At 43.8% G+C, this 121,896-nt stretch overlaps 1 protein-coding gene across 5 annotated transcripts; it reads left to right on the forward strand.

The window, feature by feature from the left end:
- Positions 1 to 22,156: 22,156 nt before the first annotated feature.
- RNF14 (ring finger protein 14) lies at positions 22,157 to 121,267 on the forward strand. Of its 5 annotated transcripts, none has more exons than XM_044280840.1 (10): positions 22,158 to 22,222; positions 37,676 to 37,765; positions 38,982 to 39,142; positions 45,701 to 45,852; positions 48,067 to 48,552; positions 65,277 to 65,505; positions 70,277 to 70,449; positions 82,744 to 82,874; positions 115,243 to 115,312; positions 120,971 to 121,267. In XM_044280840.1, exons 3-10 carry the CDS (start codon positions 38,989 to 38,991, stop codon positions 121,010 to 121,012), a joined length of 1,437 nt encoding a protein of 478 aa, XP_044136775.1. In that variant the 5' UTR covers positions 22,158 to 22,222; positions 37,676 to 37,765; positions 38,982 to 38,988; the 3' UTR covers positions 121,013 to 121,267. The 5 variants fall into 5 exon arrangements, with proteins under 5 accessions (XP_044136779.1, XP_044136775.1, XP_044136778.1 ...); XM_044280842.1 differs by lacking the exon at positions 22,158 to 22,222 and adding an exon at positions 23,838 to 24,190 and having other exon boundaries at positions 37,676 to 37,775; XM_044280841.1 differs by lacking the exon at positions 22,158 to 22,222 and adding an exon at positions 23,841 to 24,190.
- The last annotated feature ends 629 nt before the right edge of the window (positions 121,268 to 121,896 follow it).

Raw genomic sequence — 121,896 nt, forward strand, 5'->3', positions numbered from 1 at the left:
CACGGAGGTCCTCAGCAGCGCGGGAAACTTTACTCCAGGCGGCCGGTGGCCATCTTGATCACGATTCCCTGACAGCAAGCAGGGTGTTGCAAAGTCCAATAAATCACAGTCCACAAATACGATTTTCCCTCTGGGGGTAGCGCAACACAGTACAGCGCCTCTGATTCCTCCTAGGCACAATTTTAATCCACCGGCTTGGAAATAAAGGGTTACAGTCTTTGCCATACGGTGGTGAAATAGTTAAAGCACACAGTTCACACTTCTCTGCACTGTAGAAGTATGCGGATCCTGTTCGTGACGCCAAAAAGAGCGATGCAGTGTCCCAGGGGGTCAGTAGTGTATGCTGGGCTTTGTAGTGCAGATTGACCACTAACCTGGGATCCACTGTCGTCTTCAATTGGGGCAAATACTGGAACAGGCAGGTATTTAACAGTTCGTGACGCCAGTGTCAATTAAACGGTGACACGCCGTGTATGGTATTGTAAAAGAATGAAGCAAGCATAGGATAGCCAACAAAAACTGGAACTTTTACTGAATATCAGTGAATACAGCTGGTTCTTGGGAGTACAGTATGGCCGGTCTTAGCAAGGCATTATCCAGAGTGTTGATTACAGGGGATGCAGTACAGGCGGCTTTTCACACTATTCCTGACTGGTCCTGCTACATGTCACTTTCTCTCCAAGGTCTAAGGCCCTTTATCTGGCGTACCCTTGAAGCTGTCCTTATCTAGTACCTCCTCTGTTATCTTGAGTACCTCTTGCTTTATCTGATCGGCCTCTGTGGTATTCTGTGTCTTCAGGCTGTTTAGCTATGCCCTTCTGTCTTCTATGCATATGGACTCAGGAGGAAACCCTCCCTGCACTGAGTCTGGAAACTTCTACACTTCCTGAACTAGGCCCTAGCCTATTTATACTGAACTGGGGGCTCCCTCTGCTGGCTGTGATAAGGATTGCCAGTAACCGGCCTGACTGGCTTAAAGGGAACTACACATTCAAATCTAGCAGTGTCGGGTAGCCTACCCGTATGCTGCAGTTATCACAAGAAAACACTACACAAGCAGGAATAATTTGCGAATCTTAGGGGTTTCAGAATCCATCAAACCCACACAATTGCAGTCTTTATGTGAGGAAGAGATCCTAAAAGCTCTAGGCCTGACAGGCCATAAAAGGGTGGAAAGAGCCCACCGCGTGGGACCTCTTAGACCTGTAACATCAAACCAGGCAAATGTGTCACAGTCATATGTAAATAAGTCCAGATAGGTAATTGTCAAGTTTCTATATTATAACCATAAAGTAGAAATCTTGAGAGCATTTCGTACCAGGAAACCCCCCCTGGAGATGCATGGAGAAAAACTGCTGATATTCGCAGACTACTCTGCGGAGGTGGCCAAGAGGAGGAGGGAATACAGTATGGTATGCTCCACGTTGTATGCTAAAATGATAAAATTTCAGCTACAATATCCTGCGACCTTGAGAATCCAATTAGCAGGTTAAGCCCCCATGTCTTCAGAACACCAGGTGAAGTGGGGAAGTTTGCAGAAGCCCAGGGATGGATGATAGGGAAGGAGTTAGATAAGACGAACAAACAGGCAAGAAGCACTCGCCAAATCAGCGTCAGGAAGGAGATGCAGACAGTTCTCAATATGCCACCCAGACACCTATCCCATCGGCGCATAAATGGGCAGAATGGAGGAGGATACCTGGGAAGGAACAACAAATCTTAGAAGCCCGTTCTCCCCCAAAACACCAGAGAACCCAGAGATTGAATCGATACGCAACACTAGCAGTGGACTGATAAGTATAGGGGGCTTAATACAGGAATTACAGTATGGAAAGAGAACCTACTTAATATGTTAACATGCTTTACTTTTATGTCCTCCTATCACTTACCTATTGATTATCACTGGTCAGCTGCTATCTGATTAATAATTATTGGTTTGCTTAAAATTTGTCTGAGCACACAAGCAGGGTGATTAGTCTAGAGAGTCTGCTTGGGATAGGGTGAGGGACATGCTTGAGTGGGGTGGGGGGAGGCGGGAGAGGGTGAGTGGGGAGAAATTAGTGTCCTAATTCCAGAAAAAAAGTGAAGTCCAGAGATAGCTAAAAGTCGGGAAATAGGAGAGAAAGAGAAGGGCACTGAATACAACAGGAGAACCTTCTCATCATAGAGATGTTCATGTTCATGTTTCAGTTTTTACATTTATTGATTGTTAGTAAGCATAATCACTTATTTCTATGCCTTATGGATCTGTTAGCCAACCTAAAAACGTATAGAATTAATGACAGGTTTTATCTCAGGGATATCAACGGAGAATACTATATCATATATGCAGGCTATCCACTTATCAATATCAATGTCATCACAATCTATAATGCGTATAGTCACTTGGAATGTTAAGGGGCTCCGTTCCCCAGAGAAGAAAATTTTTGGTTCTCCGACACCTAAAAAGATTGAAAGTAGACATTGCAGTGCTGCAAGAGACACATCTGGTTGAGGGGGAATGGAACACAATGCACAAACTCTGGGTGGGTTCAGTTCATGGTTCATCAGCCAATGGTAGATCTGGTGGGGTAATCACTCTAATTCACAAATCTTTGCCATACAAGGTACTTTCTTTAGCGCCAGATGAGGATGGTCGTTTACTGCAAATAACTATCGATACACCATGTGGCCTATTAGAAGTGTTTAATGTCTATGGCCCAAATGATGACAATAGAGATTTCTTTATGAAAATAAAAACTCGAATGGCAACTCAAACAACAGGAATACAGATGGTAGTAGGAGATTTCACTCCAGAACTCTGTAGTAGATCAGGACATTGATAGAAGCTGGGATCTAATGTCACAAAAACAACCACGAAAATCAAGTCAGGATAATACTCTTGGTACATTTATAGAATCCACAAGATTAGTAGACTCATGAAGATATATACATCCAGAGGGGAGGGGGTATTCTTTCTTTTCTAATTCCCACTCCTCATGGTCCAGGATAGACTACATGTTTGTACAACACCCTTTATTGTCCAGGGTCATATCATCAGAGATGAAGGATATTGTCATATTTGACCATGCTCCTTTAGTAATGACAATGGTGGAAATCCAAAGGAAGGGCAGTGATATTTCATGGAGGTTCCCAGCCCATTTAGCCAGGAACGAGGACTTTGCCTCACTCTTGAGAGGATGGTGGAGAGAGTATGATATTAATAACATTGGGCACAGAGAGAACACAAACTTGTTTTGGGACACTGCAAAAGCTGTCTTAAGGGGGGAGGATTATTTCATATGTTTCAGGGAAGAAAAAGGTAATGTGGAACAAATACATGCAGACTAGCCAAACACTAGGAAAGGCCTATGCTGATTACGTGAGGTCCCCCTCATCTGTCCACCTTCAAGCTTGGAAAGAAGCTCAGCAGGCTTTTAATAGATGGGTGGTGGAGAAGGAGAATTTTTATAGACAAGAATGGGCGGCCACTCTATATAAATATGGTAAAAAATCCGGGAGGTTACTAGCAGGCCTTCTCAAGGATAGACCCCCAGCCACTCATATTGGTGCTCTGGCTAATGAAAATGGTAATATAACAGCAGACCCTCAGTCCAGAAATAGGATCCTAGGTGACTTTTATAAAAACCTATATGCTGATACAACTGACCCCAAACCACAAAACACAATATTAGATCAAATCACTCTCCCTAAGGTATCAAATAAACAGTTAGCCTTTTTGAATGCCCAAGTGATGGAAAAAGAAGTTCTGGAAATCATCAGATCCTTAAAAACATACAAAGCACCAGGCCAAGACGGGCTAACAGGGGAATTTTATAAAATTGTAAAGGACCAAATAGGGAATACTTTGACTGCAGTATTTAACTCTGCAATGGGGGAAGGAGGCCTTCCAAAGTCCTCTTCCTTGGCATATATAAAACTATTGCTAAAACCTGGTGTAACGCTCCAACGGGTGTGGACCCACATTAGTACAAAGTATGAGGCATAACATACGAAGCACCGAATTCACAGTAACCTAGGCAGTAATAACATTCAGTAATATTCCACAACAGAAAGAGGAATGTCAATCATTAATATGACAATAAAGTGCACAGAAGGAAAATAAACTGCGTCTGTCTTAGTCCATTATAGGACCACCGAATAACAACAAGACAAGACGAACAACAAGAACAAAGACACATAAGGGAGGAGGGGGGGGGGGAGAGATACACTAATCTCAGCAGCTCTCTAAGGATGTCTCGTAGCCCAGTAAACGTCCCAGGGTTCCCATATGGCATTGAAGGGAGCAATTTTGTCCTGAAATATAGCTGTGGAGTATTCCAGGGTTCGGACTAAGAGTTTTCTTTATTTTCATGACTATGAAAATTGTAGATTCACTGTAATGCAAGGCACCAACAAACAGACCAGTGATGAAAGCAAAAAGGTGTTTATTCACCAGAAACATAAACGTCCAGGACACTTGCTGGTAACAAGGAATAATAACAAAAAACCAGGCAAGGAGATTCCAGGAATAGTCCCAACCAGTGCTGAATGATGCTGTGCACTTGGCAGTCGAGTCACTCCAGATCTTGGGTCCGCTGTAAGGACAAAGTTCCTGGCAGTCTTCAGTCACTAGGAGTTGTGACCTATACCTGGTTGAGGGAAAATAACAGTGGGCACTGATCACCCTGAGAGACCTCCTTTTAAATGCCTGCTGACCAATCCCAGGGTGCCAAGTGTCCACTACCATAGGTGAACAAATTGCCCTGCACCTGAGTACAAGGCCTAAGGCAATCACAAGTTGATTAACCCATGGCTGGCTCCCTAATCCACTTTGCTCTTGTGAGTCAGTATAATATGTGCCACTGGTCGACGAAGTGCATAAGAAGCGCGTACTCGCGACCGTGTATCCCTTTGCGAACCTGCCCTCGTGCGTACGCACGGACGCATGATTGACTCAGCGCGAGTATGCGAGCGCGTGGACCCAGGTGCGGAAACGGAAGTCGCAGGAGACACCGGAGACAACCCTGGCCGCGGCGTCTTGTCACTCGCCTGGCCACTCTGTCCCCGGGACTCCGACGGTCCTCCCCTCCGATGTCCACGCGAACGCATCTCTGCACTGGCTCGCAAAGGGGTCAGCGCTGGTGCATCAGAGACACGCATAACCTGTCCCGCAACTCCACGAGGACCCCTCTTGGTTCCCCTGGAGTGCAAAGCAGGTGAGGATCTTACATTCACACTGAAGGCATCAAAACTATGAATTAACACATGTAGAATTATATACATAACAAAAAAGTGTGAAACAACTGAAAATATGTCATATTCTAGGTTCTTTAAAGTAGCAACCTTTTGCTTTGATTACTGCTTTGCACTCTCTTGGGATTCTCTTGATGATCTTCAAGAGGTAGTCACCTGAAATGGTTTTCACTTCACAGGTGTGCCCTGTCAGGTTTAATTAGTGGAATTTCTTGCCTTATAAATGGGGTTGGGACCATCAGTTGCGTTGTGGAGAAGTCAGGTGGATACACAGCTGATAGTCCTACTGAATAGACTGTTAGAATTTGTATTATGGCAAGAAAAAAGCAGCTAAGTAAAGAAAAACGAGTGGCCATCATTACTTTAACAAATGAAGGTCAGTCAGTCTGAAAAATTGGGAAAACTTTGAAAGTGTCCCCAAGTGCAATCACAAAAACCATCAAGCGCTACAAAGAAACTGGCTCACATGCGGACTGCCCCAGGAAAGGAAGACCAAGAGTCACCTCTGCTGCAGAGGATAAGTTCATCTGAGTCACCAGCCTCAGAAATCGCAGGTTAACAGCAGCTCAGATTAGAGACCAGGTCAATGCCACACAGAGTTCTAGCAGCAAACACATCTCTAGAACAACTGTTAAGAGGAGATTGTGTGAATCAGGTCTTCATGGTAGAATATCTGCTAGGAATCCACGGCTAAGGACAGGCAACAAGCAGAAGAGACTTGTTTGGGCTAAAGAACACAAGGAATGGACATTAGACCAGTGGAAATCTGTGCTTTGGTCTGATGAGTCCAAATTTGAGATCTTTGGTTCCAACCACCGTGTCTTTGTGCGACGCAGAAAAGGTGAATGGATGGACTCTACATGCCTGGTTCCCACCGTGAAACATGGAGGAGGAGGTGTGATGGTGTGGGGGTGCTTTGCTGGTGACACTGTTGGGGATTTATTCAAAATTGAAGGCATACTGAACCAGCATGGCTACCACAGCATCTTGCAGCAGCATGCTATTCCATCCGGTTTGCGTTTAGTTGGACCATCATTTATTTTTCAACAGGACAATGACCCCAAACACACCTCCAGGCTGTGTAAGGGCTATTTGACCATGAAGGAGATTGATGGGGTGCTGCGCCAGATTATCTGGCCTCCACAGTCACTGGACCTGAACCCAATCGAGATGGTTTGGGGTGAGCTGGACCGCAGAGTGAAGGCAAAAGGGCCAACAGGTGCTAAGCATCTCTGGGAACTCCTTCAAGACTGTTGGAAGACCATTTCAGGTGACTACCTCTTGAAGCTCATCAAGAGAATGCCAAGAGTGTGCAAAGCAGTAATCAAAGCAAAAGGTGGCTACTTTGAAGAACCTAGAATATGACATATTTTCAGTTGTTTCACACTTTTTTGTTATGTATATAATTCCACGTGTGTTAATTCATAGTTTTGATGCCTTCAGTGTGAATCTACAATTTTCATAGTCATGAAAATAAAGAAAACTCTTTGAATGAGAAGGTGTGTCCAAACTTTTGGTCTGTACTGTATATATAGGCAACCCCAAGCGAGGGTTCATACCGGTGGTTATCTATCAACACCCTTTGTATTAAAAAAGGGTACCAGACAGGGCTGCCCCCTGTCACCCTTGCTATTTAACATAGCTATTGATTATTTATCTCGATATCGCCAAACATCTGGAATTTTTAAGGGCATTAAGGTAGGAAATCAGGAAGTTAGGTTAGCATTACTTGCAGATTATATATTTTTATATTTTTATTTTTTATATAATTCTTTATTATTTTCCTTTAACAGGACATACAATACATTCAGAGTGTACATCTCTAAACACACAAAAAACAAAGTAAGGCACTGCAAGTGCCACAGACAATTCAATCACAAACATAGGGCAATATGCTGTCACTAGTACAGAGCAGTCAAAATTTGCAATCAATATACAATAGCATACACAATCAATCCTTTTACATAGAATCAAGAAGAACTGGCCAATCTGAACAGCGGACGACCAAGTGTCCCTTTTAATTGACTCATCAGGTACCATTCCGTGAGTGTGAACGGCTTCATGATTAGCTGTATCTCTGCGTTCGACATACAATGCTCAATAAACGGTTTCCATTTCTGAAACAACCCTTTAGCCTGTCGTTCCTTCGCCGCAAGAGAATTTAACCTTTCTATATGAAAAACATTTTTTTGTTGCTCTATTATGACCTGTAACCCTGGAGTATCATCTTGAAGCCATTTTTGCAGGAGACTACGCTTCACTATCATGCATATAGTATGGAACAAGCGGGGTAACCCACCCTGTCCTACCTCCCCCTCCTCATAGTGGAATAAATACAATTTAGCGGACAATGGAAACTCCCTTCCCCAGATCCCCCGAACCAAATTCCCCACTTCCTCTCATAACCTTTTACTCTTTGGACAGGTCCAGATCCCATGGAATAAATCGGAGAACCCTATTCCACACTTCGGGCAATTTGTAATCCTGTCTGGTTTAGCTGGATGAGGGGGAATATTAAAACCATAGATAGCTCTATACATAAGCCGAACCTGAGTGTCCCTCCAGGACTCATTAACTATATGTCTCCTAACTACTTCCCACCCTTTCACTATCTTTGGCTCAATGCCGCCATCATCCAGTTGCTCCGCCCATTTATCAAAACATTTATTCCTATCCCTAGTCCCATCTTCTTTCCTCATATCAGCGTAGATCGTAGAAATCGAGACCCTCCCACCTCCAAAGTCTAAGATCTTATCCAGGATATCTCTACGTATCTCCTTTTGCACCAGCACAAGCTGGTTCACCACCGCCTCCTTCACTTGAGACCACTGAATAGTTTGAAATGACGACAAGGAGAACTTTGCAATCAATTCTTCTCCAGTCAGCCACCTAGGCTCCGAATCATGTAATAAATGTTTCACACACAAAATCCCTTTCCGCCTCCATTCCTCAAACAACTTGTTCCTAATACCCTGTGGGAATTCAGGATTGTTCCACAGTGGAAGATGCTTGGAGATCCTGTACGACAACCAGTACTTTTTCCTAAGAATCCTCCATGCAGGTATTGTGTCCTTAAACAATAAAGACTGTTTAATCCATACAGGAATCACCTGCAACCTCGAATGCAGCAATGCCACCAGAGACCAGGGAGCACAGAATTCCTTTTCCAACAGTAAAGCTGAATAAAAACTAGATCCATTGATCCAGTCACAAACATGCCTTGCCATGCACGCCAAATTGTAATTCCTAACGTCAGGAAATGCAATCCCACCCTGTTCGATTCCCTTCACCAGGGAACGCATTTGTATCCTAGGTCTCTTGCCATGCCACAGAAAGAGTTTGAACGCTTTGACAAGTTTGGAGACATCTTTATGTTTTAACAGAATGGGGATAGTCTGCATAGGGTAAAGTAATTTAGAGACTGACATCATCTTAATAAGATGATTACACCCCAGCAACGACAGCGGCAGATCATGCCATCTATGTAGTTCTTTAACTATTTTAGTTATTAACGGGTCATAATTAAGTCTATATATAGACTCGGGAGTGATCCCCACTTTAATCCCCAAGTAAGTTATGTAAGAACGGGCAATTGGTATACCCCCCAGGTCATTTCCCATCCCCCTCTGCCCCCTGCCCTTTAAAAATAGTATCTCACTCTTTGATTTATTTATCTTCAACCCAGAGAGGAGACCGAACTCCTCTAGTGCCTCCATAATCCTCCCAATATCCCTTTTAGGGTTAGATAAGAAAAGCAAAATATCATCGGCAAACAAAGCCGTACGTAGCTGCTCCTTACCCACCCCTAAACCCTCAAATAAATCTTCCGAGTCCAGCCATCTAGACAATGGCTCTATAGCCAAGTCAAACAAGAGAGGAGACAGGGGGCAACCCTGCCTAGTTCCTCTTTGTAACAAGAAAGAATCGGATATACACCCCCCTTTATCCATATATACTCACTACCCCCAGTATACACTTCCCTGATATCCATTAGGAGAGGAGAATGATCCGATATTACCATGTCCCCTATAACAATATCAGTCACTCTATGCACAATCGCTACTGACACAAACAATTAATCGATTCTGGACCAACTCTTGTGCACGTGTGAATAGTGAGTAAATTTCTGATCTTGAGGATTAGAGACCCTCCACATATCCCTGAGAGACAACGACTCTGCAAAGTCCCCCAGAGAATGATGACGATTAATATCACTAGCAGTCCTCCTATCCTCAAACTGATTCATTACGGCATTAAAGTCCCCCCCAACCACTTTTGCACCATGCGTGTCCTGCAACATTCTAGCACATAATGAATCAAAGAAGGCTTTCTGGCCCGTATTAGGCGCATAAATGTTGTAAAGGCTAAAATCCCCAAAAGGGCCGGAGATATGCAAATGTATCACCCTGCCTGCGTCATCCGCATTTTCAGAGTGAACAGTATGTGACAAGTGACGACCTATTAAGACTAGGACTCCTGCTTTTCTGTCCACAGCCGCAGAGCCATTTACCTCCCCCACCCACAACTTCTTCATCCTATGGAAGTCCGCCGTCGACAGGTGGGTCTCCTGCAACAAGGCAATATCCGCCTTCAATCTACGCAAGTGCCTCAGAACTTTCATGCGCTTATTGGGAGATTTCAACCCCTTTACGTTCCACGAGATTATTCTCATAAATGAAATAGTTACGTAAGAACCACCTGTCGACAGAGAACCCCTCCCCACCTCTCCATCGCGGTTTGAAAATTATCCGGTGAAGCACTGCCTCCCAGCCCGACAGCACTCCATGCATCATTATACATTGATTGCTCACATATTGCCCCAAAACAGAGAAAAATAAGCCACATAGGAACCATGGCTAAGTAATGCAAGTAAAACTTAACAAAGTACAACCACTTACAATAGAAACCACAATCGGTTTAAGAACTCCCTTTTTTCTAGCATTAGACGCTTACCACCACCGCCTATTAGCCGATAATATCCAGAGTCCCCAGACATAGTGAAAGTCCCTGTAAATATCCCTGTAACGACAGAAAGAGAAAAAAAAAACTCCCCCCCTCCCCAAAGCCATGGAGATACGTCCCAGTGTCCGAGACATAACCTGACGCTTGTATCACAGTCCTCCCGTCTTCCGTGCGAACTTTGCTCCCGAAGATCTTGAAAACTTATTCATCCTCCGTTGGAGAGACGAAGAGATATGATGCACCCGGTGCCATCCATTGCCTCCCGGCCGCATAGTAGTGTCTTGACGGTCCTCCACTGTATCGACAGTTTCCTGTCTACGATCCACTTGATTTTGCATAAACTCCTCCGCCACCATTGGATCCGTAAATTGTTTAGAGCCACCATCAGACAGCTGTATCCGCAAGGTAGCGGGGTAGGCTAACTGGAATCTGGTACCATTCTTATAAAGGCTAGTGCAAACAGACCAAAAAGCCCTCTGTTTCCGTGCCACTTCTGCAGAAAAATCAGCAAAAAGCAGGACTTTAGTCCCTTTCAGTATTAGAGGCTCCCGTCTTGCTCGGCAAGCCCGCAGAATGTCCTCCTTATCAGAGTAGTCCAAATACTTGCATATCACCTGTCTGGGCCTCTGGTCCACTTTATTGTTAGCAGACGACACTTGATCTCTCCAGGGTCCCACTCTGTGGGCCCTCTCCACCTTCCTTCTTCCGCCCTGGAGTCCCAAGGCCTGCAGTAATTTGATTTAAAAAACACGGCGAAGTTCTGCCGCCGGCACCAATTCAGGCACCCCGACCAAGCGCAGATTACTGCGTCTGGACCTATTTTCAAGGTCCTCAATGCGGTCGTTCAACTTCTCTGCCAGCTGATAAAAATCCTGCATCCTTTGTGCGGTATCTGTCGCCTCCTCCTCCCTGCAAGCCACCTGTTGTTCCACCTCGGACACCCTGTGATCCTGTAAGTCCACCTCCTCCTTTAGTTTATTAAGCGCAGCTTGCAGGGTAGTGGATAAAGAGGCTATGATATCGGGGGCTAATTGTTTCGCCACTTCAATGGCCATCTACCACCTTACCGGAGGTTTCAAAAAGATCTAGCTGCGTATTAACGATCTGAGCATCTTGTTCTTAAGGAGATGCAGACTTCGGCAAGGGGGGAGGAAACGGCGCCATCTTGGGACAGGTCCCGCGCTGTCAGTGCCGGCTGTCGCCTGGGGAATAGATTTCTGGCCACTTCTTAGCAGGTAACGCTCCATACACCCTCCAGGGCTCCACTTCACTAGCGGCGGCCCTCTGACGACTCACAAAGAAGCGATGTTGGCAGATATATTCGGCGGTGGAGCGAATCAGCAGTCTCCAGCGTCTTTACATGCTCGCGCCGGAACCGGAAGTCATTATTTTATTTTTTAGATAATCCAACTGCGTACATCCCTAAAATATTTTCTGCGTTGACAGACTTTGGTCTATATTCAGGGTACAAAGTGAATCTATCCAAATGTGAACTATTAGACCTGGGTGGCAACACAGCCAGAGGTACCTTACTGCCAAGGGCTCACGGTATAGCGCCCCCAGATGACCACATCAAATATTTGGAAATAAAGATAGGTCGCTCCCCTGCTTCTTTATACAACCTGAAATACAAACCTTTATTAGAAAATATATTTTCAGATTTGAAAAGGTGGGCCCAACTTCCGCTTAATTTTGTATCCCCTACAAACAATCCCAGTACTGATAAAGCATAAAGATATAACAGCACTAAATTCACACTTTATCTCCTTTATATGGTCAGGAAAGAGACCCAGGATAGCTGCTGACAAACTTATGAGACCCAAACTAGAGGGGGGAGTGAATTTCCCTAACGTCAGAAGATATAACCTAGCTTGTATATTACATCATATTTTAGACTGGAAAAGGAACACTAGCTATTACTCCAACCTACCATTAGAAAGGAATATGGGACACTCATGGGATCTGATGGCTTTGGTACACTCTTAAATTCCTGACCTTCCACCAGTGATAAAATGCTCTACCCTCCTTAGGGACACCCTTATTACATAGAAAATTACACGAAAGCTATTGAATCTTTTTTTTCAGTGCTCTAAGCATTTACCCCAGATTTTCAGGTAGGAGGGATGAGCCGCTTGTACAAAAGCTGGAAGGAGAAAGGAATAGACAGGGTAGGGAACTTGATCCACGATAAAGAGCCAAGGTGGTAAACATTAGAAGAGCTATGTAGCAAATTTGATCTCCAAAGTCCTCAACATTTTCCCTACCAGCAAATACTACATTATTGCAGGACAAAACTGACAGATATCTCCAGAGAGGCCCCTTCCAATGCCTTTGATACTCTCCTTACATCTAATAATAGACACTCCGTTTCGGATTTGTACTCCTTCCTAAGGGCCAAGCTGCTTCCAGGAACTATCCACTAAATTTATAACGGCTTAGCAAAATAATTAGGTGATAAAGAGGTGGGAAAAGAGATAATCGGTGGGTGGTCAGACTTTAGAAAACATATCATATCTGAAAACTGGAGGGAAACCCAGTAAAAAATTAGGCATAGGGCAATTTATGCCTTTAACCTACCACCTTCAGCCCTCATGCCAGACAGGCAAACAAATTGTCCAAAATTTTCTGAATAAAAAACAGACTTTTAGCAAACTGGTTACTTCCACAGCCAGGTATTATTGACTGTAAAAAAAAAAGCCTTATGGTTGGAACAAACAGTAGCCACAAAAGACAAAGGGCCAGATTTATCATTAGCTCAGGTCAGAATAATGGAGTGAAAAAGTCCCCAGAAAAGTCCCAAACGCTAAAACTGCGCTCAAATTTGCGACTTTTTTGTGCTCTGCACTATGCTCGCCAGTTTTCTGAAAGTGGGCGTGTTTTCTTATGTAAATTAATCTCTAGACAGATTTACTATTGGGACTATTTAAAAAGTCGCAAAAAAGTCACAATTTCACTCCAGAGGACCATGCTTATCTTGAGACTTTTTAATAGAACATTCGACTTTTTCATAAAAACATGCAACTTTTTCGTAAAGATGTGCGACTTTTGTAAAGCTGCTTACTGACGGATAAACTGCTACCGTCAAACCACATTTATTACAGTCTTAAAGGGCCGATCATAAATCTGACTTGGCTAAAACTGACTTTAGCCATATGTTAAAGTGGAGTGAGCTGTCAGAGTCATGATAAATCTGGCCCAAAGAGTCAGACAAAAAGGTTTTTTAAGAAATGGAAAGCCTTTATTATCAGATATTGTGATGACAAAGAGAAAGAACAATTGGTTGATCCCTTTAGATTTACCAAATGGTACCTATTGGAAGACCTCAAGGGAACCTTAGGGAAATAAAGAGAGGTAGCTCCTAGAACGTAGGTAAAAATGAATAGGATCTCCTGGAAAGGGAAACTGTCTAGTTACATAGCATTTTCCATATATTAAGGCAACAGAATGATAGGGAAATTGATGTTCTTATTTGAATTTATGTCGCTTCCTGCGAAGCTCGATTGTTATCTAACATATTTAATGATATGTATGTTACTATTGTTTGGATATGATAAACTTGTAAACTCCAATAAAATATCTTTGAAAAATATATATATTTTTGGGTTCTTGGTATGCAGCTGCTATACAAACCAAGCGTTGCAATATTGCTCACTCCATGAATATTGTCTGATCCAGGAATAATTGACTTTTGGCTGATTTGGGGGAATACTCCATTTAATTGACCACTATACTTTATAGTACAAGTCCTTGAAATGCAGCTTTTGTTGGTAAGATATGCATACCACAGATGTGCTTTGCATATTTAATGCTTGCAAAACTCAAAATTCATTGAATTTTCTATGCTGTGTTGTTTCCCTACTTTTGCTGTGAGAGGACAGGACAAGTGTAGTAAATTTAAGATTGCGGCATCCATATCTACAACGGATAATGAAAACAACGGTAACTAATTTTAAGCCGTTCATAATAGGAAATTTGCCAATCTCTTTTCTAATCATATGAAAAAACCAACAATCAAAGTTGTTGTTTTTTTCCTTCGTGTCAAGATTGTGATTTTTAGACCTTGTTCACACTTCAGTGTTTGGTCAGTGATTCCCTTCAGTGATTTGTGAGCTAAAACCAGGTGTTTGTCAAAACCACAGAACAGGTGCAGATCTTTCTCTTAGACCTCATGCACACAGCCATTGTTGGCCGGTGCCCGTATTGCAGCCCGCTAACAGTGGGTCTGCAATAGACGGGCACCAGCCGTTTGTGCACCGCATCACAGATGTGGATCCATTCACCTGAATGGATCCACAATCCGGAAGGTGCAGAGAGGAACGGAGGCACACAATCCCGAGGAAACACTAAGCAGTGCTTCTGTGGTTTTCTGTCAGTGCCTCCGCATCGCAAACGGCAGCCAGATGGTTGGTGTCTGCAGCACAAGCACAGGCCAACAATGGCTATGTGCATGAGGCCTTATACCTTATCTCTGAGTAGGCTTCACTTCTGGCTTTGGCTCGGAAATCACTGACCAAACACTGAAATGTGAACGAGGCTTTAGGCTATATGCACACATTACTGAAAATACAGTGTGAAAGGTCTAATCTGTTATTTTTTGTTTTTTTTTACATACCTGTGGCAGGCGCAGCACTATGAAGTGCCTTTTGCGCTGTGGCATTAGAAGAATTTTGATATCTCTGACTTTTAGTCTAACCAGGCTGTCTATTACTCTGTAATTCCTCTAGCGCAGTTCTATGGAAGCAGTAGGTTTAAAGAGCACACCAAATGCTTCAAATAACTTCTTTATCAACTTCAACTTTTCTTCATATATAAAACTGCCGCCTCCACAGTAGATAGTCCATGTACAAAACAGACATATTTCCATGTACAAAAATGGATATATTTCTCTCTTCAGTATCTGTACTCCCACTTTAAGTTATTTAAGCACTTTATGATCTCTCTGAGAGGTATATCTGAGGTCTAACGAATAGTTCACTTGCAGTATGCAGTTAGCAGTGACTATTTGCAGATTGGTTGAGTATGATCTGGTATGGTTGTATGCAATTTGGATTGCAATATGCAATCTGAATGCTTGCAATTTGTATTTGCAATTGTATGGTTGCAATTGAACTTATATTTGACAATTGTATGGTTGCAATTAAATTTGCTATTGGTTTTGTAGTTGGTGAAACTATTTTGGTCTCTTGTTCCGATAAAACTCAGCTCTCAGTGGAGTAAATGTCTCTTCAGCTCCTGTCTCTGGTGAATAATGATTCTAGCAGCAGGAGCTGGGGGAATTCCCAGACAGGCTGTGTGTGAGGCTGGCTGTGATTGGTGAAAACTCTTGCTGTGCGAGAAGCTGGCTGTGATTGGTCTATACTTCTGCCCAGCAACAACAGATTAACACTATGCGTTCTGTTGTTTCTGCTGTGTCACTGAGCATACCTTACATTACAAAACGAATCTTTAAGGCATATTATCCTTTTCTGCCTCTGTGAACACAAAATATAATAGGTATATGACATCCAAAACATGATGTCACAGTAAATAACTCTGCTTTTGTCTCTAACACATAAACATAGGAACTGTATGTCACGGCGGAGGGTGGGGGAAACCCCCCACTGTGCGGTGTCAAAGGGTAAAAAGGGGATCAGCCTGGCCAAAATGGGTAATAAGGGAGCAGGTCACCTCCTACAGCGTCCCTAATCCTCTCCCTGACTCCTCGTCGTATGAGCGGACCCCGATGGTAGGACGGGATGACTCATACTCTGGATTCCTAGAGAACCTAAGTCGCCCTGGTAATCCCTCACCACGGAGCAGGGAAGAGACGACCTGTTCATCCCACTCATGGAGGAACAGGAGTCTCTATCTGAGGCTAGACTGCAAGGATGGGGAAACACATACAGCATAAGTAGATGGCAGGTAAGCGAAACCAATAACACACTTACCTGCCACAGACACACTGACTGGAACCCGTGCACTAGTGCTGCTGTCTACACCAACATTAAAGGACACAGCACAAACCACAACCACACAGGAACTTAGGACATCCATAGCTGCAATAAACATAAGACAAGGGAATGTCTAGTAAAAATGCTGGACACCAAACACCACCAGACATGTAACACCAAACTAGACATACAAACACCTTGAATATAACCCACTCCATACAAATAGGGACAGGAAGGGAAGGAGACACCGGGATAATATTGATGACCACAAGGGTGGCCCTCACTGGACAGATGGACCACCCTGGACTGGAGCAGAGCTCCAGCACCAACAACAGCTGAAGTACAATCTCGATATGGGTCCCCCTCCTCTTATATGCGGCAATGGAACTACGCAAACCGCTGAGTGGTCTGTGTTACGCTGTTTCCCTAAGGCCCCTTTCACACGAGCGTGACGGATTAGGTCCGGATACGTTCAGGGTGTGTTTAGTGAAACTCGCACCATTTTGCAGGCAAGTTCAGTCAGTTTTGTCTGCAATTGCGTTCAGTTGTTCAGTTTTTTTCTACGAGAGTGCAATGTGTTTTGATGTGTTTTTCACGCGCGTGATAAAAAACTAAAGGTTTACAATGCAATGCGTTTTTCACTGAAGCCTCATTCACTTCTATGGGGCCAGGCTTCTACATCTGCACTCCTATTCCGCGGCCCTGTAAAAAAAACTGTAATAAAAAATAAAAAAAACACGTCCTATTCTTGTCTGCAGTCATGGACAAGAATAGGGATTTCTATCATAGTGCTGGCCATGTGCGTTCCGCAAAATGCAGAACACACATGACCAGTGTCCGTGTTATGCGGACTGCAAAACAGAAGGGTGCGTTCACACGTCCGCAACAGTTTTGCAGTCCGCTAAACATGGACACCGGCCATGTGCGTTCCACATTTTGCGGACCGCACATGGCCAGCGCTATGATAGAAATTCCTATTCAAGAATAGGAGATGCTCTATTTTATTTTTTTTGCGAGACCGTGAAACGGCATGTGCTGTCTGCATCTTTTGTGGCCCCATTGAAAATGAATGGGTCCACACGCATTCTGCAAAATTGCGGGCCTATTATGCAGACGTGTGAATGGACCCTTAGGCCTTGTGCACATGATTTCCATCTTGCAGTTTTCAAATAGCGCCATTGTTTTTGTGAACCCTTTGACTTCAATGAGTCTATGGTCCACATTTTGCAGTGGTATTTCTGTATCCTTATGTCTGTTCCGCAAAGATGTCCTATCCTTGGCCCCAAAATACGAACCACAGAGCCATTGAGGTCACTAGGGTAGACTTATCAAAACTGGTTTAAAGGAAAACTGGCTTGGTTGCCCATACCAACAAATCAGATTCCACATTTCATTTTCCAGAGCTCCATTCCTGGGAAACTGTTGCTGTGTGTGAATGGGCATTATGGTGCCGAACAATGGCAGTAGTAAGCCCTACCATTAGAGGCAACAAATGTCCTGCACATGTTGCTGAGCTGTTAGTGTCCCTGGTATCACTCCTAGAGGTGACCGACTGTCGTATGCAATGGCCAGGGCCGTCTTTACCAAGGGGCAAAAGGGGCAGCTGCCCTGGACCCAGTTGCTCCTGGGGGGCCCAAGGCAGCTGCCACTTGAGCCCTGCTAGCTACTGCCCCGGGTGTCAGGCTGTCGGCTACACGGGCATCATGATCGTACTGTGTTAATGATCTTAATTCTAGGACCTTAATGAGTTTTGCTCTAGGACCTTAATGACATCATTACCATGTGAACAGTAACCTAGCAATTACTGGTCACATGGCTATGAGGTCATCACAGGTCCTACTGAGTGTTGCAGAAGGTAACTGTGGAGCTTTTTTGTGTAAAGATTACATCAGAAAAAGGTGACAGGGGCTGTTATGTTAATATACTGTAAACTACTGTATAGTGGGGTGCTGTATGCTGTGTGGTGGGCTGTATATTGTGTGGTGGGCTATATATTGTGTAATGGGCTGTATATTGTGTGGTGGGCTGTATACTGGGGGGGGGGGGGGGTGGCCTGTATACTGTGTGGGGGCCTGTATACTGTGTGGTGGGCTGTATACTGTGGGGGGCCTGTATAGTGTGGGGGGGCCTGTATAGTGGGGGGGAGTGCTATACTGCTGTACTGTATAGTGTGGGGGGCTGTATACTGTGGGTGCGGTATAGTGTGGAGTGCTATACTGCTGTACTGTGTAGTGTGGGGGGCTGTATCGTGTATAGTTTGGGGTGCTGTATACAGTGAGGTGTTGTATACTGTGGGCTGCTATACTGCTCTACTATATACTGTGGGGTACTGTATAGTGTGGGGTGCTAAACTGCATACTGTGTGGTGCTGTATACTATAGGGTGCTATACTGCATACTGTGGGTTGCTGTATACTATAGGGTGCTATACTGCATACTGTGTGGTGCTGTATACTATAGGGTGCTATACTGCATACTGTGGGGTGCTGGGGTGCACTGTAACGCTAGGGTGAGCCGAGCCCTGGTCTCCTTCCTGCAGAGCGGTGCCCACTTCCAGCCCAGAACACTGATCCTGAGCCGCTGGAGTCTTCAGAACTGGAAGTATTTACAGTCATTCACTGGACTCTACCAGATGTGTGGATTTTTTGTGTGTGTGTTGTGGTGGAGGGCGTGATTGCCTGCTAAGGTGTGGGAAGGCGGGATCCAGGGGGCCCAAGTAAATTTTTGCCCAGGGTCCAATCAATATTAAAGACGGCCCTGGCAATGGCCCCTGACATCATCACACCAGAGATTGGGGCAGGCTGTCGCTCCACAGCAGAATTGAAACACTCACCATATGGCATTTGTACTCAAACTCAACTATCAATGGACCCTAAACAGAACCTGTCTTTCTCGCTAAAGATGATACTTTTCTAGTCCATAACAGTCCAGGTTTCTCATTTACGACACCTCTGCAAACAAAAGCGACTGTGGATGTCAGTTAACGGCAGGACACATAATGGGCGCCATAACAGCAAACTTCCTTCTGCTAAGCTTTGGAATGGTCCAGGTAGAGACAGGGATGTGCAAAGAACGTACGTCTGTATGGTGGACAACAAAACTGTGGGAGCTGCTAGTGCTTGTTGCCAGATAAAACGATCCTCTTTACTGGTGGTCTGTCTGTGCCTTCTGTAGCCTGTTCCTCATGTGTGTGTGCCCTCATGTAACTACTGCTCCCAACACCTTGTAATAGCTAGGTCCGAAAAAAAGGGACCATCAAGCTTCTATTAGTCCAATGATGTGCCTCTCTTACAGTCCATCAACTGTGCAAAATGACTTTGAGTGTTGTAAAGGCATATCTAGCTGTCAATGATCTCTCACCAAGAGGTACAATACCCAAAAGTAGCCTCTGAGAGCCTTTCTATAGGGCAGCAGGGGAAGCACTTTAACACCTTCTGGTGGCCAGTGTCTAATGAGACCACACATGTAATCACTTACATATCTGTCTGAGAAATGCATGCTGAGTTTTGCAGCTGTCTGACATTTGTGTGCAGTGGGGTAACAAGGGGGGGTCCACACCGGGTGCCGGCTCTCAGGGGGGTGCCAGAAGCAATGAGCGCTTCCATAAATACAGATGGTCCTGTCACTCACCGCTCAGCTCCCATCACTCCTCCCCTCCTTCAGGTCTGCAGCGCACAGAATGGTGAAGCAGGAAGACTTCTCCCCACTCCACCATTCAGCCTGCAGACACAGATTGCACTGCCAGCCTGTATGGGTGGAGCCTGCAGCCCGGAAATCTGCATAAGCTCCGCCCACACAGTGCTGCAGAGCGATCTGTGCCTGCAGGGAAGAGAGATATGTGAGCTTCAGAAACGGGACAAGGTGAGTAGGTACAAGGGGCGTAACTACCATAGCTACAGACCATGCGACTACTATGGGGCCCAGGGCAAGAGGGGGCCCATTCTTAGTTGGGATTATCTGCTCTTCTACTGGAGGTTAAAACTTGGTCAGGACTCTACCCTCTAAAGGGAAAACTTTAAGCAAATCAGGTAGTGGAAAAATGGCCCAAGGGTCATTGAAAAGGGTTCAGGTAGAAACCCCTCTGCCCTGTGTGGGGAGCCTGGTTTGATCCTTGCTATGGGGCCTTTACATCTCTATTTACGCCACTGGTAGGTACTGTTTTTTTTTTGTTTTTTTATACAGAGGGGGCACAGAGAACTTTATTACTATGGAGAGGGAACAGAGGGCATTACTACTATGAAAGGGGCACAGAGGGCATTACTACTATGGAGGGGGCACAGAGGGCATTACTAATGTGAAGAGGGCACAATGGGCATTTCTACTATGGAGGGGGCACAGAGTCAGAGGGCATTACTACAATGAAGGGGGCGCAGAGGGCATTTTTACTGTGAAGGGGCACAGTGGGCATTATTACTGTGAAGGGGGCACAATGGGGATTTCTACTATGGATGGGGCACAGAGGGCATTACTACTATTAAAGGGGCACAATAGGCATTATTACTGTAAAGGGGCACAATGGGCATTATTACTATGAAGGGGGCACAGTGGGGATTATTACTATGAAGGGGACACAATGGGGATTATTACTGTGAAGGGGCACAAAGAGGGCATTACAACTGTGAAAGGGGCACAGAGAAGGCATAACTACTGTGAGGGGGCACAATGTGGGCATAACTACTGTGAGGGGGCACAATGTGGGCATAGCTACTGTGAGAGGGCACAATGAGAGCATAACTACTGTGAGGGGGCACACATCTGTTACAAAACTACTGTGAAGGTTGTACAATGAGGGCAATACTACTGTAAGGGGGTATATATATTTTTTTCAGTATTGGGGGGGAGGGTGCCAGAGAAAGGACCCGCCCCGGGTGCCAAACACCCTAGGCACGCCACTGTTTGTGTGCGTTTTTTTTTTCCTTCAATAAGTGTATTTGGAGTACAAATACTGTAGGTTGAAGGTTTGTTTTATATAAATGGTGGGGCATGAGGCCAAAAATTTTCTATGGCAGGCAAATCACACAAGGTTATATGCACGTTTTTAGAAATCTCCCAGATGTTCTTCCCCAAAAGTTGCCAAGTATGAATTTTAACAGTGAAGAATAGAGTGAAATTCATATTCTTCCAGCAAAACACACCAGATTAAATGACATTAATATAACTATTTTGTAATGTATTTCAGTTTTGCCATGTGTTTTCCCTTTGTTGGAAGAAAACAAAACCAGCCTTAAGGCCTCATGCACACAAACTCATTTTTGTTCAGTATTTTTTTGCGGATTCGTACACTGACACATTGTTTCCTTTGGCTCCATGCACACGTCCACATGCACATGGAAGGTAGCCATATTTTGAAGCTCCGTGGATTATGGACCAAAATACGTTTGTGGTCACGTGCCGGAGGCCTCAATGGGGGTAATTTATTAAGGGACTTGTCCTTATTTAGTTGCACAGCTTTTTGGTGTTTGACATTTGGGCAGGACAGAGGCATAGCGTGGTGTGACGGGGGCTGTGGTGGCCATGGCAAATTTACACCTGGATCATTTATGCCTGAAAAGAAGTGTAGTGTTGGCGAACAACTGCTAGTTTTTACACCAGACGAACAACCAGCTGTAGATGTGCCCAATTTATGACGAAGTGCACGCCTCATCATAAATTAGTTGAATCTTATGGCAGCATGTGGGGAATTTAAGTCAGTCTTATAAAATGACACCCCCCCCCCCATGTGTTTTTTTTTCCTGTAAAAACCATAACCACATTAAAGGAACAAAATCACATGTATTATTTTTCTATGCAGGCGCTTCACCTACATCTAAATACACTTTTAAGGTATTGCAATTGCTACAGAATATGGCACAGCAATTAGTGCAGTGTATAGCACCACCTATTGTGTCAGTATGGCACCATTTGCACACTATGGCAATATTTTATTCATTACGGTATATGACTGACTGTATAGCTGTCTGTACGACATAGCTATATTTTTTATCACACAAGGCGTCGGGAGTCCTCCTGTACTGCAGGTGGCGCTGTGACTGTGAGGAGAATGTGTACTGTGGAAGTTCCTGTGAACTGCTGCACACCCTGTGAACTGGAGAGCCGGTGAGTGACACAAACCCACCTAGGTCAATGCATTCTAACGGGGTGTCTGTGTAGGGTGAGATTACATGGCGCCTGAGAGCTGTGGGAGACATGTAACGCCCGGAGGAGGGAAGGCAGAGCAGTGGAGCTATGTGAGCTACAGGCGCTTATACAATCTTCCCTGACGCTGTCATATCCGCCTGTGCGCTGGGTTCTAGGCTAGTACACACAGTAGTACATGGTAGAATGCTGTCATATCCGCCTATGTGCTGGGTTCTAGGCTGGTACACACAGTGGTACATGTAGAATACTGTCATATCCACCTGTGCACTGGGTTCTAGGCTAGTACACACAGTAGTACATGGTAGAATGCTGTCATATCCGCCTGTGTGCTGGTTTCTAGGCTAGTACACACAGTGGTACATGGTAGAATGCTGTCATATCCGCCTGTGCGCTGGGTTCTAGGCTGGTACACACAGTGGTACATGTAGAATGCTGTCATATCCGCCTGTGCACTAGGTTCTAGGCTAGTACACACAGTGGTACATGGTAGAATGCTGTCATATCTAACTGTGTGCTGGGTTCTAGGCTAGTACACACAGTGGTACATGGTAGAATGCTGTCATATCCGCCTGTGCGCTGGGTTCTAGGCTGGTACACACAGTAGTACATGGTAGAATGCTGTCATATCCGCCTATGTGCTGGTTTCTAGGCTGGTACACACAGTGGTACATGTAGAATGCTGTCATATCCGCCTGTGCACTGGGTTCTAGGCTAGTACACACAGTGGTACATGGTAGAATGCTGTCATATCTAACTGTGCTGGGTTCTAGGCTAGTACACACAGTAGTACATGGTAGAATGCTGTCATATCCGCCTGTGTGCTGGGTTCTAGGCTAATGCACACAGTGGTACATGGTAGAATGCTGTCATATCCGCCTGTGTGCTGGTTTCTAGGCTAGTACACACAGTGGTACATGGTAGAATGCCATCATATCTGCCTGCACTGGGTTCTAGGCTAGTACACACAGTGGTACATGGTAGAATGCTGTCATATCTGCCTGTGCACTGGGTTCTAGGCTAGTACACACAGTGGTACATGGTAGAATACTGTCATATACGCCTGTGTGCTGGGTTCTAGGCTAGTATACACAGTAGTACATGGTAGAATGCCTTCATATCCACCTGTGCGCTGGGTTCTAGGCTGGTACACACAGTGGTACATGGTAGAATGCTGTCCTATCCGCCTGTGTGCTGGGTTCTAGGCTAGTACACACAGTGGTACATGGTAGAATGCTGTCATATCCGCCTGTGCACTGGGTTCTAGGCTGGTACACACAGTGGTACATGGTAGAATGCTGTCATATCCGCCTGTGTGCTGGGTTCTAGGCTGGTACACACAGTGGTACATGGTAGAATGCTGTCATATCCGCTTGTGTGCTGGGTTCTAGGCTAGTACATACAGTGGTACATGGTAGAATGCTGTCATATCTAACTGTGCTGGGTTCTAGGCTGGTACACACAGTGGTACATGGTAGAATGCTGTCATATCCGCCTGTGTGCTGGGTTCTAGGCTGGTACACACAGTTTATACATTTTTTTAGGTTAGGTGCATGTCACAGTATGAGGAGACCCTTAAAGGGTCACCAGATACCTTGAAAAAAAATGCATCGAACATGGGAGATGTGCACTGAGCAGCTGAATCCAACTCTCTTTGTCGCATATTGATCTGAATCTAGAGATATAAGCGATTGTAGAATCTGCAAATTAGCCTCTTTGTGCAATGAGGGTGCTGCCGTTGCACCCGGAGCTCCATTCAGTTTCTGTGCCGGCTTCTCCCGCCCCCACTTTGAGTGACAGTGTAGAAGTAATCACGTCTGGTCTGAAATCTCATGTCACTGCTCTCGTCTTTTTGATGGACCCACGCGTTTTACAGTACTAAAGCTGGGGAAGATGGATGCATGCGCAGTACCGGTTCCATCAGGCTGGGTAAGTTTCAGCACTGTAAAGTAGGGCTGCAGCTAACGATTATTTGAATAATCGATTAGTTGTCGATAATTTAATCGATTAATCGGGAAAAAACACCAAAATAACAAAACAAAGAGGTTTATATGATTTTACTTGAAAAATTATGTTCAAAGACCATATTAAAACAAATTGTGGATGGCACTGTTATGGGGAGATCTGTGGGTGGCGCTGTTATGGAGAGGGGGAGCTGTGGGTGGCGCTGTTATGGAGAGGGGGAGCTGTGGGTGGCGCTGTTATGGGCATAACAGTGCACAGATCCCTTTCCCCATAACAGTGCACAGATCCCCCCTCCCCATAGCAGTGCCATACACAGGTCCCCCTCCCATAACAGCCCCGGCCCCGCTGCTCACAGCAGACTAATCCGGCAGTAACTTTTAGGCTGGGTTCACATGGGCGTGTCCGGATGCGTCCCGGTGTATTGCGCAAACCCGCACGATTAGGTACGCAATTGCAGTCAGTTTTGACTGCGATTGCGTTCCGATGCTCAGTTTTTATCACGCGGGTGCAATGTGTTTTGCACTTGCGTGATAAAAAACCGACTGTGGTACCCAGACCCGAACTTCTTCACAGAAGTTCAGGTTTGGGTTAGTTGTAGTGTAGATTGTATTATTTTCCCTTATAACATGGTTATAAGGGAAAATGGCATTCTGAATACAGAATGCTTAGTAGGTGATCATTTGAGGGTAAAAAAAAAATAAAAAAATTAACTCACCTTCTCCTCTTGATCGCGTAGTTCCCGGTCTCTTCTTTACTTCTTTAATGATGAACTACCGGCTAGGACCTGTGGTGACGTCAGATCACATGCTCCAACCACGTGATCTGTTTTGTGCTGGAGCATCTCCCTGCTCCGTTGGTTCTGGGTTTACCATGGTTAAGCAAACATAATCCCACCATCGATTGGCAAGCGAGACAGATTCTTGATTGGAGTGATTATTACATTGACAACTGCCTTAATACCTTCCTTTTTGTTTTAACTACTAAAACTGTACCCTCTTTTATATCTGATTTTTTCTGATGTATTTTCGGAGAGTGGATGTCCGGATTTACCTCTGCATCGGTAATATAATTGTCCCATCAAGCTTATTCCCGGAGCTAAGTTGCCCAAATCTAGGTTGTACAACCTTTCCAAACCCAAAAGAGCGGCCATGCGACAGTATATCACTGAGAGTTTGGCAAAGGGACATATTAGACCTTCCAAGTCCCCAGTGGCAGCAATTTTTTCTTTGTAAAAAAAAAAAAAAAAAAAAAGACGGAACCCTTAGGCCATGTCTGGACTTCCGTGAGCTCAATCGAAGTCCGTGATCCTTATCCCCTTCCTTTGATTCTGGATTTGTTCAACCAGATTGTTGATGCCAAGGTGTTCTCTAAATTGGACTTAAAGGGGTTCTCCTGCCCCTACTTGAAAATTGGTCATCTTCATTACCCTCCACAGCGCAGCCCTTCCTATTATTCTCTTCACAGTCATGTGACTGCTCCTAAAGCATTTTCAAGTCTTCCGGTCCAGCGCTGTCTTCTTCTTTTCCTCCTGCTGGCCTTCCTCTGTCATGTCGCTTGCAAACTACTGCACATGCGCTGGGACCACCGGCCGTCTTCTGAGCTTACAGGCTTCTATGTGAAGCCTGTACTAACTCATGTACAGCGCGATGTAAGCGTAATGGGACTGAAAAAAAAATGTAAGGCTGTATCAATACAAAATGGAATTAGATACACAGCTCAGCGGGTTGTATCATGCAAAATGGGATTAGATACACAGCTCAGCAGGCTGTATCATAGAAGATGGGATTAGATACACACTTCAGCAGGAAGTATTGCACACATACATGTTAGGATTAGATACAGATGTGTTTGGATGTGCTTGCTGATTCCAGCTGTTTATTACACTCTGGAGATGGTGAGGGAAGAGCCTGTCGATTGTCAGTGATGGGATTTAGGCTACTTTGACACTTGCGTTCGGTGCGGATCCGTCTGGTATATGCACAGACGGATCCGCACCTATAATGCAAACAATGGTATCCGTCCAGACGCTACTGCAGTCCTGGCTGCCATGGTTACTTAGCTTATACTTACCTGCGCTGTCTGTGGCCGGCCGGTGCTCCTCCTACTGGTAAGTGACAGGTCTGTGCAATGTGCCGGGGGGAGGGGGGGGGGGGAGCGCACTGGCCACCAATGCTTTGAAAACTGGGGAGGGAGGGTGTTTCTGGCCCCTGCTGCCTGGCAGCACCCGATCAGGGGGCTGAGATCCGCACAATTAACTCCTCAGGTGCGGCACCTGAGGGGTTAATTGTGCGGATCACAGCCCCCTGTAAGAGATCAGGTGGTGCCAGGCAGCAGGGGGCAGTTATGTACACAGTTCTTAGTATATTCTAACTTGAAGCATCCCCATCAATATGGGAACGCCTCTGTGTTAGAATATACTGTCGGATCTGAGTTTTCACGATCGAACTCAAATCCCTATGGTGAAGGGACACTTCAAGTTAAAATATACTTTCGGATTGGAGAAAAACTCTGATCCGATGGTATATTAATAGGGACTCCTGACTTTGCATTGAAAGTCAATGGGGGACGCCATATTGTGTCAACGTCAAGCGGATCCGTCCCCATTGACTTGCATTGTAAGTCAGGACGGATCCGTTTGGCTCCGCACGGCCAGGCGGACACAAAAACGCTGCAAGCAGCGTTTTGGTGTCCGCCTCCAGAGCGGAATGGAGGCAAAACGGAGCCAAACTGATGCATTCTGAATGGATCCGCATCCATTCAGAATGCATTGGGGATGTACGGACCTGTTCGGGGCCGCTTGTGAGCGCCTTCAAACGGATCTCACAAGCGGAACCCCAAATACAAGTGTGAAAGTAGCCTTAGACACTGGGTGAGAAGTAGATTCATGTCTGGGTGTAGAAAGATAGACACAGGAGTTATAGATGGAGTAGCTGCTGCAGGCAGAGCAGAGTGGGGGGCGTGTCCAGCCTGTGACTCATCTCTGTGCAGTGCAGCCAGGCTTGTGTATCAATAAAGTATTCAACAAAGCAAGAAGGGGAGAAAGTAAGGCTTCGTTCACATCACCGTTCAGCCTTTCCGTTCTCTTGCTCCGTTTAGGAGTAGGAGAACGGAATGGACGAAGAAAGCGCATATCTGAGCCAAACTGAGCGCTTAGGACCCCATAGACAATAATGGGGTCTGTTATGTTTCCGCTCAGAAGATGATTTTGAAGCGGAGCAAGAGAACGGAAAGGCTGAACGGTGATGTGAACGAAGCCTAAACAGATCTGCCAGGATAATGTGATGTCTTCCAGGGGGGAAGGAAAGCTTGGACATAAAATGTTAGGAGCAAATAGAAAGAATTTCACTTTTGGTACCGGACAACCTCTTTAAGGGGGGCATATAATCTGGTCAGGATCAAGGAGGGTGATGAGTGGAAGATGCATTTTCTTAATGACAGCTTTCATCATCTGGTGGGGAGGTTTGTGGTTGTGTATCTAGGTGACATATTAATTTATTCTCCAGACATGGAGACTCATTAGGATTACATAAGACAGGTGTTACAGATCCTAAGCGATAATAAATTGTACGCAAAGATGGAGAAGTGTGTATTTGCAGTTCAGGAAGTGCAATTCTTGGGCTACTTGCTCTCAGCTTCAGGACTTCGTATCGATCCTGCGAAGGTCCGTGCTGTATTGGACTGGGATCAACCCGAAAATCAGAAGGCGCTTATGTGGTTTTTGGAGTTTACCAACTACTACCGTAAATTCATTTTCAACTATTCTATTGTGGTCAAACCTTTAACTGACATGACTAGGAAAGGTTTGGATGTCTCAGTGAGGTCTGATTCTGCATTGCAAGCTTTTTCGGCAGTGAAAGTGTTTCGCTTCTGCTCCTACACTGAACAAAAATATTAACGCAATATTTACAGTTTCGCTCCCATTTTGCATGAGCTGAACTCAAAGATCTGAAATATTTTCTACATACACAAAAGACCCATTACTCTCAAATATTGTTCACAGATCTGTCTAAATCTGTGTTAGTGAGCACTTCTCCTTTGCCGAGATAATCCATCCCACCTCACAGGTGTGGCATACCAAGGTGCTGATTAGACAGCATGAATATTACACAAGTGTGCCTTAGCCTGCCCACAATAAAAGTCCACTCTAAAATTTGCTCAGTTTTGTCTTACTGGGGGGGGGTTTAAGAAAACCGGTCAGTATCTGGTGTGGCCACCATTTGCCTCGCGCAGTGCAACATATTTCTGTTGCATAGAGTTGATCAGGTTGTTGATTGTGGCCTGTGGAATGTTGGTCCACTCCTCTTCAATAGCTGTGCAAAGTTGCAGAATATTGGCAGGAACTGGAACACGCTGTTGTATACGCCGATCCAGAGCGTCTCAAAAATGCTCAATGGGTGACATGTCCGGTGAGTATGCTGGCCATGCAAGAACTGGGATGTTTTCAGCTTCCAGGAATTGTGTACAGATCCTTGCAATATGGGGCCGTGCATTATCATGCTGCAACATGAGGTGATGATCGTGGATCAATGGCACAACAATGGTCCTCAGGATCTCGTCACGGTATCTCTGTGCATTCAAAATGACATCAATAAAATGCACCTGTGTTCGTTGTCCATAACATACACCTGCTTATACCATAACCCCACCGCCACAATGGGCCACTCAATCCACAACGTTGACGTCAGATGAGCTTCCCTGAGACGGTTTCTGACAGTTTGTGCAGAAATTCTTTGGTTATGCAAACCGATTGTTGCTGCAGCTGTCCGGGTGGCTGGTCTCAGATGATCATGGAAGTGAACATGCTGGATGTGGAGGTCCTGGGCTGGTGTGGTTACACGTGGTCTGCGGTTGTGAGGCCGGTTGGATGTACTGCCAAATTCTCTGAAACGCCTTTGGAGACGGCTTATGGTAGAGAAATGAACATTCTTTGCACTGGCAACAGCTCTGGTAGACATGCCAGTTGCACGCTCCCTCAAAAGTTGTGACATCTGTGGCATTGTGCTGTGTAATCAAACTGCACATTTCAGAGTGGCCTTTTATTGTGGGCAGTCTAAGGCACACCTGTGCTATATTTATGCTGTCTAATCAGCACCTTGGTATGCCACATCTGTGAGGTGGGATGGATTATCTCGACAAAGGAGAAGTGCTCACTAACACCGATTTAGACAGATTTGTGAACAATATTTGAGAGTAATGGGTCTTTTGTATATGTAGAAAATGTTTCAGATCTTTGAGTTCAGCTCATGCAAAATGGGAGCAAAAAGTGTTGCGTTTATATTTTTGTTCAGTGTATATTGGTGCAACCAGATGTGTCACAACAGTTCATTGTGGAGGTTGACGCCTCCGAGGTAGGGGTAGGAGCAGTCCTGTCGCAGGGTCCGTCACCTAGTAAATGGCACCCATACGCTTTCTTCTCTAAGAAACTCTCTGCTGCAGAGAGAAATTATGACTTGGGTAAGAGAATTGCTGGCCATTAAGTTGGCCTTTGAGGAATGGCGTCATTGGTTGGAAGTGGCCATTCATCCTATTACGGTGTTTACTGATCACAAATATTTGGCTTACTTGGAGTCGGCTAAATGACTGAACCCGAGGCAGGCCAGATGGTCATTGTTCTTTACCGGATTCAATTTCATTGTCACATATCGTCCTGGGGTTAGGAACGTCAAGGCAGATGCTCTGTTGTGTAGTTTTCCAGGGGGAAGTGATTCTGAGGATCCAAGTCCGATATTGTCTGAAGGGGTGGTTATATCCGCCCTACACCCTAATCTTGAAGTAGAGGTGTTAGAGGCCCAGGGAGAGGCACCAGATTCCTGTCTCTTGGGGAAATTGTTTGTCCTATCGGAATTGCCTCACAAGGTGTTCGAGGAACATCACTGTACAGTGCTTAGGGGCCGTGGATTCTAGTGGCCGTGGTTGGGTAAGTGTGTTAGGGTTATGTAACAGGTACAAGAGAAAAAAATGTAGAGGGTTAATCACAAGACTTACTTGGAAAAAATCCAAGAAGTCTATATAATTATTCGCAGGGCGCCATAGGAGGAGGAAATAATAGGTGGGTAAAGAGGAAAGTCAAGGTGATCAATTGGCTGCCAGATGTGGTCAGTAGTTTGAACTAGTTCAATACATACATAGGATGAAGAAAAAAAGCGGAGAGGGACCACAATGAGAGGCGCCAGTCGAAAGAAACGAAGGTATTAATGCAGGTATCTGGAGGGTACATATAGTTGACCCCTAATGGATCAATAGTACTGACACTAGAGGTATCTAGTATTATGACCATTTATTAGTCACTGAATGGTGGAAAGTGAATTCAGGAGAGTGTAAACAGGAATAGACGATACCTGAGCATTCCGATCCTGAATAAATAGACTATAATATAGTCAAGTAGCAGTGAGATCCGCTCTAATGACCCCAAAATTTGGTCCCATTTAGAATCAATATAAATCAATAAAATCACTAGTTAAAGGGCTTCTGTCACTCCACTAAACTCATTTTTTTTTTTTGGTCTCCCTACAATCCTTATGCTGCGATTTCTTAATATATATAGCTATTACACTGTTTGGTTCAGTAGTTCTATCAAAAAACTGACTTTTATATTATGCAAATTACCTCTCTAGAAGCAGGTAGGGCGGCTACCTGCTGCTAGCAGCCGCATCCTCCATTCATAATGACGCCCCCTCCTCATGTTGATTGACAGGGCCAGCGGACGCGCTAGTCCTCTGACTGGCCCTGTCTGCGTTTTAAATCTCGCACCGGTCTTCAGTTGGCGCAGGCGCACTCAGAGGAGGACGCTCGCTCAGCCGCTCCATCCTCAGCGCGCCTGTGCCGATGACGTCACATGTACACCCGGCGCAGGCGCACTGAGGATGGAGCGGCCGAGCGAGCGTCCTCCTCTGAGTGCGCCTGCGCCAACTGAAGACCGGCGCGAGATTTAAAACGCAGCCAGGGCCAGTCAGAGGACTAGCGCGTCCGCTGGCCCTGTCAATCAACATGAGGAGGGGGCGTCATTATGAATGGAGGATGCGGCTGCTAGCAGCAGGTAGCCGCCCTACCTGCTGCTAGAGAGGTAATTTGCATAATATAAAAGTCAGTTTTTTGATAGAACTACTGAACCAAACAGTGTAATAGCTATATATATATTAAGAAATCGCAGCATAAGGATTGTAGGGAGACCAAAAAAAAAATATTAATTTAGTGGAGTGACAGAAGCCCTTTAATGGTAATCTTCACTCACTTCACTGGGAGGAAATTTTGAGGGACAAAACTCATGACACCCAACAAAAAGTCCTCCCAATCCTGGATCACTTCAAGAATCTTAGGATGAGGCAGCAATCCCAGAGTTGGTACTTCTTGCAAAATTCCTTTATTTCCTAACAGGAAAATAGAGCTAGACGCGTTTCGGGGCACAAAGTAAGTCCCCTTCATCAGGAGCAGAAGGTTATGTGTCAGCTTGTAGCACTTGTGCTAAGGTGACACATACTCGGCCTTCTGGATCTTTACTTCCTTTGCCCATCCTGTCCAGACCATGGACTCATTTATCCATATATTTTATCACTGAACTTCCTAGTTCCTCTGGAAAGATGGCGATTCTGGTAGTTGTCGATCACTTTAGCAAAATGGCGCAATTTATTGCCTTGCCAGGTTTAACTAATGCACTTGCACAAGTGTTTATCTATAACATTGTAAAGCTACATGTCATTTCCTCTGATGTGGTGTCTGATCGTGGGACTCAGTTTGTTTCCAAATTCTGGAAGGCTTTGTGTACTCGACTGGGGGTACAACTGTCCTTCTCTTCGGCTTTTCATCCTCAGTCGAACGGACAGACGGAATGCATGAATCAGAGTCTGCAGACATACTTGAGATGTTTTGTCTCAGTGGTCCTCATTATTTATTTTTTTCTTTAGTTGAGTTTGCCATAAATAACCGTAGACAGGAGTTCACTGATAAGTCAACGTTTTTTGATGCATATGGCTTTCACCCGTAGCTTGGCACATTTTCTAGTTCTGAGACTTCTGATATTCCTGAAGAGGAACGATTTTCGTCATCCATGTCATCTATATGGCGAAAAATTCAAAGTAACTTGAGGAATATGAGCAAGAAGTATAAACGTATGGCTGACAGGAGATGTATGAATGATATGAACCTAAGAGTGGGTGATTTTGTGTGGCTGTCCACAAGAAACATTAAGTTGAAAGTACCTTCTTGGAAATTGGGTCCAAAGTTTATTGGTCCATATAAAATCTTTGCCATTTTTAACCCTGTAGCCTTTCGTCTGGAACTTCCTCAGGCACTTAAGATTCATAATGTGTTTCATAAGTCTTTGTTGAAAAGATATGTCGAACCTGTTGAACCGTCTTCCTTGCCACCCGCTCCTGTCATGGTGGACGGTAATCTGGAATTTCAGATCGCCAAGATAATGGACTCTCGAGTCCTCCATAGTTCCCTTCAGTATTTGGTTCACTGGAAGGGTTATGGACCAGAGGAGAGGACATGGGTACCGACATCCGACGTGAATGCTAGTCCTCTGGTGAAAAGCTTTCACAGAGCTCATCCAGGTAAAGTCAGTCCTGGGTGTCCAGAGGCCACCTGTAGAAGGGGGATACTGTCACGTTCTCTCCTGTGACAGGTGTCAGAAGATCTAAGAGACTGGCTGCACGTGATGTGATCTGACAGCCTTTTTGTTTTCACTTGTTTCAGTGTTGTTGCTGGTAATGACCACACCTCTTGTCACAGGTGTAGCTTAGTGGTCATTACAACTCCTCTATTTAATTTTTTCACCTATCATGCTATGCGGTTAATAGTTCTGCTGAGTTCCTGCTCGTCCATTTACTTTTGGAATTAAGTGTATGTTTTCCCTATTTGTATATTGTTTTATTTCCCTGTCTTTTGTTACTAGGCCTGAGGGAGACTCCAGTTCATTCATCTGGGAAGGAACAGGTTGTCTCAAATTCCTGTCATTACTTTCTGGGCCCTACTTGTTGTGCTAGGGTTCTAGGTTCCTGTATATGAAAATTCCTACCTTCACGGTCTGTTCATATTGTTAGTAGTCAGGACTTGGATTAGGGTTACACTAGGAGGTGACCTGCTTTCTTCCCCTAGTTTCCAGGCCTAGTTCCTTTTCTCTTCCCTCTTGTTGTCGGTTGGTGTTCCCTCCCCTACTCCATCCATGACAATGGTATCGAATCGATACTAGTACAAAAGTATCGATTGGGTATCGATAATTCAATACCTGGTGCAACCCTAGTCTTGTGAGACTTCGCATAATAACTTCATAAATTTCTACTGTAAAAAAAAAATTCCCGAACTCTGGTTTGGTTCCAAGGTACCACTCTTAATGCCGAAAATACAGTTCTTTACAACCTGTCATTTACGCTCTATACTTAGGATAACAGGCTGGATTATCTTGCCGTACAACCAATGCTAAAGAGAACCTGTCATCTAAGGTCAGCATAGTGTCACTTCTGTACTGACATGCGGAACCCCGCAGCACCTGCCAGTAGAGTTGAGCAAAGCCCCCTTCCCTGCCCCTTTGCTGTGACTGACAGCGCTTATGCATGACAGTTCAGCTGGCTTTGCCGAACTGCCGGCTGTCAGTCACTGCGAAGGGACAGGGAAGGGGGCATGGTTACCGTGACTTGAAGCAAGGACGCCGCTGCTTCCGTGACTTCAAACCGTACTAGAGAAGCGCGCTGGCAGGAGATTAAAGATGGTTTTTACAGCTTTTGCTTCATCTGCCTTCAGGAAGAAAATGATCGTTACAAACATGCTGCTGGCTACTCTCAGGTACTGCTGCCAGCTTGGGATGTTTGTTGGAGGTGACAGGTTCTCTTTAAAAGGTTTCTGTCATGGGAAGCAACGTAATGTAGCTGACGTGATGTGCTAATGTCAGCAGTACATAACAGTGGGCTTTATAACTCCCTGCCTTCCACTGTTCTCTTAAAAAAAAGACTTTAAAAATATGCTAATGAGCCTCTAGGTGCTATTAGGGCATTGCTTCAGCACCTAGAGGCTCGTTCAACTCACCCTTTGGCACGCCCATGTACACTTGATTGACTTTCGAGTTCTCCTCATCATCCCGTAAATCCTGCGCCTCCTGTATTCGGCACATGCGCAGTGAGTGAAGGACGCGCTCCTGCTGCCGGGATACTAAACAGGCCGCGCAGGCACGGCATTTACGGGACGATGAGGAGAATTTGAAAGTCAATCAAGTGTTCATGGGCGTGCCAAAGGGTGAGTTGACCGAGCCTCTAGGTGCTGAAGCAATGCCCTAATAGCACCTAGAGGCTCATTAGCATATTTTAAACGTTTTTATTTTAAGAGAACAGCGGCAGGCACGGAGTTATAAAGCCCACTGTTAGGTACTGCTGACATTGGCACATCACTAATGTCAGTCAGCTACATAACATTATTTCACATGACAGAAACCCTTTCATTCCAAGTCGCTTCATTCAAAAATTCAAAATAATACCATATGGAGATTCGTCTCCGTACAGTATTAGACTGTATGGGCTCCGATGAGCCGAATTAAGTTATTAACGAAGTCACGCGTGACTTCATTCAATAACATTCGGTAATTGATTTTTAAAGTGTAAAATCACTTTAAAACTTAAAAGCGAACTCTGCTTTAGTTCTGAGGTACCAATTGGATCTCCATACAGTATTAATCCAAAGTTTTTAATGAAGTGACTTTGGATGTAACATCAGAAGATTGCTTTGCTCATCACTAATGATAATGAGAAGGTAGAGATTATGAGATCTGTGCACCGTATATATCAGTTTTGGGTCCTCATAGAGAACCAGTGTCACTCAAAATTATACGAGAAAATCTCTGGCCATCCAGATCATTTTTGATGCTTTTAATCCAAAGGTTATATACACTTAATATTCGTGCAATCAATTCATATTCAGAAATTTCACTTGAATATTAGGTCGTTCATAGTCCCAACGTTTCGGTCAAGGCGATCTTTTTCAAAGGATCCGTAGGAAAATATATTCGCTATGGATATATTATGGTACGGATATGTATGTAGAATAATGAGAGGTGTGTGTGTATTGGTTATAATGATAGGCGCTGAACAGGACTACAGACTGAATCGGGTCTACAAGTGTCATGATCCTAACTTCATCGGTATTGAGTTCTTCCAGTTCATATAGTAAGAGATCCCACAGCCCATACCGACCTCAACAGTGGATGATGCTGCCAGGAATTGACGTCACTACGTGAGGCTGCGTGCGCATACGCACTGTAGGATGTGAAGCCGTGATACCTGGAGATAAACATGCCGCAGGTCTCTATGACCGGCCTAATATTCAAGTGAAATTTTGGGATATTAATTGATTGTATGAATATGAATTAAGTGTATATAACCTTTTGGATTAAAAGCATCAAAATCATCTGGAGTGCCATAGATTTTCTCGTATAATAATGAGATGATTTCTGAAAAGTGATCCCTACAAAGCATGTTATTAGGCTGCATGATTTCAATGTCTGTGAGTACAGTAGAAACTGTCATTGGTTGTACTCTTCTGTCTCCATCAGCCCCATAGACTTTAAATGCAGTATGGCACATATGTGACCACTACTCCATCCAAATTCCACTCCACTGCAGTTGTGCAGCGAGTAGGAATGATGGACTCTATACCTTCTTTCTGGAAATGGGCCCCATCGATCAGTCATTCATCTTTAGGGAAATAATCCCTTTATTTTCAGTGGGGGCTTTTCTTGTGTGTGTCGTATAGTATATACAGACGTGGACAAAATTGTTGGTACCCTTTGGTCAATGAAAGAAAAAGTCACAATGGTCACAGAAATAACTTTAATCTGACAAAAGTAATAATAAATTAAAATTCTATAAATGTTAACCAATGAAAGTCAGACATTGTTTTTCAACCATGCTTCAACAGAATTATGTAAAAAAATAAACTCATGAAACAGGCATGGACAAAAATGATGGTACCCCTAGAAAACACAGAACATAATGTGACCAAAGGGACATGTTAATTCAAGGTGTGTCCACTAATTAGCATCACAGGTGTCTACAACCTTGTAATCAGCCATTGGGCCTATATATATGGCTCCAGGTAATCACTGTGTTGTTTGGTGATATGGTGTGTACCACACTCGACATGGACCAGAGGAAGCAAAGGAAAGAGCTGTCTCAAGAGATCAGAAAGAAAATTATAGACAAGCATGTTAAAGGTAAAGGCTATAAGACCATCTCCAAGCAACTAGATGTTCCTGTGAGTACAGTTGCACATATTATTCATAAGTTTAAGATCCATGGGACTGTAGCCAACCTCCCTGGACGTGGCCGCAGGAGGAAAATTGATGACAAATCTAAGAGACGGATAATCCGAATGGTAACAAAAGAGCCTAGAAAGACTTCTAAAGAGATTCAAGGTGAACTTCATGCTCAAGGAACATCAGTGTCAGATCGCACCATCCGTCGTTGTTTGAGCCAAAGTGGACTACATGGGAGACGACCAAGGAGGACACCATTGTTGAAAACGAATCATAAAAAAGCAAGACTGGAATATGCCAAACTACATGTTGACAAGCCACAAAGCTTCTGGGAGAATGTCCTGTGGACAGATGAGACAAAAATCGAAGTTTTTGCCAAGGCACATCAGCTGTATGTTCACAGACGAAAAAATGAAGCATATCAAGAAAAGAACACTGTCCCTACTGTGAAACATGGAGGAGGCTCTGTTATGTTCTGGGGCTGCTTTGCTGCGTCTGGCACAGGGTGTCTTGAATCTGTGCAGGGTACAATGAAATCTCAAGACTATCAAGGAATTCTAGAGAGAAATGTACTAGCCAGTGTCAGAAAGCTTGGTCTCAGTCGCAGGTCATGGGTCTTGCAACAGGACAATGACCCAAAACACACCGCTAAAAACACCCAAGAATGGCTAAGAGGAAAAAATTGGACTATTCTAAAGTGGCCTTCTATGAGCCCTGACCTCAATCCTATTGAGCATCTTTGGAAGGAGCTGAAACATGCAGTCTGGAAAAGGCACCCTTCAAACCGGACACAACTGGAGCAGTTTGCTCATGAGGAGTGGGCCAAAATACCTGCTGAGAGGTGCAGATGTCTCATTGACAGTTACAGGAAGCGTTTGATTGCAGTGATTGCCTCAAAAGGTTGCGCAACAAAATATTAAGTTAGGGGTACCATCATTTTTGTCCATGCCTGTTTCATGAGTTTATTTTTTTACATAATTCTGTTGAAGCATGGTTGAAAAACAATGTCTGACTTTCATTGGTTAACATTTATAGAATTTTAATTTATTATTACTTTTGTCAGATTAAAGTTATTTCTGTGACCATTGTGACTTTTTCTTTCATTGACCAAAGGGTACCAACAATTTTGTCCACGTCTGTAGATTATACACATTATACCTGTCTAAATCTGATATAAATAGTTAACAAATGCTCTTTCTATCTTTTACTAGTTCTATAATGGCGGTGTGTCTATGTGGTCTGGATCATCTATTGCTTTAGTTACCTCTGCTACCAGTCATACAACTCCATCCATTATCAAGGTAATCTATGGTAATGTATGGTTTCCTTCACATATCTGCTGTGATCCATTCCTATATTCAGCAAAGATACCCACAGTGACTTCAGATACTGCCTGTTACAAGTGCACCTTGTCTTCCTCAGTAGAGAACACCAACAAGTTGCAGCAGTTCCAGAAGTTGTTCATTTCTCAATTTTTGCCTTTGTTAGTTTTTATGTTAGAGATTTTCCTGGTGTGTGTGTGTGTGTGTGTGTGTATATGTATATGTGTGTATGTATATATGTATATATATATATTATACGTAACATTTCAGATTCGGCATTATACAGTGGTCACTTAAGTATTTAAGGGGTTCACCGTCTATAATGGTTACCTCGATCCCTTGCTGATTCGTGGAGCAGCATTTCCTGTGTGTTGAGAGGCATCAGGAATCAGGTCAACGAGGATCAGGCAAGCTTTAAAAAGGTTTGAAATAATAAAAGAACATTTATGTCCCTATTTTATCCCCAGCCGATTCCAATTTTGTTGCTTCGATCACCTGTATACCTAGGACACCGCTGCAGTCATTCACTAGCTTCAGAGGTATACAGTGAAAAGGAGACGTTCCAGCAGTAAATCCACACGATTGTTCGTCTTTATTGGTCTTCAAAATAAAATCACGTACAGCATGTATCTATACTCACCACCGTGGACTGTTAACATGTTTCAGACCTTACATGGTCCTTAATCATAATCACAGGTTATGATTAAGGACCTTGTAAGGTCCGAAACATGTTAACCATCCACGGTGGTGGGTATAGATACATGCTGTACGAGATTTTATTTTGAAGACCAATAAAGATGAACAATCGTGTGGATTTACCTGTCTGCGAGAACATTTCCTTTTCACTGCATCCATCAAGACTGGTCCGGTCGAGTTCCGTGCACCTTAGCTGGTATGGCGAGCTGGAAAATAAATTTCTCTACCCTCGGGGGTATACAGCACAAGATCTCTGAGGCCAGTGGTTGGCTGAAGAAGGTATTGGTACTGAGGGAGAAAGCAGTGTGGTACAGGTAGAAAGAGCAGCACCGTACATGTGGTGACCATGCTGATTGGCCAAATTGACGCTGCTTGGGTATTGTATGTTGAATATGGTTCCGAATTGCAGTGGTACACGAATGACCATTGTGTGCTGAAAATATTGTAACCTGAGAAACCACATTATTTTATCTAAATTACATATCTTTACTGTGACAAGATAACCAATGTCAACCGAAGACCAGGAAGCCCAGGAGGATGAACTGCTAGCCCTGGCTAGTATTTATTCAGAAGATGAATTTAAGAGGGCAGATGCTGCTGCAGGAGGGGAAATTCAAGTATGTTTGGATTTACCCTCACATTTTAAAATATCTGTAAAAGGTGAGTAAGACATTGATGTGAATGAAATGTATTTTTTCTGGTGTTATCAGCATATGCATATTGTTGTGGTAGGTGACATTCCATGTTCAAAACTGCACTAGATTGTGAAGTGTACAGGTGCATCTTTAAATTAAAATATCATCGAAAAATTTATTTATTTCAGTAATTCAATTCAAAAAGTGAATCGCCCCCAATTTCTTGAATGGCCTTTTCTTCACAATCCAAGGCTGCTGTTATTTATCTCTGTGGCTTGTGCACACTTTTTCCTTCCACTCAACTTAACATTAGTATGCTTGGATACAGCACTCTGTGAACTGCCAGAATCTTTAGCACTGGCCTTTTGTGGAGGGTGTCAGTGAATGTCTTCTGGACAACTGTCAAGTAAGCAGTCCTACTCATGATTCTGTGGCTACTGAACCAGACTGAGGGACCATTTAAAGGCTTAGGAAACCTTTGCAGATGTTTTGTGTTGATTGGCTGTTTACAGTGTGACTCCATGGGGACATTTACTAAGCATGTTGCACCAGAATTATGGCGTAAAATGTGCCAAAAAGAATGGTGTATTGATTTGCGCCAAATATATCAACAGTTTTCTCTATAAAAAAAATGCATCAAATCGGAAATAAGTTAGGCCCATTTCAGACGAGCGAGTTTCACGCTCTGGACTCGCCGCATGAGTATGCAACAGTTCCCATCCTGACCTCCCAGCACTGATGGGATTGCATTCCATTATATTGATTTTCTAACTGAAGGACCCGACTTCGCTCGGGTAGATTTCATTTAATGTTTGTTTGTGTCGTTAAAAGATATCAACAGTATTCACTATAACCGTGACAGTACCCCGCTGCCTTAACAGTGACCTCCATAGCAACCCACCCCTTAACACTGATTCCCCCCCCCCCCCTCAGTGCCCTGTCTCCATAGGACCATCACAGCAGCCTGCCCTTTTAACAGTGAGTTCCACAGCACCCCACCCCCTTGATAGTGACGTCCACTGAACAGCTTACTCTCAGACAACAGTACTGGGTTGTCTGAGTGTGCGCTGCAGGGAGAAAGTCACCCTCTCTCCCACCCCTGCAGCTGACAGAAGTTGATTTTTACCTTTATTTTTTCAATCTCTGTCGGCTGCGGAGTAGGAGGGAGCATGGCCTAACCAGATCAGTGGCGTGGCTTAGCGGGACCTGGGGGCGGGTGTTTTAACCACTTCAACCCCGCTAGCTGAAACCCCCTTCATGACCAGAGCACTTTTTACACTTCGGCACTACACTCCTTTCACCGTTTATCGCTCGGTCATGCAACTTACCACCCAAATGAATTTTACCTCCTTTTCTTCTCACTAATAGAGCTTTCATTTGGTGGTATTTTATTGCTGCTGACATTTTTACTTTTTTTGTTATTAATCAAAATTTAACGATTTTTTTGCAAAAAATGACATTTTTCACTTTCAGCTGTAAAATTTTGCAAAAAAACCGACATCCATATATACATTTTTTGCCAAATTTATTGTTCTAGATATCTTTGATAAAAAAAAAAATGTTTGGGCAAAAAAAAATAAAAAAATGGTTTGGGTAAAAGTTATAGCGTTTACACACTATGGTACAAAAATGTGAATTTCTGCTTTTTGAAGCAGCTCTGACTTTCTGAGCACCTGTCATGATTCCTGAGGTTCTACAATGCCCAGACAGTAGAAACCCCCCCCAAATGACCCCATTTCGGAAAGTAGACACCCTAAGGTATTCGCTGATGGGCATAGTGAGTTCATAGAACTTTTTATTTTTTGTCACAAGTTAGCGGAAAATGATGATTATTTTTATTTTTTATTTTTTTCTTACAAAGTCTCATATTCCACTAACTTGCGACAAAAAATAACAAATTCTAGGAACTCACCATGCCCCTCACAGAATACCTTGGGGTGTCTTCTTTCCAAAATGGGGTCACTTGTGGCGTAGTTATACTGCACTGGCAATTTAGGGGCCCAAATGTGTGAGAAGTACTTTGCAATCAAAATCTGTAAAAAATGACCGGTGAAATCCGAAAGGTGCACTTTGGAATGTGGGTCCCTTTGCCCACCTTGGCATTAAAAAAAGTGTCACACATCTGGTATCGCCGTACTCAGGAGAAGTTGGGGAATGTGTTTTGGGGTGTCATTTTACATATACCCATGCTGGGTGAGAGAAATATCTTGGCAAAAGACAACTTTTCCTATTTTTTTATACAAAGTTGGCATTTGACCAAGATATTTTTCTCACCCAGCATGGGGATATGTAAAATGACACCCCAAAACACATTCCCCAACTTCTCCTGAGTACGGCGATACCAGATGTGTCACACTTTTTTGCTGCCAAGGTGGGCAAAGGGGCACATATTCCAAAGTGCACCTTTCGGATTTCACCGGCCATTTTTTACACATTTTGATTGCAAAGTTCTTCTCACACATTTGGGCCCCTAAATTGCCAGGGCAGTATAACTACCCCACAAGTGACCCCATTTTGGAAATAAGACACCCCAAGGTATTCCGTGAGGGGCATGGCGAGTTCCTAGAATTTTTTATTTTTTGTCACAAGTTAGCGGAAAATGATGATTTTTTATTTTTTTATTTTTTTCCTTACAATGTCTCATATTCCACTAACTTGCGACAAAAAATAAAAAATTCTAGGAACTCGGCATGCCCCTCATGGAATACCTTGGGGTGTCTTCTTTCCAAAATGGGGTCACTTGTGGGGTAGTTATACTGCCCTGGCAATTTAGGGGCCCAAATGTGTGAGAAGAACTTTGCAATCAAAATGTGTAAAAAATGGCCTGCAAAATCCGAAAGGTGCACTTTGGAATATGTGCCCCTTTGCCCACCTTGGCAGCAAAAAAGTGTGACACATCTGGTATCGCCGTACTCGGGAGAAGTTGGGGAATGTGTTTTGGGGTGTCATTTTACATATACCCATGCTGGGTGAGAAAAATATCTTGGTCAAATGCCAACTTTGTATAAAAAAATGGGAAAAGTTGTCTTTTGCCAAGATATTTCTCAAATATAGACAAAACTATTGTACAGAGCCAATTGAATTAAATATACAGACACCTTCTTATACCAGTGTCTGGTTCTGCGGGACACTAAATACGGAGCCAACATCTGGTCATTGAAGTCCACCCCTCCCATGTGAAGGTTATAGTCGTGGACTGAGAGGGGCTTTTCAATGACACGGGTTGCTCGCTCAATTTGGATTGTCGTAAAGTTGTCAACAGCTTCTGCTGTTAACACACAAAATCCGGCTCTTACCTCACCGAGGCCAGGAACCTCGGTGACACGTATCTGCCATCCATTACAGTGTCTTGCACCTCAGCACACACCATATAATTTTCTACCCATTTTCTCCTGAATACAGTAACTCCCCATTTTTGGTCGTAAACTGCTGTTTGGGGATACGCCAGGGCTCAGAAGGGAATTCGCTGAAATGTGGACTTTGCTGAAATGGCCATAAGTTTTTTATTTTTTTGTTGACTTTGCTCTGTGAACACTTGTTCTTTGCTGGCCAATCTGTAGTTTTTATTGGGCACCCTTTGAGTACCATCTGGCTTTCTGATTGCTTTTTATCTCATTTTTTGGGAGGTGAGGTGGGCAAAAATTGAAATTCAGTTTTTTATTTTATTTTATGAAGTTCACCATGTTGTATATATGATAACGTTATTCTGCTGGTTGATACGCTTATGGCGATATCAAATGTCTATAGTTTTTTTTTTCCAATTTTTCTACTTTTGCTTGATAAAATCACTTTTTATAAAAAAAAATCTGTTATATTTTACATTGCCATATACTAACATCCATAACTTTTTTATTTTTCTGCCAATGTAAATGTCTTTAGGGCTTGATTTTTGCCAGACTGTACTTTTTATCAGTACCATTTTTGGATATATAAGATATTTTTTGATGACTTCATATAATTTTTTGGGGGGAGGCGAGGTGACAGCTGCTTTGGCATAGTTTTATTAATTTTTTACAACATTCACCTGATGGGGTAGATCATGTGATATTTTTAGGGCTCTTTCACACTTGCATTCTTGTCTTCCGGCATAGAGTTCCGTCGTCGGGGCTCTATGCCGGAAGAATCCTGATCAGGATTATCCTAATGCATTCTGAATGGAGTGAAATCCGTTCAGGATGCATAAGGATGTCTTCAGTTCTGGATCGGAACGTTTTTTGGCCGGAGAAAATACCGCAGCATGCTGCGCTTTTTGCTCCGGCCAAAAACGCCGAACACTTGCCGCAAGGCCGGATCCGGAATTAATGCCCATTGAAAGGCATTGATCCGGATCCGGCCTTAAGCTAAACGTTGTTTCGGCGCATTGCCGGATACGACGTTTAGCTTTTTCTCAATGGTTACCATGGCTGCCGGGACGCTAAAGTCCTGGCAGCCATGGTAAAGTGTAGTGGGGAGCGGGGGAGCAGCATACTTACCGTCCGTGCGGCTCCCGGGGCGCTCCAGAGTGACGTCAGGCCGCCCCAGGCGCATGGATGACGTGATCGCATGGCACGTCATCCATGCGCATGGGGCTCTCTGACGTCATTCTGGAGCGCCGCGGGAGCCGCACGGACTGTAAGTATACCGCTCCCCTGCTCCCCGCTCCTACTATGGCAACCAGGACTTTAATAGCGTCCTGGCTGCCATAGTAACACTGAAAGCATTTTGAAGACGGATCTGATTTTAATTTTTTACACTGTTCATCTGATGGGGTAGATCATTGATATTTTTTTAAAGAGCCGCTTGTTACGAACGCGGCAATACCATATATGTCTATTTTTTTTAAGAGCATTTTGGGGGAAAAAATATTTTTGTGTTGCCATTTTCTTAAAACTAAACTATAGATTTCTTTTTTGATGATGGTCTTGTGTAAGAGCTTATTTTGGGGGGGATAAGGTGATGTTTTCTTTGGTAACATTTTGGAGTACATACAACTTTTTGATTGCTTGATATAATTTTTTGGGGAGGTGAGGTGACTAAAAAATAGCCGTTTTGGCATAATGTTTTATTTTATTTTTTTTACAGCGTTCGCCTGCTGGGGTAGATCATGTGATGGTTTTTATCGAGCCGGTTGCAACAGGCATGGCGATACCAAATTTGTCAATTTTTTTTCTATGTTTTCTATTTTTAGAAAACCCTTTTTTTTTTTTTTTTTTTTTTACTTTTATTTTATATTTTGTGTCACCCATAAGGTCATACAGACATATTTCTCTTGTACCTGGGGCTGGCATGGAAGCCCCATTTATAGGGGGAATACATCCCCCAGAGAGGAAGTCCAGAAGTATACTATGCTGTAAAGCTTCACTGCAGGGCTGATCGAGGTCTCGGGAAGACCCGACAGCCCCTGCAGTCTCGTGGCCAGAACAGGAAGCGTCATATCCCTTCCTTAAGGCTGGGTTCAGACCTGAGCGTTTTACAGCGCGTTCCTACGCGCTGTAAAACGCACAACAGGCAAGAACCAATGATTCCCTATAGGAATGATTCTCACCTGGGCGTTTTACAGCGCGTACGATCGCGCTGTAAAACGCCCGACGCTCAAACAAGTGCTTGAGCTTTTTTTTGGGCGTTTGTCGCGCGTTCCCGCACATAGAAATTCGGGAACGCGCGACAATGTGTGAACGCCAGTCTCTGTATGCGCGATTGTAAACGCCCATACAATCGCGCATACAGAGCGCTCGTTTCAGAACGCTCAGGTCTGAACCCAGCGTCACTGAATACACAGTGCTCGTTTAGTGCTGTGTACACAGTGATCTAGAAGACAGGGACACAGGAACGGTGTCCCTGACAGGACGCCCCCCGTTTAGCATCTGCACAATTAGCGTGCAGCTACGATCTCTGAATGGACTTTCTAAAATGTCCATCAGGAGATAAATTCCCCCCCCCCCCCCCCCTTTCCTCCAGGGCGTCTATGGGTGGTTGGGACCTGGTTAAATGATTTGCCCACTTTTTCGGTGACTGACTGTGTTTCTGTCACTGCTCACGTCTTTATTAATATCCATCCATATTCTTTTTCCTGTGCAATTTTTGGGCTTGGTAGGTGCCCTTCTAAACAGTATTTTTGTAACTCTGGCCCCCATATATGACATCACAGAAAATGGCTGCATAGGCTCCCTGGCTGGCTGGCAGTGTGCTCTTCTGTCTTGTTTTCTACATGAAGTTTTCCTGTGTCTGCACAGTATAAACAGTTCCAGCCTTTATACAGCGACCCAATCTAAGCTCTGCATTAATCTCCCATGCAGCATGAGAGCCACGCTCCTGCTCTAATGGCCCGTACTGGCAGAAGCGCTAATCCAATGGAGTAAGAAATAAGTACCACACCTCTATTTTTTTTATTCTCATCTTAAAAAATTCCACCATGCTGGCATAGAAAGACAAAGGATATGAGTGTACAGTGTGAAGAAATTTAGTGCAACGTTATGTCATATATAATAGAACTGGGTTAGGACTTTGCCAGCTTTGTGCTGCTAAACGTGAAAACATAATGATGTGATAATATACTGTAAGATTAGAACCAAATTCTAATGCGCAAAGTTGTATTTTCCTCAAGGTAACAGTGCTGCGGACTCCATTACTGACCATTTTGAGAACACTGTGTGCTTTCTACCACCTATTGTGTTGAACTTTGAACTTCCTCCAAGTTATCCATCTACTGAACCCCCGAATTTCACATTAAGTTGCAAGTGGCTTTCACCAGCACAGGTTACTTTTCATCTATCATATTGATGGACAGGTTTCTGGAAATTTCATTTTCAGGAAAGTCAGATTACTATTGTTCTTTTAGGTGGGCTGATGCACAGGCAATTACTGGAAACAAACTGTTTGTTCCCATCATTCCCAATAATTGCTTGATCATGAAGCCAGGATGATAGCTACTTTGTTTGCAGCAATCATTTCCTCTCATTCCTCTTTACATGGGATAGTTTTAGGGAACGAGCGTTCATATAAACTCTTGTTGCCAGTAATTGCCCTGATCCTCAGCTCATGCAAAATGACCTTTACCTTGGGTGGTTTTCATTGGGTAAGACAAAGGAGGCTGAAATAGGGATCTGTATTAAAGGGAGTTTGTCAGCTGTTTGTACCATGCTAAACTGCTGCCAGCAGTAGGTAGGGGCTGGGGAGGGCAGTGCAAACATACCTTTTGTTGAGTTTTTCTTATCAGAGTACTTCACAGTGAAGCCCTGGGCTCTTTCTGGAGCAAAATCTGGCAGAATAAGGCCCCTTTCACACAGGCAAGTTTTCCGTGCGGGTGCAATGCGTGAGTTGAACGCATTGTACCCGCACTGAATCAGGACCTATTCATTTCTATGGGGCTGTTCACATGAGCAGTGATTTTCACGCATCACTTGTGAGTTGCGTGAAAATCGCAGCAAGCTCTATTTTGTGTGTTTTTCACACAACGCAGGCCCCATAAAAGTGAATGGGGCTGCATGAAAATCGCAAGTATCCACAAGCAAGTGCGGATGCGGTGCGATTTTCACACACGGTTGCTAGGAGACGATCGGGATGGGGACCCCATCTTTATTATTTTTCCTTATAACATGGTTATAAGGGAAAATAATACAATCTACACATGTGAAGAAGTTCAGGTTGGGTACCAAACATGCAAATTTTTCTCACGCGCGTGCAAAACGCTTTACAATGTTTTGCACTCGCGCAGAAAAATCCTGCAACGCATCGGCACCTTTTCCCACAACGCCCGTGTGAAAGGGGCCTAAGATTATGTCCATTTGTCACTGAAAATACAGCAGAAAAATCTGCTGCAGTTTTGCCATGGTTCCATGTCAGAAAACTGCATCCAGAACTGAGTGAAAAACCACATGAATTACAGTTTTTTTTTTTTTTTGCTGTGGAAATGGCTTTGGATTTCACACTCTCTGTTGCAAAGAGAGAAATCCATGGTGGAGTCCCCACAGTATAAATTTACACGCTGCATGGGGTTGCAGCAGTCATACAGATTATTGTTAAAATGGGTTTAGGTGCACATACTTGTGTTATTAAGGGTTTGTCTGAGCAAAACTAGTTTAGAGTTATGAATCCCTCTTTGTACGCAGCAATGTACATGACATCAGCAGAATTGCTGCTTGGACCAGTGGACAGGGTCATGTTATCAGAGTTTGGATCTTGCTATACATACATTGTAGGTAAATAATGTACAGTATATTAGAAAATGAAAGCTGTGTACAAAGTGGGGATTCATGACCCTAAATTAATTTTCCCATGACAATCCCTTTAAAGAATTTAACCTCCATATTTATATATAGGGGAACTACAGCTCTGTAATAAGAAATGTACACATTTTCACAGATTTGGTTATTTTTAGTTGACACTTTGTAGTACACATAGGAGTAAATATTTTCACTTGAGTCTTTTAAAGAAGCACTCTCACAATTTGTTTTATTCTATGACCTGTTAGAAAGTCACATGATATAAATTGTAGTGAAGGTCATTTTCTTACTCGTGACTATATTTGTTAGGTATTACCTCCCTTATGATCCTCAGTTGTGTCATGTGACCGGCAATCAGACTTTCCAAATAACACAGCATCTTATGTGTGGACTGCAATCCAGTTTCTCTGTGTATTCCTATGGGAGCCTCAATGTCAGTCTCATAGAAATGAATAAAGAAGTAACTAAATTCCTATTCTGTGTCAGTTAGAGATCAGAGTGCTGGTCACATGACACAGCTGAGGATGAGAAGGGAGGTTATAACTCACAAATACTGTCATTGGTAAGAAGATTACCTTTACTACAGTTTACATCTTGTACCTTTCTAATAGTTCAGAGAATAAAACATTTTGTGGGAGTGCTTCTTTATGTATATTCAATCCCTTGTATAGTTTATTTCTCATATGGTAGGTGTCCTATTTGACTGAGAGTCATAGCATTCTAACAGACTTATTTTTTATGATTTCAGCTGACTCTGTTATGCCAGCATTTAGATGACCTCTGGGAGGAGAACTGGGGATGTGTTGTCTTGTTTGCATGGATTCAGTTTCTGAAGGAGGAGACACTCGATTACTTGAATATAAAATCTCCATATGAGATTGATTTGTGTAGTGATGGTCTACAGAGTTGTATTCAATCTGAAAAGACCTGCGCTGATGGGGTCTTACTGGACAAGCGGGCAATACAAGATGTGCAGTCAGTGCCTGCCCTGGTGAAATATATCTTGGACTTCAATGAAGCTCAACAGAAGAAGGCTTTTGATAGCAAACCATACTTGTGCAATATATGTTTTATGGAGAAATTGGGCAGTGAGTGCACCCACTTTAAGGATTGCCAGCATGTGTACTGTAACAGTTGTCTCAAGGACTACTTTGAAATCCAGATTAAGGATGGACAAGTCCATGCACTAAACTGCCCTGAACCAAAGTGCACGTCTGTTGCAACACCTGCTCAGGTAAGCACAGTTTTTAGACAGTTATTTTTTTTTTTCTTTAATTCTTTGTTTATACAACCGACTCCTTTCATTGACCCTGTCCTCTATGTATGCCTACTAAAGTATAAGTGTAGTATTCCCTAATTGTTGCGTGCACATATCTCTGTGGACAGCCACAATATGCTAACATGCAGGAGTGCCCACTCCCATTTTGTTGGCAAAAAAGTAACGTTTTATCCCTGAAAAAAACATTTTGTATAAATAAAAGAAACTAAAAACATATTTTTTACTAAATATATTTTAAATACATATACTGTAAAATAACCCTCACATGTTGGTAACAATTTATACTGTGCATTGAAAGCTATCATTTCATTCTCCTCCCTGTTCTCCCTGGGTCGAGTTGCGCCAGTGCCGATCACCCGCACTGTTGCCTCCCCCACAGAAGACAAGGTGGACCAGGGCAGCCTCGCTCCCCTGCATCCCGCCGGCCAAGGGGTCACCCATCCAAGCCCCCCTTTTCCAGCATTCTGCCACTACGGTGCCAGTAGCTGAAGGGGTGACCCTGCTGGACCAGAGAAAGGGTGAAGATGGCGGTTGGACAGAAGATGAGGTGAGTACACAAGACTGGGTGAGTATTAATCCCTTCCCCCTCCCTCCCTTCCTCTTGGCATGGTTTTCCCCTGGGGTTTCTCTGGCATAGTTTTCTCCTGCCCTCAGCCTCAGGGTTAACTAGGGGGACACAGCAGGCACAAGCTGCCAGGGGCCATTATTATTAAGACCCCTATAACAGTCCCTCCCACTCCCCCCTAGGCCGGTAGACGGCTAATAGGTAATTCATGTGGTTAATATGGAGGTGGAATAGGGCGAGATGGCGCTGCGGGGTACAGTGTACCCATCAGCAGCGCTCCATCTGCGCAAACGCACGGCTCCCGCTACCGCTCCCCAGCTCCATGTCCCGACCCTGTCGCGAGCGGGCGCCGAGGCGCCGCTCCGACAGAGTTAATGCAGGTTAAACAATCGCGGACACCTCATGCGCCGCATACTTCATCCACCCTCCGGGTAGTTTTACCTCATGGGGGACTCCATCAATTAGCGGATGAATCCTGCTGATTCCCCCCCGTAGCACCGGCAGTGTCTGTTTCCCCCGGGGGCGCTCTAGGTGTTGGCGCTTCTTTCCCGGGCTGTCCGGCAGTGCTCCTGGTGGCCATGTATTAACTAGGCCCCGTTTTTTTTTTTTTTTTTTTCCTGAGCCACAACTGTTCGGGGGGGGGGGGGGGGGGAGGGGAATGGCGCGAAATTCTCCCGCCTAGCTGTTTCCCTCCCCCAGAGCCAGCTGTTCACCGCCCCAGCAGAGAACCTCTGGAATTCCCAATCCACCCTCCGGGGTCGTTTGGTTGATAATTCTCAACCTGCGAAATTCAGTGAAGGATCTCTGCAGGTTCCCAATCCAGCCTCCGGGGTCGTTTGGTTGATAATTCTCCACCAGCGTATTTAATAAGGGACCTCGGACATTCCCAGTCCACCCTCCTGGGTCGTTTGGTTGATAATTCCCCACCTGCGCAATTCCAGTGGGAGACATCTGGAACTTCCCAATCCACCCTCCCGGGTCGTTTGGTTGAATATTCTCCGCTGGTGCAATTTCATACAGGGGTCCCAATCCACCCTCCCGGGTCAGCAGGTCATCTTCTCGAATATCTCCACACACCCTCCGTTCCTCCCTGGGTCACACTCTGGCGCACCCTCTCTCACAGGAGCTGGTCACCCGAAGGAGGGGGGGTGGAGAATCACTGATTCAGACCCTGGCTTGAATCCGAATTGCGTCTACGGTGGCCAGCAGCACTTGTAGTAGGCATTACCCCCTTCTTAGGCGGAGTAATTGCACTACTTTGGGATACAGTACTGACCTTATACATTGTTCCCTGTCATAGGTGGACTATGTGAGGTAACACTGATTTCAGTGCCGGACGTATACATTCCGTCTTCTGTAGGTGGTGGAATTGCTTTGCCACTGGGTTCAGTAACTGCCGTATTTCATTAGCTCCTTCCACAAGTGGCGGGTTGACATTATCACTGGTTACAATGTGTGCTGTGTGCATTACCCCCTTAGTTAGGTGCTAGTTGCACTCTCACAGGGTACAGGACTTGACATATGCACTAGTTCTTGCCGTGGGCATTAACCCCCCCTTCTTAGGTGGGGTATTTTCCTTACCACTGGCTTCAGTACCCTGTACGCATTCCACGTTACATAGGTAGGGTAATTGCACCACTATTGGATACGGTCCAAATGCCGCGCTATCCTCCCATAGGCGGAGTGTTGCACATCACGGTGCTTCCTGCCTGCCTTACCCCCTTTCGCTAGTGATCCATTAGCGAGGGAATAACTGAATATCTTCAGATACGGCAATTCAACAGTCGGTACTCGTCGGTGCCCGGTACTCTTACTCTAGTGCTATATGAGGCCGCCAGTGGATATGGTGGCTATTCTCATTGTGTTCTTTGGTGCTGGTTTTTGGCCATGATTATAACTCATCTGTCTTCTCAGGCGGTTTACCAGCATCACTTATGTCCTAGAGACTCCCATCTCCATGGGTCGTCATTGTTCCAGTTGGTCATGATATTGTCCGCATCAGTAGTAGTGCGTACACCATTGCTTATATATGTTGTGTACGTTCCGGCAAGTCAAGTGCTCACTGACTGTATTTTCTATCCACCACTCCTCCTTCTCGCTCTACTTCCACTGGGGCATTATGGTACGTGGCTTCTACGTCTCAGGCCTCCCTCAGTTTTTTGCGCTGACGGGGCGAGCACTGGCTATTACTTTGGGAGCAGTATTGCATACCACTACATACTTAAGTTCTGTCTGTTCAGTTTTTTCGTCAGTTGATGGACTCTTCTGTATCTGAAATCCTTGGCTACTTCTGTATAGCGCCAGTCTCAGACGGGAAATGGGCTTGGACCTAGCCTATTCTTCCCCTGTGCCTTTCCTCCTCTGGGTTATGTTTTATAGACACCCCGCATGCCTTGGTAGTTCCTATGTTGCTACCTTCCTGCATCTGCACGGGGTATTCTTTTGGTGGCCTTCCATTCCAGGCACACTCCGGTTCCGACTGGTGGGCTGTGGCGCCCTCCACATCTCTCCTTCTATGGGGACTCCTTCCATTGGTCTGGGTGTACTAACGGTATCCACACGAAAGCTCCCCACCTTCTCTCCCAAGCAGGATTTCTGAAAACATACGACATGGATGCCCTGACGTCTCCTTGGCGGGGGTTCTCCCTTCTTACGTGTTTCTTCTCTCCTACCCAGGGTTCTGCGGAGGATTATATGGAGGATTATATTCTAGTCGCTCCTGATTGGCCCCGTACGCTGATCTCGTTCTCCTTCTGGAGATGTCCCTTGTCACTGCCACTTAGGGACGACCTTCTTTTAGGTTCCAGTCTTACATCGGCAGTTAGGGTCTTGGTTGACGGCGTGGCTTCCCTGGTGCCCATGGTAACCTTCCTTCAGGGAGTGGCACGTATGATTCCTCCGTACAGTCCTTTACCGCCTTGCGATCTGAATGTAGTTCTCTCAGCATTCCAGTCTTCTCCCTTTGAGCCCTTGGGGAGATATCTCTCCAGCTCCTGTCCTAGAAGGTATTTTTGTCTTGTGGCTCTCACATGCATCAGACGGGTGTTCGAGTTGGCGGCGCTCTCTTGCAGAGAACCCTTCCTGGGTCTTCACAAGGATAAGGCGTTTCTCCGGCCCATTCCCTTTTGGTCGCTGTCTTTCACATCAATGTAAAAATTGTCCTTCCTTCCCTGTCACTCTCCTTCACTCCTTAGAGCAGGGAGTTATGTCATTATTGGCAGCCTCCAGTCCCTTTCGGTGTACGGAAACCCTTTTTTGTCACCCGGAGGTTCCACGAAAAGGAATGGCGGCCTCCGAGGTGGCAATTGCACGATGCATTCGGTCTGCTAATGCTGTACCTTTCCACACCGGTGCGGGGTTCCGCTCTTAGGTGTCACGGCTCGCTTCATTGAGCGGTGGACGCTTCTTGGGCTCTCGGGCATCACACCTCGGCTGCTCAGTTGTGTAACGCCGGTCCTCCTTACACGCATTCACAAGTTTTTTCCAGGTGCATTCTTATGCATCGGTGGCCGCTGCTTAGCCCGCAAGGTCTTGCAGGCGGCGGTTTCTTAGCTACCAGCAGGGATGTTTGCTTCCATGGGTCTGTGGTTTTTCCCTCCCCGTGGACTGCTCTTGAATATCCCACGGTTTCTGTGTCCCCCAATGAATATGGGTGAGAAAAGGAGATTTTTGTATAACTTGCCTGTAAACTCTCTTTCTCGCTCTTCATTGGGGGACACAGCACCCACCCAGTATTGTCGTTCGGCCACAGTGTGGCAGTTGCTGGTAAGAACCCTGTTTGGTCTTTTGCCATGGTTGGTGTTCCATGTTTTTTCGTTGGTTTACTTGCTTCTCCTACTGCTTCTCACAAACTGAAGCTCTCTCTCCAGGCTGGAGGGGGTATAGCTGCCAGGGGAGGAGCTAACAGCTTTATCTAGTGTCAATGTCTCCTAGAGGACATAGCTATACCCACGGTTTCTGTGTCCCCCCAATAAAGAGCGAGAAAGAGATTTTACTGGTAAGTAAAAATCTCCTTTTTGGGCTAAAAATCATTTTTTCAATCATATAAAAGTGTTTTGGGGATAGAAGTGTTTTATTGTCTCTTATTAACCTCTTAAGGACATAGGGCGTACAGATACACCCTTATGTCCTGGTACTTAAGGACACAGGGAAAAAAGGGAAAGTTAGTTAGTGAACTTTTATTGCATCACCCTAAGTTAGGGTGTCTGGGGTCCACAGCACAGCTGTGTAACCCTAGACCCCCCAGGGGTGCTGCCCCTGCCCCCCCTCCACTTTTTTAGGGTGCATTTTTTTATTTAATTTTTTGTGTACGCTGACTGTAGCCGGCACTCTTAGCGTCCGGCCGCTGTTAGTGCATCGCACACCCTACTGCTGATCAACTTCTGACGGTTGATCAGCAGTTTTTAAAAAAATTTCCCACATTTTTAGCCTTTTATCTTTTTTTTTTTTTTTTTTTAGTTTTAGGGCGAGTTCGTGAACACCCGTGCCTCTACACACACGCACACCAAATAAAGATTTACACACATGCACATATACACGCAGACACACACCCCCCTATGGCCCGTCGGTCGTTCTCGGCCGAGGAGGCCTACGCCCAGCTTGCCTCCGACTCCGAGAGTCCCAGTGAGGATGACGAGGATGACCCCACATTCCTGTTGTCATCCGCGTCCTCATCATCTAGCGATGATGATGAGCCCCCAAGGCGGCGAAGACGCCGCCAGGCAGAGCAAGGGGGCTGCCATGTTAGGGACCCTGTGGCCCACACTAGTACGAGCAGCTCTGGGGCTCGTACTGGTTTCCCGGCCCACCAGTTAAATCCACCGGAGCACCCTGCCGGTGAACTTGTCTGGTGTAGCCCAGAGTGATATGATCCCGTGATTCCTGATTTTGTAGGCCAATCAGGAATCCAGATTTCCACAGTGGGCTACACTGAATATGACTCTTTTTTGTCATTTTTTCAGTGACCCACTGGTAAATCTGATGGTGGAGCAGACAAACCTGTACGCCCAACAGTTCGTTGCTCAACACCCCGGCTCCTTTTTGGCCAGGCCGGTGGCTGGACGCCGGTCAGTGCAGCCGAGATTAGGACATTTTGGGGCCTCGTGCTGCATATGGGCCTGGTCAAGAATCCCAGTGTCAGGCTGTACTGGAGTGGGGACGTCCTATACCAGACCCCACTTTACAGTACGGCCATGACACGCTCCCGGTTTGAGGCCATCCAGAAATGTCTGCATTATTAAAAAATGTCTGCATTATTTTGCATGGCGTGAAGCTATACAAAATTTGTGAGAGTACCTCAGGGTACACTTACAAATTTTGTGTATACGAGGGGCGAGATTCCCGGATTCAACCCCCAGAAAGTCCCCCCACTCTGGGTGTTACCGGGAAACTTGTGTGGGACCTTATGTACCCACTGCTAGATAAGGGTTACCACCTTTACGTGGATAACTTTTATACCAGTATCCCCTTGTTCCAGTCCCTTGCCGCCAGATCCACATCTGCTTGTGGGACCGTGCGGAAAAATCAACGTGGCCTCCCTGCCCACCCCCTCCAGGTACCTATCCCCAGGGGTGAAACCTGTGCCCTTACCACTGGAAACCTGTTGCTGGTCAGGTATAAGGACAAGAGGGATGTCCTTATGCTGTCCACAATTCTTGGTAACGGCATCACCCCTGTCCCTGTATCGTCTACTACAATCGGTATATGGGGGGAGTTGATCTCTCGGATCAATTCCTCAAGCCATATAACGCCATGCGCAAAACCCGGGCATGGTACAAAAAGGTTGCGGTCTACTTGGTACAGGTTGCCATGTACAACTCTTTTGTGCTGTCCCGGAGCGCTGGCAGCACAGGGACATTCCTCCAGTTCTATGAGGCAGTCCTCAAGGCCCTGATCTTTTCAGACCGGGAAAGAGCAGGACGGAGTACCTCGGTAACTGTAGGCGCCCGGATTGTCCCTGGCCAACACTTTCCAGGTGTGGCCCCCATACTGGAAAGAAGGGACGAACCCCAAAAAAGTGCAGAGTGTGTCGCAGGAGGGGGATACGGAAGAACACCACTACTCAGTGCGACACGTGCCCCGATCATCCGGGCCTCTGCATTGACGGTTGCTTCAGGGAGTATCACACTTCCATGGAGTACTAAATTTATATCCCAATTTAGCACTGACATCGGATAAAAAAAAACTGGTTCTCAGACCTGAGACGCCCAAAAAAACAAATAATTTATTAAAAGTAGACATATTAGGTATCGCCGCATCGGTAATAATCTCTATAAAACTACCCCATGACCTAACCCCCCAGATTAACACGGTCCAGAAAAAAAAAAAAGTGCAAACATTTTTTTTTTTGTCACCTTACATAATAAAAAGTTTAATAGCAAGCGATCAAAAAGTCATATAGCCCCCAAAATAGTGCCAATAAAACCGTCGTCTCATCCCGCAAAAAATGAGCCCCCACATAAGATAATCTGATAAAAAAAAAAGACACTTAGACTTTAGAGATACAAAACAAATGTTTGTATCAAAAAGGATAATATAGTCAAAAACCTAAATAATTGTAAAAAAAAGTAGACTTATTAGGTATCACCGTGTCCGTAAGAATCTCCTCTATAAAAATATCCCATGACCTAACCCCCCAGATAAACACGGTTAAAAACAAAAAACGTTTGTTTTTTTTGGCACTTTTCCATTTCAATACGTTTTTTTCCGGTAACAAAACAAGGGTTAGCAGCCAAACAAAACTTAATATTTATTACCCTGATACTGCAGTTTACAGAAATGCCACATTTGTGGTCGTAAACTGATGTATCAGTAAAAGGGAGGCCGCAAAAGGAAAGGACCGACATGGTTTCTAGAAGGCTGATTTTGATGGCCTTTTTTATTGACACCATGTCCCTTTTGAAGCCCCCCTGATGCCCCCCTAGAGTAAAAACACCCTAAAAGTGACCCCATCTAAGAAACTACACCCCTCAAGATATTCAAAACGGATTATACAAACTTTATTAACCCTTTAGGTGTTCCTCAACAGTTAATGGCAAATGGAGATGACATTTCAGAATTTCAATTTTTGGTAACCTTGCCTCACAAAAATGTAATATAGAGCAACCAAAAATCATATTTGCCCTAAAAATAGTCCCCCAAAAAATGCCACCTTATCCCGTAGTTTGCAAAATGGGGTCACTTTTAGGGAGTTTCTACTCCAGGGGTGCATCAGGGGGGTTGAAACAGGACACTGTGTAAATAAACCAGTCCATAAAAATCAGCCCTCCAAAAACCAAACGGCGCACCTTTCCCTCTACGCCTCGCTGTGTGGCCGTACAGTAGTGTACGGCCACATATGGGGTGTTTCTGTAAACGGCAGAGTCAGGGCAATAAAGATACAGTCTTTTTTTTTTATAATTGTATGTTTATTATGGTATATAAAACATAAAACGTGAATACACTCATATAATGTCATAATGCACAGAAGTTCCAAGGAGCACATCACATACATATTGGATGAGCATATGTAACACTTGACAATATTCAATGACAGAGCAATAAAGACCAGACAAAAATAAAGCGTTGAATTAATCCAACTGAGATTATGTCCATCTCTAACTAGCCTAAGAAGCAGAAAAAGAAAAAACAAAACAAAAAACTGCTGTGCAAAATATCAGAAACAGAAAACCAACAAACAGGACAAGCGACATGAACAAAGACAGGGAGGGAAGGGAGGGGGGGGGGGACCAAACCCTTCATCCAGATTCCTCAAGGTTGCCTAGTAGCCCAATAAGTGTCCCAAATGTCCCATACAGCATTGAAGAGTGCCATTTTGTCCTGATACATAGCAGTGGAATACTCCATAGTGCGGACCTCCATTACCCTGGCATACAAGTCAGAGACCCGTGGTGGGTCGGGGCATTTCCACGATCGGGAAACTAGACAACGAGCTGCTGTTAGAATCAGAAGCAGCAGTTTAAGTGCGGGTTTTTTGACTTGTTTGGGGACCACATTAAGCAGGAAGGACATGGGTTCCGGTCGGATTTCGGTTCCAATAATGCCGGTCAGAAGAGCGCCAACCTCAGACCAGTAAGGGCCTATCTTGGGACAATCCCAGAAAACGTTAAGTAAGTGTGCCTCTATGTAAGCCACATCTCCAACAATCAGCCGGGACCACTGGATTCATTCTATGGAGGAGGTCAGGAGTGTGATACCAGTACATTAGGATCTTATACTGGTTCTCCTGATGGAGTACCGACATAGATGATTTTGCTGCCCTGCTCCATATAAGGTGCCAGAGCGAGTCCGGTAAGGCCCTCCCCAAGTACTCCTCCAACTTCACCATGTAGGAATGCCTTTGGGCTCGGTCAGGGAAGGGAGTCAGCAATATAGAGTAAATCTCAGAAATCAAACCTTTCGCTTGAACCCCTTCCCTGCATATGCGCTCAAAGGGGGTCGGAAGGGAAACCGTAACCCCCGAAAAGATGGACTGGGCAAAGTGCCTAATCTGAACATAGAAAAAATTGGAGGAAGGTGGGAGATCATACTTGGCCTGCAAGGTAGTGAACGGTAGGAGGACCCTAGTGAAGGGGTCCACAATATCAGCATATCGAAACACCCCCCGTTGAAACCACGGTCTTGTTGTGGACGTGATAAGACTAGCAGGAAGCATAGGGTGATATAGGAAGGAGGTCATGGCGGAATGAGTGGACTCTAGAGGGAATTTACTACTGCACTGCCGCCATATACGACTAGTACACACCATGGGCCCTAGGAGGTCCTTGTCTGGCTGATTCCTGTCCGGCCCAGCCCAAAGCATGGAGTTAGGGTGTACAGGAGCTAGCCAGAGTCTTTCTACTTGCATCCAGACAGAGTAAGGGTGCAAGGGAAGCCCAGGCCGTAACGGGGCGTAACTGGGCTGCCCAGTAATATTTAGTTAGGTCTGGAACCCCCAGACCGCCCTGAAGCTTACTAGATAGAATAACCGACCTCGGGATTCTGTGCCGCCCTCCCACCCATATGAATCTGAGGAGGTGGGATTGAATGGATCTCAGGTCCTTAAGAGGGACTTTAATCGGTAAGGTCTCAAAAAGATACAAGAGCTTAGGTAGAATCGTCATCTTAGTCGCAGCAATACGCCCCAAAAAAGAGAGAGGGAGAGGGTGCCACCTATCTAAAAGACCCCTAATCTCCGTGTACATGCGTGGGAAATTAGCCTTGTAAGGCTCGCCATATCGGGGAGTGAGGTCAACCCCCAAATATCTCAGTGAATCCGTCTTCCAATGAAAAGGAAAGTTCACTTTGAGAGCGCTCAGGGCCGCCTGAGAAAGATTGAGAGGAAGGGCCTCAGTTTTATGGGTATTAACCTTATACCCCGAAAGGCGACCAAATTCCTGTAATATGGAGTGGAGATTTGGTAAGGAAATGTGAAGCCTGGTAAGAGTAAGGAGAATGTCGTCCGCATATAGTGATAGCTTAAACTCCCTATCCTTGACCATAACACCCCTAATATCCGGACAAGCCCTGATCTTGGCCGCCAGGGGTTCGATACACATAGCAAAAAGTAGAGGAGATAGGGGGCAACCCTGCCTTGTCCCATTAGTAATGTTTATGGGTGAGGATTGAGCATGAGGAAGTCTGATCGTCGCTGTGGGGGAGGAGTACAGGCTATGGATGGCGTTAACAAACGGGCCAGAAAGGCTGTATGCCTGGAGGGTAGCAAAGAGAAACGGCCAACCCAAACGGTCAAAAGCCTTTTCTGCATCCAAACTAAGAAGTAAAGCCTCCTCCCCCGAGCGAGATACGACATCAATCAGGTCAATGTTTCTTCGTGTGTTGTCGGCCCCCTGACGGCCCGGAACAATTCCCACCTGATCCTTATGAATCAAGGAGGGGAGAAAAGCGTTTAGTCGGGTAGCCGGGATTTTGGTGAAAATCTTAAGGTCAGAGTTAAGTAGAGCAATGGGCCTATAGTTAGGACATTCGTGCGGATCCTTCCCAGGCTTCGGGATCATCGTGAGATAGGAGTGAGACATTGGGGCAGGGACAGCGTTGCCCCCTAAAAAATGATTAAATAGGGCAACTAAGTGAGGAGTTAGCTCAGCCTTAAAGGTCTTATAATATTTGTATGAAAAGCCGTCAGGCCCTGGGGATTTACCCTCAGGTAGATGTTCCACTACCTCCTCAATCTCTTCCGATACGATCGGACTATTAAGGGCAGCAAGGTCCGGAGCTAATAGGGTAGGAAGATGACAGGACGCCAAATAAGACCTGAGCATATTATCTCTCCGTCCTTCATCCGTGGGAAGGTCGGAGGGTAGATTATACAGGGAAGAATAATAGGCTGAGAACCTCTCCGCAATCACCCTGGGATCATAGTGGATTGTCCCATCAGACCCCCTAATAGCATTCGGCCCCACTTGGGAGCTATGGTTTCTAAGTTGTCTGGCCAGCAGAGTGTTGGGTTTGTTTCCCCAGGCATAATAGCGCTGTCGAGTGTAGAGTAGCAACTTACTAACGCGGCCTAAAGCTAGGGTTTTCAATTGGGTCCTAGCATCTACAATTTGTCTCAATGTGCAGCGTGAGGGGTAAGCAGCCATCTTACCTTCTAGTGACTGAAGGCGGGACTTAAGGGTATTAACTAGGGTAGTCGAGTCTTTCTTTAATTTTGAGCTTATTGCGATGCAATGGCCCCTCATGACCGCCTTATGCGCCTCCCACAAAGGGCGGATATCTCCCACCGATCCCTCATTAAGTTCAAAATACGTCTTCAGGTGTTCACGTAGTTCCTCCCTAGTAATAGGTTGTTTCAGGAGGGAGTCATTCAGTCTCCAGTGACAATGGCGTACATGACCCGACCCATTACTAATGTCAACTAGTACAGGGGCATGATCTGACCAGGTGATTTGGCCCATGTCTGCTCCTTCTAACAATCTGAGGGTTGAAATGGTCCCAAACAGATAATCAATACGGGTGTGTGAACCATGCGGGGCCGAGTAATAGGAGAAGGACCTATCCGTGGGATAAGTGAGACGCCAGAGGTCATACAGGGAGTATTTCCGTACCAGTTTACGAAAATCTCTGGCTAAACGTTGCTGTGTCGAGTGTATTGGTCTACCTGGGAGGGCCAGACGATCCATCGATTCAGAGAACACTGCGTTAAAATCCCCACCTAATGGGACCAAGGGCTCCGGGGAGTCCATACTTCCATCGAACACTTTGCGGAAAATTCCGCCAAGAAAGCGAATCTGGGACGTGTTTGGTGCATAAACATTACACAAGGTAATAGGTCTATCCGCCAGACGGCCCCGTAATATAATGTAACGACCCTGTGGATCCAATATTGAAGATTCAATCCGGAGGGGACACTGTGCAGACACCAAGATGGCAACACCTGCCCTCCGACGGCTATGAGTGGCCGAGTAAACAGTAGGATAAAGGTGAGAAGCAAACCGGAAGGAGGAGCCGCCATCAAAGTGTGTTTCTTGTAAGAAAACAATGTCCGCCTTAAGGGATTTCAATTCCAAAAGCAAGAGCTTCCTCTTGGCGTTGGAGTTTAGCCCCTTGACATTAAAAGTTATGCACCTCATCGCGCGGAAAGGAGTTGGTACACAATGTATGTAGGATACAGCTCACCAAGAGGGTCCGTATATATCAGGAGATTCACACTAGTCGGACAACGGGACGGAGGCAGAGTTGAAGTACACGCTCACCGCAGGCAAGGGAGTTCAGGTACCTACAACAAGAGAGAGAACACAAGGGGGAGGGGGAAGAGACAGGACAGGAAAACACAAAGACAGACCAACAGATAGCAATAAACCGCTTTTCCCAGGGAGATAATCCCTGCTAGGGCACCAAAAAAAAAAAATGCCCTTTCGAGGAAGTAAGTGTCGGAGACCAACAGGTGAAGGTTAACCGGAACTTTGACTACAAACATATTGAGAGAAACTAAAACAAGGTACTACTAGGTGGAGCCTTCTAAGAGCCTGCACCATAATGTAGCAAAAAGAAGGCAATGACTGGCTAAACAGAGGGAATGAGTGATCAAAGATGGAGGCCCCTCTACTCAGAGGGTAGAAGGGGTTAAGGACCAGTTCTGGACAACCTATCCCCCTTAGTCCTCAATGATCAAGCAGATGGACGATGTCCTGGCGACGGAGGAGATCGTGGGGAAGAAGGCACACTTGGACCAGGTCTTCTTTTCCTGGTTACAGGGGACCAAATGCGGGGTGGTGGAAGCGCCGGAGACTCAAACTCCCAGTCCGACATGTCAGGAATAGGTATTCCAATTGCCTCGCAGAAGGGTCGAAGATCCGAGTTGGAACGGAGAGTCTCTGTTCTTCCCTGATGACGGACCGTCAGAGCGAAAGGGAATCCCCAACGATATGCAATCTGGCGGTCCCTGAGTAACATGAGGAGAGGCTGGAGGTGTCTCCGCTTTTGAAGTGTGAACCAGGATAAGTCCGGAAACAATTGAACCGGAGCGCCATCAAAATCAAAGTTGCGTAGAACTCTCTCCATAATGGATTCTTTGAGGGCAAAATCATGGACACAACAAATAACGTCCCTAGGACGCGCCGCAGATCCCTTAGGCTTGAGTGCTCTGTGAGCTCTGTCCAGCTTGATCTTATGTGATGATGGTTGCCCTAGGATCATATTAAAGATGGCTTCCAGTGTAGCAAAGAGATCCTCGTCCCCAGTGGCCTCAGGAAGACCCCGAACACGGATATTATTCCGACGCCCTCGGTTATCTAAGTCCTCCAAATGGCGCCCCATACCCCTGAGCACCGCCGTTTGAGCAGAGATGGATTCATGAAGCGTGGAAATATACTGCCTAGTATCATCATGGGCATTTTCTAGGGAGTCAACCCGATTCACCACATGTTTAATATCAGTGCGAACAGCCGCAATTTCAGCTCTGCAGGCTTCCGTGACTTCAGAGATAAGAACCCGAAAGTCATCTTTAGTAGGGAAGCGATTAAAATAGCTCGCCCAAGGCTGCGGGAGTTCAGGCAGGGGCGGAGGGTCCACAGCGACAAGTGCTGGAGGGCTTGGAGATCTGGCCCAGATGTCAGAAGGGAGGGGGGAGCTGCTGTCCCCTTGGTCCAACGCTGGGGACTGCATAATTTTCCGGGTTTCATATGGGGGGGTCCCGGGGAGTACAGATGTAGAGTCCCCTGGGATACCATCCCGTCCCCTGGGGGTCACAGTACCTTTAATTGCAGTCGTCCCCTGAAGAGCGGATCCCGAAGTCATCTTGGCGGAAATCCCTCTCCCAGCAGCGGCAGGCAGGAATTCCGGAGCGGCCGGCGAAAGCCCCAGGTCGGAGGATCCGCATGCAGACACTGTGGGCCAAGGCCCGGATCCCGGAAGAGGTCCAGCAGGGGTGGGTAGCACCAGGTCTTTTTCCCTAATCGAGGCGTGGGAATCCAGCGGGGGGAGAAAGGAATGGCGCGCAGCCCTATGCACCTTGTTGCTGTAAGGAGGGAGCGCCGGACTTGACGTGCGATCCCAATACTGGTCTAGAGTCCTAGCAGGCGAGGGGGATCGGGGAGGGATAGGGGTCTTCTTTGATGCCATCTTCTTCCCCATAGGATCACAAAACTGTATGTAGCTAGCCAGAAAGTTGCGGTGCAGGCGAGAGCAGCCCCTTCAAGCAGCCATCACCGTCGGCAACCGGACACGCTCCCCAACAAGGCTGCTCCTTCTAATGGGTAAACAGTGATCTTGTGCAACCCTCTTCCACTCAGGAAAGGGTATTATAAAAAAAAAAAGGAAGGCTGTGTCTTTAAGAAGATGCAGCAGTGCTGCTATGGTGCAACTCTCACAAGGCCCGCTGTGGTCGTCAGACACTTGTATCCTTGCAGATTATCAGCAGGCTGGAAGCTCTCCCTAGAGATCACTCACTCCTTATGTGTCGATGGTCTGCAGAGTCCATAAAGATACAGTCTTGTTTGGCTGTTAACCCTTGCTTTGTTAGTGGTTAAAATGGAAAATTAGACAAAAAAATGAAATTCTCAAATTTCATCCCCATTTGCCAATAACTCTTGGGTTAACGACGTATGTAAAATCAGTTTTGAATACCTTGAGGGGTGTAGTTTCTTAGATGGGGTGGTTTCTATTATGTAAGCCTCGCAAAGTGACTTCAGACCTGTAGTGGTCCATAAAAATTTAGTTTTTGTAAATTTCTGAAAAATTTCAAGATTTGCTTCTAAACTTCTAAGCCTTGTAACATCCCCAAAAAATAAAATATCATTCCCAAAATAATTCAAACATGAAGTAGACATATGGAGAATGTAAAGTCATCACAATTTTTGGGGGTATTACAGAAGTAGAGAAACTTTGAAATTTGCAAATTTTTCAAAATTTTGGGTAAATTAGGTATTTTTTTGTGCAAAAAGAATAATTTTTTTTACTTCATTTTACCACGTTAATGAAGTACAATATGTGACGAAAAAACAGTCTCAGAATGGCCTGGATAAGTCAAAGCGTTTTAAGTTATCAGCACTTAAAGTGGTGAGATTTGCAAAAAATGGCCTGGTCCTTAAAGGGCTTCTGTCACCCCACTAAACCTTTTTTTTTTTTTTTTTTTGCTTACTTATAATCCCTACACTGCGATTTATGCCTACATAATCTAATTAATGATTTTGGTCCAGTAGATTTTGTTTAAAATTTGCTTTTAAAATATGCAAATTACCTTGCTACCAGCAAGTAGGGCGGCTTTTTGCTGGTAGCAGCCGCATCCTCCGATCCTAAAGACGCCCCCACGCATGTTGAATGACAAGGCCAGGGAACGGAATCGTTCTCTGCTGGCCCTGCCTGTTTGCATTTAAAATCTGGCGCCTGTCTTCAATCGGCGCAGGCGCACTGAGAGGCGGACGCTCGCTCCATCCTCAGTGCGCCTGCGCCGATGACGTCACATCTACACCCGGCGCAGGCGCATTGAGGATGGAGCGGCCGAGCAAGCGACCGCCTCTCAGTGCGCCTGCACCGATTGAAGACAGGTACGGCCGCGGCGCAGGCGCCAGATTTTGAATGCAAACAGGCAGGGCCAGCAGAGAACGATCCCATTCCCTGGCCCTGTCAATCAACATGCGGAGGGGGCGTCTTTAGGATCGGAGGATGCGGCTGCTACCAGCAAGTAGCCGCCCTACTTGCTGGTAGCAAGGTAATTTGCATATTTTAAAAGCATGTTTTAAACAAAATCTACTGGACCAAAATGATTAATTAGATTATGTAGGCATAAATCGCAGTGTAGGGATTATAAGTAAACAAAAAAAAAAAGGTTTAATGGGGTGACAGAAGCCCTTTAAGGTGAAATAAGGCTGTGTCCCTAAGGGGTTGAATAAAACATTTCAACCCTTTGTCTTCTACTGCTTTGAAATTTTACTTACTGCAGTGAATCTGGAAGTCTGTAGAAGACAATTGGCTGAATGTTTTTTTATTTTTTTTTATTTTAATAAAGACCAATTATAAATATGCTTTTTAGACCAAACTAAGTGGGATGCAATCGTAAAAAAAATGTGCCCCAACGGTGTCCATAAAAGTGCTAATGTTTTGCCTATCCCAAAATTGTAAAAATGTACAACGTGTCCCACAACATGGTTGCATTCAGTAGTTTTACAATCTGGACACTGAAAATGAAAATCCAGTCCATTAGCAGTTATGGAAACAACATAGTTCTACACTTTTTGCCTAGCTAGCATTCATTGCTATGGGACTTACAGAAACAGCGGCGCACCAGCCACTCAACTGTTTATGTAATTCCGTCCATCCCAGGCCGATGCTTAGTGTGGAATATTCCCATCTCAGTCAGAAAAGTCCAAGATGGGACCGCCCCTTTAAATTATGCCTCCTACAGCACAGATCCCACTAATTACTAAATCGATCGGAGGCAGGTGGGCACTTTGTACTGGCCGACCTGTAAACTGGAGTTTCAACCCTGATAAAGACCACTATATGTACTATGGTCTTATTTTGCTGGTCTCCATTGTTCTCCATTCTTCACAGTGTTAGAAACTAGCGCATGTGCTGTGCCATTCAGTGTAAGCTGCTGATGGATGGAGGTATGTTTTTGGCTATAGCCATGTGCGAGTACAGATAGTGAATTGTTCATGTCCATGTTTACTTGCAGGTAAAGGATCTTGTAGGGGAGCAGCTTTTCAGTCGCTATGATCGTCTCCTTTTAAAGTCAAGCTTGGATTTAATGGCCGATGTCGTTTACTGTCCACGTCCAAGCTGTCAGACACCAGTCATGCAGGAACCAGAGACTACGATGGGAATTTGCTCAGTCTGCCAATATGCATTTTGTATCCTTTGTAAAATGACCTTCCATGGAGTTTCCCCTTGCAAAGTAACTGCAGGTATATTCAGTAGTTTTTGTCTCTGTACTAACAAGTACAAGGGTAAATTCCATAATGTCATTATAGGTACTATATCGTGTATTATAGATTTAAATCTAATATATAAAGCTGTGTGTGTGTGTATGCCCATTAAAGGAATCCGCACCATCGCATTTACAATCACAAAATTTGGCACACAGGTACATCAGGTGTCCGGGAAGGTTTTAGCCCAGGTCTCAGCTCTCTAGGACGTACAATTCCTGAGATAGTCCCCAAAAATGCATTAGCCAATAGAAGCTTTTTCACATGACCCTTATCAGCCAATTGAAGCTCGCAGGCCAGTCTCCACACATACACAGTTTTACTCCAGGTTTCCAAAACAACCCAGCCATTTTTCTTCACTGCTGTAGGAGAGCTTTAAAGGAAATCTGTCACCAGGATAATAGCTATTGAAGTAAAGCCATGGCCTAATAGCACTTAGTACCTTATTTCAAGATGTGCCTTTGTTCCAGCAATAGGTCTTTTTATCCTCTGAAAATCCGATTTATTTGGTATGCAAATGGACCAGTAAGGTGTCCTGAGGGGCGTCACTCTTGCAGTAAGGAGCCCAGACATGCCTCCTGCCTCAATGTGTCCACCCTCAAAAGACTTACTTAAAACCCCGCCCTCAGGTCCTACTAAGCCACGCCCCTGAACCGGTTAGATCACGCCCCCTCCTAAGCTGAAGGGGATTGAAAAAATGAAGGTAAAAAATCAACATCTGTAGGTGTGGGAGGGAGGGTGATTTTCTCCCTGCAGCTCACACTCAGACAGCACAGCGCTGCTGTCTTAGAGTGAGCTGTTAAAAGGACACACCCCCGATTCGGTTAGGCCACACACCCTCCCACTCCTCAGCCGACAGGGATTGAAAAAATGAAGTTAAAAGTCAACTTCTGTCAGCTGCAGAGGTGGGAGGGAGGGTGACTTTCTCCCTGCAGCTCACACTCGGACAGCACAGTGCTGCTGTCTTAGAGTGAGCGGTTCAAAACGACATGCCCCCGATCCAGTTAAGGCCACTGTTAAGGGAGAGGGTCCCTGTTGAGGTCACTGTCAAGGCGTTGCTGTGCTAAGAAACTCACTGTTAAAGGGGAAGGCTGATGTAAAGGTCAAAGTTAAGGGGGTGGGCTGCTGTGGAGGTCCAGTTTTAAGGGACCGGGTACTGTGGGGTGGGGGGCTGTGGAGGTCACTGTTAAGGGGCGGGGTGCTGTAGATATCAGTGGATAGTGTTGATATCTTTTAACAGCACACACACACAACAACACACAAACATTAAATGAAATACATTAAATATACCCGAGTGAAGCCGGGTCCTTCAGCTAGTATTTCATAAAAGGAATTCAGTCAGAAGGAGTCTGTCAGCAGTTTTTCAAAATTTCTGTCTGGTCTAATGGGAGCAGAACGAACATACCTTTTATGGACAGGAGTAATGTGAATAGCAACTTTGATTCTGCTCCTGTAAGTGCTCAGGAGGCAAAGCTTCACAGTGACATGCTCTTTGCATTGAGGTGTTTTACTGTACTTCCTATCTACTCTGAGTGACAACTCAGTGATAATTGTCACCTGGTTGGAAACTACAGCTGTCGTTTAGAGAGGGGTCTGTGAAACAGCTCAGTGCAGAGAGCACGTAACAGTGCTGCTCTCCCCAGCCACTGCCTAATGCTGGCAGCAGTTTAGCGTGGTCAAAACTGCTGGCAGACTCCCTCTAAGAAGTGAATACATTTCAGGCTAAGTCTTGCTTCCACAAATCCCGTATAACTAGTCCCCATCATTTCAACAAAAAGTGAATTAAAATCATGGGCAGCACTTGTGCATTGTAATGTTAAAATGGGTTTTGGTGCACATACTTGTTTGACCAGAGACTGTCCAGAAGCTGATGCACTGTTCTTGCCGTCCATTCATGTTAGTGGATGGCTACTCTCCTTGAGCTTTCTGTCAGCACTGCACTACATGTGCTATTCTTGAACCTATTTGACCATTTTTTCCTATCATTGCACCTCCCTCAGACAATTTGTCCAGTGGGATGCCAGCCCTGACCCAAACCCCCCTCTCTCCATTATAATTGTGTGTATTTTTTCTATTACAGAGGAGAGCAGGAACCTGTAATCGGTCTTGGCATCTCTGCTGCTAGTAAGTGAACAGAAACTTGGAAAGAAGAGAGATCCCTAGTGGCGAGCACTTTGGAACAATTTTTCTTGTCCAAATGACACTAGTGTGGGCAACAGAACCTCTTGAAACCTCTTTAACCACCTCCTGACTGCATAACGCAGGGATGCGTCCTGTGGGCGGCCGGGTTATTCCTTGTGGACGCATCGGCGTGTCATCTCGCGAGACGCGAGATTTCCTGTGAACGCGCGTTCACAGGATCGCGAGGTAAACGAGTTGACCTACAGCCTGCCAGTGGCGATCATTCGCTGGCAGGCTGTAGATGCGATTTATATATTTTTTCTAACTCCAAAAGGGTATATTAGACGCTGTTTTGTTAACAGCGTCTAATATACCTGCTACCTTGTCCTCTGGTGGTCCCTTTTGCTTGGATCGACCACCAGAGGACATAGGCAGCTCTGTAAGTAGCATCAATCACTACACTACACCCCCCCCCTGTCACTTATTAACCCCTGATCACCCCATATAGACTCCATGATCACCCCCCCTGTAAGGCTCCATTCAGACGTCCGTATGTGTTTTGCGGATCCACGGATCCGCAAAACATGGACACCGGCAATGTGCTTTCCGCATTTTGCGGATCCGCACATTGCCAGAACTATATAGAAAATGCCTTTTCTTGTCCGCAATTGCAGACAAGAATAGGACATGTTCTATAGGCTCTACAAAAAACTGTGTTCGCCCCATCAGGCCTGATCTTGTGCGCACACTTGCGTTCAGTCCGCCCCACCGCAGTGACAGAATTTTTTTTTTTTCTGATTACTGCAAAAACAACTGCAGCGCTATTAAGATCACTTTTGAGGGGCATGTCGAGTTCTTAGAAGATTTTTTTTTTTTTTTTTTTGGGTGGGCACAAGTTAGCGGAAATTGATTTTTTTTGTTTTTTCTTACAAAGTCTCATATTCCACTAACTTGTGACAAAAAATAAAATCTTACATGAACTCACCATACCCGTCATGGAATCCAAATGCGTAAAAAATGCCCTGTGAAATCCTAAGATACTCATTGGAATTTGGGCCCCTTTGTGCACCTAGGCTGCAAAAAAGTGTCACACATGTGGTATCGCCGTACTCAGGAGAAGTAGGGCAATGTGTTTTGGGGTGTATTTTTACATATACCCATGCTGGGTGAGAGAAATATCTCTGTAAAATGACAACTTTGTATAAAAAAATGGGAAAAGTTGTCTTTTACAGAGATATTTCTCTCACCCAGCATGGGTATATGTAAAAATACACCCCAAAACACATTGCGCTACTTCTCCTGAGTACGGCGATACCACATGTGTGACACTTTTTTGCAGCCAAGATGCACAAAGGGGCCAAAGGTCCAACGAGTACGTTTAGGCTTTACAGGGTTGCTCACAATTTAGCCCCGCCCAAAATGCCAGAACAGTAAACACACCCCACAAATTACCCCATTTCGGAAAGTAGACACCCCAAGGTATTCACCGAGGGGCATAGTGAGTCCGTGGGAGATTTTTTTGGGGGGTATTTATACAATCCTGGCATTCTAGCACCTCAAGAAACATGACAGGTGCTCAGAAAGTCAGAGCTGCTTCAAAATGCGGAAATTCACATTTTTGCACCATAGTTTGTAAACGCTATAACTTTTGCGCAAACCAATAAATATACACTTCTTGGATTTTTTTTTTATCAAAGACATTTAGCACAATAAATTCTGACACAAACTTGTACAGAAATGTAATTATATTTGAACAATTTTACCTGAAAAAGTTAAAAATACACTTTTTTTGAGAAAATTGCAGATTATTTTGATTAATATCAGAAAAACGAAAAATGTCAGCAGCAATGTAAAACCACCAAATGAAAGCTCTATTAGTGAGAAGAAAAGGAGTTAAAATTAATTTGGGTGGTAAGTTGTATGACCAAGTAATAAACCGTGAAAGTAGTGTAGTGCAGAATTGTAAAAAGTGGTCTGGTCATTAAGAGGGTTTAAGCTGGGGGCTGAGGTGGTTAAACGATCTGTAGGACAAATAATTCAAGCCTATAATTTTATTTCAGTTTGTGTTGAAATGATGGGTACGCTTTAAGGTTATTGCTATACTCAGTTTTGTTTTATACTTTTTTGGACAAAAAAATAAAGCCTGAGTTTTTGTGGCTTTATTAGATGTTTCTGAGGCGTTTTTTTTGTCCATTTAGTGTTTGAACACCTGTTGCTTTATGACATTTTTTGTATGCTTGATTCAAAGCTTGCTGCAATTTCAAAAAGCACCATTGACTCAAAAACGTACCTCTAGGCTGAAAAAATGCCTTTGCAAAAAAAATATATATATAATTGTGTGCGCTACACTTAATATTTTGCATAAACTGCAACATCTGAAACTGGTGTTTTTTAGTCTAGTACTGTAAAAAAAACTAAAAAACGCAGCCATAAAAATGCACCAAAAATTGAGAAATCCCTCAAAAAAGTGTGACAACGGAAACAGGATTTGTGGAGTGAAAGATTTTGGCCGGAAATGTTTTCATTTTATGAAATATTTCAATCCGAAGCATAAAGAAAATTGAATAGTCTATTGAGTGAATTAGTAATTGCTGGTAGTTATATTTTCTGTCTTGTATGCGTCTCTCAGAAAAACTTGTCTTGTTGCGTGGAGAATATCTGGCTGCAGATGAAGAAGGCAAGAAATTCCTGGAGAAGAGATATGGAAAGAGAGTAATCCAGAAGGCTGTGGAAGAAATGGAGAGTATGGACTGGCTGGAACAGAACTCCAAGTGCTGTCCTCGCTGTGGAACTCATATTCAGGTTATTGCACATATGTTAAAGCATGTTCACAATAGTCAGTCCATTGTAGTGCATGTCATCTATGAAGCTACGTCCAGCGGAGCAGACTGGAATGGGCTGTGAAGTAACCATTGTCACCAATTATCACCAGCATTTTTGTTGCATAAGACAAAAGAGCAAAGTGATAATATACAGTGTTAGGCCTCATGCACACGACAGTATTTTTTCACGGTCCGCAAAAACGGGGTCCGTAGGTCCGTGATCCGTGACCGTTTTTTCGTCCGTGGGTCTTCCTTGATTTTTGGTGTCCGCCTGGCCGTGCGGAGCCAAACGGATCCATCCTGAATTACAATGCAAGTCAATGGGGACGGATCCGTTTGACGTTGACACAATATGGTGCAATTGCAAACGGATCCGTCCCCATTGACTTTCAATGTAAAGTCAGGAGTCCCTTTACTTTCACACTTGCGTTCAGATAATGCAGACGGTGGCTTCGTTCAGAATGGATCCGTCTGCATTATATTGTTAAAACATTTCTAAGTGTGAAAGTAGCCTCAGACGGATCCGTCCAGACTTTACATTGAAAGTCAATGGGGGACGGATCCGTTTGAAAATTGAGCCACAGTGTGTCATCTTCAAACGGATCCGTCCCCATTGACTTACATTGTAAGTCTGGACGGATCCGCTTGCCTCCGCACGGCCAGGCGGACACCCGAACACTGCAAGCAGCGTTCAGGTGTCCGCCTGCTGAGCGGAGGCTGAACGCTGCCAGACTGATGCATTCTGAGCGGATCCGCGTCCACTCAGAATGCATTAGGGCTGGATGGATGCGTTCGAGGCCACTTGTGAGCCCCTTCAAACGGAGCTCACAAGCGGACACCCGAACATTTTAACTTGAAGCGTCCGTCCCCATCACCATGGGAATGCCTCTATGTTAGAATATACTGTTGGATATGAGCTACATCGTGAAACTCAGATCCGACAGTATATTCTAACACAGAGGCGTTCCCATGGTGATGGGGACGCTTCAGGTTAGAATATACTAAAAAACTGTGTACATGACTGGCCAGTGTGCGCCCCCCCCCGCCTCCCCTCCCTCCCTCTATTGTAATAATAGCATTGGTGGCAGTGTGCGCCCCCCCCCCCCGCCCCTCCCCTTCCTCCCTCTATTGTTTTAATACATTGGTGGCAGTGTGAGGCCCCCCCGATCATTGGTGGCAGCGGAGTAGTATCATACTGCAGTAGCGTCCTCGTTGCCATGGTTACCGATCGGAGCCCCAGCGATTAAACTGGGACTCCGATCGGAACTCCGCTGCCACCAATGTATTAAAAGAATAGAGGGAGGAAGGGGGGGGGGGGCGCACACTGCCACCAATGTATTAAAAGAATAGAGGGAGGGTGGGGGGCGCACACTGCCATCAATGTATTAAAACAATAGAGGGAGGAGGGGGGGGCGCACACTGCTACCAATGTTAATGCAATAGAGGGAGGGAGGGGGGGCCGCACACTGTGCCACCAATGCTATTATTACAATAGAGGGGGGGGGCGGGCGCACACTGTGCCACCAATGTTATTAATACAATAGAGGGGGGGAGGGGGGGCGCACTGGCCAACAATAAAATTTAAACTGGGGAGGGAGGGGGGTCTGCCCCCTGCTGCCTGGCAGCCCCGGATCTCTTACAGGGGGCTATGATAGCACAATTAACCCCTCAGGTGCAGCACCTGAGGGGTTAATTGTACGGATCACGGCCCCCTGTAAGAGATCGGGTGCTGCCAGGCAGCAGGGGGCAATCATGTACACAGTTCGTTGTATATTCTAACTAGAAGCGTCCCCATCACCATGGGAACGCTTCTGTGTTAGAATATACTGTCGGATCTGAGTTTTCACGAAGTGAAAACTCTGCTCTGAAAAAGCTTTTATGCAGACAGATCTTCGGATCCGTCTGTATGAAAGTAACCTATGGCCACGGATCACGGACACGGATGCCAATCTTGTGTGCATCCGTGTTCTTTCATTGACTTGAATGGGTCCGTGAACCGTTGTCCGTCAAAAAAATAGGACAGGTCCTATTTTTTTGACGGACAGGATACACGGATCACGGTCTCGGCTGCAAAACGGTGCATTTTCCGATTTTTCCACGGACCCATTGAAAGTCAATGGGTCCGTAAAATAAAAAACGAAAAACGGCACAACGGCCACGGATGCACACAACGATCGTGTGCATGAGGCCTTAGGATGACTTGGGTTGTCAGCAGTTCACAGAAATGAACAGATTAGATTTGCACACATTTAGTTGAATGCTAAGCTCCCACTACCTTACCATCAAAACACAACTTCCTCAGATGTTTGTTAACCCTAACCATTTTCATGTGATCTCTGGATCATTAACCTCTTAACCCCTTAAGGACTCAGCCCTATTTCACCTTAAGGATTTTTTGCTAATCTGACCAGTGGTACTTTAAGTGGTGATAACTTTAAAACGCTTTGACTTATCCAGGCCTTTCTGAAACTGTTTTTTCATCACATATTGTACTTCATGACACTGGTAAAATGAAGTAAAAAAAAAAAAAATTGTATTTATAAAAAAATACAAAATTTACCAAAAATTTGTAAAAAATAGCAAATTTCAATGTTTAAATTTCTCTACTTCTATAATACATAGTAATACCTCCAAAAATAGTTATTACTTTACATTCCCCATATGTCTACTTCATGATTGGATCATTTTGGGAATTATATTTTATTTTTTGGGGCTGTTACAAGGCTTAGAAGTTTAGAAGCAAATTTTGAAATTTTTATGGACCACTACAGGTTTGAAGTCACTTTGCGAGTCTTACATAATAGAAACCACCCAAAAATGACCCCATTCTAGAAACTACACCCCTCAAGGTATTTAAAACTGATTTTACAAACATCGTTAACCCTTTAGGTGTTCCACAAGAATTAATGGAAAATAGGTTTATTTAGCACAGTTTTTATTTTTTATTTTTTACTGTGTTCATCTGAGGGGTTAGGTCATGTGATATTTTTATAGAGCCGGTCGATACGAACGCGGCGATACCAAATATGTATACTTTTTTATTTATTTATGTAAGTTTTACGCAATAACAGCTTTTTTAAAACAAAAATGTTTTTATTTTTTGGGCGATTGTCTCAGGTAGGGGCAAATTTTTAGCGGTTAGATTGGTACTATTTTGGTGGGCAAACGCTTTTTTGATCGCTTGCTGTTGTACTTTTTGTGATGTAAGGTGACAAAAAAATGGTTTATTTAGCACCGTTTTTATTTTTACGGTGTTCATCTGAAGGGTTAGGTCATGTGATATGTTAATAGCCAGTCGATACGGACGTGGAGATACCTAATATGTATACTCGTACAGCTTCTGGCCTGTGAGATCCAGGGGGCTGGATCTCACAGGCTCTTCATCAGAAGGCAGCACGCTGCGTTCCATGCCATCGGGTCCTCCCTACAGCCGCATAGGGACCCTATGGCACCGCCGCTCAGCCACCGCAACCGCAGGTAAAAGCCGCAAACCACAGGTCTGAATTGACCTGCGGTTTGTGGCGATCGCTGAAACGACTCCCCCCTGGCGTTGTGACAGGATGATTTCAGCGGGCATCCTGTCAAAATTAGGATGTACCGGTACGCCCTGGGTCCTTAAGGATTTGGGAAACGGGGTGTACCGGTACACCCTAAGTCCCTAAGGGGTTAAGGACACGGCCATATTTCACCTTAAGGACCAGGCCATTTTTCGCAAATCTGACCAGTGTCACTTTAAGTGCTGATAACTTTAAGGCTAGGTCTACACGACGACATTTGTCGCGCGACAAAAAGTCGCGCGACAGATAGGGCGCAACAGTTGTCGCGCGACATTTTGTTGCACCAATGTCGCGCGACAATTTTTATAATGGCAGTCTATGGTGTCGCACTGCAACATGCGACATGTTGCGACTGCGACGCGACAGTCGCAGAAAAATCCATCCTGAATGGATTTTCTGCGACTGTCGCGTCGCAGTCGCAGCATGTCGCATGTTGCAGTGCGACACCATAGACTGCCATTATAAAAATTGTCGCGCGACATTGGTGCAACAAAATGTCGCGCGACAAATGTCGTCGTGTAGACCTAGCCTAAAACGCTTTTACTTATCCAGGCAATTCTGAGAGAGTTTTTTCCGTCACACTGGTAAAAGGGAGTAAAAAAAATTTCACTTTTATTATTAAAAAAAACAACCAAATTTGCCAAAAATTTGCAAATTTCCAAGTTTCAATTTCTCTACTGCTATAATACATAGTAAAACCTACAAAAATAGTTATTACTTTACATTCTCCATATGTCTACTTCATGTTAAGATCATTTTGGGAATGACATTTTATTTTCGGGGGACGTTACAAGGCTTAGAAGTTTAGAAGTAAATATTGAAATTTCTCAGAAAATTTCAAAAACCAACTTTTTAAGGACCAGTTCAGGTCTGAAGTCACTTTGTGAGGCTTACATAATATAAACCACCCACCCCATTCTAGAAACTACACCCCTCAAGGTATTCAAAACTGATTTTACAAATGTCGTTAACCCTTTAGGTGTTCCACAAGAATGAATGGAAAATAGAGATACAATTTGAAGATTTCACTTTTTTTGGCAGATTTTCCATTTTAATTTTTTTTTTCCCAGTTACAAAGCAAGGGTTAACAACCAAACAAAGCTCAATATTTATGGCCCTGATTCTGTAGTTTACAGAAACACCCCATATGTGGGCTTAAACTGCTGTATGGGCACATGGCAGGGCGTAGAAGGAAAGGAATGCCATATGATTTTGGAAGGCAGATTTTGCTGGACTGTTTTTTTTGACACCATGTCCCATTTGAAGCCCCCCTGATGCAACCCTAGAGTAGAAACTCCAAAAAAGTGACCCCATTTTAGAAACTACGGTATAGGGTGGAAGTTTTGTTGGTACTAGTTTAGGGTACATATGATTTTTGGTTGCTCTTTATTGCACTTTTTGTGAGGCAAGGTAACAAGAAATAGCTGTTTTGGCACAGTTTTTTTTTTTTGGTTATTTGCAACATTCATCTGACAGGTTAGATCATGTGGTATTTTTATAGACCAGGTTGTCACGGGTGCTGCGATACCTAATATGTATACAATTTTTTTTATTTATGTAAGTTTTACACAATGATTTAATTTTAGAGAAAAAAAAATCATGTTTTAGTGTCTCCATAGTTTTTTTTTTTTTTTTGGGCGATTATCTTAGGTAGGGTCTCATTTTTGCGGGATGAGATGACCGATTGGCACTATTTTGGTCGCTTGCTATTACACTTTTTGTAATGTAAGATGACAAAAAATAGCTTTTTTTAGACTTTTTTTTTTTTTTTTAACGGTGTTCACCTGATATTTTTATAGAGCCGGTCGATACGGACGCTGCGATACCTAATATGTATACTTTAAAAAAAAAAATTACTTAAGTTTTACACAATAACAGCTTTTTTAAAACAAAAAAAATTATGTTTTAGTGCAGTGATCGCAAACCTTTTACAGACTGAGTGGCCCAAAACCCACTTATTTATCGCAAAGTGCCAACACGGCAATTTACCCTGAATACTACAGTCCAATATTGTATATCTTCCATGTACTTTATCATGTAGCTGTAATAGCCTGCCTACATTCAGTGCACTGCTGTTGCCATTCATAGTGAACCTGGCGCTGATGAATGGCATATTGGTACACCATAGACTTTTCCCAGGGTGTGGGTGCCCACAGAAAGGGCTCTGAGTGCCGCCTCTGGCACCCGTGCCATAGGTTCGCCACCACTGTTTTAGTGTCTCCATATTCTGAGCTATATTTTTTTTTTTTTGGGGGCGATTGTCTTAGTGTCTCATTTTTGGCGGGATGAGGTGACGGTTATATTGGTACTATTTTGGTTGGCATACGCCTGACAGATCCGCTCCGAACGCAAGTGTGAAAGTAGCCTAAGGGAGGAAGACTAATTAATATTTTTATGCATGTGTCTTTACAGATGAAGAGGTTCTAAGTCAGCTGTCTAAAATGAATACAAATAAGTCACAGGGGTCTGATGGGATACACCCAAAGCTTTTAAAAGAGCTAGCAAAACCATTAACAGATTTATTTAACCAATCACTGGTAACAGGAGTCGTTCCCAAAAGATTGGAAATTAGCAAATGTTGTGCCCATTCACAAGAAAGGTAGTGGGGAGGAATATGACAACTATAGGCCAGGAAGCCTGACATCAATAGTGGGGAAATTAATGGAAACCATACTTGAGAGGATTGTGGAACATCTAAAATCCCATGGATTGAAAGATGAAAAACAGCATGGGTTTACTTCAGGGAGATCATGTCAGACTAATCTTATAGATTTTTTTTTTTTGATTGGGTGACTAAAATAATAGATGGAGGAGGTGCAGAAGACATCGCTTATCTAGACTTTAGTAAGGCTTTTGATACTGTCCCACATAGAAGGTGTAACGGATCTCCTAGCACCCCGATCGGGTACCTCCGTCGATAGATGCTCCTAGTGCTTCCCGAGGACTCCAAGCACTGTACTTGACACCGAAAGCACTGCAGACCCCACGAACCGCCGAAGCTTGGTTGAGATCTCAACGTCTCCTACCCACCCTGGACCTACGACAAGGCTCCAGTGGGTGAACCTCTCCTAAATCCAGAGAGCAGGAACAGCTCTTACAAGAGCTAATAGTATTAGCCAGGGGAGTATACCAATCTTCAGCGTATAGCAATCCCCACACACATAAGACGATGCTCTATGTTGAATGTAAAACAGGAACTCTTTAATGGGTTATTTTTCAGCCTTTTATGCAGGTCTCCTAGCAAGGGAAACTCCCCCTGGGGCCCTTGTAGAAGACTGTGACAGTTTATATTTTAGCCAATCACATGCATTTACAGTATTGAAACCTTCCCAGTAATTGTACACAAAACCCCCTTCCCTCTGTCTGTAACGCAATCAACAAAATACAATTGCCAATAACACAAAGGCTACAACCCACATAGAATCCTCCCCTCTGCCTGTGATATAATCATGGTACACCATGGTTAACATAATCATCACAGGCAGGAGAATACACAATGTCCTCTGTCCTGGAGACAACCGAGTTGTAATTCAATTATCTCTCAGGACAGAGGGCAATTGCCAATACACACAGAGAGACAATGGAACAGACCTCACTACTGAACGTATACAATGTCCCACCCTTTACAATACACATAGACATTTAACATCCCAACATAGCATGAATTAGTTGTAAAAGTCTCTTGGGCCTGGCTGTACTCATGGCTTTCTGTCCAAAACAGTTTCACAGATTTAAGCTGTGCGGCCGCTCTTTCTTCTCCTTCAAAGTTAGTATGGGCCATAATCCTGGGGCAAGAGGCTGGCAACCAGGCCCCCTCCAAAACCCAGTGGCGAGGTTGGTTTCGCTACAGAAGGCTTATCAATAAATTGCAGTCTTTGAGCTTGGACTCCCATATTGTTGAATGGATTAGGCAGTGGCTGAGGGACAGACAACAGAGGGTTGTAGTCAATGGAGTATATTCAGACCATGGTCTTGTTACCAGTGGGGTACCTCAGGGATCTGTTCTGGGACCCATATTGTTTAATATCTTTATCAGCAAATTGCAGAAGGCCTCGATGGTAAGGTGTGTCTTTTTGCTGATGAAAAAAAGATTTGTAACAAGGTTGATGTTCCTGGAGGGATACACCAAATGGAAAAGGATTTAGGAAAACTAGAGGAATGGTCAAAAATCTGGACTTAAAAAGATTTAATGTTTGAGTGCAAGATAATGCACCTGGGGAGTAAAAACCCAAGAGCAGAATATAAAATCAGTGATACAGTCCTAACCTCCGTATCTGAGGAAAAGGATTTAGGGGTCATTATTTCAGAAGACTTAAAGGTAGGCAGACAATGTCATAGAGCAGCAGGAAATGCTAGCAGAATGCTTGGGTGTATAGGGAGAGGCATTACCAGTAGAAAGAGGGAGGTGCTGATGCCGCTCTACAGAGCACTAGTGAGACCTCATTTGGAGTATTGTGCGCAGTACTGGAGACCATATCTCCAGAAGGATATTTATACTTTTGGAGAGAGTTCAGAGAAGAGCTACTAAACTAGTACATGGATTGCAGGATAAAACTTACCAGGAAAGGTTAAAGGACCTTAACCACCTCCCGACCGCCTAACGCGCCGATGCGTCCGGGAGGTGGTTGATGTGTTCCTCCTGGACGCATCGGCGCGTCATCTCGCGATACCCGAGATTTCCTGTGAACGCACGCAGACGCGTGCGCTCACAGGAACAGAAGGTAAGCGAGTGGATCTCCAGCCTGCCAGCGGCGATCGCTCACTGGCAGGCTGGAGATTTGATTTTTTTTTAACCCCTAAAGGTATATTAGACGCTGTTTTGATAACAGCGTCTAATATACCTACTACCTGGTCCTCTGGTGGTCCACCAGAGGACACAGGTAGGTCAGTGAAGTCGCACCAAACACTACACTACACCCCCCCCCGTCACTTATTAACCCCTTATAAACCCCTGATCACCCCATATAAACTCCCTGATCACCCCCCCTGTCATTGATCACCCCCCTGTCATTGATCACCCCCCTGTCAGGCTCCGTTCAGACGTCCGTATGATTTTTACGGATCCACAGATACATGGATCGGATCCGCAAAACACATACGGACGTCTGAATGGAGCCTTACAGGGGGGTGATCAATGACAGGGGGGTGATCACCCATATAGATTCCCTGATCACCCCCTGTCATTGATCACCCCCCTGTAAGGCTCCATTCAGACGTCCGCATGTGTTTTGCGGATCCTATCCATGGATCCGTAAAAATCATGCGGACGTCTGAATGGAGCCTTACAGGGGGTGATCAATGACAGGGGGTGATCACCCATATACACTCCCTGATCACCCCCCTGTCATTGATCACCCCCCTGTAAGGCTCCATTCAGATGTCCGCATGTGTTTTGCGGATCCGATCCATGTATCCATGGATCCGTAAAAATCATGCGGACGTCTGAATGGAGCCTTACCAGGGGGGTGATCAATGACGGGGTGATCACCCATATACACTCCCTGATCACCCCCTGTCATTGATCACCCCCCTGTAAGGCTCCATTCAGACGTCCGCATGTGTTTTGCGGATCCGATCCATGTATCCATGGATCCGTAAAAATCATGCGGACGTCTGAATGGAGCCTTACCAGGGGGGTGATCAATGACAGGGGGTGATCACCCATATACACTCCCTGATCACCCCCTGTCATTGATCACCCCCCTGTAAGGCTCCATTCAGACGTCCGCATGTGTTTTGCGGATCCGATCCATGTATCCATGGATCCGTAAAAATCATACGGACGTCTGAATGGAGCCTTACCAGGGGGGTCATCAATGATGGAGGTGATCAGGGAGTCTATATGGGTGATCACCCCCCTGTCATTGATCACCCCCCCTGTAAGGCTCCATTCAGACATTTTTTTGGCTCAAGTTAGCGGAAATATATATTTTTTTTGTTTGTTTTTTCTTACAAAGTCTCATATTCCACTAACTTGTGTCAAAAAATAAAATCTCCCATGAACTCACCATACCCCTCACGGAATCCAAATGCGTAAACATTTTTAGACATTTATATTCCAGACTTCTTCTCACGCTTTAGGGCCCCTAAAAAGCCAGGGCAGTATAAATACCCCACATGTGACCCCATTTCGGAAAGAAGACACCCTAAGGTATTCACTGAGGGGCATATTGAGTCCATGAAAGATTGAAATTTTTGTCCTAAGTTAGCGGAAAGTGAGACTTTGTGAGAAAAAATCAAAAAAAAAAATCAATTTCCGCTAACTTATGCAAAAAAATAAAAATTCTATGAACTCGCCAGGCCCCTCATTGAATACCTTGGGGTGTCTTCTTTCCAAAGTGGGGTCACATGTGGGGTATTTATACTGCCCTGGCTTTTTAGGGGCCCTAAAGCGTGAGAAGAAGTCTGGGATCCAAATGTCTAAAAATGCCCTCCTAAAAGGAATTTGGGCACCTTTGCGCATCTAGGCTGCAAAAAAGTGTCACACATCTGGTATCGCCGTACTCAGGAGAAGTTGGGCAATGTGTTTTGGGGTGTCATTTTACATATACCCATACTGGGTGAGAGAAATATCTTGGTCAAATGCCAACTTTGTATAAAAAAATGGGAAAAGTTGTCTTTTGCCAAGATATTTCTCTCACCCAGCATGGGTATATGTAAAATGACACCCCAAAACACATTCCCCAACTTCTCCTGAGTACGGCGATACCAGATGTGCGACACTTTTTTGCAGCCTAGGTGGGCAAAGGGGCACACATTCCAAAGTGCACCTGTCGGATTTCGCAGGCCATTTTTTACACATTTTGATTGCAAGGTACTTCTCACACATTTGGGCCCCTAAATTGCCAGGGCAGTATAACTACGCCACAAGTGACCCCATTTTGGAAAGAAGACACCCCAAGGTATTCCGTGAGGGGCACGGCGAGTTCCTAGAATTTTTTAGTTTTTGCCACAAGTTAGCGGAAAATGATGATTTTTCTTTTTTTTCCTTTTTTCCTTACAAAGTCTCATATTCCACTAACTTGCGACAAAAAATAAAAAATTCTAGGAACTCGCCATGCCCCTCACGGAATACCTTGGGGTGTCTTCTTTCCAAAATGGGGTCACTTGTGGCGTAGTTATACTGCCCTGGCAATTTAGGGGCCCAAATGTGTGAGAAGAACTTTGCAATCAAAATGTGTAAAAAATGGCCTGCGAAATCCGAAAGGTGCACTTTGGAATATGTGCCCCATTGCCCACCTTGGCTGCAAAAAAGTGTCACACATCTGGTATCGCCGTACTCAGGAGAAGTTGGGGAATGTGTTTTGGGGTGTCATTTTACATATACCCATGCTGGGTGAGAAAAATATCTTGGTCAAATGCCAACTTTGTATAAAAAAATGGGAAAAGTTGTCTTTTGCCAAGATATTTCTCCTGAGTACGGCGATACCAGATGTGTGACACTTTTTTGATGCCAAGGTGGGCAAAGGGGCACATATTCCAAAGTGCACCTTTCGGATTTCGCAGGCCATTTTTTACACATTTTGATTGCAAAGTACTTCTCACACATATGGGCCCCTAAATTGCCAGGGCAGTATAACTACCCCACAAGTGACCCCATTTTGGAAAGAAGACACCCCAAGGTATTCTGTGAGGGGCATGGTGAGTTCCTAGAATTTTTTATTTTTTGTCGCAAGTTAGTGGAATATGAGACTTTGTAAGAAAAAATAAAAAATCATCATCATTTTCCGCTAACTTGTGACAAAAAATAAAAAGTTCTATGAACTCACTATGCCCATCAGCGAATACCTTAGGGTGTCTACTTTCCGAAATGGGGTCATTTGTGGGGTTTTTCTACTGTTTGGGCATTGTAGAACCTCAGGAATCATGACAGGTGCTCAGAAAATCAGAGCTGTTTCAAAAAGCGGAAATTCACATTTTTGTACCATAGTTTGTAAACGCTATAACTTTTACCCAAACCATTTTTTTTTTTTGCCCAAACATTTTTTTTTTCATCAAAGACATGTAGAACAATTTATATATGGATGTCGTTTTTTTTGCAAAATTTTACAGCTGAAAGTGAAAAATGTCATTTTTTTGCAAAAAAATCGTTACATTTTGATTAATAACAAAAAAAGTAAAAATGTCAGCAGCAATAAAATACCACCAAATGAAAGCTCCATTAGTGAGAAGAAAAGGAGGTAAAATTCATTTGGGTGGTAAGTTGCATGACCGAGCGATAAACGGTGAAAGGAGTGTAGTGCCGAAGTGTAAAAAGTGCTCTGGTCATGAAGGGGGTTTCAGCTAACGGGGCTGAAGTGGTTAACATGTATAGCTTGGAAGAAAGACGAGACAGAGGGGATATGATAGAAACTTTTAAATACATAAAGGGAATCAACAAGGTAAAAGAGGAGATAATATTCAAAACAAGAACAACTGCTACTAGAGGACATAGTTTAAAATTAGAGGGGCAAAGGTTTAAAAGTAATATCAGGAAGTATTACTTTACTGAGAGAGTAGTGGATGCATGGAATAGCCTTCCTGCAGAAGTGGTAGCTGCAAATACAGTGAAGGAGTTTAAGCATGCATGGGATAGGCATAAGGCCATCCTTCATATAAGATAGGGCCAGGGGCTATTCATAGTATTCAGTATTTTGGGCAGACTAGATGGGCAAAATGGTTCTTATCTTCCGACACATTCTATGTATCTATGTCAGTGACCTGTTTTCTCTTTACAGAAAATTGATGGCTGTAACAAAATGACCTGCACTGGGTGTAAGCAGTACTTCTGCTGGATCTGTATGAGTTCACTGTCTCGAGGAAACCCATATCTTCACTTCAATGATCCTTCTTCAGAATGCTTTAATCAGTATGTATCCTGCATTATTTTGGAGAAGTTTGGGAATGTCAAAAACAGAGTAGGACATTTGCCTAAGGACTTATGCCCCCTATCATGGCTTTCTTTAGTGTGCTATCTGATGCCACACTGACCCATTCTCTTCAATGGGCCATGCAGACATCCATTTTTGTCTCACTGAAGGTGCTATTCCTGACCATTTATGTTGATGAGAATAGCATTTTCTCTACATGGCAGTGAGAAAAAAAAAAATGGAATGTGCAGTCCCATGTCACTTTTCAGTGATGTCACTAATTTTTGTTGTGGATTTAAAATTGAATACGAACGATAGTGTGAATGAGGGCTAAATAAAGTCATGCGTAGTGGTTTATTTATAGCAAACATGTAAAAGCTAAAACCTAAGTTAAAGGGGTTGTCTCAGGAAAGGAATAGTGCCAAAAAATGTACATTTAGCAGGGTGAACAATTTTGACACCAGTTGATTGCTAGAGTGACTTGGGAATTAATTCCATTGATATTCTCATATGTCAGTCTTGTGTATGTAAGAATAAACAGTACAGACCAAAAGTTTGGACACACCTTCTCATTCAAAGAGTTTTCTTTATTTTCATGACTAGGGAAATTGTAGATTCACACTGAAGGCATCAAAACTATGAATTAACACATGTGGAATTTTATACATAACAAAAAATATTTTTCATTACACCTCAGGTCAGACCCCCAATGTAAATGTAATCATACCCCCAATGTTAATAAGACCAGAATCAGACCTCAGCTGAGACCCCAATGTAAATTACCCCCAATCAGACCTCAGATAAGAGCCCCATGCCTCTCATCACCCCTATGCCTCTCATCAGCCGCCATATCAGCCTCTACGCCTCTAATCAGCCCCTAGATCATCACTTATGCCTCTTATCAGCCCCCATAATCAGCCCTTATGCCTCTCATCAGCCCCCATTATTAGCCATTATGCCTCTCTTGACACCCCATTGCCTCAGATCAGCCCCCAGCAGCCTCATTTTTATAAAATAAAAAAATACTTACATCTCCTGCTCTAGGATGCCGCCGCTCCTCACCGCCTGCGATCTTCTTCCTCTTGCTGTCTGCTGTGCTGTGAACTGGCGCGCATAGTGTGAGGTGACAGAGCGCTCTCACGCTGTGCACAGCCGACAGCCGATGACCAGGAAGCCGTGAGTACAGAGCCTTCACCGCTTCCTGATCCTCCGGTACTAATTATTGCTTCCATAATGGAAACGCTCATTAGTAGTCGCCCCATAAGACGCCCACTATGGGGCAAAAAATATTGTATATATTGTAAGGGATTGCTCTCTCACAGGGGTTGGCATTGACAGATTCCTCCTCAGACAACGGGGTTAAAGTCCAAATGGTGCTTTATTTTGGAATTTCAGCACCAGCACAAACATAGCAAATAAACACCTGCCTGTCTAGACTCTACATAATACATAGGTTTCCCTAACTCACCTAAAAAAGCGCCGTTCACACAAGGGGTGAAATCTGGCTTTTCTCAGCCATACGGTCAAAGAGCCTCCTGGCTGTGACCACACCAGTACCTTGGGGGGGGGGACATGGTCCAAGAGTCCTCCCGACTCTGACCATGTGACACCTCTTTCCTCAGGCGTTGCTGGGCCCTCCAAAACTTTGGCTTTCACATAGCCTCGTGGCCCCCAGCCCTCCTGGCTGGGACCACACAGAGCCTCTGCAGACTTCCTTTTCCAAGTTCTCTCTCACAGTCCTACACCGAGGGTTGGTTTATCCCCCATTGATTACACAGCAGGCCTCACCTGCTATCATCTCAGGTTAAAGGGAATAACTGTAGTGGATTAGGGGTGTGGACTGAGAGACTCCCACTACCAACCTATCTCCCAGTCCAAAGAAATCCAGCCCATACAACTTTAAATAAAACAGCTCCAGCAACTATGCCTTGCTGAAGCCATACCATCTCTGGATTTCAGTTCTCACCCAGGTAAACTGAAAATATTGGGTGAGATGCATACCTCTATCATGCACTTTACCACAATACATATATATTATTGGTTAACGAATTAAGGGGTGCTTTTTCTCCTGTTACCCCATATGAAAATGAAAAAGTGCCCAAAAACTATTCTAGCAAAATCTGCCTCCAAAATCCATATGGCGCTCCTTTCCTTCTGACCACTGCCACGTGCCCATAAAGCAGTTTACCACCTGATATGGGGTATTTCTGTAAACTGTAGAATCAGAGTAATATATATTGAGGTTTATTTTGCTGTTAACCCTTGCTGTGTTGCAAGAAAACAATTAACATAAAAAATCTGCCCAAAAAATTAAATTTAATTTAAGGGGTGTAGTTTCTAAAATGTGATAATGTCAGTGGTTTCCATTACGTAAGCCCGGCAAAATCACTTTATAACTGAATTGGTGCTTAACCACTTCACATCCGCCCACATCGATGGATGTTTTATCTCTGAATGGACGTTCTGGAACGTCCATTCAGAGATCGCAGCTGCGTGCTAATCGTGCAGCTGCTGTGTCAGGGACCCACTGTCAGTGACAGCAGGGCACCCCAGGGAGAAGGCAGGGACAATTCCCAAGGAGACAATTCCCCCTTCTAGATTGCTCTATACACAGTACTCGACGTGACCGCCAGGGCCAGGAGAGTGCAGGAGCTGTTAAGCCTTCCACAGACCTTGATTAGCCCTGCACTGAGGCTGTACAGCGCAGTATTATGCTGTACAACCTCTTTGGGGGGGCATTTCCTCTGTAACTGGGGCTACTATGTCAGCCCCAGTTACAGGAGAAAACAATAGTGGAAAAAAAAGTGGTCGTCTATGACCTTATGGTGGACATAAAGTGTAAAATAAAAAAAAATGAAGTGTTTTATCAAAATTAATAAATTAAAAAGGTTTCAAATGTAAAAAGAAAAAATTGCCCCATTTAACTAATAAAAAAAAATAAAAAATAGAAAAAATTAAATAAAATAGACATATTTGGTATTGCCGCGTCTGTCCGGCTCTATAAATATATCACATGCTCCACCCCATCCGATATAAACACCATAAAAAAATAAAAACTGTCAAAAAGAGTGCAACACCAAGTGATCAAAAAGGTGTATGTCCCACAAAAATGGTACCAATAAAACAGTCACCTCATCCTGCAAAAAATTAGCCTCTACATTCATGCAACCCTGAATGATTTTATGCGGCGGGTGGTGCAGGGGGGGGGGGTTGTGGGCGGTGCGGCAGGCCGGATCGCGATCCCCGCCCGTCTCCCCCTGAATATTCATTGGTGTTCAGTGGGTATACCAGAGTGTCAGCACATTGCTGACACTCTGGTATAAACGGCTTACATCTGTGCTGCGATGTCAGACGTTTAACCCTTTCCATACCGCGGTCCATACGGACCGCGGTAAGGAAAGGGTCAACGGTCAGGGAGCTCCCTCCCTCTCCCATCGGGGGGCTTCGTGCCTTTGCAGCCCCCAGACAGGATGGGGTGACAGAGGGAGGGAGCTCCCCTCCTTCCCCTTCCCCATCTGCTCAGTTGTGGCAGACGGGGAAAGTTCCCATGGCAACAGGACGCCTTCTCAGGCACAGACATTTTGTTTTTTCGTCACATATTGTACTTCATGACACTGGTAAAATGGAGTAAAAAAATTTCATTTTTATTTATTAAAAAATACCAAATTTACCAAAAATTTGGAAAAATTTGCTAATTTTTAAGTTTCAATTTCTGTACTTCTATAATACATAGTAACACCTCCAAAAATAGTTATTACTTTACATTCCCCATATGTCTACTTCATGTTTGGATCATTTTGGGAATGATATTTTATTTTTTGCGGATGTTACAAGGCTTAGAAGTTTAAAAGTAAATCTTTCTCAGAAATTTTCAAAAAACTACTTTTTAAGGACCAGTTCAGGTCTGAAGTCACTTTGTGAAGCTTACATGATAGAAACCACCCAAAAATAACCCCATTCTAGAAACTACACCCCTTAAGGTATTCAAAACTGATTTTACAAACGCCGTTAACCCTTTAGGTGTTCCAAAAGAGTTATTGGCAAATAGAGATGAAATTTCAGAATTTCAGTTTTTTTCCATTTTAATCAATTTTTTCCCAGTAACAAAGCAAGGGTTAACAGCCAAACCAAACTCAATATTTATGGCCCTGATTCTGTAGTATACAGAAACACCCCATATGTGGTCATAAACTACTGTACGGGCACACTGCAGGGCGCAGAAGGAAAGGAATGCCATAAGGTTTTTGGAAGGCAGATTTTGCTGGACTGGTTTCTTTGACACCATGTCCCATTTGAAGCCCCCCTGATGCACCCCTAGAGTAGAAACTCCATAAAAGGGACCCCAACTAAGAAACTACACCTCAAGGTATTCAAAACTGATTTTACAAACGTTGTTAACCCTTTAGGTGTTCCACAACAATTAATGGAAAATAGAGATACAATTTCAAAATTTCACTTTTTGGGCAGATTTTCCATTTTACAATTTTTTTCCAGTTACAAAGTAATGGTTAACAGCCAAACAAAACTCTTTATTTATGGCCCTGAATCTGTAGTTTACAGAAACACCCCATTTGTGGTTGTAAACCGCTGTACGGGCACACGGCAGGGGCGCAGAAGGAAAGGAATGCCATACGGTTTTTGGAAGGCAGATTTTGCTAGACTGTTTTTTTGGACACCATGTCCCATTTGAAGCACTCCTAGAGTAGAAACTCCAAAAAAGTGACCCCATTTTATAAACTACGGGATAGGGTGGAAGTTTTGTTGGTATTAGTTTAGGGTACATGTGATTTTTGGTTGCTCTATATTACACTTTTTGTGGGGCATGGTAACAAGAAATTGCTTTTTTGGCAGTTTTTTTTTGTTATTTACAACATTCATTTTAACAATTTTTTTATTTATGTAAGTTTTACACAATGATTTCATTTTTGAAACAAAAAAAAATCATGTTTTAGTGTTTCCATAGTCTGAGAGCCATAGTTTTTTTCAGTTTTTGGGCGATTATCTTAGGTTGGGTCTCATTTTTTTTGTGGGATGAGATGACGGTTGGATTGGTACTATTTTGGGGTGCATATGACTTTTTGATCGCTTGCTATTACACTTTTTGTGATGTAAGGTGACAAAAAATGGTTTATTTAGCACAGTTTTTATTTTTTATTTTTCACGGTGTTCATCTGAGGGGTTAGGTCATGTGATATTATTATAGAGCTGGTCGATACGGATGCGGCGATACCTAATATGTATATATTTTTTTTTATTTATGTAAGTTTTACACAATAATCTCATTTTTGAAACCAAAAAAATGTTATAGTGTCTCTATAGTCTGAAAAAAAATGTGCTGACACTCTGGTATACCCACTGACCACCAATGAATATTCGGGGGGAGGCGGGCGGGGGATCGCGATCCCGACTACCACACCGCACGGAGGCGGGGGGAATCTTTAGTTTGGGCATTTAAAAAGTTTCGGATCCCGATCAGAAACTGCAGAAAGTGCTGTAAACCGCAGGTCTGAATTGACCTGTGGTTTGCAGCAATTGCCGATACGGGGGGGGTCACAGGACCCTCCTCGGCATTGACCCTGGGTGCCTGGCTGTGTGTAACTGCCGGGCATTCAGCGCTGTCACCATGTCTGCAGATGCATGGTGACAGTTTAAAATGCCATGACGAGTATACTCGCGATGGAGCGCTAAGTAGCAGTGCTCCATGACGAGTATACTCGTCATAGGTCCTTAACGTGTTAAAGAGTAAAAAAGAGTAAAAGAGTAAAAAAAAAAAAAAAGTTCTCAGAACAGAGACATTAAAACATAATTTTTTTTGTAAAAAAATGCTATTATTGTGTAAAAATAAAAAATAAAAAAAGTTGATGTATTAGATATCGCCGCATCCGTAACAACCTGCTATATAAAAATATTGCAAGACCTAACCCCTCTGATGAACACCGTAAAAAAATTAACTGTGCCAAAAAAGCCATTTTTTGTCACCTAACATTACATAAAGTGCAACACCAAGCGATCAAAATGGCGTATGCCCCCCCCCCAAAATAGTACCAATCAAACCGTTACCTCATCCCGCAACAAATGAGACCCTAATTAAGACTGTCGGTCAAAAAATGTAAAAAGCTATCGCTCTCTGATGGAGACACTGACATAATTTTTTTCATTTAAAAAATGCTATTATTGTGTAAAACTTAAATAAGAAAAAGTATACATGTTAGGTATTGTCACGTCTGTGACGACCTCCTCTATAAAAATGTCACATGACCTAACCCCTCAGATGAACGCTGTAAAAATAAATAAATAAAACCTGTGCTAAAACGACCAATTTGTTTGGTCACCTTGCCCTATAATGTGTAATAATGAATGATCAAAAAAATCATATGTACCAAAAAATAGTACAAATAAAAACGGCCACTCTTCCTGCAAAAAACGAGCCCATGCACAATGTCGGGTATTTATTTCACATAAGATATGAAATCATAAAATATGATTTCATATTTTTATGAAAAAAAATAAAAAAATAAAAAATGAAAAATTTAATTGGCGGACATATAAACGCCAGTTCTTTTATTGATGAGATCTAAAGTTAATTTGTGCAGCTAATGAAACAGGGTGCAATTAATTATACAAAATATAATTTATTATAAATACAAGCAGAAAACATGGCATACAAATACAAAGATAATATCAAAATTGACCATAAGATGGTGCTCCACCGTTTACAGGCTGACTTAAGTACAATATAATACTACTTCCTTTTATCAAATTATTACCGATTAATATACTGGTAATCAAAATATTATAATGCAACAACAACAACAAAAAAACAATAGAAATGAATCTGTGGAAAATCCCTTATGCTCAATTAGAGAATATGGCAGTAAGAGACACCTTATAAATACGCCCGTTGACCTAACTACGGATAATAAAATCCGATCAGAGATTTCACTCTGATAGCAATATTACAGAAATTCTAATGATGTGCACGTTCATTAAAATTTCCCATAAAATTATTGTTTTAACACTATAGACCCACTAATAATGGGGTCTCAACTATATGCCAATTGGAGCGATTTATAATTACTGCAAGTAAAATAGATCATACATTACCCCTGGCTTTGGGATAAAGAGCTTTTAGAAGGGACCCAGCTTTCCAAGATTCAGATCTATCCCGTCCTGTGGTATGTTCCTGGTGTGTGAAGTGATGCTGATGTATCAATTCCCAAGTGTTCTCCCTGAAGAAGTTCCAAGTGATGTTTGGCTCCAGTCCTCTTTGTCTCAAGTGATTTTTCAAGTGATCTTAGTTTTTTTTGCATCTCCAAAAACTGCCTTAGATATCCTCATCCTTATCTATGCCCATCCCCTCTTGGATTAGGGATTTCCAATTAGATAAGGTGGGTGTTACGTATGGTAATCATGGAGATGATGTCATTTAATTGGCATTCCTTCTGCCCATCTACCACTTGATGGCACTGTTGTATCATATAGCAATTTTTAGAATTAACATATATATCCGGCTTTATTACACCTCTTAACCTTTGGTCTCTCCCAACTTAAATCAATTAGGAGGTATTCTTTCTGACACTTTAGGATCACTTTCCCAGACACCATGGATCCATTTTGACAGTTAACAGACCATCTTATTTATGGTCAGATAAGAGAACCATAAACTTCTAGCTTTTGCCCTGGTTTGTATACACCTAATTGTCACAGCTATTTGAATAATGATGTTTGAAATACCCTCAGCTCCTCTGAATAGACCCTTCTTAAGAGAAGAAAACAACAACTTGCTATATCCCCTCAATGAGATACAATACAAAAAGATACATTAATAATGTTTGGTTATAATACATTAATATTGCATAGTATATATGAATCATTAACAAGTTCAAACGCTAAATAAATGCACACAGGAATATATATATATATATACGAATAGATATCTATTCCACACTAGATGTGTTTTATGGACGTCTCTTATCAGATGGTTTAGTCATGCAACACCCATTGTTCCTCAGACTGATATGTTTAGAGAAACCAGTGTTTTTAAGCAATAACCTCTCATGACCCCGGTAGTTAAGATAGTTCATGTGAGACCCATTACAATCTCTAAGATACCACATCTGTTGGCAATAACTTTTAAAACAATATACATTGTATGCCAGTGACCATTCCTTCTCTGGCTTATTCCAACAGAGAGTTTGGCCTCTTAAAGGTAATGTGAATCTCCATTTTGGTTCTAAAATTGTCAGACCTTAATGTGCAGATATAAATATGCCCGACAAATCCCCCTTCATTCCAAAATATTCCATAAAATGTGAATGCATTTGGAATGTAATAAAGGGCTTTTCATATATTTTCTTCGATGCGTAGACTTGGCTTATAGTGTTCCAACCAGAGCTTGGTTAAAGTTCTTCTGGAGAACCTTATCTAACGCATGACTTGGATGGGACACAAATTCAAACATCCTATAGATCCTGCAAAACAGGATATAAGTTCGATAAAGGTTTGTTTTGATCCTCCATTTCCACATGAATGTTTAATAGGTTCCTTTTCAATGAATCAACTTAAAGTTCCAATGTCTTGATAGAGATGGAATCGGCAACTGTCACACCGGTAGTAATAACAGTGCCCACTATGCCAAAGATTATGGCGGCTACGATTGCAAAAATATGAATCGCTTTGGTCTGTAGAAAACTCTTCTCTGGTCAAGGTCTTCCTTGCTTGTTCCAGGATCTGCGTAATCCGTTCTTGGAAATATCCGATGTGCATCTGATACCAGGATTGGAGCTCCGGCGACAGGATCTCAGACACGTTGAGTTGTTTTCCGACGAAGACACGAGGATCCAGGCTGATGTCGATCTTCTGGGATAGAATCCTCTTGTTCGTCAATATGAACCCTGCGGTGTCCTGTAGCATGATTCCGGATGAAGGACTTGGCATAGCAATTGGCTCAGCGTGGAACTTCTTCCCCAAGATCAGGACGACGTAGATAATGGCAATCATCTTTGATGACATCTTACGCCCCTAAAATATTGTATGACACATATGAGCACATACACTTTTCAACGTTATCCTGCAAGAAAAGAGTTACTAATACCATATACCTCTGATTGGCATAAGTTCTTTTCTTGGACAGAGTAAGTTCTGGTTTCAGAGGTGAGTTAGGAGACATTTTGTTACAGAGGAAACATACATCAGGATGGGTTAGTATGAGTTAAAGATGTACGATAACAGATAACACTTTTTAGTTCATACGATACCAATCCTTATTTCTGTCTTTAGCTGGAACCATAAAGTCTCTTCACCTCTTTTCATTCAACTCCTTCAATCTCTCGAAGTCGTGCACTAGGGTGACAAACACGTAGCTGATTAATGTGCACCCATTTTTCAATAAACTCATCCCCCTTAGGGATTTTGATTTTGTAGACCACTGGAGATAATTTGTCAGTGATGACATAGGGACCTTTCCAGGAAGGCAGGAATTTTCTCTCCTTCACTTGATCCCGAGTGAAGTTATAGAGATACACCCGATCGGAAACTTGATACTCCTTCTGTGTAGTCTTTAGATCGTAGTATGTCTTAGCACTCATTGCGGCTTTCTCTATATTCTTCTGGGCGAATGCAAAAGCATGCTGAAGGTGCTTGCGTAAATTTTCCACATACTGATGCGATGTTGTAGCATTGATCAAGTTATGGTCCGTTGTTCTGTAAAGTAAATGCTGGGGTAACACCATCTTCCTTCCCGTGATCATCTCGAAGGGAGAAAGCTTAGTTGCTGCGCTTGGGGTGGCTCTGATGGCCATAAGCACCAAAGGCAACTTGACATCCCAGTCCTTACCAGATTCATTGACAAACTTTTTCAGGATGTTTACAATGGACTGGTTGTAACGCTCTACTCCACCACTAGAGGCTGGTCGATAAGCTATATGTAGCTTCCTCTTTACCCCCAGGATTTCCCACATATTTGTCATCACCTCACTGGTGAAGTGACTTCCACGATCGGATTCAATGCGCTGGGGAAGACCAAATCTAGAAAATACGTGGTTAATAAGCAGAGATGCACATACGCTTGAACTGCATGTTTTGCATGGCAAACATTCCACCCATTTGGTGAACAGACAAGTTACGGTTAACATATACTTGTTTCCTTTTGATGAGGTTGTTACTGGTCCAATGAAGTCAATTTGGATGTCTGACCATGGCATGGATATCCCCCTTTTCATCAGCGGTGCCCGATGAGTGGGTCCTTGTGGCTGGAATTGAGGGCAGATTAGACATCCGTGACAATATGTTCGCATATCTTGTAACATATGTGGCCAGTAAGCGTAGTCCCGTAGTAACTCGTAAGTTATTTTCTCACCTCGATGACCAGCGGTTGGGGCATCATGTGCATGTTGCAACATCAGACCTCGGTATGCTGCAGGTACTACCCATTGTTTGATACCGTTCTTCGAGGTCCTTATCAGTAATCCATCCTGTAATGAGAATTGGGACTTACCTTTCATCAAAATTCGTAACTCCTCCTTATCCATACAGTTTTCCGTGGTTATGGGACAGTTGTGTGGATCCTCAATGTATTTATAAAAGAGACCAATAATCGGATCCCCCTTTTGGCTCGCAATGAGATCTTCACTAGGGGAATCTTGGCTCCACTGTGCCACATTGGCTTCAGCTCCCTTTTGGGCCTGACTCCTTGTCATAGCATCCACTTGGACAGTTCCCATGAGGTCGTCCACATCAAAGACTTCTCCGTCAATGGCTGCTTGCTTGGCAAGGGAATCCGCTAGGTCATTCCCCTCTTTATCCATGCCTGGATACTTTGAATGACCTCTTACCTTCTTCCAATAAATGATAAGACTATGGACGGTAACCATCTCATCAATTTTGCAAAACATCTTACCATGCTTTACTGGCTTGTTATTGCTTCTCATCATGTCGGATCTTTTCCATCCGGGAAAGTACTCCACAAAGCTGTTACGAACATAATCAGAATCTGTGATGATTACAAACTCCTTAATATCATATTCAATAGCCATTTGTACGGCTTTGTACACAGCAGTAAGCTCTGCAACCTGGCTGCTTTTAGAACCAATTTTGTATCCAACGGATACATCTAGGAATGTATTATTCCACACGACTCCAATACCTGCAACCAATGTACGTTCGGATCCTTCATCGGCGTGGAAGGAACAGCCGTCTACATACACACATGGTAACGATTTGCAGTACTCCTCTTCATAAGATTTATATGGTGATGATGATTGTTCCTCCAGGAAATCATTTTCCGTTGTCTCACCTTTACGTTCCGTATTGGTACAGTCATGGAGTTCTGCTAATCCCTGAGCAACTGGGTTTTTATTATTTTGTTTGTACCTGATCTCCAACGGCCATCCCATTAAGGACATTGTCCAGGCGGTTATCCTGCTGTTTGACAAGTTTCCAACTCTTATACGATCACTCTGCAAGTATTGCAGCGGCTGGTGTGCGGTCTCCACAATGATCCTTTCGCCTTGGATAAAACTCCTAAAATATTGCAAAGCCCACACAGTTGACAATAATGCTTTTTCACAATTGTTGAATTTTACCTCAACCGGTGACAATGACTTGCTGGCATCGGCGATGATCTTGTTTCGGTTTTCCTGTTTTTGGAAAAGAACTGCACTTATGCTTTTATCAGTGAAACCTGTTTCCACGAAGAAAGGTTTTCCCCCCTCTGGATATGCAAGGCATGGAGCCTGGATAAGTTTGGCCTTGAGCTCAGTTACAGCTTGCTCATGACGCTCACTCCATTCCCATTTTACTCCTTTCTTTAGCAACTGCAAAAGAGGTTTTGTAATTTCGGCATAATTATCTATGAACTTACGTGAGTAGTTCATCATACCCAGGAATGATCTCAACTCCTTGAGATTTGTAGGAGATTTTGTCTTGGTCACTGCTTCCACCTTCTTTTTCTGTGGGTTAATTCCATCCGCAGTGACTTCATGACCTAGGAAATTAACCTTGGTCCGGCACCATTGAGCCTTCTGTAAAGAAAGTTTTACACCTGCTTTCCTCAGCTGGGTTAGTACATGCCTCAACTCCTGAATATGTTCCTCAAAAGTTGTACTTTTGATCAGTATGTCATCCACATAGAATAAGGTACCTCGTTCAGCGGCATCAGGCATTGCCTTATGCATGAACACTGCAAACTCATGGCCCGCATTTATGTACCCGAAGGGCAATCGGGTCCACGCATACTGTCGTTTGCCAAATGTAAAGGCCAGTTTGTACTGATCCCTTTCATCCACCTTAATCGTCCAATATCCTTGTGCACAGTCAAGGGCAGTGAAGATTTTGGATCCTTGTATTTGTGCCAAACTCTGGTCAATATATGGCACAGGCCATCCGGACATATAAACACGTTTGTTCAACTGTCTTAGGTCCGAGCAAAGACGAAATTGACCGTTAGGTTTGAGGACTCCAAGTATCGGATGATTGAATGAACTGTGTACTGGACGGATGATACCCCTTTCCTCCAAGTTCTTGACGATTTCCGATAGTGACTCATAAGCCGCCAGCGGAAGTCGGTATTGTTTGACAAAAACAGGGGGTGCATCGGGATCTGTTTGGATTCTTGTAACGTGTAGGTTTGTTTCCCCACAGTCATAAGAATCCTTGGCGAACATCTCCTGGAACTCTGCGAAGAGCTCCTTTAGCCGTTGACGCTTCGACTCATCGGAGCATGCGTCAGCCATGGAGATTTGTTCTTCCACCCGCTCCTGAAATTCTGGGAAAATCTCAGGCTGACTTAACTCGTAAGCTTCTTCAAGCTCACTAGTTAGATCATTCTGGGTGTAGCGTACCTTATCCTTTCCTTGCTGGTATGATTCATACTCTTTTTCATCGATCTCATGGTTGAAAACTAATGATGACTCTTCGATGTGGCATGTACCTTCTTCAGAGCTGAAAGGATAAACAGAGTGTATGTTAAATAACCCCTCAGGGACTGAGGAAAAATGTTGTTCCACTGTTTGTTCCTCTGTCAGGTATTCATCAGGAATTATTCCAATAACATCATTTTGGAATCCAAACGTGTAGTATTCCGAATCCATAGCTAAACCAATTACGGTGTCCTTTTGTAGGGAAATGCTATGGGGAACCATGTTATGAATTACCATGTGTAACTGATCCTGATGGATGTTTATCAGTGGAGTAGGATTTACCTTTAGGCCGAGTTGCTGCATTCTGTTGGATAAACAGATCAACGCGTCTGCGTTCTTCAGCTTCTGTCCCTTCTTTACTTTAATGGGGAGAAGAAATGGTTTGCATCCTTCAGGAATTTCAACTTTCTCAGCAACCATGATACTTACGGCATAGGGCATCTGTTGTCCCCATCGTAAGGCTTGTTCTTCATCCTGGAACCCCTCTGGGTTTCCCGGCAATCTGGACCATAAGGTGTTATTTACCATGTCAATCTGTATGGCAAATCGGTGCAGAAGGTCATTACCTATATACATTTGATACCGTGATTCATTTATCACGATGAAAACGTGCTCCGTAGTTTTACTTCCTATGGAGATAGATAAAACACATCTTGCAACAATATTATGACTCTGGAAATCTCCATCCAGATCATGAACCCATTGGTCCTGTGGAGAGGAACTTTTAATCATTTTAGGGTTGGTGATCTGTTTTAAAAGTCCTAGGCTTATGTAACTCGCTTCGGATTTCAGATCCAACTTGGCATATTTCACCCGGGCCATATTGTTTACCTGTACGGGAATCAATAAATTGTCATTGACCTTTTCAATCCGTACCATCGATTGAATGTGCCTGGTCAGGTCCAAGACTTCTTGATTCCCCCTTTCAAGAGAAATGGTTAATATATCATCATCCAGAGTTACCTTTTTGATTTTGTCCCTCTGGATGGTAATGGTGTGAGCAGCACCATTGATATCTTCCTCGGGCTTACCATTCTTCAGGATTGTGACCTCTGGTATTTGATTGTTCCTGAAATGCACTTCAATAGAGTTAGGTTTCTCTTCAATCACATGACAACTGCGTTGTGCTTGTGTGTTGCAAGAGTATCCATAGGCAATGGGTGCCTTCACCTGAGTCCATACTGCTTCATTAATGAAATCAACTATGGGACTCAATCTTTTTAATAAATTGATTCCTATGATCATCCGATCATATGGAAGATCCACAATCAATGTGGGATGTCTAATTGTCTTCTTGCCAATCTTAAATGTCAACCAGGATGTTCCTTTTACCTGTAAGGCATTTCCACCTACACTTATCAAAGAGCCATCAAATGACCTTAATCGTGGCTTCTTTGATGTTAAATCTGAAACTTGTTTGAAATAGGTGTAAGATAAAATGGTGGCTTGTGATCCAGTATCTATTAATCCTTTGATTGGTCCGATAAGTTCATTTTGTAGATATATGTCCACAAAGTATCGGCCATCCACCTGCAACAAATCACAGAGAAAGTTAGGATGTTTACCCATCTGCTGTCTGAGAGGTTGACCTCTCTGCAGCTCCGTGACCTCTGCATTCCTGAGTCTCCCAGGACAAGCTGGAGGAGCAGCGTTAGCCCCCCCCCTTTGGGACAAGCTGTGTGACATCACAAGTCACAGCTGGCTTATGGCTAGATGCTGGGACGATGTGATTATACACTGGAACAGACATCTGGTCAACTGAATTGACATCCTTAGACTGCAAGACAAATGACATATTAGACATTTCCCCCCTGGCCCTAATTTCAGGGTCAGGGGTACTGCAAGGAAATAAAGAATTAGGAATCACATCAGATTCTACCACAATCAATTTAATATCCTTACAGTGGCCTGGGTTTTGACCCGGCCCAATCTGCTTTATGCTGTTACATTGCTGGGACCGGCAGTTGCCCCTAAAAAAGGATTAGGCTGTTTTTCTGGGGATAACTGGGACAGCTTATTTACCATATTGCTCAGCTGGGCCACTTGCTCTACCAGCTGATCAAACCTGTTTGGTTTGGGCACATTTTGGCTTTGTTGGGCACCCTGGTTATTGGTAGGTGACCTACTCCTGGGTGAATTCAAGGATTCCTGCCTATCTTCCCTCTGTTGTCTGGGCCTATTATCCCAACGTCTATAACCCTGATAAACTCGATTGTTATAGGGCCTATATCCCTGGGGAACGTTATTGTAATAGGGACGGTAGTTAGACTTCCCATTACCTGAATTATTCCCCTCTGATCCATTATTATTTTGGGGTTTGGTCTGTTTGGGCGGTCCTACCTGTTGTTGCTGGGCTTGTTGAGAAGGTCCTGTAGACTGAGGGAACCTTCGTGGCTGGCTTTCAAATCCCAAGTTAGGGTTTACCTTAGCTTCAGCTACCTTTTGCTCTGGGGAATTTTTAAACCTTCTCTCACCTGTTGTATGGCACTCACTGATATTATACAGCATGGTGGCAGCCGTCACCAACCTATCCAAGGGAGCATCAATATCCAGATCTCTGGCTAAGTTAAGTTTGATCTGGGTTGGCATAGCATCATAGAATAACTGCTTGAATTCTTCAGATTCCCAATTTGGGGATCTATATGCCAACCCATAGGCATTTTTGAGGACAGAGAGGAATTCACGGGGACTCTGATTGGGTCTACACGTAAGGCTATATATGTCCCGTTTTGCAGCAGTAGTGGTTCGGTATGGACCGAATTCCAATTTAACCTCATGCAAAACACTTGGCCAATCTAGTACTCCTCTCTCCTTAAAGGATGTAAAATAATGACGATATCTATCATCAAATGCCCATGGAAGGAACCTAATCCGGTCAGCATCAGAGTATAATTTTAAAGAATCCATAGTGGATTCATACAGTTCTAAGTGATTGGCTATCTGAGAAGAACCTTTCTTGGAAAATTTGGATACTGTACTATTTAAAAACTTAATTATGCTGGAGGAGCTCTGATCCTTTTCTGAATATTGGGAATTTTTCTTCCTAGAAACCACCTCAGCATACGTTGGTCGCCTGTGATTCTGTGGCAAGGAATAAGTCACACGCTTCCCCACATCACCGTCAGACTCACATGCACTTTCACAACTTTCATGAGACTTATATCGCACAGGTGATTTAACCCTAACCCTAACATGTCTATCCAGGGGAGTATGAGGAGAGACACTTCTAGGGGCTTCCATAATATCAACACCTAGTAAGGTGGTTACAGTTTGGAATGCGCGACCTAATTGGGTTAATGCCTCCTGTTTAATCATGCTAACACTTTCAGGTTGCTGAGTGTTTTGAATGGGGTCTGCTGTAAAAGCATGTGATGACATGTCTGGATATTGGGGAGTAAGAAATGGAGGGTCAGGAGATCTCACAGTGTTAGATGGATCCCTTTCAGCATTGACTATATTACGGGCTGATTCATCTGTCTGTTTAATTTTGGAATATTGGAGATATAAATCCTCTAAATCACTTTTTGCCTTTTGATATGCGTCAAGGCTGAGACTAAGGTTGTACTCTAAGTCTTTGACCTTCGCTTCTGCGGATTTTAGTTCTGATTCCATTTTGGATACATATATTTTTGTACCCATTATAGACTCATACCTAATTTTAGAAAGAGTACTGACTGCCAACAATGCATACAAAACAGGTGGCAATGCACATAAGAGGTGTTGGTCCCTCTTGGTATTATCATTTGCCAAATCCATATATGTCAGGTATCTATCAACCATGCCACCTAACTTCCATACATCACAACGTTCTTCAAAGGCTCTCGCTTGCAGTTCATTAGTCCATTCATCTATATTTTTATCTAACTTCAAACGGGAATAAACATAATTGATAACCTTAGAGATTATCTTTTCTGGGTCAGAGGGACTATCTGCTGAAACCTGGCCATTACCTGGGTCGCTGTTTGTTACACTCATGATTATGATCAATAATCAATAACAACAACAATTTGACTTGCCAATAAGGATTAAATAATATTTTCACTAAGTGCACAAATTGGTTATAGAAATATCTCAATCAATCTCGGTGGGACCTCCAGATATGTCGGGTATTTATTTCACATAAGATATGAAATCATAAAATATGATTTCATATTTTTATGAAAAAAAATAAAAAAATAAAAAATGAAAAATTTAATTGGCGGACATATAAACGCCAGTTCTTTTATTGATGAGATCTAAAGTTAATTTGTGCAGCTAATGAAACAGGGTGCAATTAATTATACAAAATATAATTTATTATAAATACAAGCAGAAAACATGGCATACAAATACAAAGATAATATCAAAATTGACCATAAGATGGTGCTCCACCGTTTACAGGCTGACTTAAGTACAATATAATACTACTTCCTTTTATCAAATTATTACCGATTAATATACTGGTAATCAAAATATTATAATGCAACAACAACAACAAAAAAACAATAGAAATGAATCTGTGGAAAATCCCTTATGCTCAATTAGAGAATATGGCAGTAAGAGACACCTTATAAATACGCCCGTTGACCTAACTACGGATAATAAAATCCGATCAGAGATTTCACTCTGATAGCAATATTACAGAAATTCTAATGATGTGCACGTTCATTAAAATTTCCCATAAAATTATTGTTTTAACACTATAGACCCACTAATAATGGGGTCTCAACTATATGCCAATTGGAGCGATTTATAATTACTGCAAGTAAAATAGATCATACATTACCCCTGGCTTTGGGATAAAGAGCTTTTAGAAGGGACCCAGCTTTCCAAGATTCAGATCTATCCCGTCCTGTGGTATGTTCCTGGTGTGTGAAGTGATGCTGATGTATCAATTCCCAAGTGTTCTCCCTGAAGAAGTTCCAAGTGATGTTTGGCTCCAGCCCTCTTTGTCTCAAGTGATTTTTCAAGTGATCTTAGTTTTTTTTTGCATCTCCAAAAACTGCCTTAGATATCCTCATCCTTATCTATGCCCATCCCCTCTTGGATTAGGGATTTCCAATTAGATAAGGTGGGTGTTACGTATGGTAATCATGGAGATGATGTCATTTAATTGGCATTCCTTCTGCCCATCTACCACTTGATGGCACTGTTGTATCATATAGCAATTTTTAGAATTAACATATATATCCGGCTTTATTACACCTCTTAACCTTTGGTCTCTCCCAACTTAAATCAATTAGGAGGTATTCTTTCTGACACTTTAGGATCACTTTCCCAGACACCATGGATCCATTTTGACAGTTAACAGACCATCTTATTTATGGTCAGATAAGAGAACCATAAACTTCTAGCTTTTGCCCTGGTTTGTATACACCTAATTGTCACAGCTATTTGAATAATGATGTTTGAAATACCCTCAGCTCCTCTGAATAGACCCTTCTTAAGAGAAGAAAACAACAACTTGCTATATCCCCTCAATGAGATACAATACAAAAAGATACATTAATAATGTTTGGTTATAATACATTAATATTGCATAGTATATATGAATCATTAACAAGTTCAAACGCTAAATAAATGCACACAGGAATATATATATATATATATATATATATATATATATATATATACGAATAGATATCTATTCCACACTAGATGTGTTTTATGGACGTCTCTTATCAGATGGTTTAGTCATGCAACACCCATTGTTCCCCAGACTGATATGTTTAGAGAAACCAGTGTTTTTAAGCAATAACCTCTCATGACCCCGGTAGTTAAGATAGTTCATGTGAGACCCATTACAATCTCTAAGATACCACATCTGTTGGCAATAACTTTTAAAACAATATACATTGTATGCCAGTGACCATTCCTTCTCTGGCTTATTCCAACAGAGAGTTTGGCCTCTTAAAGGTAATGTGAATCTCCATTTTGGTTCTAATATTGTCAGACCTTAATGTGCAGATATAAATATGCCCGACAACAAGACAATCAGCAGAAAAATATAAAAAAATTATGGCGTTTAGAAAATGGAGACACAAAAACATAATTTATTTTTTCAAAAATGCTTTATTATTAGGGTTGCGCGAACCTGAACTGTAAAGTTCGGGTTCGTACCGAACTTTAGGATTTTTCGACCTCTGGTCCCGAACCCGGACATTTCATTAAAAATTCGGGTTTGAGTTTGGTGTTCGGCGATTTAATGGCGTTTTTTGAAAGGCTGCAGGGCAACCAATCAACAAGTGTTTAACTCGTGTGCCCTTAGAAGCCATCACAGCCATGCCTACTTATGGCATGGCTGTGATTGGCCAGTGCAGCAAGTGACCCAGCCTCTATATAAGCTGGAGTCACGTAGCTCCGCACGTCATTCTGCTCTTACTAGTGTAGGGATAGGATGCTACTGCTGTGAGGGAGAGAATAGGAAAGAATCTATCTGATATCACATCACTACTTGTTATTAACTGCGATCTACTGCGATTTTGTTTTGTGCGCCTGCCCTGAGCCCAGTGACACAATAAAATACGTTTTATCCGTCTGTTAGTTAGGTGGGCGTCAGCGGCCATTTTGTGCAGGTTCAGTGTACCAGCACCGCATATGTGCCGTGGGCAACATATACCCATTTTTTAAGTGCACTGCATATAGGCCAGGGGAAGGGAAAATAATATAGGGAATCCGTCTGTAAGTTCAGAGACCCAGCGGGTGACATATTCACATTTTCCATTTTGGCGGTTTTTTTTGAGTGTATTTAAATGCTGTGTGTTTATGTGATTTCATATGCAGTGTTATGTACCTGATGAAGGGGAACTACAATCCAAGTAAATCCATCTGTTAGATTCTGTGGGGACAAATTATAGTTATTTTTTGCTAAAAAGTACATTTGCACCCTGTACTGCATTTGTGATAGTGAAAGAAAATCTGTTAAATCCATCTGTTTAATTGTGGGTGAAAAAATCATATTTTTTTTCCCATAAAGTACCTTTGCGGCCTTTACTGCATTTGTGACAGTCCAATACAAGCGTTAAATATTGCTGTTATAGTCTGGTTTTAAAAAAACACCCATTTTGTGCTAGATACTACATTTGGTGCCTTTGCTGCATTTGTGACAGTCTAATACAAGCGTTAAATACTGCTGTTATATTATGGTTTTAAAAACACACCCATTTTGTCCTAGATACTACATTTGGGGCCTTTGCTGCATTTTTGACAGTCCAATGCAAGCGTTAAATACTGCTGTTATATTCTGGTTTTAAAAAAAAACATTTTGTCCTAGATAGTGCATTTCCGACCGTACAATACAAGCGTTAAATATTGCTGTTATATTCTGGTTTAAAAAAAAACACCCATTTTGTCCAAGACAGTCCAATATAAACAGTCAATACTGCTGTTACATTGTTGGTTGACAAATTAAAAAATGTTGTGACTGTGAAGTAATTGCATAAAATTCGCCTGTCACACTTTTGTGTGACCTCAAGAAATGGTTCCTCTTTATGACACCAGCACTGCCTTACTGTCAGTGAACTTAATTGTTGACTATTGGCGGTTACATTGTTGCACCCCGGTCGTGGTGCTGCTAGTGTTGGTGGAGCTCCTGTTGCAGCGAGAGGACGTGGTCGATCTGTGCCAACTACACGCACAAGTGAAACACCTACCTCAGGTGCGAGTAGGCGACAGAACCTTCAGCGTTATTTCGTAGGGCCGAAGCGGCTCTACGAATGGTGAGGCCAGAACAAGTACAGGCGATAGAAGATTGGGGGGCTGACAGTGCCTCCAGTTCCTTCAAATTGTCTCCCACCCAGTCCCTTGCTGAAAGATCAGAGTTGGCACCTGCAGCCCATAGCCATCAGTCTTTCACCTCACCCCCTTGCAAATTAGCCAAGCAGTCTGAGCCCCAAGTCATGCAGCAGTCTCTTCTGCTTTTTGATGACTCTGCTAGCAATGTTGCCCAACCACTTATGTTTCAGGATGAGTACATGGAAGGACCACCGCAGCACGTCTCGGATGATGACGAAACACAGGTGGCTTTCTGCAGTGTGCAGACCGACGAGAAGGGCAGGGGTGAAGACTGGGTGGAAGATGATGCGGAGGACGATGAGGTCCTTGACCCCACATGGAATCAAGGTCATGCGAGTGACTTGTCTAGTTCGGAGGAAGAGGCGGTGGTCTCACAGAGCCAGCAGCACAGCAAAAGAGGGAGCAGGGTGTAAAAGCGCAGCAGCCGTCCCCTAGACAGTACGCCTTCTACTGCCCACCGCACCAAGGGACCGAGTACACCAAAGCCAGCTCCAAGGAGTTCCCTGGCTTGGCAGTTCTTCAGACAATGTGCTGACGACATGACACGAGTGGTTTGCACGCTGTGCAATCAGAGCCTGAAGCGTGGCATAAACATTCTAAACCTTAGCACAACCTGCATGACCAGGCATCTAAGTGCAAAGCACGAGGTGCAGTGGAGTAGACATCTCAAAAACCAAGAAAGGTCTTTGGCTCCTCCTGCTTCCTCTTCTGCTGCAGTCTCGGCCTCTTCATCCACCTCTAGAGTGACAGTGGCACCTGCCACCCCGCAAACAGAGGATGTTCCAGCAATGCCCCCACCTGGGTCACCAAGCATCTCTACAATGTCCCATGGAAGTGTTCAGCTGTCTATCTCCCAAACACTGGAGCGAAAGAGGAAGTACCCCCCTACCGACCCGCGATCCCTGGCCCTGAATGCCAGCATTTAAAAATTCCTTGCCTTTGAAATGCTGTCATTCCGTCTGGTGGAGATGGAGAGTTTTAAAAGCCTTATGGCGGTGGCTGTCCCACAGTACGTCGTTCCCAGCCGACACTACTTTTCCAGGCGAGCCATCCCTTCCCTGCACAACCAGGTGGGGGACAAAATCAGGTGTGCACTGTGCAACGCCATCTGTGGCAAGGTCCACCTAACTACGGATACGTGGACCAGTAAAGCACGGTCAGGGACGTTATATCTCTGTAACAGCACAATGGGTAAATGCAGTGGTGGCTGGGCCTGAGGCGAATAGCAGTTTGGCGCATGTCCTTCCACCACCGAGGATTGCATGGCGCTTCTCTTTGCCTCCTGTTGCTTCCTACTCCTACTTCGCTTCCTCATCCTCTACCGCCTCCTCATCCAGTCAACGTAACACCTTCACCACCAACTTCAGCACAGGGGTAAATGACAGCAGTCAGTTTTGAAACTTATCTGTTTGGGGGACAAACCCCACACACCGTGCAGGAGCTGTGGACGGGCATGGAGCAACAGACTGATGAGTGGTTGGTGCCAGTGAGCCTCAAGCCCGGCCTGGTGGTGTGCGATAACAGGTGAAATATCGTAGCAGCTCTGGGCCTAGCCGGTTTGACGCACATCCCTTGCCTGGCACATGTGCTGAATTTGGTGACGCAGAGATTCCTGAAAAATTACCCCAATATGTCAGAGCTGCTGCAGAAAGTGCGCGCCGTCTGTGCGTGCTTTCGGGGTTCTCACAGCGTAACTTCGGCCTTTCCACTCTCTGCCTCATATGCGATGTTCCCACAAGGTGGAACTCCACCTTGCACATGGTTGCTAGCCTGTGCGAGCAGCAGCAGGCGATAGAGTTTCAGCTGCAGCATGCATGGTTGAGTCGCTCTGCGGAACAGCATCACTTCACCACCAATGACTGGGCCTCCATGCGAGACCTGTGAGCCTTGTTGCGCTGTTTCGAGTACTCCACCAACATGGCCAGTGCAGGGTTCCTGCACCAACATACGGCAGGTACACAATTGTCCAGCCAAGGCACAGTTCTGGAGGAGGAGGAACCATGTTCACAGCAGGGTGGCGCCCAAACCAGCTCATGGCCATCACTGGTGTGTGGCTAGGGGGATACAGAGGACACATACGATACACCTCCCACAGAGAACAGCTTGTCGTTGCCTCTGGACAGCCTGGCACACATGAGCGATTATATGCTGCAGTGTCTCCGCAACGACCGCAGAGTTGGCCACTTTCTAACTTGTGCTGATTACTGGGTGGCCACGCTGCTCGATCCCCGTTACAAGGACAACATACCAGCCTTAATTCCGTCACTGGAGCGTGATCTTAAGATGCGCAAGTACAAGTGTACGCTGGTAGACGCGCTGCTGTTGGCATTCCCACCTGACAGCAGGGGCACATTGGAAGTAAAAGGAGAAGGAAGAGGTCGCCAACGTAGCTGGGGCACCGCCAGCACCTCAGGAAGCAGGGTTAGCATGGCCGAAATGTGGAAAAGCTTTGTCAGCATGCCACAACAACCAGCACCACCAGCTGATATGGAACGTTTTAGCAGGAGGCAGCATTTCAGCAACATGGTGGAGCAGTATGTGTGCACACGCCTACACGTACTGACTGATGGGTCTGCCCTTTTCAACTTCTGGGTCTCCGAATTGGGCACATGGCCTGAGCTTGCCCTTTACGCCTTGGAGGTGCTGGACTGGCCTGCAGCCAGTGTATTGTCTGAACGTGTGTTTAGAATGGCAGGGGGCGTAATAACAGACAAGCGCAACCGCCTGTCTACAGACAATGTGGACAAGCTCACGTTTATTAAAATGAACCAGGCATGGATCCCACAGGACTTGTCCATACCTTGTGCAGAATAGATATGTATACCGGCCTTACCCAAAATTGTTGTATTTTTTAATATTTCCCAATGTTTTGGTGTGTACCCTGTAACGGATCTCCTGGCACCCCAACTGGGTACCTCTGTTGATGGATGCTCCTAGTGCTTCCCGAGGGCTCCAAGCACTCCGCTGTACACCGTAACCACCACAGGAACAAGAAACAGGAACAGCTCTTACAAGAGCTAGGAGTTATAGCCAGGGGAATATACAGCGTATAGCAATCCCCACACACGAGACGAGGCTCTATGTTGAATGTAAAACAGAAATTCTTTAATGGGTTATTTTTCAGCCTTTTATGCAGGTCTCCTAGCAAGGCACACTCCCCCTGGGGACCTTGTAGAAGACTGTGACAGTTTATATATTAGCCAATCACGTGCATTTACATGTAACACAATCAACAAAATACAATTTTTGTAAAATCATCTGTTCAATTGGTAGGTGACATGAACCCATTTTGGCCATGAACCCCTGCTCTGCATAGTTGACAGGGACCAAAATTTTAAAAAATCGTCTGTTCCATTGGTGGGTGACATTAACCCATTTTGGCCAATGAAAAATCCCTGCTCTGCATAGGTGACAGGGACTTAAATTTCTAAAATTCGGCTTTAATTGACGTGTGCCCCCTCCTTTCATTCAATCCTTCCACTTTAACAACTTGTCCCACATTTCCGCTCAATCACATTTCAGCCATTGACCTCCATTGGATATGGAATCCCTTTCTCACGCTCCCTCTCAGGCATGGAACCCCGATTCCCCGTTACCCGTGATCACCATGCTAGGTGCATAAAAGAACATTGAAAGTTGATAGAGAAGATATCCAATTGGTTCGGGGACGTGCGATCAGGCAGAAGTTATCTAGAGTCAACAAAGCAGCAGCAGGGCCTCTCCTGTCTAACGTTTCCAAATCCAAAATACCCCAGTGACATTCCCTGTAATTTTTTTTTATTAATCATTATAATAAGAGGCCATCTTAAGAGTCCTGTATTGTTATTTATTGTCACTACCTCCCCAAGTCGGAGTGAGTAATTGGCACGCGGCCCCTCCTTTACTTGGAAGCTTCCACTTTAAAGGGAACCTGTTATGTGGATATTTGACTATAATCTAACTAATTATATACAATCATTAGCTACTAAAAAGTGCCTTAGATGTATTCACTTACTGGTGTGACAGATGGTTACCTCATAATATAGAAAAATTCCAGCAAACGTAATAACCCTCTCAAATAATATACTTTTATTAATGCTACTAAACATATGACGTACAAAACACATCTACCAGTAGGACTACCAATGGCTATGCTAATTACTGATAAATAGGGAAGCTGTCCCTATAGTCACGCCCTAATCTCAAGCTCAGCCCAGGGATGGCCCCTGAAGGTGGGGACCCCCTGTCCTCGAACCTGGACTACAGAATTCCCTAATAAAGCCCTAAAATAATTATAAAGGGTAAAGCACTTGCCTTATGGTAGATTACAAGATACACACATGTAGCCCTATATACATGGGCTGGATGAATGGACTTTGTATACAGCCCTATTGATACAAGCGCTGAACAAGCGTACTGACGTCATAGTTCACGTGCGCTCCAGCGACCGGAAGTTGTTCACTTCGTGTGCGTTCCACAGAAGAGTGTGCGCCTTACATGCTGATTGCCCACCTCTGAACATCTGGTGTGTAACCGGAGGTGAGATCACTCATTGGGCGACACAGGGAAAAGGTGGAGGGGTATTTAAATGGGGGGAAAGGACCAGTTTACTATCGGACCTGAGGAGGAACCGGTATGGGCGACCAGACACTGACATCTGATTGTAAGTAGGGACAGAGTTCCCCTGATGTATTTGGCATTAGGACAGTGGGTGATATTGAGTGTGCCCTGCTTTGCAATTTATGGTGTCTAATGTGGGCTGTGCCACCTGTCATCTGACCAGATACTGGGTATAGCGCTGAAACTGTGAGTGTTCTGTGTTATCTGGGTGGTCTGCGGTGGAGGTCACCATTGAGCAAGTACCTCATTGTTACTAGTATATGTGTCTCTCCACAGATATTTCTCTTAACTATATGAACGTATTCGGTACTAGGATTGCTGGTTATGCTGAGTGTGCCTTGCTTTGCAACCCAGGACATCTAGTGTGGCTGTTGCCACTGGTTACTGGACGGGACATTTATCATCTTGCTGAGTTTATCTCTTTCTTTTGAATATATGATCACATGAAGTAATTATCTCCCTTCGGTTTCATCACCGTTTTAGACTGGCTTCCTCCTCCTTCTTTGTATCAAGTGATGGTCCTTTCAATACGATTATGGATACATAATTGACACTGATGTATAAATAATTGGTGTTCTACACCCGGCTTACGGCTTTCTCATTATATTATGGGTATCCGTTATCTATGATATCGATAAATTATTTAACTTAAACTACCCCCTGATGATCCCGCACCGTGGGGGAAACGCGTTGTTTTTTTTGTGTATCTACTGTTATATGTTTGGGGTGTGTTTTATACTCTGATGTACTTTGTACCATTGATCAGCGCTTGTATCAATAGGGCTGTATACAAAGTCCATTCATCCAGCCCATGTGTATAGGGCTACATGTGTGTAATGTAATGTGTGTATCTTGTAATCTACCATAAGGCGAGTGCTTTACCCTTTATAATTATTTTAGGGCTTTATTAGGGAATTCTTTAGTCCAGGTTCGAGGACAGGGAGTCCCCACCTTCCGGGGGCGTCCCTGGGCTGAGCTTGAGATTAGGGCGTGACTATAGGGACAGCTTCCCTATTTATCAGTAATTAGCATAGCCATTGGTAGTCCTACTTTAGTAGATGTGTTTTGTATTTCATATGTTTAGTAGTATTAATAAAGTATATTATTTGAGAAGGTTATTACGTTCGCTGGAATTTTTCTCTATTTTTGACCCATTATTTGTTTGCATCTCTACTTGCTGGATTTGTAATTATTCACTTTTTGTAATGGCCAGTTTCCTTTCAGGGACTATTTTTGCCCAGGCCTTGTAAAATGAAGCCAGAGATATATTTTCAGACAAGGACATTCCGGGACTAGGCCAGGCGGCGACTAGTAAGCAGGTCTTCAGTGACCTATATAACTGTTATAAGGACAATATTAAATCATGGTGGGAGGTTAGATCTCTTCAAAGCTACATAGAACATAAGATTGCGCCTTCGGGTGAGACCTGCTGATAGGATCTCCTCACCAGCTTTCCTGATTAGGTGGGAGGACGAACTTACTCGGAGCTCTCTGACCCTTATGGGCCTGTTGTTAGAAGAGGAGAAACAATTATTTGAATGAACTTCGAGTAAACTACAGGAACAGATAACGACTGCACTTAAACTCAAAGACGATCCTGATTTTGCGAGACGTGAGACGTCCCTACAAACCTCTGTGGAGAAATTCCAAGGTTTGATTAAGGAACGCAAACGCAGGCAATTCATTAGAGATCTGGGTGAGTTTAAGGAAAATCGTGTGTACACACCAAGTCAGGAACCTGTAGTGGGCTCAGAAGTCTCTTCATCTGATATTGACTCCTCGGACACTGACTCATACCCCAGGACATACCGGGGACCACTCTATTGTGGTCAATCTGGGCCGAGGCGACGGGGAGGAAGAAGATGGCCAAGGAGTGGGTACAGAGGCAGAAGAGGACCGACACGGGGGTCTGGCTATCAAAATGCCTCCTCCTCCTCTCCTCCCTCTTGTACCTCCAACAATACCATGTCGCAACAACAGCCCTCTTTTTTAGAAAAGAGTCAGATCTCGTACCAGCTTTGGGAGCGCGGCAGGACAGACAAGGGGCAATGACTGACCTTCAGATTGTGAATCTGTCCTCGAGAAGCCTCAGTTCGGAAGAGGTGGGGGTCCTTAAGAGGGGGGGGGGGTCTTTCGTGCCCACCACGAACTTCAGTCTCTTTACCTGGACTAAGGACCTCCACCTCTTCTGCAGGAGACTAAAGTGGCACAAATTTTTCAAGGCCTCTAACAGAGAGAAATGTGACAACTTGGGACTGGACGAGAGTGACTTTGGTGATTTACAGACCCTCACTGAATTGAGTGTGGATCACAACCGTGACCCTGGCAGGGGTCCTTTTACCACACTTAGGTCTAAAAGCAAGAAGATGCCACCCCCTGCTAATTACGAACATGTGGATATCTTCCTCCAGATGGTCACTACTGACCTCGACCGGTTGGATAAAATTGATCCCAAATCTTTCAATCTCTCCGCTGTGGAGATGGAGGCATTGAGGTCGCTTGAAAAAGACGACTCTATTGTCATCAAACCGTCGATAAGGGCGGCAATCTAGTGGTTCTTGATTATGATCCCTATATGCGCATGTGCCTTGATCTCCTAAAGGATAAGGATGGGTATAGGATTTTATCTGCTAATCCGACCCCGTCCTTCCTGGAGGACCTGAGACAGTTGCTGTCAATTGGTCTCAACAAGCAGGTAATCAGTACTATGGAATTTGACTTCCTCCTTCCCGTGAAGCCCTTGATAGCGACCTTCTACGGGTTACCAAAAATACATAAAGGTACGACACCACTGAGGGGCCGCACAATCGTTTCGGGTGTTAATTCCCTGACACAAAACTGTGGTGTCTACCTTGACCAGGTGTTGAGGCAGTTCGTTGTGTCCCTCCCGGCCTATACGAGGGACACAATGGACTTACTCAACAAGATTGAGGTCCCTGAATCTTGACCCAGATTGCCTTTTGGCAAGTATCGATGTAGAATCGCTTTATAGCTCTATCCCACATCAATATGGACTTGTAGCCGTGGAGTATTTCCTCCGCACTAGGGGTATACACTTTGGTCCACATAATGAGTTCATTCTGAAACTCTTGGAATTTACACTCGCCCATAATTTTTTCCTGTTTAATGCACGTTTCTATCACCAGCTCAGGGGGGTGGCAATGGGCAGTCCCTGCGCACCCACGTAAGCTAATCTCCTCCTAGGCTGGTGGGAGGACACCCATGTTTTCCCTGATCATGTCGTCTGGTGGGCCAACAACGTCCAATTCTGGACACGCTACATTAACAACGTGTTTGTAGTGTGGAAAGGGGGGTCCGCGGACTTTAAAAGATTCGTCTCTGACCTCAATAAAAATGAAATAGGCCTTCGGTTTACCTTTGAACTGGATCTCGAGAGTATCACCTTCTTACACGTCCGAGTTACGAAGATAGGGGATAAATTATCCACGAACATTCACAGGAAGGCCACGGCCACAAACTCCTTGCTGGAGTTTTTCTCTATTTTTGACCCATTATTTGTTTGCATCTCTACTTGCTGGATTTGTAATTACCTTATAATATACACACAAAGATGCCACATTTGGATTTGAGTCCAGCGTGATGTCATTAAGTCCAGCGTTTATTTAATTCAGAGCTATAGCCACTCCCCTGCCCACCAGCTGCTGATTCATATGGAAAAAACCTGTCAATCAGCAGCAGGTAGGCGGGGAGAGTCAGGAGCTCATGAATATTCAGGACTCATCATTATCAGCTGGAGCTTTTCAATACAAGATGTTGGCAGATTGACTGGGTCAATTAAAGAAAGTGACCTAGCATTTTAGTTAGGACACCATAAAATTGGTGACAGGTTCCCTTTAACAACTTGTCCCACATTTCCACTCAATCACATTTCATCCATTGACCTCCCTTGGATGTGGTATCCCTTTCTCAGGCTCCCTCTCCGGCATGGAACCCTGATTCCCCGTTACGCGTGATAACCATGGTAGGCGCATAAAAGAACATCGAAAGTTGATAGAGAAGATAGCCAATTGGATTGTGGACATCACGGGGATGTGCGACATGGTGGAGCAGTATGTGTGCACACGCCTATGGGTACTGACTGATGATGGGTCTGCCCCCTTTAACTTCTGGGTCTCCAAATTGGGCATATAGCCTGAGCTTGCCCTTTATGCCTTGGAGGTGCTGGCCTGCCCTGCAGCCAGTGTATTGTCTGAACGTTTGTTTAGCACGGCAGGAGGGGGTTATCAAAGAGAAGTGCAGCCGCCTGTCCACAGCCAATGTGGACAAGCTCATGTTCATTAAAATGAACCAGGCAAGGATCCCACAGGACTTGTCTGTACCTTGTGCAGAATAGACATGTATACCAGCCTCACCCAGTCATTGTTGTACTCCAGCGCACTTTCTCTTTGTTTTATTTTTTATATTTCCCAATGTTTTTGGGTCTACCCAAATTTGAACAAAAAAATAATAATAAAAAACAAAAACCAGTGTTGGCTACCTCCTCCTCCACCGCCGCTTCAACCTACACCGCCTCCTCAACCTCCTACTCCATATGGACCTCCTCCTAGATCAAGATTATTATTTTTTATTTTTACGTATTTTATGTTATTTGAAGTAATTTCCCTATCCACATTTGTTTGCAGAGCACTTGCCATGCTCTTAACATTTTGCTGCCTTTTGCAGCCATCTAGCCCTTTCCATGACCTTTTTAGAGCCATTTTAGTGTTGCAAAGTTTGGGTTCCTATTGATTTCAATGGGCTTTGGGTCCTGAACTCGAACTTTTTTGTGAAGTTCAGTCGAACCTGAACATCCAGGTGTCCTCTCAACTCTTTTTATTATGTAAACTGAGATAAACAAGCAAAGAAAGACATATTTGATATCTTGCGTCCGTAACAACCTGCTTTTATGCTTTATGAAAATAGAACATTATCTACCCTGTCAGATGAATGTAGTAAAAAATAAAGAATAAAAACAGTGCCAAAAAAACATAACATAGAGCAATTAAAATGTACCCCAAAATAGTACCAATAAAACTGGCACCTTATCCCCTAGTTTCCAAAAGTCACTTTTTGGGAGTTTCTACTGTCAGATGGGCTTCAAATGGAACATGGCATCTAATAACCAGTCCAGCAAAATCTGCCTTCTAAAAACCTTATGGGCTCCTTTTCTTCTGCGCCCTGCCGTGTGCTGTACATCAGTTTATGACCACATGTGGGGTGTTTATGTAAACCGCAGAATCAGGTTAATAAATACAGCATTTTTGTCTGTTAACCCTCGATGTGTTAAATAAAAAAAAATTGATTAAAATGGAAAATCTGCCCAAAAAGTGAAATTTTGAAATTTCATCTCCATTTTCCTTTCATTCTCGTGGAACACCTAAAGGCTTAACAAAGTTTGTAAAATCAGTTTTGAATTCCTTGAGGGGTGTGATTTCTAAAATAGGGCCTATTATGGGTGGTTTCTATTGTGTAAATCCTACAAAGTGACTTCAGACCTGAACTGGTCCTTAAAAAGTGGGTTTTGTAAATTAAAAAAAATATTAAGATTTGCTTCTAAACTTCTAAGCCTTCTAACGTCCCAAAAAAAGAAAATGTCATTTACAAAATGATCCAAACATTAAGTAGACATATGGGAAATGTAAAGTACTAACTATTTTAGGAGGTATCACTATCTATTTTAAAAGCAGAGAAATATAAATTTTGAAAATTGCTAATTTTTCCCAATTTTTTGTAACTAAAAGCGTTCCAAAGTTATTACCACATAAAGTGACATGTCAGATTAGCAAATATAGGCCTGGTCAGGAGGGGGGGAAATGGCATGGATACGAAGTGGTTAAAAAAAATGGTTTTGGAAATTTTGTTGAAAATTTTAAAAATAGCTTCTAAACGTCAAAGCCTTCTAATGTCCTAAAAAAATAAAATGCCATTTACAAAGTTATGCCAACATAAAGCAGACATATGGAGAATGTTCATTGATAACTATTTTATGAGTTACTATCTGTCTTAAAAGTAGAGAAATTCTAATTTAGAGAACCACTGTCATGAAGTACAATTTGTCATGAGAAAACATTCTCAGAATGGCTTGGATAAGTAAAAGCGTTCCAAAGTTATTACCACATAAAGTGATGCATGTCAGATTTGCTAATATTGGCCTGAGATTTAAAGTGAAAAGTGGCTCAGTAGTGAAGGGGTTGAGGCACATGGAGGTTAAAAAATAAACAACACCATGTGCCTCACATTAACCCTTTAACGCATAATGCCGTACATGTACGGCATTATGCACAGAGTATTGTAAGGAGCGGGCTGCTGTGGTGAGCCCTCTCCATATGCGGTTAGCATGCCAAAACCAGTCAATTAACCCCTCAGATGCCACATTTAACAGCAAACTCAGCATCTCTAAGGTAAGGCAGAGGGCTGCAGGATCCCCTGCTGTAAAATTGTGGGTCTCAAATAGGTTATCATGGCAGCCTGGGGCCTACTGAGACTTTCCTGGGCTGCCATAATAACCTTCCTGCTAAGCTGTGCACGAGGAACAACCCTGCAGGGAGCACGTCAGAATCCCATTTACCCTGATAGATATCTATAAGGGGGAATAGGATAAGGGATCAAAAAATCCCAGGTTCTAACCCCCCCTAAGGAGGCTAAAAACCACCAAAATATTAAGTTTGTCACCCTATTTTACATCTAAAAAATATAAACAATAAAAAAATATATCGGGCATCACTGTGTCAGAAAATGTAAACTATTAAAATATTTTAAAAATAGTGTTTTTGTCACCTTGTCACCTCCCAAAAAAGTTTGTGATCAAAAGTTGTATATACCCCAAAAATGATACCAATAAAGACTGCAGTTTGGCCCTCAAAAAAACAAGCACTCATACAGCTTTGTAGACTGAACATAAAAAGATTATGGCTGAAAATGGCGATGCAAGAAAAATGTTGATTCTTTTCAAAGGTTTTTACATTTTTGCATGGTATTGAATGGTGTCGGGTTCCGCAAAACTTTTTCTTGGTATTGAAACAATCAAAATGTTGGTATCGTAACAACTCTACTATGATCTGATGCTGTGCTATGTTAGGTCACAGTGCAGCGCTTGCCGGAAGAAGACCAGGGGGCAGGGAGAGGCAGCACTGTCCAGAGCAAGCGAGGTAAGTTTGTTTATTAATTTTTTTAACATCTGATCTGGGGTCTAATGGTGGTCCAATCTGAGGCTGATAGAGGTTTGAGGGGTCTGATCTGAGGCTAATAGAGGTTTGGGGGGGTCTGAACTGAAGCTGATGGAGCTTGGGGGGGGGGGTCTGATCTGAAGCTGATGGAGCTTGAGGGTCTTATAGGCCACCATCAGGAGCAAGTAAGGAATTTTTTTTTTTTTTTTTTTTACTTCTGATCTTAGGCTGATGGGGGTCTGTCCTAAGGCTGATGGGGGCTCGTTCTGAGCCTGATGGAGACTATGCGCAGGCCATGCTTATGTAAACTGTTTTTGAATGGTCTGATGTGACACTTGGGTGCCTCTCATCTCCCTTAAAAGTGACGGGAGTTTTGTGGCATTCATCATCCGGTTCCGCACTGCATTGTTTACAATGAAGCGGTCATCAATGTGGGATGTGGTCAAAGGACGTCCACTTCTTTGCCTTTCTGTGACTCTTCCAGTCTCTCTGTATCTTTGTTGCCACCTGCTGATGACACTCTGACACTCTTTGCTCAGTGGTCCCTTCCGCCTGAGAACATCCTGCTTGAAGCCTCGCAATGGCGAGGTACTGTTGATTGTTAGGTGTCGTCTTGGTTCCATGATGTCAAAATGTGAACAGCATTTTGAGGAGGTCTGTTTAAATACCAATTCTAATTGAACCAGGAAATGTATTTGGCAATTCATGGATCACACTCATGTGAATTTTACCATCAAGCTCCTTGTTGGGGAACAGCAAGTTGTACAAAAAGTACTGAAACATTGAACAGTTGGATATGTGCAATCAAAAGTTTGTCACATTTAAGACTGTCACATTAAGTTCACCTGTAAAGGGTAGAGTGCATTTTAGGTTCATCCTGAAATTTCACCCACAAGCCAAATATTCCTAACTATTGGAGGGCTGTGGCTAGCAGTGCAGGGCGGTGGCTGTGTGAGACACCAGCTCTGGGTATTTCAGCCCAAAAGCAGCACAAAGCAGCACCTGACTGCCTCAATTTCAGGCCCGATACATCTGGCTTGCCGACTGCATGATGCAGAAAAAGAAGGGAAAGAAGAGCCCATTGAAGCTCACCTAGTTTTTTTCTAGCATTGGATCCCTGACAAGACGGCGCTGCGCTTCCTCCGGCAATAACACAGGGGGAGCACAAATCCCCAAGCATTTCCCTGGCCTCGTCAGCAGCAAAAGGGCAAAGATCAGGGGGATCGACATCTGACTCTGATCCCGTGGAGGAAATCTCTCCGAGACACATGATAGTGTCAACAAATTACTAAGGCCTCCAGAAGCCATGTTACTACAGTAAGCCGGGTAGCAGGGAAGCAACAAGCTTCCCCACAGCCACAAGTCCTTGCTCCACTGTGCCGGAATTTACTATCCCTAACTGAATACCAAATGAAGCACCTGCTGGCTGATTTTAAAACTGGCCATTCAACAAGATTTCAGGTCAGCTATTTCTGAATTACAACATGAGATCACCTCTCTGGGTAATCATACTGATTATATAGAGTCTTAAATGGCGAAGTTCACTATGGCTAATAATGGGATCGTAGATGTAGCTAATAATCTAGAAGTCGTCTCTGCACTTAAAAATAAAATCTCAGGTATGGAAGACCGTTCATGGCGCAATAATGGCTGTTTTAGGGGAATGTCAGAAGAGATAAAACAAGAAAACGTGAAAGATTTATTTACGGTCCTTTTGCCCCAAGCCAGCACTATTGACTTTCTGATAGATGGGGCTCATTGTCTGCCTAAACCAAAAACACTCCCAGCAGACATACCTAGAGACATTATAGCCAGCATGCATTTTTTTCATGTAAAAGAACAGCTGCTAGAAGCTATGCACAGGGGACCGATCCTTCCTGAAAGATTCTAAAACATTGCCCTTTTTGAATCTGCCCTATCTGCTGATCTCTCAGCAAACACACTCACTAAAAGGCAGGAATATAATGGAGTCACAAAGCTGCTCAGGGATCACAAAATCTCTTACAAATGGTGTTTTCCTGTAAAACTGATCATTACCAAAGATGGAGGGAAGCATGTTCTCTCATCACCAGGAGACGCTCTTTAAATGTGCAGAGAATGGAATCTACTCTCAGGACAACACCGCGAACCTCGGTAAAAGACTGGTTCTACAACATATCCCTGAAGAGTGGACCACAGTGACTTACAGGAAACGCCGTACGGTCTAACTCTATTCTATGCAAGCCGAAGCATTACTCTTATTGTATCCTTTTCCAATAGTCATGTCTGTAAGTCGCCTCATTTTGCACAAGGCAGTGGGCTGACACTAGCTCATGGTGTGTTTACTACGGATTCCGTTGATCCAAGCCCCCAGTAGATACCATCTTGTATCCTACAGTGACTACTTAAGATTTCCTATATTAGATGAAAAAAGATCTGTTAGTTCATGTCCTGGACTTTTTTTTTTTATTATGTTTATTTTTGTTATCTCAATTTTCAATTTTTTATATGTTTTATACTCTTTGCCTAGTGAACAAAGGCGAACACTTGTCTATGTGCTATTTGTACACGTGATTGTAATGCTACTGTATATAACTGGAGCTTCACAGCATCATCCACTATACTATTGTTATGGGTTTTAAAATAATATCGCTGAATGTTAAGGGACTTAATTCACCTTTCAAAAGAGCGATGCTCTGGAAAGGTGTTAAAGCTCTAGGTGGAAACATGGTATGCATTCAAGAAACACATTTGAGATTGGCGCACTATATGCTCCCAATAAAGGTCAAGAACATTTCCTCAACTTGGTACTAGTCAAAATATCTAAAGGTGTATTTGGGTCCTTGATTGTGATGGGGGATTTCAACAAACCCATATGGCCATCGATGGGCTCTACATCTAAAATGCCCCATAAAGAACCAACTTCCCTATATTCCATATTACATAAAAATGGCCTATTTGGCATCTGGCGCATACAACATCCCTCAGATAGGAACTACATGTTTTTCTCCAATCCTCACCAGATATATACCAGAATCGATTTCTTTCTCATAGACAAGTCCCTCTTACACTGAATCAATCAGTCTGCCATCCACACTATATCATGGTCCGACCATGCCCCTATCACCTTGTCGGTGACTGAACACTTAAGCTCTGGTCCCTTTTTGCCACGGAGACTAAAAAAACTACATTCTTCCCCACAAATACCTTTTATTGAGGATTATTTTACCTTTAATGATTTATATGACCTCATATAGTACACTTTGGTGTGCCATGAAAGCCACAGTGCTTTATCCAACAATCCTCATGTGATAAGAAGTTTAGACAAGCAAAGCAGCTCCAACTACAATTACAATTGGCAGACCTACATAGACAGAATAAAACGGCTTATTGAGCTGAACTGGCCCATAAGATATCCATAGTACAAGGCGAACTAGATAACTTGCGTTCATATCAATATGATCTGGCGTTACGACACCTTCGATTAAAACATTATTGGTACGACAATAAATCCCTATTAGCCCACCGCCTTAAATCTCAAACCCTGAAATCTAGAATACCATACCTGCATAGAACCAAAATTATGGATGAATTGCTAATTCCTTTGCTAGCTACTATACTACCCTATACAACTTGAAAGACGACAATGCCACACACCAACCGATACACACCGTGGAATTGTGTCCTTCCTAAATCAAATCTCCTTACCTAGAATCTCCACAGCACATGCACAACAGTTATCTGTGGAAATTACTGAACAGGGGATAATGAATCTTATTCATTGCCTTTACATAAATCCCCAAACTCCTTATTGCTCCCTATTTAACTAAGGTTTATAATGACGTATTCAGAACAGGCAAATTCCCATCAGAAATGTTGGAAGCACTGATTGTCACCCTACCTAAACCCAGGAAATCACCAGATACACCTACTAACTTTAGGTCTATTTCACTTCAGAATGAAGATCTGGGCTCATAGACTAAATGACATTCTCCCCACAGTAATACGTAATGATCAAGTGGCCTTTTTAAAAGGGGTGCCGAGCATCTGATGGGACCCCTAGACTTCTAAATATCCTGTTGTAGTGGCTAAACGTCGGACGCCTTCTCTGCTTCTCTCATTGGATGCAGAGAAGGCGTTCAATAGGATTCATTGGGGGCTATATTGAGGAGGTACTTGGGAAATTTGGATTTCCCTCTGCTGTCCTTACCCCCATTATGGCATTTATACACTAACCCAACTGCAAACGTTTTTACTTAAGGTTCCATCTCAGACCCATTCACCATACCTAATGGAGTTAGACAGGGGTGCCCACTGTCCCCTCTCATTTTTGACATGGTCATGGAACCCTTAGCTTAACACATCAGCAAACCAGAAACATCATTACCCCCTGTAATGGATATTATTGCACACTTAACCAAAGTTAGCAACTACAAGCTCAATACCACCAAATCCTTAGCCATGGGAATGGGCATAGATGAGAAGTTACAATCAATCTTACAGTGGCAATACCCCTTCCGATGGACTCCTGAGAGAGTTCCGTATTTGTGGATAACGTTAACATTCCCACCCACCAAGCTTCAGATCACAAATTACCAGACCTTAACTAAACAACTCATTACTGACATCAAATCCTTCATGACGTATCCTATCTCTTGGTTGGGTCGTATTGCTGCTGTCAAGATGTTTCTACTCCCTAGGACATTATATTATTTCCGTTGTTTACCTATCTTTGTCCCCCGCCAAGTCATTAAGCCCTTAACGCCCAGCGCCGTACATGTACAGTGCTGGGAGTGTGTTTAAAGATGGAGCCCGCTCCTGCTCGCTGCAGGCACCATAGCCGCGGGTGGCCGCCTGCTTCTTATAGCTGACACCCGCGGCTCATGTCTGCAACCGGCAGTAATGAAAGTGCCCAGGGGCGGCGTGCAAGCGGCCGGTGCCCAGGCCCCTCTTCGCTTTTCATTTGTAACTCCTCCCCTTTCACCACTCTGGCCAGCCCTAGGTTCTTCTGCTTACCTCCTCCCTTCAGTGTGAAAACCCATGCCTGCGCTGTGCATCCCAATCTCCGCTCCTGCGCACAGCATTACCCATTATGGGCATCGGCATCCGATCGTTTAATGCACATGCGCCTGCCCCAACATCCGGATCTAGCCAGCGGAAGTACACAGCTGCATCAGAGGGCTGTACTGAAGCTGGAGAATTATGTCTGTAATGCTCTTTTTTGAAAATTCACAAAAGCAATAAATATGTTTAAAAAAAATATCCCTAACTTTTTGTGAGTAGTGTATGTACATATAATCAGTGTTCTGGTCAGTGATTGTGAGCCAAAACCAAGAGTGGAGCCAGCACAGAGATTTTGTACCTGTTCTGTGTTTTTACCTGCACTCTGTTTTGATTCACAATCACTGATGGTAATCACTTACCAAACACTGTGTGAATTAAGCCTTAGGAATATCAGTTTAACATAACACAAGAGACTTGACTTTCCCTGATGGGTGACAACCATACAAGGTTTCACTTGAGTCTGTTGCTGGGGACTTGGTCCACTTACTGTTGGACAGCTGTTTGTGTTTTCTATCACGTTATATGCAATCTGGCCAATTAGTAAACTGATTGTACAACCTACCTCAGACTTCTTAATAGTGTTTTATTTCTTTGCAGGTTGTTCTATGGAATAAATGTAGATCAGGATCTTTTCGGTGATGACGGACAAGAGTGAATTGCATCTCGAGTGATCACTGAGTATTACAAATAATGTTAACAGTTTTTATACAGGACATATTGAGCCTTTGGATTGACATACACGTTCATGTTTTACATTCAAGCAAGAATGTTTGAAAGTTATGATTTAAGCAATGGCTGTCAATAATTCACTCAATGTCTGTTAATAATGGCCTTAAGTTTAAATGTCAGATACTGATATCATATGCCAAAATAAAGAGGTTTGATTTCTCTTGATTTCTGGAATGTTTGTAGTTTTTGTACTTGCCTTTGAATTAGGTTACTTATCAAAAACATTATTGAACTGAATAGTAAACTAAAAACTAGAATAAAAAAAATAATAGTGCTCCATACTGTTTGATAGCTTTATTCACTTGCAGATTGCACAGGCAGTTCATTATGAGGCAGTAGGAGTCATAGTAGGTCACAAATCCTGCTGTAAGTTAAATTTAATATATTGAATATTCAGTTTGACATTCCAAATTTTTTGAGGGAAGTGTTGAGAAAACGATAAATTGGCCATTTTTAGTTTTTTTCCGTCATGCTATTCACCATATGGGACGCGGCGATGCCCATGATGTTTATTTTTTTCATTGTTTGTTTATTTTGATTTTGGGGAAAGGGTGTGATTTTGAATTTTTATATATATTTTTTAAACTTGTTTTTTATGTCCCCAAGTGGACCGCAACATGCAATCATCAACATGGTTTGCTGTCTGCATCTTTTTCGGCCTCGTTAAAGTGAATGGGCCCACATCTGGTCCGCAAAAAATGTAGATCAGATGCGGACAAAAATTATGGCCAAGTGAATGTGCCCTTAGTCACACATTTCTATGGAAAGGGTCATGAGCTCTTAATGGAGCATAC

This window comes from Bufo gargarizans, chromosome 2 (assembly GCF_014858855.1).
Source record: "Bufo gargarizans isolate SCDJY-AF-19 chromosome 2, ASM1485885v1, whole genome shotgun sequence".
Lineage (NCBI taxonomy): Eukaryota > Metazoa > Chordata > Amphibia > Anura > Bufonidae > Bufo > Bufo gargarizans.

Coding starts and splice junctions, on each gene's coding strand:
- RNF14 (XM_044280840.1), top strand. CDS start 38,989: ATGTCAACCGAAGACCAGGAAGCCCAGGAGGATGAACTGCTAGCCCTG. Junction 48,553..65,276: donor CTGTTGCAACACCTGCTCAG/GTAAGCACAGTT, acceptor GTTTACTTGCAG/GTAAAGGATCTTGTAGGGGA. Junction 115,313..120,970: donor CACTGTCCAGAGCAAGCGAG/GTAAGTTTGTTT, acceptor ATTTCTTTGCAG/GTTGTTCTATGGAATAAATG.